This window comes from Meleagris gallopavo, chromosome 1 (assembly GCF_905368555.1).
Source record: "Meleagris gallopavo chromosome 1, MGAL_WU_HG_1.1, whole genome shotgun sequence".
Classification (NCBI taxonomy): Eukaryota; Metazoa; Chordata; class Aves; order Galliformes; family Phasianidae; genus Meleagris; species Meleagris gallopavo.
The window spans coordinates 107,829,736-107,953,842 of record NC_139404.1 but is presented as its reverse complement, the minus strand read 5'-3'; the positions used below and the strand labels follow the sequence as shown (position 1 = coordinate 107,953,842).

At 43.1% G+C, this 124,107-nt stretch overlaps 3 protein-coding genes across 7 annotated transcripts; 2 read left to right on the top strand and 1 right to left on the bottom strand.

Annotated features, from left to right (window-relative positions):
* Positions 1-5,048: 5,048 nt before the first annotated feature.
* On the top strand, positions 5,049-31,668 carry LOC100551038 (cystathionine beta-synthase-like protein). 2 transcript variants are annotated; one of them, XM_010724302.4, is made up of 18 exons: positions 5,049-5,172; positions 10,877-11,008; positions 11,618-11,802; positions 12,362-12,468; positions 13,056-13,190; positions 15,737-15,816; positions 16,956-17,090; positions 17,629-17,698; positions 19,293-19,384; positions 20,399-20,524; positions 21,128-21,212; positions 21,413-21,518; positions 22,372-22,446; positions 23,155-23,289; positions 24,172-24,280; positions 25,009-25,038; positions 27,177-27,261; positions 28,463-31,668. In XM_010724302.4, the coding sequence occupies exons 2-18, from the start codon at positions 10,967-10,969 to the stop codon at positions 28,570-28,572; spliced, it is 1,707 nt and encodes a 568-aa protein (XP_010722604.1). In that variant the 5' UTR covers positions 5,049-5,172; positions 10,877-10,966; the 3' UTR covers positions 28,573-31,668. The 2 variants fall into 2 exon arrangements, with proteins under 2 accessions (XP_010722604.1, XP_003203021.1); XM_003202973.5 differs by lacking the exon at positions 25,009-25,038.
* Positions 31,669-36,104: 4,436 nt separating this feature from the next.
* LOC100550886 (cystathionine beta-synthase-like) lies at positions 36,105-60,454 on the top strand. Its single transcript, XM_010724292.4, has 17 exons — positions 36,105-36,199; positions 39,668-39,825; positions 40,921-41,075; positions 44,728-44,834; positions 45,605-45,739; positions 46,659-46,738; positions 48,786-48,917; positions 49,881-49,950; positions 51,174-51,265; positions 52,350-52,475; positions 52,805-52,889; positions 54,328-54,433; positions 54,815-54,886; positions 55,334-55,468; positions 55,956-56,064; positions 56,703-56,787; positions 58,923-60,454. The coding sequence occupies exons 2-17, from the start codon at positions 39,814-39,816 to the stop codon at positions 59,018-59,020; spliced, it is 1,599 nt and encodes a 532-aa protein (XP_010722594.1). The 5' UTR covers positions 36,105-36,199; positions 39,668-39,813; the 3' UTR covers positions 59,021-60,454.
* A 10,034-nt stretch (positions 60,455-70,488) lies between these two features.
* PKNOX1 (PBX/knotted 1 homeobox 1) lies at positions 70,489-116,571 on the bottom strand. Of its 4 annotated transcripts, XM_085209142.1 has the most exons (13): positions 116,429-116,570; positions 106,644-106,727; positions 99,586-99,687; positions 98,418-98,530; positions 96,281-96,408; positions 94,897-95,068; positions 84,796-84,966; positions 83,923-84,022; positions 83,242-83,339; positions 81,439-81,567; positions 80,524-80,600; positions 78,997-79,169; positions 70,489-77,152 (listed from the first exon to the last, which is right to left on the bottom strand). In XM_085209142.1, the coding sequence occupies exons 5-13, from the start codon at positions 96,406-96,408 to the stop codon at positions 76,941-76,943; spliced, it is 1,260 nt and encodes a 419-aa protein (XP_085065268.1). In that variant the 5' UTR covers positions 98,418-98,530; positions 99,586-99,687; positions 106,644-106,727; positions 116,429-116,570; the 3' UTR covers positions 70,489-76,940. The 4 variants fall into 4 exon arrangements, with proteins under 4 accessions (XP_085065268.1, XP_085065254.1, XP_010722618.1 ...); XM_085209128.1 differs by lacking the exon at positions 98,418-98,530; XM_010724316.4 differs by lacking the exons at positions 98,418-98,530; positions 106,644-106,727 and having other exon boundaries at positions 116,429-116,571.
* Positions 116,572-124,107: the final 7,536 nt, after the last annotated feature.

The following is a 124,107-nucleotide window of genomic DNA, read 5'->3' as shown; positions in this document are numbered from 1 at the left end:
AGCCAGTCTCCCTGCCCCTCTGTTTTTCACGGAAAGCTCTATAGTCTGCCAGGTTTAGGCCTGCTGTGTTTTTGCTAGCAGCTGGCTCAATTTCAAGCATTGCCACCTATGCAACTGAATTTTGGCTGTATTTCCAGCTCATTTTCACTTGCTTCTTGGAGCTGCCTGGGATTCCAAATAGGAGAAAGGAAAGACAAAGCTGCTTCCATTGCAGCCAGGTGTAGCGGCATGCCTTCTGGGCCTGAGGAGCAACTCTGAGCCTGAAGAGCCAAAGGAGCACCTGCTCTCCTTTTCCTGCTATCTCATTTCCCCTTGAGAGCTAATATTTGTGTTTAAGAGAAAGTTGAGAAGGCTGCACAGTTCAGAACAGTCCTGTGTTTTTTATTACTGTCTCTTCCTTCTTCCTTTTTCGCAAGTGAATGTGTAAGTGGCTTCATCCCTTCTTCCTCCTGTGCTGATGGAGAAAAAAAATGTCCAACAGCTGCAAGAGGAAGGCTTGATAAAAGAACATCGAAACAGTATGTGAAAAAGTGATTTCTGGACAAAGTGTAAGAATAAAGTGAGTAGACTGCCCTACTGGCTTTAAAGTTGTTGTGTTGCTGGGCTAGGGATGGGCAAGGGAAATTGCAAAATCTAAGGCCGAAATCTGACCAGGAAATAGCGTCATTAAGGTCTGGACCAGTTTTTTCATTCTGGAGGGCTTTGACTCATGGTTTTTGACTTTTTCACATGACCGTGTTGACCACAACAGAGATGTTTAATTGCACTTCTTTGCTTAGCCTCCGAGGAAGGAAGCCTTTGGTCTTTAGCCAGCTATATGAGTCTCAAACACACACAGTAGCAACTTTAACACTGTTCAGAAAGACCATCTTCAGCAGAGGGAATAGATTTGTAGATGAAGGCAGACTAATGGTGTCCTTCCTGTGGAAGTGTAGATGACTTGAGCAAGGTTTCAGGCAGCCTCTCACTCCATCCAAACTGTGTTCTCACAGTTTGAATGGGCAACTCACCAAAGAGCTGGCTGGGTCATTGGGCTTAGAGAGCAGTTAATAGTGGTTTGTTCCCTACGTGGAGATTAATTACAAGTGTAGTACCACAGGGGTCTGTCAGTCCTAGTAACTGTCCTGTTGTACCAATTTGCTTATCAGTGACTTTAAGGAGAAAATGAGTATTATCCTCACCAGGCTTGTGAATGACACCAAACTGGGGCTGTACTCTTGACAAGTAGAGTGCAAAGCAGTCCTCTGTAAGCACCTGGATGGGCTGGAGGAACGGGCCAGCAGAAACCTCATGAAATTTGAACAAAGGCTTATGACAAGTCCTGCCTCTGGATGGAGCAAGCCCCTGTCAGGCTGGGGAGAACCTGGCTGGGGAGCAACCCTGTGGGAAAGGTCCTGGGGGTGCAGTGGGCAGCAAGCAGGGCAGGAGGCCACAGCATGTCCTGGCAGCAGTGAGGACCAAACTGCATCCTGAATAGTGCGGCTGAGACAGTCAGCTGCCTGAGAGAAGTGACTGTTCCCCTCTGCCTTGGTACTTGCTAGGCCGCATCTAGGTAGTGCTTACTGTTTTGGCTCCCAGTGTGGAAAAGTTATCAATAAATTGGAGTTGTTTGGGTTGGAGAAGGTCCAAGATAGCCAGGGGCTGGAGCAATGGCCGTGAGGAGAGGCTGGGGCCTGGCTCAGACAAGGGAAGGAGCAACTGTAAGGGAACCTAACAGCCATCCCCTATACCTGCAGGGAGGTCAGCAAGAAAAGAAGCCATGATCTTCACTGAGGTTGTCAAGTGAAAAAAGAAGTTCTAACTGAGTACAGAGAAAACATTTTCCCAGTGAGAACGGTTAGACACTGGACTGGCTGTATAGGCTGTGTCCTTGGAGGCTTTCAAGACACAGTAGTACATAGCTTGAGCAACTTAGTCTGATCTCTGGGCTGACACTGCTTTGAGTAGTAGGCTGGACTTCAGGCCCCTTCCAGCCAGAGCAATTCTGTGCTCCTCGTGTTAAACCTAAATCCTTATTGCTGCAATTTTGACCTACTCTACTTCCTCCTGAAGGAACTTGAAAAATTTTATATCCCCTTCCTTATTGCCCCTGTAGCTAATTTGAACCAGTTCTGCCCATCTTCTGTTTTCTGTTCTTTGGTGTTTCCTCTCAGGTCACATTTCTCTCTACACATTCTTGCTGCCTACCTAGTTTCTATGTTGGCCATACCTCTATTGGTTGTACCTCTTTTGAAATGCAGCTCACCAGATTGGATATGGTACCTCAACTAAGTGCACCAGTGCCAAGAGCCATGTCTCCTGCAGTCTATATTCCTATTTGCGTAACCCTGTATGATGTTTGTTTTTTTCACAACAGTGGGACATTGCTGACTTACAAGCTTGCGTGACACTATAATCATGCATTCCATTGTACAAAATTACTGTCCAGATAGTGGTTACACGAGCGTTACACGAGTGGTCACATTGCTCCTGCCTGGCCGTAAAATTTTGCATTTGTCCTTATTGGCCTTATCCTACTCTCATTTCTCCAGTCTGTTAAAGATCATTTCAAACTATGATTCTGTCCTCGAAATTGTTTGCAGCCTCTCCCACTTGGTTAAAATAAAATCTGGTGTGGCTCCTCTTGGGCTGTTTTTTCCTCCCTTTGTGTAAAAGCACATGAGCTCTCCCTTCCTAAACGGGCTCTGGGTACCACTGATGCACCATTAGTTCTATGGATGATTTCATTGGCTCTCACAAAAAAACTTCCTTTACCTGATGTTCTGAGTTCCTACTCACTCAATAGCGTTTGTCCTTTGGTCACTGACTGCAGATGTTCAAGGAGTCTCTCCTTTACCTTTCAGTCTTTAGTGAATCTGTTCAACTGTGACACAAGAAATGGCAATTTTTGCTTGCCATTCCTGAACAAGAAGTTTATTTCTATATTAATATAGAAATACTTGTTATGCAGACCAAGCAATAACTTTGGTTGTATACTAGCCCTTCCTGCAATTCCTCTTGTTCCTTAGGAGAAAAGTAATGCGAAGTAATGGCAGATGTTCCTCAATCTCAGGAAATGGTTTAAGTGCTCCATGGTACTGGCAGTGAATTGCTGATTTATAGAAGTTACTCACAAGGCTAGGTTAAGGATTAATCTAAGTGTCCCACTGATTGGGCTCAATTATGGTGGTCTAATTAGGGTGCAGTCACAAAAAGCTTTGTGTATTCATTTTCTGTCACCATGACTATTGCTACTAATGTCAATGGCAGAATGTGTCTGTGTCAATACAGATAAGTTAAAAGTCTTTTTTTTTAAAGACAAAACTCTCACTTCTTGTAAGTGCACATACAGTTTACCTGAGAGATGAAATGCTGAGCACAGAGCTGTGGTGCAATTACAAATACCTCTAATTAGCCTTGCACATTATGTTCAGGTAGTTTCCAGCATAACTAGTGCTGTCACTTGGTCTTACAAGTTGTTTTTGAGGTATCTGTTTCACAGTTTGAAAGATGTATCAAGTCCATCTGTGCTGCCAGCTTCATATCTCAGCATCCATCTGCCTGAGTTTGCAGTGGCTGCTGCAAGGCTGACGCTTCTGAAGCAGAACAGCCGACTCTGTGCCTCTTCCCTCAGTCTGTCTGAAAAGCATCAAAGATAAAAAGGTATGGCTTAACCACCCCCCTCCTTGGGCTCTGTAGATATACTGTCAGTTTTCAAACATTTAAACGAGTTTTTTTGAAGTTATGACAGTGTTCCAGGCACAAATATTCATGGATTCTTGTTTTGCTGTGTTTTGCTCAGCTGTGCCATTCTGTAATCCAACAGTATCAAAAGTAAGGCAGGGTCGTTTTCCAAAGCTCTTGCAATGGTGCTAATGGTTACTTGTGCAAACCAAACTGCACATGCATATTTCAGACATAACTAGTTAGGCAAGCTGTGATTTAAAATAAGTAACAGCTGTATTTTCTAGCAAGTTGTTTGTTAGGAAAATGAGAATAACAATGTAGAATTAAAAGTAGGTTTGCATCTATTTTGGTCCAGAAAGAGACAGGGAAAAAGAAATGTTTTTTTCTAAAGCATGGATTTTTCTTGCAACTCAAGTATGGATTTTTAGTGTATACGAGGGAACAGCTGCCTTAGTTTTGCTGTTTATTGAAGGCCGATATAAAATACCTGGCACTTCTCTTGTTTGTTCATTGGATCATGGAATGGCTTTGGTTGAAAGAGACCTTAAATATCATGTAGTTCCAACCCCTGCCATAGGCAGGGCTGCCCCCCACCCAGCTCAGGCTGCCCAGGGCCCCATCCAACCTGGTCTTGAGTGCCTCCAGGGATGGGGCACCACAGCTTCTCTGGGCAGCCGGTTCTTAGTTGTTCAGTGGTTTTCCAGCTTTGTTCTTGTTTATGTTTCATAGATCTCAGCCCACATTTTGTATTAATTTTCTTCCCCGAGAGCCCTCTCTGTGCCCCCAGGACCAGCCCTTCAGCCTCAGACTGGCCACATCCAGTCATCAACTCCCTTTTGCCACTTTTACCACCCTGCTCCTTACTCCTTATTTTTATACAGCGTGCAATTATGATGTCATATGGCTATCTGTGGAGTAGCTGTGTATACAGACTGCGGTGTAATGCTGTCCCCACTCCTTCCATTACCTAGAACATGTGAACACTGAAGGGTGAGCCACTTTCAAAAGTACCTCAATTTCCTTTCCAATGTGCATTTTCCATAGACGCAGCAGGCCCTACTGTTGGGCTCTCTGCAGCACTTTTGGTATCTCAAATGTTTGGTTCTGCATGAGCTGGGGCACCCCGTAGCAGACAAGCGTGACCCCATCGATTTACATCAAGCGCCCCCCAACCCCCGTGCCCCACCACAGCCTTCTCCCCTCCTCCCTCTATTCCCTCCCCCGCCATGGCGAGGAGCGGCACAGAGCCATCCATCCCCACACGCCGCAGGGGGCGGACATTTTCCTCCTCCGCTCCGCACTCCGCGCCATCTTACGATTGGTTGCCACCATCTCGCCGACGCCCCCGTGGCGACCAATCGCCGAGCGCCTCGCCGCCTCCTCCCCCATCGAGGGGGCGGTGCTAAGAGGAGGGGTGGAGCCGAAGAGCGCCGGGCTCTTCTTAATGCGGTGGACGGGGCTACGCTCCTCGCCTGCAGCGGCGTCCTCGGAACGCCCGCCCCGCCGGTGAGGTGGCGGCTCTCGGGGGGGAGGGGTCGGCGCCCGCCGTTGCATCAGCCCGAGAGGGCCCGCGTGGGTGGAGGGTGGCGGGGAGCGCGGAGCGCGGGTGGGCTTTTTGTTTGGTTATTAATCGGAATGGATGGGCAGTGGGGAGGTCGGGGGAGGCGGAGGACAGGAGATGCTCGGGGCGGGGAAGGAGGAAGGCTGTTCTCAGGATGGCTCCCAGTATGGCATGCTGCTCCTTGCTCTCGCACTAGGGCTTCTCCCTTCCACTGTCGGGATCTTCTACGGGTCGGTGGTATGTTGGGGCGAGCCATGCTGAAAAGCTCGTTTTGTTGCCTCTTATTTCGTGCGTTCTCACTCCCATGCTGGGCAAGATCTAATCCTCACAGCAACGTTAATTATACCAACGGTGGTATGGCTGAGCCAGCGCCACTTGGCAGGTGGGTGACCCTTGCCTGTCCTCGGGTGGCTGCTTTCTTGTTCACCTTCCTCACCCCAAAGCCTTTGACCATGGAAGTTTGGAAGCATGCTGGCCCTGTTCCGGCTGAGCAACTCAGCATGTACGTATTTACTTTTCAAACAAGGCTGTTTACTGAGTCCAGATACAAGCCTTGCCTTCCAACAAACTTCTCCTGATCACAGGAGGGAACACCTGGGCTGTGGAGATGGGCAGACCTGGGCCAGGGGAGGAAGGGCCTCCCGTGAGACCCCAGAGCGTGCTGTTTTGTGGCTGGGGTTCATCTGCAGCGAGATGGCTGCTAATAGAGAAAGGCAGAGATGCTAGCTGAGGCCTAGTATTTCGGCGTGCCCTCCTTTTTGGCAACTTCTTCCTACTCTATGGCATCCTCTGGGCTCAGTCAAACCTGCTTTCCATAAGCCAGAGCAGTCCTAAAAACCGTGGTGGTAGCAAGATCGCTGAGGCCCTGCTGCAGACCTGCCAACTCAGGTACATAATTAATCTGCTGGCAGCTGGCTGCAGGGAGGGCCTGGGCCAATCCTAGTTGTTGGCAGCTGCCTGCTGCCCACCTTGAGAGGTTGAGAATTCTCCTTTTCTGGAGATATTCAAAACCAACCTGGATGCTTTCCTGTGTAATCTACTGTAGAGAACCTGCTTTACTAGGGGTTTGGACTGGATAATCTCCAGAGGTCCCTTCCTTATGGTTCTGTGACTGAGGGAGCACCGTGCCTGCCAAAGCTCCTGTTGATGTACCGAGTGTGAGTGGCTTCTGGGCATTGCCACATGTGAGCCCCACAGGAACAAGCAGTGTCCCCTCAGGCTGGATGTGGGCTGTGTGTTCTGGGCTGAGGGAACAAGAGATGAGGAAGCAATACTAAAACTTGTGGCTGTAGCAGGTTAAAATTCAGATGAGACATTCTCCAGCCTTTTCTCTAGCGCTGTTTTGCTCCTCAGGTCTTTTAAATAAAGATTCACGTCTAACGATGTGAATCCAAGCAGGTTGGTTGAACTCAGGAAGTGGAGACACACCTCTTCAGGGCTGCTCACAGAGTTCCTCTGTGTGGAAAAGGAAGGCTAAACATTTCATGTTTTCACTAGCTGATCTTATGCACAACATTTGGCAGAGTGATGGGAGTTGCTTCGCTGTTGAAGTTGTGATATCCTGGAGAGGCAGGGGCATGGAAGGACCACAGCTTTCCTATCAGCAGGTTGCATATGCCAGTCTGACCATGAAAAGAAGAGTCCTCCCTGAGAGGATGCACAGAGATGAGGCTTTTGATTCTTGCAGCATCTCTTCCTCATGGTCGCGTTCATTCATATCCAGTTATTCCAAGTCCCTTGACACCTCCAGACACAGGGGAGATGGCTGTCTGCTACTGAACAAGAAGCAAAGCACCATAAGAAAAACTCAGCTGTCTAGTAGTCTCCTGAATCACAGAATTGTTAATGTTGGGAAGACCGCTAAGATCACCTAGTCCAACCACCAACTCATCCCCACCACATCCACTAACCATGTCCCTCAATGCCACATCCTTGAACACCTTCAGGGACGGTGACTCTACCACGTCCCTGGGCAGCCTGTGCCGCTGCCTTACCAAAGTATAGCTGTGGTGTTTCCAAACAGCTTTCAAAGGCTGTGTAGGTACTGCTACTTCTGGTAGCCTTTAGAGATCCTCCAGCAATCTAAGCCCCTGTGGTACCACAGAGCAAGCAGAACAACTGGTTTTAGGTGATTTACTCATTCACATACCTGCTTAGCATGAAAGTTTACCATTCTCAGGCTACAGCATGGTGGAATCCTGTATCTCATCTTTGGTTGAGCAGTCAGCCCTTAGGGCATCTCCCTCTGATCCATCTTGTACACCTGCCTTCAGACAGCTTAATTTTGGCTTCAGACACGACTGGAGTTAATTAGGTTCTCGCACATGTGATACTCTGTACATGTCTGTATTAGTGCTGACATGGTATACTGTAAACAGCCTTAGAAACTGTAGCTCCTAACATCTGTGGAGCGAGTTCAAACCAGGTTGTTCAGGGATTAATTTCGTCCACTGGCCTTCAGTGCTATTCCTTGTAATTTCCTCGTGTAGGAATTGAGGAGTACTTCAGATCTTGGGTTCCCTGTGAAGATTGATGCTGAGGTGTGGCCTTGTCCGTGAGGCTTTCTGGATCTATTACATCTGTCTGTGCCCCAGTCCACTCCATGCTTTAAGATTAAGTGACTGTTTGTAATTTGGCTTTCTAATTTTTCTGCCTTGCGTGCTCTGCAGATATAAGGGCAGAAGTTAGTCAGGCTTTTCTACCCAGGCTCTGCCCACACCCCCAGCTATTTCTGAGAGTGTTTACTTTTATGGCAAACCTCAGTTCAAGCTGGCAGAAGTTCCTTCCTGAAGATGGGCAGCCCTTTCTGCAGCTCACCAAGCAGTGTTCATTCACTGTTCTCCTCTCTCCCCTGTCTGTGTGTCCAGAAGACAGTCTGAGAAGGGGGTCAGGATAGTGAAGAAGTTGCTGACTTCTTTTATTTTGGTAATTCTTGCTCATCCCTTTTTTTTTGTCCCCCAAAGATGTCCCTACTAGGAAGGTTCATGAGCTTCCTATGTTCTGGTTTATGGGTCTTCGGGTGAATCTGGTTGTCCTATGTGAACATCTGCCCCGTATTTTGCTAGAGTTGCCTTAGATTGGGCTGGAAGTGCCAGAAGAATGTTTCGGGTGGTATCTAAGGAAACTCATTGGTAGGACTGCAGGAGCTTGGGGAGCTGAGGTCTTCCTGTTGGTTCAGAACAGAGCCAGCCACTGGACTCTTGTTTTGTTCTGTATGAAGAGCAAAAAGCCCTTGCTGCTGCTGCTCATAAGACTTCACTGAGCACTGTGGTAAAAATTCACTTTAGAATTCCTAAGTTTGTAATGGGATGTTGTCCTTCTTCAGCATCTATGACATTAGATTGACCGTAGCTGTGACTGATTCTCTACTACCATGATTAGAATTTGACTTTATAAATGTAAATGCACATACCTATAGACTTTGAATTGGATGAGTGTGAGGTTATTTAAAATCATGCCTAATAAAGCATTTTGAAAGGTATTGTTGAATAGGAGCCTGTGTTGATTCTGGTGGATGATATTGCTTAAGATTGGTATCTGCTGACAAGATTTTTGTTGGTTAGGTTTAAGGTTAGGTTTTTTTCCTCCTTGGACTCATTTTTGTTGAAAGTGCTAGCCCCATGACCAAGCTTTGAAGCATCAGAGTATTTCTCTTCCTCTAAACGCATGAGAGAATCTCACATCTTAGTTGAAGCCAGCAAATACAGCTTTTCCTCTATGCCTACTGTTTCTAGCAAAAGGTAATGGGTATTTCCAGCACTGGATTTTTTTTTTATGGACTTTTAATTTTTTTCCTCATAATAGAAGAAATACGATGTCCCCAGTTTAGAGGGACTCCTTCAAAAGGCAGCTTTTGAAGACAGCCATATTCACTTCTTTCCTGTAGGTAGTGCAAAGAACAAGTACTTACTTCTGTAGATCTTTGAAATTTGTACTGCCACAGATTTCTCTCCCTTTCTCCAAAATTTTTGGGCCACATTACAAGACACCAAGGTGTGGTGACTTAAAGTCTAATTTTTTCACCCCTCTATTTTATAAGAGCATAGAATTATAGAATTGTTTGAGTTGGAAGGGACCTTTACAGTTCATCTAATCCAACTCCCCTGCAGTGAACAGGGAAGAACAAAATCTGCTTCCTCTCTATAAGCTCTTGCTGCTACCTTCGTATGTGTTGAAGTGGTGTGATCCTTTCACAGCAAGGTATCTTTATCAGATTGGCTTTGTAACTATTGCCAGCATCTATGCCCACTATTGTATCCACTGTCTTGAGCTCCTACATGTGGCTTGGGGAGAGCTTGACACTTCTTCAGTACTTTTGCTTTACAAAAAAAAGTGCTGTTCTGAACTGTGAGCCAGGCATCTCCTAGAAAGAGAACTGAGACTTGCTGTGGAGCTAGAAATAAACACTTCTAGTAACAAAGACTGATAATGTTAAATTATGCATGTTTATGGTATATGAGCTCTCTTGGAATGGTGTCTCTCAATCTAGTCCTCATTTGTAGTCTAATGGAGACTGCAGCCTGTCTTGGAACTTGAGCATATATTAACCCAAATAAAGCAGAGTGGTATTATTTTGGTAGCATGGAAGTTCTTACCTTCAGATGTTGAATTATATCAAGCCTTTGTCTTGAAAGCTGGCACTTCCGGAGACTTCTTTCATAAAGGGAAGCAGTTTAAATGCCATGAGCATTTTTTTCAAACCAGCATGTGAGAAAGGAATAGGTATGTATAAAGCAGTAGTGGTTAGTGGTGCATGTTAACTTGCTGGATCAGATGCTAAAGTTCACTGATCCTGTGATTAGATGTTTTCCAGTCTGCCAGCAGACCATCAACACTGCCTGTCTAAGCTGTGTCTGTTTTGCAAGCATTTGGCAGAAGCGTGGGGATGAGAACCTTTCCAGGTCTGGCACAATTCAGTAACATAAAGAGCCATGAATCCTGCTGCAAAAAAGTGATGAGTAAAACCACATTTTGTAATACTTAAGCCACATTTTTACCTTCAGCGATAGTAAGCTGGCTAGGGTAGGAAAAATGAATTTTTTTGCTTTCCCTTGTTATTCACAAGTTTCTCAATCACCCAACAGCTTACTGAGCTGCTTCATGGTTGAAGTGTTTGTGTGCTACATCCCTGTATTTGCACGTTCAACATTAATTTAGTGTTAAGAGGAACTTATGAGTTTGGTTTCCTTCTTATGGGCGAAGAGGAATCTGCATATGTTCCTGTTTGAAGCCTTTTTCTAAATTGTATACAGGATCTTTTGGTGTTTGCCCTGTACAGCCCTTTCACCCCTGATATCCCTGCAAGAATATATCCTGTGGACTGAAGTATTTTCTATCACTCTTTCTGGCTGCCGAGCTTACAGAAGTGCAGGCAATCACTAAGAGCTATTTTCTGCTGCTTTCATGAAGATGGACTGTTAGGGCAGGGCAGAGGGTAGAATAGGCAATGCAGGAAGAACAGGGTCAGATGGCTCTCCATTGCTTTTGCTCAATACTTCTGCTGCATGGCTCTCTTTATCCTGTCTATACAACTCAGCTTCACTTTGTTTGGCAGCTTTCTTCTCCTACCACCATAAAAGTGGGATGAGTATTGTTTCCCTAAGAGACTGTTTCCTGATAGTGTTTTGGTTTTTTTTTTTTTGTTTGCAGGATCTGCAGCTTTGAAGAAGATTCCAGCGGTGACCCACTGTACTCTTTCTCCCAAAGAAAGTCCGGTCTACTGTGCCTTTGCTTAAGAAAATGGAGAAGCTGATATCAGAGACACCCGTTCCAGTATCTAAGGTACGCTTTGGTCTTTTTTGGGATGACTATTTGCCTATCTTTCTTACCAGAATTTAGGGAAGCTCTGTCTGCTTTCAGAGGGATTTGTAGTTTTGGGGGGTTTGGAATTCTTTTGAGGCAGATGCTATTGACAACTCTTGCACAAGGGCCACTGGTTTCAAGATCACAAGTAGCTGCAGAGTCTTTTGGTACCACTTTCCAATTAGCCATAGAGTAGTCTTCCTCTGTTTCTCTCTGGGGGCTAGTTTTTTGTATAGGAAATGTGTCTCCCACAAGATCACACTGCTCTTTTACCAGCACAATGGTAATTTCTGTTTGGGTAGGCTGCCTCAGAAAAACTGCATGCTGAAGCACTGGAGAAGAAAGATCAGTTGATAAAGAGACAGAACCAAGAATAAGGACTCCTTATGAATAACACAACTTTTAGCTATTGTTGGGGTAGGTGGTTGCAGGGCAATTACATAAATGAGGGGTTGCCTGTGCTGCAGAACTTGAGCAAGTTTGATAGTCTCAAGAGATACTCTAGCCTCATTACATCAGGACATATGAATCACAGCAGACTCTAATCTTTTTCTCTTGAAGAATGAAATGCATTCCCTTCCTTCCCAGGCCAAGCCAGATACAAACTCATGCCCTCATGCTGCTGGCAAATACTTCCTTCCTGGTGCGACAGACCATGAGGACTGTAAGACTAACGAGAAGGAAAGGAAGTGGATCCGTCCTGATACACCCAGCAAATGCACATGGAAGCTTGGGAAACCCATCTCTGCCTCCCCCCATCGTCATATGTCTCTGTAAGTATTACTTTTCTTTGCTTGCTGGTTTTCAACATAGGACTGGTCACCACAGCGCTATATGAATTTAACAAAAGGCGACTGGTTTAAACTGATGCTGCTTGCATGTAGATATTCTGGTGCTTCTTGAGTTCAATGCATAAACAAAACTAAGAATGCAGATTAAGCATGCAAGGGGCCTTGCACCAAAGAAGTTGTGTGATCTCAAACTGCATGCACTGGAACTAGATTACATGAAGTAACCTGGCAAGCAATTCTCTGACTAGATGTGCAATTGCACTGTAATTGCTTGTAAAACAGCTGACTGTGTGCAGTGCTGCACTACTTGTGCCAGGAAGAAGTTCTGATCACATAGTTCTTGCTTCAGTACTTGGCTTGATGTATGATTAATCCTGGAGTTCTGGATCAGGCACTTGTCTTACAAATTTGTATCTAACAGTTACTTTGGTTTAAGAGAATATTCGAGTCTGCTAGAAAAGGGAGGAAGCTGGGTGTAATAAAACATCAGAAACACTTTGTGTTGTGAGCTATTTTCTGACTTTGCTTGTCTGTGTGCCAGGCCAGAGCCTCCAAACATTCTGCCCAACATCTTGAATAAAGTTGGCAACACACCGTTGGTGCGGATCAACAAGATTGGGAAGCACTTTGGGCTGAAGTGTGAACTCTGTGAGTACTACTGCAGACAGGAGAAAGAAATGAGAAATGCTTTTATGGAAACGCAGGCAGTTCTGCTCTGCAGTGTTGTGGAACTCAGACGTAAGAGGAATGCAGAGACTCTTTAGAAAATGGAGTTAAAATTCCTTTAATTCAGCAGATTTTCAAGTTTTTAAGTTTTGATAATCTAAAATGCCTTCCAATTTACATTTTATTACAAGGATTCTCCCTGCAATTTTTCTGCTTTGGTTGAGAATGACTTATATGTATTGTATGAAGATTTTAACTGTTTCTAATACCCGTAGTTTTCACTAGTGCACAGAGTGCAGGATCTGCAAGTTGTCACTAAAGATCAAAGAAAATGATAAAAGGATTGAAAGTGCCTCATTGAAACCTTTATTTAAGCTGGAGATATCTTGAGCCAAAGCACACTGGTGATGTGAATAGAACTCTTTGTGTGAAGAGAATCCCTATCTCTACTTCTGTATATGGAGTGGTGAACTGTGCCAGATATGTTAACAGATGCTCTTGCAGATGTGTTAGGGTCATTCAGTAGCAAAGTGCTATATAAGAATACTGCTTGGTTTCTTTGCTTCCAGTGGCAAAATGCGAGTACTTCAATGCTGGGGGCAGTGTGAAAGACCGCATCAGCCTGAGGATGGTAGAGGATGCTGAGAGAGCTGGGATCTTGAAGCCTGGGGACACAATCATAGAGCCAACCTCTGGAAACACAGGTAGGGGATGTAGAGGTCCTAGCAAAGAGTGGGGAGGATGTTTTTGTGGCTTTCCTGGAGGAGGCAGACCTGAGACCAGAGATGGAGGCTGCCTGTGCAGAGGAGTTTTTATGTAAAACAAACAAAAAAAAATAAAAACCAGAAAAAAACCCCACAATTCTGCAGTGTGCTGTGCTGACCAGAACAGCAAGGAAGTAAGTCTACATTTGCAAGGGCTCTTAGCTTTATTTTATTTTTTATTTTTAAAGAAAAGCGTTAGGCCAGATTCACTAGGGTCTCTAAGTTCTATTCAGGAGTTCAACTGAAACTGTTGGAAATCAAGCCCCAAAAGAGTGGTGTAAGCCTGATCTTCTATTTGGAAAGTCACATAGTCCTTGGCCACGCAGCCTCTCATATGAGGTTGGCCTGGCCTGAGAATTGGCCTTTCCCTTAGTGGTGCAGTTGAGCTGGGAGACAAGCGGCATCCCTACTGCTCTGTTTGTTGACACAGCCCTTGCACTCCTAGGTCTTCAACAGATTTCCTTTGGACCAGTATCTCTTTGCAGGGCTGGTGGAAGGAGCAGTCCCACCAGTCAGGGGCTAGGGAAGAGCATCTGATGGCCTGAGCAGGCTGGAGTTGAGTGGGCTGCTGCATCAAAGCTTCTGTTCCTCTGTCAAGCTGTTCTACTAATGGAGAGTAAACATAGGAATGCTCTGCCCTGAGCTAGCTAAATATAAACGCAGTGTCCTCCAAGGGAGTCTGTGAGATGTGCTACAAACTATCTGATATGCTCTGGACAGGTGTCACTGGATGCCTTGGCCTGTTTTTAAGCTCTTTTCTGGGCTTTCACTACTTCTTGCTGATACACACAAGTTAGCTAGGTCAGACAAACTTTTCTTCTGTTATTTTCTTCCAGTCCTTGTTAATGGAGTCACTGAGATGACTGAGCTGGTGCACGAAAACATATTAATATATTCTACAGCAGAAAACTGGGAAGTCATATCTGTTGCCAGTTGCTCAGCAAGTGCTCTGTAGGGCTACAGTACAACTGAAGCCCTTAGGAATGAGTCTATACTTGCTGTCTGAGCAATGGCATGTAATGGACAATATCCATATGCTTTGTTCTACCAGTATCTAAGGTCATACTATGACATCTTACTTCAGTGTTGCACCTGATAAGTAGTCTCCTTTGTGTGGATCCTGAGAAGTAAAAAGAAAGTAGATGCAAGGGAGATACGAGGCAATTACTTCGAAAGCTGTCTCGATGCACTGAAAAGCAAAAGCCAGGGAGGAGAGTGAAGTGAGGAAATTACCCTGGCCTCAGGCCACTGCTCTGAGTGTCTAATGTGTCAGATTTCTTTCTTCACTGCATCTCGCTTTTCCCTCAGTAAGAATCTTATTTTGATGTTTGATGGACTTCCAGGTCAGTACCAGAAAGTGCGAAGTACTAGTTTAGGTCTTAGAATGTTTTCTTCATCATAGACTGTAGGGAAGGATGCTGCATGGTTTCTCTTCAAGCTTTGGCGCTATTAGGTTCAGTGCTGTCTTGCTTTGCTTAGTTCTACTACCTGTATTTATCTCTAATGCACTGGAAAAGGATTTGTTTCCACCTCCTTTTAAAAATTAAATAGAATGTAAAGGTATTTGAATTACCTGAGATTTTTTTTAATATGGATTTTTCACCCCTATGCAATCCTGAACCAAGCAGAAACAGGCAACTTTAGACAAGCAAGTTTCTCTGTAGAGTATGCCATGGGCATATGTTGATATTGTGCCTGGTACCCAAAACAGCAGGGGAGGTGCCGTGCAGCCCTACCTCAGATCGCTTATCGGCTGCCTTGGTCCATTTCTTCATTCTGCAGAGAAGCAATATGATAACAAGTGTAAGCATCTCAATGGAGAAGATATTTCCAAGCTTAACTGCTCAAGCAGGCAGAAATCAGATCTGATGAAAAGGCAGAGATCAGACTGGAAGTGCAGATTTTTAAACTAGAAATGAGGTGTCTCTAACAGTCTAGGTGTTCCATTGTTGTAACAAGTTGATGTAATACATTACAGCCACTATCACACAAACAATCTAAATGTTCTTGTTTTAGAAAGGAGTTAGTTTAGGAACATTGCGAACTGGGGATTTAATGCTGAGTGAGTAATGCAGAATAATAGGGGATTTAATATTCTTAACATCAAAAAGATTGCTCCAGGTCCTCTTTAGCTTAAAATTCATTCTTTTCATGAGATTCTTCTGGAAAAACGTCGAGATGGCAAGCAGGCAAGAGGAAGGTGAAATGCAGACCACTGGCTTTCCAATGTTGATAAATACATACATTAAAAATATACATTTCCCCCACCCTCAGCTGAACTTTCTTTGGGCTGTGGTCTTCAAAGAAACTGTCTGTAACTCTTTCTCTTTTCAGAAGCCAGAAACTTTGTTACTCCCCTCTAAAGACCTTATACTCAAGTCTCTTTGAGAATCTGATTAAAGCAAAGGCAAGCCAAAGCTGGCATTGTGGGTTTTGGTTTTTGTTTCTTCTCACTTAATGCTTTTCATGTCTCTGCTTGCTTCCAGGAATTGGGCTGGCCTTGGCTGCAGCAGTGAAGGGTTACCGCTGTATCATTGTGATGCCAGAGAAAATGAGTATGGAGAAGGTCAGATGTGCTTTTATTTTTGAGCGTTTAAAAAGTAAGTTTGCTTGTACTCGTGGAGTTCTTCATGCAAATAAGTGCTGTAGCTTTAGCAGTGATGTAGGCTCTTGGGCTCTAAATTGCTGACCAGACAGACTTCTGCTGAAGGTGTCTTGCTAGTGCCAAGAGAGATCCTGGTTGGACAGCCACGGACAGAATTGTGCTTAGAATGCTCAGAACCTGTCCCTGCAGCATTGGAGAACTGTCATCACAGGTATCAAGGGAACTTGAGATCTACACTGCAGATTAAAGTGACTACCTGTCCCTGGGTTAGCTGTCCCCAGGGAGCAAAGGAGGACAAGGGAAGGCAATGGCTGAAGCTTCAAATGTTCTTTGGTTCTGCACTAGGCTGAGCCTTGGGTGAGTCTGCTTGGCTTTTTGAGTTAACGCACTGAGAGATGCTGGCAAGGATCTGAATTGTTTCACCACAACTCAGGAAGGAGAATGCCCACTTACGTTGGGAGTGAAAAAGCAGGAAACATCTAGCTCTAGAGCAAGCCTTTTTCAGGCTTCCACCTAGGGTGATACTGTACCTGAAGACAAGAGAGTGGAGAAGAGATCTGGTGCCTCACAATTGAAGAAGCAAATCAGTGTCAGGAAAACCACTTATCTCAATGACACAAATGAGAGCAGCCATGAACAACATCCCCTGAAGGGATGCCCATTGCTAGCCCTGGAAGGAAAGGTAATGCGTGGCCATTGCCATGGTCCACAGAGCACCAAATGCTTCCCTTCTGAAGACAGTCCTTGCTCTGGGTGACTGTCTTGCCCTCATAGTACTTATAGTACACAGGGCCATGGAGGATCTCCTTTGCTGTCTGTGTCTGAAGAAGGAGGTAAATATACATTGTTTGCATTTAGATTAAAAAAAAAAAAACAACAAACAAACGTAAACAAAAACAAAACAAAAAGAGGGCTATAGCTCTGTTAGAGACCAGAACGTGTGTGACTAGCACAAGATGAGACAGAGTTTTGCCTAAATGAAGTTCCTCAGTATGGAATAATAGTACCTACAGACTCAAACACCCAGAATGGCAGCAGGAATTTGGCACTGAGCTCTCAGTAAAGCTTCTGGTTTTTCTGACAGTCTTTGTTTGCTACAGGTGGATGTCCTGAGAGCTCTGGGTGCTGAGATTGTGAGGACCCCAACTACTGCCAGGTTTGATTCTCCTGAATCTCACGTGGGTGTAGCATGGAGACTGAAAAATGAAATCCCCAATGCACATATCTTAGACCAGGTAAGAACAAAGTGTCAGAGAGGTAGATGTATCCCAGCAAGAGGTATTGCTGTGTTGGTCCTTATGTCCGTGGCTGGAAGTTCCTACAGTGTAGGGGTGTCTGTGAGGGAAAAATGACCCACTGAGTGGTCACTGTGCTGTAGGGTAGTGAGCTTTTATATTCACTAGAGGGCAGCAGTAAGCCTATGTTTGGAGAAGCTAGAAAAGAAAAATGTGGTTTTCTCTACTGAATTAATAGTATCTGTGGAAGAATTGGTAGAAAGGTCAGCTTTTTAAAAGAAACTGTCCCACAGCCAAGTCTGATTTTGGTGTTAGAGATTTGCTGGTAACTGGGAAATACCCTTCTGGCAGATCATTTAGGGAGGATGTACTTCTCTGTAGGCATTCTGTCTAGGTCCAGATAATAGATAAAGAAACAGCCTGGAAAGTGTGTGTAGCAGTTGTGGGGCTTGAAGAATATTTGTCACATTCTTGAAATGTCTAATGGTGTAAGTGTTTTTTCTGGTCTACTTAATGGCCGTTTTGTCTATCAATGCAGTACCGTAATGCCAGCAATCCCCTGACACACTATGATACTACAGCTGAAGAGATCCTGCAACAGTGTGAAGGTAAGACTGCTCCGCTGCTGGCCTCTTCTTTAATGAGTCTTTCATATTCTTTGTTGTTATGTTCTTGGAGAATGGGACCTGAGATGGTTAATTCGGTACATATGCTGTGTGGCATTAGAGAACTGCTTTACTCCATTTCTCTTAATAATAAACTGTTTTCCATTAAAGATGGGTGCTCTGTTTTTAAGGTTCTCCAGGTGGAGAAAATAGTGATACTTAAATCATGTATGAGGGAAAAAAAAAAACACCAAAAACCTATAGAGTAGCAAGAAAGGAATATTTCTTTTCACCTCACAACACAGAATTAGGTATTTTTACATTCTCAAACTAAATGCTCCATTGCACTGAAAGCTCCTTAAAACAGAAGACCCTGGAAGGACAAATTGTTCTATGTTGCAGCTGTCACCTGTAAGACCAATTTTCTCTTTTGGAGTAATTTCCATTTAGCTCTAGGCAGCCTAGCTGGAGTACCAGAAATGACTGAGGTGTGGCAGCAGAGAGCTTCAGCTGGACTAATACCCTGGTGAGGAACACGAGAGCTATTGGAGGCATTCAGTGTGATTCTGCAAGAAAAGACCATATAGGAGGCTACTGACCTGCCCTGTAAAACTGTACAGCTAAGCTTCTTTGATGGGACCCTGACCACTGGAATAAGAAATTCAGTTATTATGTTTCTTCTGATGAAAGAGAAGACTGTGTGAAGAGTTCTTTTCCATTCCTCCCAAAAAACCCATCATTCTAATTGTTCAGAGGACATAATTTGTCTTTCTGTGACAAATGTTAAGAAATTTCAAAGTGAGTGTATTTTAACAAACTGCTATTCCACAAACCTGGAGTCTGGATGACTTCTACCTGTCAGCTTCATTACTCTCCTGTTTCTACTTGTATTTCCTTATAGATCAAGAGCGGTTCAGTTGTTATTACTGAGCTTAAACCAGTCTTGTTCTGAACTGAACCTGTTTAGTGCAGTGTTGTTCTGTTGACCAGAAGGCATTTGGCTTTGTATACAAACTGACTTTTTAAAATATGCTTTCCTCACAAAATTGTCAAGTGTGTGCACCAAGAAAACTGTGATGACTGACAGAAGAATGAACTGTCATACCTATGATAGCTCTGCTGGGCACTCGTGACCAAAGCAATATATGAAATAAGAGAGTAGTAGTGTCAAGCTCTCTCAGTGAACATCTGTCCTTTGCTCTTGCCACTCATTCAGTAAATTAGCTTACAAAATGTGCTACTCATTCTAAGTTCAGTAATGAATTATTCTTTATCAACAAATACAGCAACAGGAAAAGTATAGGTATCATCAACTCAGTGGACCACCTCTTAGCTCTGCCTGAAGCCTGACAAATTGTTGCCTTGCTGGGCCACTGAAGGGCATTTCAAAACCATTTTTTAAGTAAATGGGGATGAAGCAAGATGATCTCATGATAGATCTCATAATACAGTTCTTAGGAAGCAAAAAGCCTTATCTTGCCCCTTTTCTGCTGCTTTCTGTGGTTTTGTTATATCGAGTCCACACTTAACGGTAAGTTTTTAATCCATCGTCCTCGGGAAATGTCACAACTGCCTTTTCTTTCTCACCTTCAATCAGGAAAAATAGACATGCTGGTGGCTACAGCTGGTACAGGAGGTACCATCACTGGCATCTCCAGAAAGCTGAAGGAGAAGTGTCCAGGTTGCAAAGTAAGTGGCAAGACTAAAGTATGTCTATAGCTTCAACTTGCTCTGCTTTTTGGTGTATCCCATTCCTTGTAAGCCTGTCCTGGGTCTCTGAGAGAAGCTCTTGGAATTCTTCAGTTGAAAGCACTTCTGAGCAGTGAAGAAATGTTCATTGCTATTGACTGGAGTTCAGGTTTGGCTCAGCAGGTGAAAACTGGCTCTCAGGTTCTTTCATGGGATGTTTGACAAATGTCCTTCGCTGGTGTTCACAGCAGCCTTGTGCTTTCTTCCTGACCATGGCTTCTGACACTTTCTGGAGTGCCTGAGTTTTTTCCCAAGTGAGTCTTTCTCTGCACAGACCAATGTGTGTACGTGTACTAGTGTGCAGTTTTGGATTTCCTCCCAGAAGCTGGCATCCAGTTTCAGTCAGAGGGAGAATAAAAAAAATAAAGCTTGTATTTCATGCTAAACATAGGCACATATTGACTGCAATGATGCCTGGCATGTGAATGAAGATAGTTTTGTCTCTGAAACCCTTTCCTATGGTTAAACAAAGCAAAATCCTTGTAGAACAAGTAGTGCCTCTCACTTAATGTCCATGGCCTAAGGAGACAAGATGGGTTGCCCAGTGGTAAGAATCACAGAATCATTAAGGTCTGTAAGATCACTTATTCCAACCAATGACCCATCTCCACCATGCCCACTGCCCATGTCCCTCAGTGCCATGTCTCCACATTTCTTGAACACCTCCAGGGATGGTGACTCCACCACCTTCCTGGGCAGCCTGTGCCAGTGCCACGACATTATTCCTGAGAATAATTTTTTCCTAATATCCAACCTAAAGCAGTAAAGCATTCTGCTTGGAGGGGAGGTGGGGATTGCCAGGCAGAGATGAGCAGCAGACTAGTCTGCAGTTAGCTGGCTGCATGTGGAGCCGGTGACAGCAACAGCTGTAATAAAGCTAAGTGCTTGCTTGTAGGTAGCTGTGTTCTTGAACACAGTGTGTCATGGTAGCCAAAGTGAAAACTGCTTCTCCAGATCATAGGTGTTGATCCTGAAGGCTCCATCCTTGCTCAACCGGATGAACTGAACAAGACCGACAAGACAATGTATGAAGTGGAAGGAATTGGATACGATTTTGTTCCCACAGTGTTGGATAGATCTGTAAGTCATTCTTCTTGGTTTCCTGACCTTTGCCATCTGGTGGTTGTGAGAGAAGAAGAAAGTTGGGAAAGCATTTCTTTGAGCTGAAAGGGGAGAGCTGGCAGGCAGAATGATTCCTATTCTTTGTCATCAGGAAAAGCTGTTCTCAGATGGCTTTTGTACTGTGCGCATTTGTCTTGAAATGCTAGGAGAAATGCTGTGAAACAGATAACAATTTTGTACAACACAGTAATTCCTTTTAAAAAAAAATATGATAAAATCCAACACTCTCCCTCAAAAGCGGTATGACTATGTTCAGTCCCGAGCAGAAGCTGTGTCCCTGGGAAGCCCTCCAAGGGGGAGGAAACAAGTTGATACTCTCTGACTGTCTTATAACAGATTTCAATAAGGAGATTGCAGTGCTAATGTGGTCATCTTCCCTTGGCAAAAAAAAAATTTCTACTTAGCATTTGTGGGATGGAATCCTAAGCATGTGGCGCTCAGTATGACAGCTTTTGGCTCAAGGAGCATGGGGTTGAATTTATAGTGTTGTTCTGTAGCCTCCCATCCATATCCCTCCTCGTTTAAAGAGACCCTTGTCTCTGTCTTCCTGCCCCCTTCCAGCTGGTGGACCAGTGGTACAAGAGCAATGATGAAGAGTCATTTGCTTTAGCACGCATGCTGATCCGAGAGGAAGGACTGCTGTGTGGTAAGAGCAGACATGAATCCTTTGGGTTTCTCTGAGTAATACGTGGGAGGCTAAAGCCTTGTGTGGTTCACAGAGACCTCCTAATGCTTCAGAAGCTGTCTTCCTCACCTTGGGCTCCTCTGCTGACTCTCCTCCTCTCTTTCGTTCTTCTTATTGCACGTATATTCTGACAGTTTTGCCTCTGATATGCATTTTGCCAGGTGGCAGCTCAGGCAGCGCAATGTCTGTAGCTGTGAAGGCAGCCAAAGAGCTGAAGGAGGGTCAGCGCTGTGTTGTTATCTTCCCTGACTCTATCAGGAACTACATGTAAGAACCTGCTTGTTGTCTCTGTGGGAAAAGGATGAGGCAGTCCCTCAGACCTTCTTACAGCAGGGGCAAATTGAACGCGTATCTCTTGTAGAACCAAGTTGCTGAAGCAAGGAGTGTGCTTGGAGCACAACTTCTGTGGTATCCAGAAAGGATCTGACATGGAGCCCTATGAAAGCAGAGCTCCTCCTGGTGTCTCATTTGAGTATATAGCCATATCTGGGTAGTCAAGGTCTTCATGGTAAAGATTTGCTCTCAGTCAAATTTATTTGAGGCCATTGGTGTTATTCCGTTCCCAGAAGGATCTTAAAAGCTGTTGACCACTCTTTCTGCCTGTGTCCATAGCAATACACAGCACTACGGTGGCAGTAGCCAGTGCTGGGGAGAGTTGACAGGTGGCAATGTGAGGGCTTTGAGAAGAAATTTCATACCCACTACCACTACACTGAAATGTATTCCAAAGTGTGCTCTCCTTATTTCTGTTACATAACTGCTATTGCATCCAACACAATATCGCTGTATTGTGCAGTCATCTACTGTGCCAGCCAGACTACAGGCTACAGAAAGACCTGGACTGAGTACATGTTGACATTCTTCTGCCCCAGGCTGTCTCTTTATCATATTGCATGAGACTAATGTAGTTGAAGCTTCGTTTCCAATGGGATTCATTTTTCTTTGTATGAATATTTCATCAGTATGTGCCTGGCTGGTAAGCTTGGATGGCAAACATAGTCTATTTTCAATTATGATTTAATTGTTAGTGATAGTGAGCTGTAAATAGTCACTGTGTTATTAGTATTGGTGTTAGATATTCAGCCTGCTAATGAGCTTTTTATTACCTGATAATTTCCAGGTCCAAGTTCTTGAGTGATAAATGGATGATTCAGAAAGGGTTCATGACAGAAGAAGACCTTGTCAAAAAACCTTGGTAAGAATGTCGGATCCCTGTGGATTCTTATGAAACTCTTTAGCAACCCTCTTTATGGCAGTTGATAATTTAAAGCTCACTGCAGTTTGTACTACTTCCTTTGTGTTTTAGTTAATCTTTTGTGCTGTGGTGTTGGTGCATAACTCTGGCTATTGCATACTGTGACTATTTATTAAGTCTGCCTGAATTATTTAATGTCTCTCTTGCAACAGAAGAGAATTTGATATTTAATAACTTTTGAATGAAAGGGGTTATGTCTGAAGTGAATGAGTAGTATCCAGAGAACCCTACCAACAGCAGAGTTCTTGATGGCAAAGCATTAAAATTCTGCATAACCGAGGGAGGATCTTCTATAATTTGCTACCTGTAGTACCTGTAAATGTAACCCTTTGAGCAGGAGCCTGGAATTTTCTTTGTGAGGTATAAATACTAGGTTCCCACATTTGTTATTTTTCACTAATCATATGTAATCCAGAGAATTAGATAAAACAGAAGTGTTTCAGTCTTAAAAGCTTTCTCACACCTGAATGAATTTCTGATACTGATGAGAAAACTGTAAAGCCTTGAAGCCTTTACTGGCTCTGGCACAGTCTAGACTCTTCTTTGCAAGTTTTTATTCCTTCCTGTAGTGGCAAATGCCACGGTAGATGAGCAACTGGTTTTCTTCTCATCCTAAGGCTTGAATTGGTTTTGTTTTAATTTTGTCAGGTGGTGGAATGTCAGTGTTCAGGAGTTAAGCCTCTCAGCTCCCCTGACAGTGCTTCCAACTGTTACCTGTGCGAAGACTGTTGAAATACTTCGGGAGAAGGGGTTCGACCAGGTACCAGTTGTTGATGAATCTGGGTATGTCCATATATATCACTATTCATCCAGACATTATCACTTCTCTCAACAGGTCCCAAGGCTTGTCTTTAGGTGTTGAATAGAAGTACAATATGTTCTTCCATGATAGTAATGTTGTTCTTATAAGTTGCCTTAAGTGTTGCCACACCAGTGGTGGTGTGTTGTCATGCTGGGACTGTCCTGCCTTTCATGTTTTAAGTTTCTAATGGTTGTTATGGTATGAGACTCTGTGCATCTCTCCAGATTGGCTTCCTTGTTTTTATGACAGCTGTGAGCTTACCAAAACCAAATTTCGTGTTTAAAACAAACAATGCCCAACTTACCTGTCTTCCCCACAACTTCCACCAATTTCTACACAGCATTGTATTACAATGTAATGAGGAGCCGATTCCCTATAAGCCAGAGTGTCCCAAGCAAATTGGTATGCTGTAGGTACCCTGTGCAACTGCTGTAAGGCAGGCTGAATAATGAACAGAGCTGCCCAGTTACATTCCAGTCACAGTGCTAACACAAGGGATTCCTTTTTACATTCCTTGTAGTATGCTTGTAGGGTGAAGAAGAGTGAGCAAAATTGAGGAGTGCATGACCTTGGCCTTGTCATACCTTTCAAAAGGAGAAATGAGGACATAAAACAGTCATGTCTGCTTTTCAAAAGCTCTCCAACTGCAAAAGCTGGAGTCCTCTTCTGAGCTAGATTCTCAGAAGGGCCAGCCACTGACTGGCTTCTGTATGTTTCCAGCACTTCTGAGAACTGGACTTCAGGTATCGCCTGCAGAAACACAGAATTGCTTCTGCAGGCTGACTGAGAGTGGATGTTTTTATCTCTAGGAACACTAAAGGCACTTGTACTCTTAGCTTTATCTTCTTTCTCTCATTTTCCAGGGTGATTTTGGGCATGGTTACTCTAGGTAACATGCTTTCTTCACTGCTTGCTGGAAAAGTTCAGCCTTCAGATGAAGTCAGCAAAGTAATCTACAAGCAGTTCAAGCAGGTAAGCAACAATTCCTCATTCTCTCACATAAAGCACAACTGTAGGTGTCTTAACACTACAGTGGCGCCAGATTGGGTAAGGTTTACCCAGAACCGTACAGAACAGCTGGTTTTGAGTGCAGACATGGACCCATGTTAAATTCTGTCCTAGTTCACTTAGTAGCTCCTAGATTTGTGTTGTGGCCCTATATTGGGCTTTTCTATTAATTCAGTAGGCTTTCTTCTCCCATGCTTGTCTTTTATTCCCTCCCCAAAACCCAGCACTTGTCTGCGCAATTGATTCTCCAGCAGAAAAGACAGCAAGATATTGAAACAGCTCTTATTAATTTCTGTATCAGCTGAAAAGGGAACTTTCTGCCTTCTTTATCAGATGTCTTCCTAGAACAGAAATGGATGGCTGGATAGTGAAGTTGTTCTTGTCAAAATATATGAATTTCACTGGTTTCACTTGCCCATGCAATACAGTGTGGCAAGAGATCACAACTTCCCAGATTTGATTGCTCTTCTAGAATGTATGAGTATTGTTCTGTTGCTCTGCTTACAAGAGAAATATTTTCCTAACATAGAATGCTTAACTTAGCTTTCACCAGGTTTTCAGTTTCAGCAGTCTCGCAGAATTCAGGAAGCATGTGTAATGCTGCCGTTAAGTCTACAAACTACAGAATCCATGAAGTTGAGAGGAAATGCTAGCTTTATAGACCAAATGTAAATGTATTTTTTCCTTCCTAGGCAGATAATCAAGGATCAGGTGGAAATGTGGTGCGTAACAAAACTATTTGGTCAATGTTCTCCCTCACTTGGACACCTTAAGAGTTTCTCGGGCTGCTGTTGTGCACTCGCTTGTGTACCTACAGTGGTGTTAGCTGTAGTGGCCAATTCTCTGCACTTCTGAGGTTGTGGCTTTTTTCCATGGACAGCTTGAACTCTCTCATGCTTCTTCAGTATAGAACAACTTAACCTTTTCTTTTCAGCTTTGATGTTTCTTGGTGGAGGATGGAAGGGGAGCAACATTAGAGCAGTGGTATTGCTAACATACTAACTAAAGGCACCATTCTTCGTTTATTTTCCATTTGAATTGATGGTTTGATGGAGAAACGTGGTTAAATGCACATAACCTCAGAAGTATTGTGAATTTTGCTTTCCTTACTGCTCTGATCAAGCTTATTTGGCTTGTTCACTGGTGAAACTGGGAGAACAGATCATCTATGTCACTGAAATGATATACTGCAGCCAGGATCTGTACCACAGCATGCATCATTAAGAGGTCCCCTTAGCCTGTGAATGCCAAGGCAAAATTGTCTTTTAGCAGCGTGGGAAACTGACACTTTCCTTTTACTATACCTAGTAGTTGCTAGCTTGTTTCTTGGTGTGACTTTGGTCAATGTCCTAAACCGTTTAATCATTAGCATCCTAAGTGGATGAGAGCCTCCTTTTAATTTATCTGTAGGGTCATGAATAATGCCATGTTACTTGCTCAGACAAGCAGTCCTAGTCATGTGTAGTTTGGTAGCATGTATATAGGCTAATGCTGTAAGGACTTAAAAGATTTAAAAATAAAAACTAAAATGTTGGAAAACTCATGGGCAAAATATATTTAGGGGACTGAATGAGTAGCAGTGAGATAGGTGAAAAAAGCATTGGAGTTCTGTCAGATTTCCATTAAAACTTCAAAACATGCTAAGGTCTTCATAGCTGTCCTTGTACTGCCTATGGGTCCTTTAGCTTACCTGGTCTCTCAAAACATGTTTACTGATAGCACACGATGAGATGGCAAGAGGTTCTACTCTTTAGTGAGCTTTGAACCTAAATTCTAAAGCTAGGCTTTGAACCCAAATTTGCACAGAACTGCTTGTCAGTGATGGTGACTGATAGCTGACTTGACTTGGTAGTAAATCCAGGTTTCCCACCATCCCTTGCCTTACACATAAGCTTGAGGATTGGTGCTTTTGTATGCACTATTGCCTGCTGGTCCATTAAAGACAGGCAGCAGGGAACCTCTCTCGGTATGGAAACTAGAGTTCTGTGCTCCAGTTGAGCCCAGCTGTTCATGCTGGTGATGTGTATTCTCCAATCACAAGCAGAGCTCACTGCAGAATAAAAGCTTTTTTAGTCTGTGGTACAAGACTTACTTTACTACAAATTGATTTAATCCCTGAAATATGTCAGATAGTGGTTGTTGCTGGTAGTTGTGGGGTCACCTGGGTGATAGACTTGTTACTGCTGCTAAGTACTTTAAAGCATTAAGGAAGAATAGTTTGTGCATTCTTTCAAAAGTTTCCAGCTGAGTGCTTCAGAAGGAGTCTTTTTTTTCTGCAGAGCCAATGTGGAGTGCTTTCTTGTTTTGTCTTCTCTTCTCAAAGTTGAACTGCTGCAAATGAATTCTCAATTCTCAGTTTCTTGATTTGCACCTGGGCACAGTGCACCTGAGCAATGTTCACCCTTGGTTTTGGATTGTTTGGGCTCTTCCCTGATCCTGTTCTCAGATTGTATTCACTTCCACAATGATTATAATCTGATTCATTTGCTCATTCCCAGTTTTGCTAGAGTAAAATCACCAAGTATAATCTTGAGTTTTATGGAACACCTCTCATTACACATGGAACACTTCTTTATCCTCTCCCTTTTCAGCTGTTCAGTATATTCATTATGTTCTCAAAATCAGAACGAAAATTTCACATACGGGTTTGTTGTTTGTTTCATTTTCTTGGAAATTAGAGGTTAAAAAAAAAAAAGGAAACTTTCTGATCTTTTAACTCAGCCTTGATTTGTCTGTTTTATATTACTTTAGATGTGAGCACTGATGTACTGTTTTTAACAGTAGATGGAGTATATGGTGATTATACGCTACTGAAAATATAAGGGGCTGTTTTATTTAAATTCTTTAACTCTCTCTTCAGATTAACCTGAAAGACAACTTGGGGAGACTCTCTCATATCCTGGAAACAGACCACTTTGCTCTAGTGGTTCACGAACAAATTCAGTGTGAGTATGATATACTGCACCTAGAAAGATGCCATCTTTATAGGAGTGGTAACAAGAAGCAAATACAAGCAGTTCTATCACAGTGAATGTCACAGGTTGACTACAATTTTTTTTTTCCCTTCTAAAGCAAAATCTTAAATTTAATGAAGCATAGTAAGAGCTTGATGTCAATGTGACACCACTTCCTTAAGCCAACATAATATGTGTAACTTATTCCTCTTCACCAGACACTTCTTTAGTCCAAACTGCACTCTTTTCTGTCCTTCTCAAAACTCTTTATGCTGCTTTCTTTATGAACTGGAAATGACTGAAAAATCACTGAAGGTAGGTTATAGCACTATTATACATAAATGAGAAACTAGACTGAAAACAATAACACAACTCACTAGATCTGTTTGGCTGACAGCTATGTCAGTTGTTAGTGTAAATGAAGAACAGTCAATACCTTTGGGCTTATTCCTATTGATCTCCCTGAAGTTGTGCTCTCAACTCCGTGCTGACTAACGTAACCTTGAATCTCACTGGAAGCTTGCAGTGAAACAAAGACTGAATAAATGACAACTCCGAGACAATCCAGCTATCTTAACAAACAGTATAAGTATGCCAAGCAACTCAGCACAGCCAAAGAAACAAGGAACTCTAGACCACAGATAAAGGGATAGAGGATGTTTCAGATCATTTGGTTCCCAGGTCAAAGGTTTATGGTCACAATGAAATACCTCCTGAACCTGTGCTCTCAGTGAAGCACTGCTCAGAGTGTTAATAAGATTTTAAGTGTAAATGCAAGGGTACTGTACTGTAATTTTCTGCTAACCCTGTATTTGATGGGGGCATTTGAGGCAGGTGTTGCACATCCTACTCTAGTGACCCTTAGGTCAAACAGGATGTTATCAATTTGTAACCTGTTCAAGCAGAGTGGCAGAAACAAATGTATAAAGAAAGTGAGGCTCTATAACAAAGGATTTTCACGCTGAAATGAAGTATGATGAACCCCTATCCTTCTTTCCATACTGCTTCAGTTTCTGTAAGCCCTGTGTTAAGGAGCCTTTCTGATATACAAGGAGACATCAGCAATGCCCTGGCTAGGATTGCGTGGGCTTTACGAATGGTGCCATTAAAGCCTGGGACTTTAACGGCACTACTGGGACAGTGTGTCTTTGTGCCTCCTAATGGCTGAAATCCCCTTTTTGTTTCTGTGTAGATCACACTGATGGTTCCTCCAGTAAGCGACAAATGGTGTTTGGCATTGTTACGGCCATTGACCTGCTCAACTTTGTGACTGCGCGAGAACGGGAAAGAAAGATCAACTAAAGTCAAGGAGCAGTCGGGACCTCTTCAGTAATATTTTGCAATCTCCAACAAAGAATCAGGTTTATTTCTTAGGTCGAATGGTCTGTTCTTAAGGTGTTTGTTTTGAAATTCTGAAAATAAGCAGTTAGTGATCCTGGTGTCAGCTATACAGCTAGTTCTTTCACAGTGCATTGCACAGTTTCTGGGAGTTCGTTTCTTAATCAAGTTACATATTTCTTAAGACAATTTATTTTTTTACCTATATATATGTGTGTAAAAATACTGCCTAAGTTAACTGGTGTGTTCCTTACCTGTTGCGTCCAAAGCCTGGCTTTTCAAAAATATTGTCAGATGAATTAAATATGTTGAAAAGAGTTATTAAGCACAAGTCTAAGAGCTCTGGAAGGCATTTATTTTAATGTGCAGGGTTGTTAAGTTAGACAATATAGAGTAGAAACGAAAACATGGAATTGGGCTGTGAAGAAAGGAGGAGGTGTTTCCCTTTTGGTGACATCAGTGTAAAATGGGAGCAAAGCTCAAGGGTTGAAGTTAAGGTTTGGCTCAACCAGCTCCTCTGAGACAGAGCTGACTTGGCTGACAAACAAAAAATAGTGATTTGTTCTACACGGTGCACTAGCTTTCACTGCAAAGATAGACCTTTCTCTTTTTTCCAACTATACCTCAGTAAATAAGCATGGATGGAAAGGAAGAAAGCCTGTGCTTTTTGCCCGAAGGTTGTTTAAAATGATGCTGCACCTTCCCCTCACTTCCCAGCCTCCTTTTTATCTATGTTTATGCCTGTTTTAAAAAGCCAGAGGTAATTCAACAAGAGCTGTAAACTGTTTTTCAAGTCCTGTCCAAGTGCTCCCAGACTGCAGCTCCTTATGGAATGTGCAGTAGATGGGTGCATCAACTACTTCTATAATTTTCTGGGTTTTTTGATTGTATTTGACTTAGGTAGCTGCAGGAGTTTGTTGGAGTAGCGGCTCATCCTCACACTGGTAATGATGGATGGAATGACTCTATGGTTAAAGTGGCCATTCTTCATCTTAATTAAGACTCGCTGTATTCTGACTGACCCTTTGCCAAGAATGAAAGTTATGATCAGCAAGAGTGACATTTCTTAGCTTATCTCTTCCTTCTGCCTTGCTGGCCTCCCTGTGACAGTGGAATTTAACTGTGTGCCACGAGGAGAGGTGTTCTCTGTTCTCCATCAGAAAGCTATGTCCCACATCAGTGCTGAGCAAAACCATAGAGCAGAATCTTTGCACTTGCCTATTGGCTGATGGTGACTTGAAAGAGGCAGGAAACACAAAGGTAGGCAAGAGCTCAAAGCCGAAGTGACACCAGAGATGCCGTCAACCCATCAGCAGTGTGACAAGTTTGGCTGGCTGCTTCTTTTTCTGTGGCTAATAAGAACTTTGTTGTAATAAAGCCTCAGCTTGATATGTTAGTTCTTTAATGATGTACCAATGGCAGTTAGGTTAATTCCACACTTATTCCTTGGATTTTGTGAAAGAGCCTGTGTACTTCACTGGGTACTGCTGACTGGAATATCTGCTACAACCGTAGCTGTTACTGCTGCTAAATTTTGGCATTACTGTTGCTCTTAAAAATTTACTTCACTAATTTACTTTACTAATCTGATTCTTCTCCCTGGTTTTCCATCCGATCCTGTCTATGGGGAATAGGGCACTTCAGTTTCTTTCTCCTTTTCCTTTTGTCCCTGTAAAACTCCACATCCCAGCCTAACAGAATTTGGCAAGACCTCTGAGGATGGCAGGCAAAAGGCAGTTGCCACACTTCTCAGAAGAGCAGTACAAAAGAGACGTAGGATTGCTATGTTCAGGTTGAAGAAACAGAAGATTAATGGGCAGCTTTACCTTTGACACAGTGGGAAGTATGAAGATTTTAGCTTTTTATTTTAGTTTACTGTTCATAAATTAATCTCTGCCATGTCCTGAAAACCAGGTAGTGCTTGTGCAACAACAGAAGGGTTGACCAGAGCTGGCAAGGAAGAAGGGCTGTGAGTTGAAAGTAATCCAAACAAGTAACCCAAATTAATCTAACTACACTGCTCTGCACATGCAGTTTGTTAGGAACTCTTTCCTGCTCTGAACTGGCTCAAGGAGATGCTCACTGACTGCTCTTATTCAGAGTAGCAACCCTGTCTGGTCAGTGAAACTGGGGAAATAACTGGAGTTTCTGAATGACTGAAAAAGTTTCCAGAGCTCTCTCCTGTGCTAGGGATGAAGACAGCAAGGGGATGGAGAGTCCTGCAGAATGAAAGTTCCTGTGATGCAAAATTTCATCAGTGTGATGCTTTTCTGCATACCTGAAAGTGCTCTTACTACCTTGATCCTAGTGAGAAGCTGTAGGGCTATATTACTGCTTTATTCATCTATCTTTGTTTCAAATATTGTGAGGACCAGGAAAGACATCGCTGTTTGTTTGGTCTTTAATCCAGAGTTTGAGTCTAAAGCTTGAACCAAACTGTCTTTTTTTATTTTTTTTTCTGAAGTGGGTGCCTGTATCTTCTGTTTACTTGTGCTGGTTAAACACATGCTGACCGTCAGCCTGGAAACTATTTTGCACATGGTTATTTATATAAACAATTTATGCTGTTTTTCTTTGTCACTGTAAGAGAATATCGGTCCTTTCCCTTTTCTCTACTCTGCAAGAATGCTTTTATTTTCTCACATGGAGACTTTTAAACAACAGAAGCTGTACATTTTGCAAGGAGTTATCAAGCAAGAATGTAAGGATCATTTTGAAGTTGTAACGACCAATATTACTTCCCACTTTTTTCACAAGCTATGGCTGACTCCAGAATTCTTTGTAGCCCAGTTTCTTTTAAGTGCCCAGACCGGTCCCCTGCTCACCAAGTTGCTAAATGGTTTCTGGAAACTTCTGTTCTGAGTTTTGCATATCGTGCTCACTGTTAGCAGTTGCCTGGTACTGCCACTGTTGTCCAACAGCCTTTCTAACTGTGTAGCATCAGCACACTACAATGACAAAGGGAAGACTTTTTATGTTTTAAGGAGTTGGGAAAAATTTGTTGCACAAACATTTGCAATATAATGTAAAGAATTCAATAAAAACTATTTGATTGCAGAATGGCTCTGTCTGGTTTGTTTATCAGTGGCAGTTCAAGCTGAAAGTATGTTAGACTGTAGGCTGTAAGAAATTTCTCAGGGCTTACCCCATTACAGAATAGGGAAGGAAATAGGCAGAGCTAGGGCCGAAATGTGACTGAAGTTCCTACCGCAAAATTTGCCAGTGTGGTCACTTGGATAGATGTTTGTGAATGAATACAAAGGGTAGGGCCAGCCTGCCACGCTGTGAAGAGGTAAGGAGAAGAAGATTAAGGCTAATTTCCCAAGGTAAGAGATTTATAGATGTAAGTGCCAAGCAGGAGAACTGTACTGTGGATAAGGAGCTGTTGGCAGGAACCAGTGGGACTGCCTGTGTTTCAGAGCAGTGTGTACATGCTGCTGCTCAGCTCTGTCCCCTTTGGCCAGTTGCTCAAGGTAAGTGAGAGTAAAGGCATTTTGTATCTGTCAGGCAAGGATGTAAACCTTTCATCCCTTGGTTTGCAGTCCCCATTGCTTTGTGGGGTCAGCCGTTGCTCAAATGTGTCTCCAAAACACATTTGGACCATGCCAGCCTATCTGACTGGCACCTTTTTCCACCACCTGCAGGACGGAGGTGCAGGGTGGGCTGCCTCAGCATGTCTCAGGTGCCGGGGCCATGCAGCATGAAGTTGCAGCTACTTCATGAGTTTTTTCAGTAGGAACACCATCAGTCTGCCTTCTCTGGTGCAGAACGTGCTTTATCTCCAGCTTACTATCTATCTGTGGAGGGAGCAACCCAGCAGGTGAATGGTGCATGAAATATTCCACACACATCCCTTTCATATTGATTAGTCAAAATGCTGTCCTTGTCCACAGCAATTGTGGTTCACTGCCTAACCTTCAACTTTTTGTAGCCTACTGAGTTTGTGCCTTACCTTCACCTTTTGGCAGTCTACTGAGAAGCAAAAGTGGTTGTGATAGGCAAGAGGCCAGCATTGTTCTCAGACTCACCCTTGCAAAGCATGGCGCATGGTTCCAGCAGAAAGGCCAAAGGCTAACAGGACACGGAGAGCAGCTGGCAGCTTGTGGGATCAAGTTCCACTTTGGGAGTAGGCGAAAGGCGTTCTTGCCACGCTGCTGCTCTGGCTGCTGTCCCAAGTGAGGAGCTGAGCTCTAACAAATGTGAGGTGTTCAGATATTTTAGCAAGTGCAACTATGCAACTGCCAGAACTGCAGAGTGATGCTTCCCACGTTCGTGGTGTGCCCAGAGGTTGCCCTGTTGGTAGCAGCCCCTAGGTTTGGTTGTTGCAGGCAGTGACTGCATGCACCCCAGGTCTGAACTTTTCTTGATGGCTGAGGCCTTGCCAGGCCTGCGCTATCCCTAGCCTTGGGGCAGCCCCTCCTCATGGATCACAGACACAGGGAAAATTACTGGGTACAATTTTCTGTTCGGGCTCTGGAGATAACCAGAGGACTTCAGTCCGGAAAGCTGCCTTATGAAAGCAATAAATTCCCTTTGGGAAAGAAAAAAAAAAAAAAAAAAGAAAGAAAACACACGTGATGCTAATGGAGGTGCCACTACCTTTTGCCAGTGCAAAGTAAAACCAAATCCATCTGAGCTTTGCTCATGGAATATTCCTTGAGGACGCCGTGTTTACCAGAAGTGTGCTGTTGGAGGGGGAGGTGGCTGTAAAAAGGCCTTGGGAGGATTTCCAGCCTTTAGCCTTCCCCAGAGAAACAAAGTGATAACGAACACAGCCAGGCTGCCTACCTCTGGGGCAGCATTTCTGTGGGAGTGGCAAGTGGGCTTCCCTTCAGCTGAACAGGAGCTGCCCTGGCCCTCTGGGGTCAGTTAGGGGCTGAAGCCACAGGCAAAAGAGAAGGCTTTGGGCTCTGGTCCTGTCTCCTGCCACTGCCATCCCCATCTGCCTGCTCCAGGTCATGCCCTCAGAGTCTGGGGAGGGAGTATGAGGGATGAGGAGAGGTGACATGGAAGGGAAGATGGTGAGTACGGTTATGTGGCTCCAGGCTGGCCAAGAGGAAGGAGAGGGATGGGGTCAGGTTAAGAGTGAAGGCGAACTGAGGATGCAGGTGGCTGAATCCCACTTTGGGAGCAACCAGAATTCTTAGAGCTGGAAGGGACCCTTAAAGGCCATTTAGTCCAGGTCCCTGCAATGAATAGGGACATCCACAGCTAAATCAGATTGCCCCAAGCCTGAACCTGGGATTCAGCCATCTTTGTGCCAGGCCTGAATACCTGCCCAGAGGCTGAGAGTTGGCTACTGAGACCGAGGCCAGCTCAAACAGGCTCACGCCCTAAGGACTGGCCTGAGCTTCCCTCAGAGCCGGCAGTGAAAGTGGGAGAACACATGGCTAAGCCCAGCTGCTGCTTTACTCCATGCTGAGCAGGATGGGTTGCTCAGTGCTGTTGCAGAGGACAGCGAGGGACCTGAGCAGCGACGTGGCCATGAGAAGAGCCTGTTCTTCCCTCTGTGGGGGAAATTCACTTGTGGCCTATGCACTCCTGTGTTATTCTAATGAAAATAGTATGCAGAAAACTACGCACAAGCACTGCATACGCTGCAGGATGCACTGTTCTTTCAGTAGCTAACAATACATCACAGCTTCTTCTAACAGATGAATGTTCTTTCACACACAGGCTCACTCTCAGGCTTTGGAAAGCAGCTTCCTCTGTTAGTGGCAACCAGTTGCATCTGTATAACCAATTGGCCTGTGTGCCTGCCTGTGCAGACCACCTCAGGAGTCCATGCATGGTATAACATGTGACAGATAGTTCAGGTTCTATGATTCTATATTAGTTCTATGATAAGCATGGCCAGCAGGGTGAGGGAGGTGATGCTGCCCCTCTGCTCTGCACTAGTGAGACCTCAGCTGGAGTACTGCGTCCAGATGGGGAGTCCTCAGTACAGGAGAGACATGGAGCTGTTGGAGCGTGTCCAGAGGAGGGCAACAGAAATGATCCAAGAGATGGAACCTCTCCTATGAGGACAGGCTGAGAGAACAGGCTGTTCAGCCTGGAGCAGAGAATGCTCCGGTGAGACCTGAGAGTACCTTGCTCCCTTTGCCTTGCTCCCTTTTTATGGCTGGCTGGTTCTCACCAGTCACTGTTTCCAGGCCTGGAGACAACACAGTTCATCAGCAAGATGAACTCACAGGATCCTGTGAGGCCAAAGCTGCAATGTAACCATTCTGACAGAATACAGGTTGGTGTGAGTCTGTTGTGGCAGTTTTGTATATTTCACCCTTGTGGGTTTTTTTAGCTCAATATATTTTTATTGTGTTTATACTCTGTCGAGTTCTCAGCAGTAATTTGACAGGGATAGCAGTGCAGACCCCAGCCAGTTTCCCATGAGCAACTTCTTCCTCTGTTCTCAGCTCAGGCACAGACAAAGCACAAAACCCAAGTCAAAGAGCCTGTTGTGCTCAAGGTGGGTGACTTTTAAAAATCAGACTTGATCCAAAAAAACACTTATGCAAATATCTGCTTTGTTTTAGGCTGAAAAGATCTCCATTTCTTTCAGTTTGTTCACTGACAAACCTTGTTTTTTAACGTGGCTTCAAGCACAAGCTGCTTCAGAGGGCGGCCAGGGAGAGGTGCCTGGGTTATTCTGTAACTGCGGTGCCCAGCAAACATGTCCCTCACCGGGGTTAGAGCTATTTGCAGCTTCTCTATGAGAGATCTACACGATCTACGTCACATCAGATAGCCCACAAGATCCTTCGACAATGGATTACCTCTGGCAATGTTTTCCAGAGATTTCATTTATTGCAAAAAGACCAAAGGTAATGCCATTCCTGTGCTAATAACTAAAATAGTCTGGGTCTTGGAAAAGTTTCCAGGATAAGCATTCCTATAGGCATTATTCTGGCTTGACTATAGCAGTGTAGCTTCCTCCACCACTGTGTTGTGGGCAGCAGGGCACAGTGGTGAGAAGCAGATGGGAAAGGGGGGACCTAACCTCCCTAAGGGAGGAATTCTCACTCTTCTAGGAGATTTGCACCTAGATGATCTCTCACGATGGCACCAACCAGCATTTGGGAATCACTGTAGAGCAGAAGACGTTTACTGCTCTCAGGCAACTTGCTGGTAAAGCCATTGATCAGGAACTAAGAGGTGCAGGGCTGGAGGCTGCATGAAGACTAACCCGGGTTCCTGGGTTAGTGGCATGTCTTTTCTGTCATTGCTAATGCCTGATTCAGCAATGTACATGCTGACGTAGACTAGATCTGAATTGAAGCAGCAGTCTAAGGCACAAAAAGAGATCAGAAACCATATTCTGAACTGACCACAGCATTGCTGGGGATTGAGCTGCAATAGCTTCTGAAGATAAGTATGAATTAAAATACATTAAATCGTTTATCTTTTTTATGTCCCAATCATTTATGATCAGAGAGTAATCAGATTCTGGGCATAATTAGGCATGGGGTGGGACCCAATCAGCATCATCTCTGCAGAGTGCTCTGCTGTCGCTCATTGGTGTTCACTATCAGAGGGCACATATAAGCTCAGAGCTGGAGCACAGTGAGAGCGCTCAGACAGTACACTGCAGGTGGTGAGTATGGTTTATCTCTTTCTGAGCATGTTCTTTTATAATGGTGAAGTGTGTGGGAGCCATGCGTAGTAGCCAGGTAGCTGTTAGCATGAAAAGGCTTGAAAGGAGGATTCTGGTGGCCTCTGCTTCTGAGCCTGATCAAAGTTTAACTCTGACCCAGGGAGTGTCTGTGCTTTCAGCAAGCTCTGAGTAAGTCTGCAAAGCAGGGAGGCTCTGTCTTTATGCCACATGGCCAGCTCAGCTGGGTGATGGAGCAGGCTGTCTGCAGAGCCTGTGCAGTCTCTATCCTTGGAGGTCTACAAGACCCAAGAGGACCCAGCGCTGAACCTGTCTGAGCAGGAGACTGAGCTGGGGACCTCCCGAGGTCCCTTTCAACCTAAGTCCCTCTGCGATTCTTTTGAACTGATGCTGCATTTATCTTGCTCAGTGAGAGCAGTAGCATTTCTAAAAAATAAAGCAAGAAATTAGCAGGTTCCTTTGAGCAGAGAAAGTTCACATAGATTCTCTCTGTGCTGCCAAGTTCCCATTCTCCCTCAAACCGCTTTGAAGTATCTCAGCCTTCTTCTTGTTGAAGTTATCAGCGCAGTCTGATAACTTAATAAACACAATCTTTTATCTGCAAAGTACTCTATAAATATTAGCCTATGATCTTTGTCATATTGTTTCAGTAAGTGGCAGCAGCTGAATGTTACCATGCCCCGCCTCTTGGATTATTTCCAACTCCAGTGGATATTTCCATTATCTCTTGCACATTCTGTCCAGGCTTTTCTAATTGGATGTATTGCATTCTGAAGAGACCTGGGGGCTAACATGAGACACCTACAACAGGACACATTGGATAGCTGGTCAAATAATAGCTGAGGCTTCAGATAAGAGGGATATAGGTAAGATTTCTGGTCAGCAAGAGAAGACACTGCTCTGCTTTGTGATGGAAGGTGACTTGAAAACACTTTGGAAGCGGTGTGGGGAGATGTTTGCATTGGACATTGCTCTCTTCAGCACTGCTCAGCTGCAGACCTTCCACAGAGATCCCAACCCCCTCCCTGTCCATACTTCTCAACCAAGCAAGCACGTTAGCAGGATGAAACTGCTGAACTTATCAGCAGGAGAGTGGCTCCTTGATGTTGTGTCAGGCTTTAGAGAGATAGAGGGAAGGTCAAGCTTCAGGTTGTCTGCAATCTTGCATTGACTGAGGTTCCTATGCTTCAGGCTTCAATTTCAGTTTCAGAACTACAGTAGTTTTGGATGCATCTTAACTTCAGTATACTAATCTAGACTCTGAGAACAGCTGGGCAGAGATTTTGGAATGATTCCAGGTTGGCAGGATATCTGTTCTACAGCACTGCACAAGGAATTAACCAGCTTTTGAGAAGATAAGTGACGAATTCTCCATCAGTAAAGAATGTAGATGTTGATATAGTCAAGGGGCAGGTTTTGGTACTTTGTTCTCTGGTCATCTAGAAAATACCTGCGACTCTACTTTGGGTGACTGAATAAATGGAAATCCCATTCCTTGTGTTTTCTTTTGGGATGTTAAGGGAGCTGAACATAACGAGCCAAATGTGACCTCAGTTTAAAAAGTGTAATGCTTTTCCCTCCATGTGGTTCTGTACTTGGCATCTCAGCACAACATTTAGTCTCTGAGGCTCAGTTTTAGAGCAGGCCTAGCTGCTCTTAGGAGTGACCCTGGGGCTTGTGGCACTTCTTGTGGTAAGAAGCTCAGAGGCTACAGGTCCCAGGTTGCTGTCCAGGGGGGTAGAAGGGCAGCTGAGGAGGTCACCTGCCTTGGCCTAGGGCACCTACATCCAGATCGGTGATATTATGGGTGATATTGGCTCCTCACATGGTCAGGTGAAACATAAAGTCTCTGGGACCAACCACTTATACTGGATGTGCAAACCTGGATTGTATGCCTGCATGGAGGGAGGCAGTGGCAGCAGGTCCTCTCTGGTGATCCCTACAGCTCAGTGTCAGCCCATGGCTGTGCTCAGCTGCCTCAAGGGCAAGGAGACACAAGTTGAAGCCAGGTCAGACTGGCAGGTGGCCAAAGAATTGCACTGGAGCTTGGTCAAGGAGACCCCTGCTCCAGGAAAGGTCTGCATCGGGATGCTTAGGCGTGCATGAAGCCTGTGTGGACCAGCCTCTGCATAGGTCAGGTCCAGGCTGGAGCTGGAACTTGGCTTTCTATGGTGTAAGGTTCGTCATTGTAAGCACCCCTATGTAACAGAACTCAGTGGCCTGAGGGAGGATTGGCTGGAGTGCCTCTAGAGAAGGATTTAAGGGTGACCTAGAGACAGTGCCTGAAGATGGCCATGAGTTCATCTTATGAACACATCACTCAGGGCCAGAAGGCAGCATTTCTCTTCCAAGCGATCCCTCAAATCTCCTGTCCTTGACCCTCTGAGAGGAGGGCCCAGCACACGGGCCTGCTCGAATGGAGATGGGCCTACACTATATCCGATTAGCCACTGCCCAGCCTCCCATGGGCCAGCACCCACCAAGAGGAAAAGGACCCACAGAAGAAACCCTCACACTGTTTTGTAGCAGCTAAAAGTTTCAGCCTCTCTCTGCCCCACCATAAAATGGTGAAGATGGGCATAAAAGAAAAAAATGCTAGTAAAATCTTACTTCCAATGTTTTAGTTGGTAAACAGTGATAAGCAGTTTATCTGTGCTTTACCCACAAATGACTTTTGCTCCTTCTCAGTTAATGCATTAGGTAAATAAGGATTTGCTTGGGGAGACATTCTCAAGGCTGACACAAATCCTAGCTTGCAAGAAAATGTATTTTTTTCCCTTTAATCTCTCCCAAGAAGCAAAAGGTTTGGTGGTAGTTGGGTATAGCACAGAGAAGCAAAGTTTGCAAGGAGAGTTTTTATCAGATCATCTGCATGGTCCAGGTCATTTTGGTCTGATTGCCCCGCACACTCATGGTCTCTTGCTGTCTTTTGGGCCGCAGTGGGTGCCACCAGGCTGCCTTAGGAAGAGGAGTGGCTGCTCAGTGACTGGCTGCAGGGTTCTAGGTTCTTCCAGAGGCCTTCTTCTGAGGAAAAAAAAGGTCAAACATGCTCAGGGGGAGCTCTGTGTAGCCAAGTTTTCTTCATGTGTCTACTTCCAGTGCATTGCAGCTAGCTGATTACTTGGCACATAGTGGTACTGTGTTTTCTGCCTGAACCACTAGGAAGTGACAGAGCTGCCTGGGGTCCTGGCTCACATTTGACCATCCCATGCAGACTCTCAGATATCCCAAAGAGCTGATTTTTGGAGGCACAGGAGCACAACTCGGTTACAGAGTTGGGCCCTTGTTGCTGCCAGGCTCCACAGTTCATTTTTATCATCAAAGTCACCATGCCTGGTGCTCTTCTTGAAGCTGGGGTGGCAGGGCCAGGCAGCAATATGCATTTATTAACCTTCACCTTTAGAGAAGTTCTAGCCTCTGGCTGAAATCTGTTATATTTCTGTGTTTCAGGGACGCCCACAGAGAGTGAACCCCAGCCCCATACACCTGGCTGGTGGAGAAGCCACTGGAAAAGCACAGCATTGAATTCAAACAGTCCCACTGGACTGCTTCAAAGAAGTGACTGCAAGTGGGTGAAACCAGTGAGCAGAAGGAGGATGGCAGAAATGGTAATTAAGGCTGCCCTTGGGCTCATGTGTTGGGCCACAAGTTATTTAGATAATCATGACTCATCCAAAATAGTATTCTGGCTGCTTGCTTGACTGTTGTGAGTCAGCAGGGCTTTGTAGGCACTACAAAGCCTGGATGCAAATCTCCAAACGCGACCCTACTGAGCTTCAAAGTCCCTTTATTCAGCAAGGGCTGAATCAGGACCAATTCATTCTGCATAAGCCAGAAAAGAAATTTCCAATTACTAAAACATTTATTTTCTCAGTATGGATGTTTTTCTTAGTCCCCCCAAAATGGCTGATGATTTGCATAGATGATCACTCCATGGATGGTCACACCATAAAGAGTCACATGAAAACTCCATGTAACTGTTTATCCTGTTTCTAATACTGGTCAGAATACCAGAAATTATAGCAGACACTGAGAATAAAACCAAACTTGTCCTTTTCTCTGTGTTTAGAATATTCCTAGAGTACCATTAAGAACATTGTATTTAAAAACCACTAATGAATTTTATCTCTGGGAACTTATCTAACCCTTTTTTGGTTCTACGTTAACATGTTTGCTCCTATAACTGTTTGTGATGATTTCATTTGCCTTGCTGTTCAATGCTGTGTAGAACTGTGGAGTCATATAATTATTAAGGTTGGAAAAGATCACAAAGACCATACAGTCCAACCACCAGCCCAATCCCACCATGCCCACTGCCCATGTCTCTCAGTGCCACATCCACACAGTTCTTGAACACCTCCAGGGATGGTAACTCTACCACCTCCCTGGGCAGCCTGTGACATTGCCTTACCACTCTTTCTGAGAATAGCTTTTTTCTTAATATCCAACCCAAAAATTGTTTCTCAGACTCCTTCTCCAGATCCACCAGAATATGTACATGTGACAAAAGAGCAATTTCCACAGTTTAACTCATCTGCAGAATTAGGTTTTTGGAAAGCCAGAAGGGATGCCCCAAGTGGGCTCTTGTCCTGCTTTCATACCCAAATGTGAAAGTAATTTCTCGCCTTTGGCAATTATTACACGGGTGCCTGCCTGCCATGCTTTTCATCCCAGGTGACTGTGTACTCTATTCCATTATACAGGAGGCAACCAAGGGATGCCTGCTCATGAATGGCAGCTGCATGGGAAGTCAGGAAAGCAAAGCCGACAGCACGTGGATTCTTCCCAACTTGCCCAGTAAGTGCACGTGGACAGCTGCAACGCCTGCCAACAAGTCTCCACACTCCTGTATACCCTTGTAAGTAATTCTTTCACACTTGTTATTTCAGAGTACAGGAAGGTCAATGTCTTCTGAAGAGGAAACCCTGTTGTTACACCAGAACGGTAGTGACCAGAAGTCTGTAGCTGGACAGTATTTTACCCTGATTATGTGTTTTTTTTTTCCCCTGAAGGCAAAACCCACCGAGTACAAAATCATAGAATCATTAAGGTAGGAAAAGACCACTAAGACCACCCCAGCTCATCCCCACCATGCCCACTGATCACGTCCCTCAGTGCCACATCTAGAATTTCTCAGTCCATTTAGTCTTGCAGAAAGATCTGGTGGCTCAAAGTTCATCTCGGTGTTTTTCAACACACATTTGGAAGAATGTGCTAGTTTGAGGCATCACTTTAGAAGAATTAGGGTGAACATATTCCAGAGGTAGATTTCAATCAGGGATTAGCGCGCTTCTGCAAAATGGACTGTGTGAGGTCTGGTGTTGCGCAGCAGAAATGAAGGCACTCCCAACTGCTAAGCATGTGTAGATGGTGCTCCCAGTTGTAATATACTGCTGTCACACTCATCCCTTTTTACACCAGTCATGACTGCCATGCATTCATCAGTTGAGGGATACCATTCAGCTACCCTTGTTCATTCAGACAGTCTGAAGCAGTGTGTAAGACTGTCTGAATATTAGCAAAGTCTCTACCAATGACTAGAATCCTTCATAAAAATTGATTACTATGACTTGGGCTTTTAAATAAGAAGGAAATGACACATACAGAGGTTGCCTACTCTTTGTAAGTGACCAAAGAGCTCAGTGCAAGGTGAGGTGACCACTCTGAGCCTGTTCTGACCTCTGAGCAGCAGATTTCCTCCCAGGGTGAAGTAAGCCTGCCAAAGTGATTAGACGAGAAGTGCTTTAATGGCCCTGAAAACTAAACGCAGACAGGCTATTAAAGATAAGGCTGTCCTATAAATGTCAGGGAAACTGAAGACACATCTCTGCAGTGCCAGAGTGCTAATTCAAATCCAGCATGTGAGGAACCAGAGCCTGTGAGAGGTGCAGCACTGCCAGCCTGGAGCCCACCTGGGGCCCACATGGTATCACTGATTCAGGGACTGAAACACAGCCCCTGCGTAGCACTGATGAAAATGCACACAAATCACAAAGCACTGGGACATATCACAACATTTTACTTTGCAGAAGCATGTGGAATGAGCTGGTTGTTTTCCCTGCTCTGCGTGAACTATAGATGGTAGCGAATAGGGGAAATTCACTGAACCTTCTGAGATGAAACCTAGCTGAGTTTTGGGGCAGAAAGGGATAGTATCAGGGAAAGAAGGTAAAATGTTATTTTAGTTAAAGATGTTAATTACATTTTCCCTGAAATACAGAGATAGACTAGTTCTGATAGTCTTTAATCCAGTTCTGATCTGCTATAACCTGGACTGCTTTTCCTCTGGACCTCTTATTAAATAACATGTCACGAGTAAAAGTAGAAATCCTGGAGAAAAAAAACATCCTTGTTCACTGCTATCTTGAGCCTATAACAACTGCTACAAGACAAGAATATCCCCATGCCTATAACAACTGCTACAGGACAAGAACATCCCCACCACATCTTTTAGGAGCACCAACGACATTTCTACAGATCTTGATATCCACAGACCTGCTTCCTTTGGGCACGTGCACAGGGCTCATATAGCTGACAAAGGATGCTGACTGTGCTAGCATTATTTTTGTAGTAAAATATGGAAGTTATTAGAAAAGTAATTTGATAAGAACTGCTGAAAATTTGGTGCCTTGCTCCACAGTGAGAAAGAAGATATTCTTTTGGGGGAGTGCTCACTGTGGTTGCCTTGCTGGAGTTCATGTAGCTTGGAAACATCTCATTTACCACAATCACCGGGCATGGTAGATAAATAGCCTTGCTTTCTACTCTCAGACTGACTTCCTACAGTCTAGATGTGTAGTGTAGCTCTCAGGTCACTCTCATGGAAGGCTAAAGGCCACCTGAGGGAGCTGGAGTCTCCTCACACTGTGTCTCAGCTTTGCTGAAAGAGGCAAGCACTTCAGAGGCTTTATGGCAGATGGAAAATGGCTCAGCTGTGGGGAAAACTCATTTGTTGAGTTATTGCCTTGCGTTTAACAGCACACAGTAGATGTTGTGATGTGCACAGTAGCACTTTCCATGGAGTGAGAGTTAACAACACGTGTGTAATACACCACAATTCCTGAACTTGACATGTAAGAAGTGGGGCTGCTTTTGGCAGTAAATGCCTCCAATAAAACATTACCCTGTACTCTTCCAAGAAGTGTATTTATCATGTTTGCAAAACTTGTAGGGAGGTGTGTGACTTTAAGTAAACCAGTGTGTCATCCTTGTACCATATGGACTTTCTGTCAGCAGACAGCCATCCTGCCTGCATGGCTGCAATAACACACAAGGATAACTTGGGTTCAAGGTTCAAAGGATGATAGGCGAGAACTGTGCTGAATGGTGAGGGGGTAGGGGTTTGTCACCCCATTTAGAAAGACATGTTGACTATCAACCAGGGGCAATATATTTGTGGCCCCAATAAACACAGCCCTCATCAATCTTTTCCTTCCTTTTAAAAAGTTCAAGGACAGCATTTCCCTGTTTGCGTGGCAAGATGCATTCAGCTATGTGTTGGACAAACAACTCTTCTTCATCTTAGTTGCTATTACTGTGACGTGTTTCTTGGCTTCTGCTAAGAGGCTGACAGAGCCTAGCAAAGCCACAAGGCTGAATTGCCCTGACCCAAGAGCTCAGTTTAATTATTTGCCAAAAAACTCCAGATAATAAGGCTGCTCTGAAAAAAAAGGTGCACTGCTAACTCGTCACAGGTGGGATGTATCAATTTCGTTGTAATTTCTACAAGAGCACAGCTGTGTGAGAGCCCACTGATGTAGGTTCTGTAGATCTGAGAAGGAAAAGCATCCTGACTGATACTACATTTCTTTACTCTGGGCACATGCTGGCAAACAAAGATGGTAACTCTAGCCCTTAGCTGAAAATGTTGCCGGGTTCATGCATAAAATTCAGACAGAATTCATCACGAGTATCACTTCAAGGGCACAAAACTCCAAAGCTGGTGGTGGTCATTCATACCCTGAAATCTGGCAATCAATTGACACTGCTGAGTGAGCCCTCTCTTGTCAGTCCAAGACTGAGGTGCCTTGGAGCACCTGGACCTTTCTGATGGCTTGGAGCTATCCTTGCAAGTACAGGAGCAAGGCTAGAAAAAGGTTACTTGGGGATGGCTGAAAATGTAAAAAGAAGAGGTTGAATTGGATAGGATGGAGGAAAGAGGAAGAAATCTGGATTGTGCATGGCTTCCTGTGGACTCTGTATAATCTTGAGGCTTGTTTGCTCTCCTAACTTCACATAGTTATAGATTTCTTCTTATAGAACAAGTAATTTCAGAAAATAAACTACATTATTTTTTGTGTAAAGAAATAATTAACTCAAGGTAAGAGTGGTGAAAGACCACAATTAACTCTTCTTGCCATTAATTGATGATAGATTCATCTTCTCTTGGTGCTGGGTTATCTCTTATTGGTCTTGCTGGAACCTTATTCAGGTTTTATCTTGCTTGGTTCATATTGTGTAATGGTCGCTCTGATTCGACTTTTCTTTTTTTTCCCCCTCCATTAATACAGATCAGAAGAAACAAAGATTTTACCCAACATCTTGAAGAAAATTGGCAGCACTCCCATGGTCCGAGTCAACAAGATTGGGAAGTCCTATGGGCTCAAGTGTGAGCTCTGTGAGTTTCCCCTTTCCACCAGGTTTTTCCAGGCCATGAGGTGAGGTTGAGGGGCAGTGGCAGAGGGGGCTTCAGAAGAGACTGTATGGAGAGCAAGAAGAGATGGAAGGGCCGCATGTGGCACTTGTTGGGTACTCCTGGTTATTAGTTTATGGGGCAGTCATCGTCCTGCTGCACCACCCCTGCAGGCTGAGCTGGAGCTGCACAGTGCCGGGTCTCTGCCTCTGGGAATTTCACTTTCTGTTTCCCATTGGGGACCTTCTCAAAGTGCAGCTGGAAGCAGAACAGTGGGGCCTTCCTCCTTTTGGTAAGGATTTGGTGCAGACAGCACCAGGCAAGCTGCAGAGCGAGGCAGAATCCTGTTTTCTGGGATGCTGTCTCCCTCCCATGGTACAGCAAGGGAATCATAGAATCATTAAGGTTGGAAAAGATTACTAAGGTCATCTAGTCCAGCTGTCAGCCCATCATCACCATGCCCACTGACCAAGTCCTGTATGGTAAGGTTTCTTGGATACAAGAAGGGGAACAAGACAGCCAGCAGCTGTATGTTCCTGAGCTGTGGGTCGACACAAGGCCTCTTACCCAGCAAATAAACAAAGGTTTGCAGCCTGCAGCATTAAGGAAGCAGTTAAGGTCGGATGCAATTATCTTGTAATCTCTATGTTATTGAGGATATCTGTGATAGCGGCAAGGGCTTTGGGAGCTGGGGGCTATGGTGCAGTGTGATGAGCCCACCCTGTCCCTGAGGGAGCTTCACCTTTGATTTCCAGTGGCAAAATGCGAGTACTTCAACGCAGGAGGCAGTGTGAAGGACCGCATCAGTCTGAGGATGGTGGAAGATGCAGAGAGAGCGGGGATTATAAAACCGGGAGACACGCTGATTGAGCCCACTTCAGGGAATACAGGTAGCATGGTTAGCTTGTGGCACCCACTCTGTCCTCACCTCAGTTCCCCTCCCTCCCCCTCTCCTGGCAGACTCACTGCTGAAATTCCTGAGTGCCTCTGGATCTCTGTGCAGGCATGGAGGTGATGCAGATAGCCTGAGGAGCTGGAGAACCTGGGGCTTGAATATTCAGAGATTCCCAAAGAAGGTTTCCTCGGTGGGCTGGAAGACAATTTTTTTTTTTCCCCTCCTTGTCACCATCATGCCACTCAGGCACTAGATTATGGTGGGAGACAGCAGAGGAGTCTCCCCGCACTGTCCATCCTGCACAGAACCTTCTGTGAATGTTTCCACATCCATGTGCAGCTCCCACTGCTGCTTGTGGGGCAGCAATATGTCCCTGCAGCTGCTGTCGTGCCCTCCCATTGGGGACACACTGCTTCTGCTGCCCCATCTGGCTGGGGAGCAGCTGGCTCCATCCATCACAACAGTGACACTGGCATGCAGATCCCCTTGGCCTGCTGGCCATAGGGTGAGATATGCAGCTTCGCACCCCTCCCCCCCCCTTTCCCAAAACATGACTGAGAGCATTTGACAGTGAGGTATTCCTGAAAAAAATCACCCCTCTCCTGTGCTTTGGAAGGAGAAAGGAGACTAGGCTTTGTAACAGGAGGAAAGTATTTTCCAGCCTTACCAAGCACTTTGTGCCACACCAGTGTTATCACAGATCATCTCCCATGTTACAACATCTTCATGGTGCTCCGAGTGCATCCTAGATGGCTCACAGAAGATGCATGCTCTCACATGCAGCTTTGCTGTGAAAATGTCTGGGCTGTGTTCACCAGTGGGAGAAAGGCATGTTGGAAGGAGAAGAGAATGTGTGCTGGTTGGCTTTGCCAAATGCTGTTGTTGAATGATCTGCTTTCCTCCCCACCACCTAGGAATTGGGCTGGCTCTGGTAGCTGCAGTGAAAGGCTACCGCTGCATCACTGTCTTGCCGGAGAAAATGAGCATGGAGAAGGTCAGAGCTCTGTACGGTATTACCCACAGCCTGGGAACGTCTCTCTCTCTGTCTCTATCTGCCTCTTCCTGTCAAAAGACAGACTGTCCTCTCCTTTAAAGGGCAATGAGCTTCAATGGAGATATGTGCCATATCTATAGCTGTTCAGAAGATTTCCTCTTGACAAAAAAAGCGTGTTGCAATGATCTAACTATGTAGCATCAGTGATGTAGCTTGTATCATGTGTTAGCTGAACATGGTGTTTGTCTGTAGAGATGTGGAGCAATCCACACTCTATGAGGGTGAGGGCTAGAGGGAGCAGGGGAGAGGCATGTTGGGTACCGGGGCTGCTGACCCTGCTGTATTTCTCTCCAGTGTCTGTCCAGTCACTTTATCTCTCCATCTTGGTATGATTTCCTTTAACCTGGAGACACTGAATGTTCTTTGAACCAAGTTACTTACACAAGCGATGATGGCCTGGGGATGGTGGAAATCTTCACCTTGGGCCCAAGAACAGTTCAGCTGAGTCACAGAATGACAGAATGGCCAGGGTTGGAAGGGACCTCAGGGATCATGAAGCTCCAACTCCCCTGCCACATGCAGGGCCACCAACCTCCCCATTTAATACTAGACCAGGCTGCCCAGGGCCCCATCCAACCTGGCCCTGAACACCTCCAGGGATGGGGCATTCACAACCTTTCTGGGCAGCCTGTTCCAGCACCTCACCACTCTCTGAGTAAAGAACTTCCCCCTGACATCCAACCTAAATCTTCCCTCTTTCAACTTAAAACCATTTCCCCTTGTCCTGCTGTTACCTACCCTTTCAAAGAGTTGACTCCCCTCCTCTTTATAGGCTCCCTTTAGGTAGTGAAAGACTGCAATGAGGTGACCTCACAGCCTTCTTTTCTCCAGGCTGAACAAGCCCAGCTCCCTCAGCCTTTCTTCTTAGGGGAGGTGCTCCAGTCCCCTGATCGTCTTTGTGGCTCTCCTCTGGATCCCCTTAAACAGCTCTCTGTCTTTCTTGTATTGGGGTCTCCAGACCTGGGCACAGTATTCCAGATGGGGCCTCACAAGAGCATAATAGAGAGGGACAATCACCTCCCTGTCCCTGCTGGCCACCCTTCTTCTGATGGAGCCCAAGATACCATTTGCTTTCTGAGCTGCAACAGCACCCTGCTGGCTCATGTTCAGTTTTTCATCCATCAGGTCCCCCAGGTCCTTCTCTGCAGGACTCCTCTCAAGGACTGCTTCTTCCAGTCTGTATGTATGCCTGGGATTCCTCTGGCCCAAGTGCAAAACCTTGCACTTTGCTGTGTTGAACCTCATTAGGTTCACCTGGGCCCACCTATCAAGTCTGTTGAGGTCCCTCTGAATGGCATCCCTTCCTTCCACTGTGAATTCATGCTAATGAATCCTGATCTGGACCCTAACTTGGCTCTAAACTCAGCTCTCTACTTCTCCAAAGTACCACCCTCATTTTAACATAAATCTCACTTAAGCTTAGTCTGGATCAGATGCCACATCCAGCTGCCATTGAGCTTCACATCCAGGAGCAGTGGCATGCGCCCACCCTTCTCCTTTGACCCCCTCTTCCTCTGACAGCTGCACCTCCCAATGGATTAATATCCCAGAATTGATGGTAGTTGCTCTTTCCCACAAGGGAACTTGGGGCAAAGACAGCTTTGAGCTCCTCTCTGCATGCAGGGTCTCAGCCCACACCACATACAAAAGCTGCTTCCCAGGCACTATTCCCTGTCCTGGTTCCCCTTCTCATGTGCCACAGAGTGGCACAGTGTTATCTACCTCCTCTGTGTCCCCAGACTGTCCAAGTAGGACAAGGCACAAAGCCAAACTCGAACCCATGTGTCAGCTGCAGGCAGGAGGCTCTTGGTGCCAGAAGGATGTCACAGATAGCATAACCAAGAACTGGACATTGTATCTCCAAATGTTAAATGTCTCCTGCATGCAAAGCTTCTCTGATATCTGACTCTGCCATGAATGCATGGGCTCAGATTACCAGCACTGCATGGGACTGGTTGCCTTACATCTCCTTTCTTCCCTCCAAAAGGTTGATATTTTGAAGGCACTGGGTGTTGAAATTGTGAGGACCCCATGCACCCGTTTTGATGCTCCGGAGTCTAACATTCGTGTCGCCTGGAAGCTGAAAAATGAAATCCCAAACTCTCACATTCTGGACCAGGTAAACACAGCTCTTTCATGGACTTGCTTCCCAAACACAGCTCATAGAGCATGCTCCAAGTCGGCCTGCATCTGGGGCCTTTGGTCAAACTGGCAAGGGAGGCAGATTTCATCACTGTGGAATTACCATTTTATGGCGCATGAAACATAATCACTGTTCTGTAAAGCAGAACGGTGGCAGAAACAAAATCAGGGGCACCTCCAAACCTGTAACGCTTCTGCCAGCACTGGGAGGTGGGGGAGTTTTCTTGCCCACTTGAAAGGCTTCTCATGTTGCTTCAGGTTTACCTTTGACCTGAAAATCACTTTTTACACCAACCTAGCAGCCTCATTCCTGACTCAGAAATAAGCACCATGCTGCAAAGGGCAAAGCTTGATGATTCACAGCAGAAGTTCCTACAGCACTGAGTCTTGTACAGGGGGGTACTTCTCTTTCTGGTTAGACCCCACTGCAGGAAAGAATCTTGAAGAAAAAATTGAATAGGATATTTGAGAGGGAAGGGGTTTTTTTTTAATTATTTTCTGATCACTTCAGCAGTATTGTAGGGCTGTGTTTTCAGCTTTTTCTAGGCAACAGGAAAGGTTAATAACAGCCATCTGCAATGCTGAGGAACTGCTGCCTCCATCAGCAAAGACATCAACAAAACCACAAAACCTGGCAGTGCAGAGTAGGGGATAGTCATGCTGTCCTCACACCAGAGGCATCGAATACCAGAGAGTGAGTGTTCACAGGCTGCCAGTATTCAGGCTTCCAGTGTGGATAAGTTTCAAGTGTTCTTAGAAACCTGTCCCAAGGTGACAAACAGGAGGAACACCTGTGACCTAGCAGCCGTTGAGAGGCTGCCAGAGTGAGGAGAGGGGCAGCTGGATGTTTTGAGCAAGGCTCATCAGGAGTTATTGCTAGTTCGGTATTTGACTTATGCTTTACCCCATAATTCATGTTGTTCTCTGTTGAAATAAACAGTACCGAAATCCAAGCAACCCTCTGGCTCATTACGACACCACCGCTGAGGAGATCCTGGAGCAGTGTGAAGGTACCATTTGTACCATTATTTCTACATGCTAAAGACGTGTGGAGGGCTACAGCCCTCTGGGAGAGGCCTATTTTACGTAGTTTATTGAGTGAAAGGTATAGAAGTGGCCAAGAGGGCCCTTGTAAGGGAAGATATCCTTGATAACACTGACACGTAGAGTGTAGCAACTTCACATGACCCACTCCAGATCCACCTAAGCCTGCACGTCTTCCCTGTTATGGCCTCTGATTTCAAAAGCCTGAGGGAAAAGACATAACAGTGAACAAAACCTGGCTCTCCTGAAGCAGGAAGAGCCATCTCTTGGCTGATACAACACCTACGTGACCTGAGAGCACAGGATGGCTCAGGAGGCCTCACTGGGGGGGACACATCCACCAGGGCATGGAGGGTTGCATCAGATCCTGAAATCTCATTTGCAAATCAAATCAGACTGCAACTTAACAAACTAATGATGTTTGATGTGACAGCCAGGGGAGGATGAAGGAGTATCTCAGCCTGTGTCTGTACAGATAGAAGTGAAATTTATTGCCGGTACTGGGAGCAGTGCAAAAGGTGAACAAGATTCAGGGGTTTTATCTGGAGAGCAGATATCATAATAGCACAGTAGTCGGGTAGCAACAGAAACAAGAATCTCGGCCTTCCTTCCACTACATTTACATTTGCTCCTGCTGGCAGCCAGTAGTGAACTGCAAGTACTTTTGCCGCAGTGTATTTGCATCACAGGGCTCTGAAGGCCTGGCACAGATTCTGCTCCTACAAGTCCTAAACCACTATAATTTCTCCAATATCAGTGACAGTACATCTGACTGACACTGTACCACCAACCTCCAAGGGTACTAACACTATCTAACAAGCTGTCCCTCCTACTGATGTGTACCATTATTCATACACACGCTTTGGTCCAATGTGATGCAGTCTGAGAGGGCTGGAGGTGCTGAGATCTTCTCTCCCCGTTAAACCAGTAGATGCCAACTGTGAAGAAACCATGACAATCAGTGGGAAATCTGGAGGTCATCCTCATCCTCCTGTGCTGAGGAAGGACCAGTTGTGGTCAAATCCAGCTAGTTCCTCCAAGCTCCTCACCATGCCTGTTAGCGTGAGCCCTGCCTATGCTTACCACATACAGGGTTGTAGCAGCTCATGGACGTGGGACTTGGACAAAAGAAGGACAGTGCTGTGGCCAGGCTCAGTCCCTGTGAGCCTCTCTCTTCTCTGACTTGCAGGCAAGGTCCACATGGTGGTGATTGGGTCTGGCACAGGGGGCACCGTCACTGGCGTTGCGAGGAAGTTGAAGGAGAAGTGCCCAGAGTGCAAAGTAAGCTGGGAGACAGGGCTCCCATTGGCTCCCCTGGGTTTTCTTGCCTACGTTTTTGATCAAAACTAATGCTATGGTTCATATGTGGCAGGCTGAGCTAGCAACTGTTGTCTCTTCCTATTCATTTTTTCATGCTGAGCTTGGCTTTTGTTGGAAACAATTTGGTGTTACACTCAGCTTCAGTAGATTGATTCAAATGCCTTGGAAGTCAAAGGGTCCACAGACTCATTACTAATCCTGCCCTGCCCTTTGTAGGACATGGTCAGGTGTCTTCTGAAGAAGCTTCTGGCCCAGCTAGCAGCATTACTGCTGCTGCTCCTGGGTAACTGGCTGCTGGAAGGTACCACCCTGGCTGTGCCTGTGCTTCTCACCTGCTTTTGCTGAAGCCTCCACACCAAATTGCTGACACCATTCATAGATGTTCATTCTGTGGAGCTTTGAGGCAAACTGGAGACTTGGCAACTACTTCTCCCCAAGTGTAGAGAGCATGAACTCTGATGGTGGTACAGGCTGAGCCACTGGTGGACCTGGGCATGAGATAAGCTCTTTGGCTGCCTGGACCTGCATGTGGAGCAGTGCTGTGATTCCTTCTGAAGCTGAGTACTGAGGGAAGTAGCCTCAGCTCAGATGAAAGGCTATAAGCAATTAGAAAGGTGCCACTGTCAGCCAGCAGAACTGGATCCAGATAGGATGTCTGTCTGTAGCCACAGGCTTCTACCAGTGTGAGCTAATGGCAGGCTCTGCAGTGGAGCAGATGAAGGAGTTCTCACTTTCTCTCCTAAGAGCTGAACATTGGAAGTATCAGCCTCTGCCAAAAGGGTGATGACAAACACCTGGAGAGTGATAACATTTTAAGCCATTGTTGTCATTTCTGTAGCAGCTGAGCCCTCTCTATTAAAAGAAAAAATTAAAAAAAATAGGAAACTACTTTTTATCCTGGAAGACTTCCACACTGCCAGTGGATAGTAATATTAATAAACATACTGGGAAGAAAAATGTCACTGGTACAGGTGTGGGTATTTTTTTCTTCGAGATGATATTTTTGAACTCCTTTTATGGTTAAAAATATTTCCTTCCCTTGCAGATAATTGGCGTAGACCCCGAGGGCTCCATTGTCGCTCTGCCCAGTGAGTTGAACAGGACGAACAACACAACCGTAGAGGTGGAGGGCATTGGGCATGACTTTATCCCCACTGTCCTGGACAGATCAGTAAGTGACTGTGTGATGAGAGGAGAGGCCTCTGCCTGATCTTTGTCTTTGCATCCAACCTACTTCCACCATTTTCTGTCCATCATCCTGACTCTGGACCTGTCAGACAGTCTTCCATTCTCCAAGAAAAGGGTTCTGGCTGGAAAGGCTAGAGGGATGCTCACAAACAAGGACTCAGGGTGCTCTATAAATGCATTTGTTTTCATCAAGTGTGGAAAGCAGCTCAAAGCTACCAGGTGCTGTAGGCATCGGCACCATGGCAGACGTCAGACAGCTGGGGCAGCCTGAAGAATCTCCTCCAGGAACTGACCATCTTGCTTTCTCTTCAGGTGGTTGATCAGTGGTATAAATGCAATGACAGAGATTCGTTCCTCATGTCTCGCAGGCTGATTAGAGAGGAAGGATTGTTGTGTGGTAAGCATCGATGACAGCAGCTGCTTCTCTTAACAAACTTTTCCAATCTCATCTTTTAATTGCTTTGGGATCAAAGCAATTCCAAGGGTAGGTGCTCTCTTTGTTTTGTGTCTGCTAGGTTAATGAGGTTGAATGGCTATTATGTAGATCTCTATAGATGTCAGAGGTATTGCAGAGAGTCAGTGGTCTGGGATCTGGCTCATCGTCAACAGTAATTATAGAAGCAGTAACTCTCCACTTGCTGTAACGCTTTTGCACATGGATCTTCTGGCTTAATTTTGCCTGGTGTAGTGTTACATGGACTGAAGAGAAGGATTACTGGGATTCAGGATAGGACAGGTGGACTAAAACTCTCCCTCTGCTAGCAACTGTGTGAGGTTATAATCTTTGTCTTTGAACTACTGCCATACTAGAGGTGCCAGGTTTGGACCAGGAAAGTTTGAAAGTAAAGTAAGTGTAAGATGTTCTTACTCAGTATTTCTCCTCATGCCAACAAACTGGAAGTGATCCTTAGGGCTTCCCAAAGTGAATAGACGTCCTCAGGCAAACTCTGCCTGTACACTATGGGCCTTTACATAGCATCAGCATTTTTCAGCCTTGCCTGTCCCTATGTATGTACATAGCCATAGCTTTGTGCCCGGGACCAGACGATAGTAGTTACAGCTGGTAAAAGTCCTGAGCACTTACATCCCAGGAGCTTTGAGAGAGATCAGACTATTTGTTACGTTGATTTAACTTAGCAGACACAAAGTCACTATGTTTCGATGGAAACCACTTGCTGAACTCATCTATAAATTCTGAATAGCTTCATGTTCCCAGAATTGCATTATTTCAGAGACTTTCACCATTAGTTTGAAAAATGAGATCCAGTGCTAATTAACCTGCAGTGAACTACGTGCTGCCTTGAGCGTGGTGTGTAATGGGCACACAGATAGTGGAATGACTTCCAGTACTCAAACTACCTCTGTAAAGCAGTGACCTCCTTCCCCTACGTGCAGCAAACCACATGCACACATACACACATACACTGTTCAGGTCTTTCCATCATGTCGACCTGGTATTCCAAGCATGAGTGTAATGTTTATGTTTTTTTTTTCTTCTTCTCAATCTTTACCATGCATTTAAAGCAAATCTTTGATTGACAAATGCTTTCACCAGAAGGTCTTGATTTGGAATAGTGTCTCCTCACCCAAAGAAAGGGTGCAATATGGGCAGCAGTGATATGAATGTCCCCGTATTGAACCTTTCAGCCCTTGGCCAGAAGGAATCACAGGAGATGATTCATAAGGTTCACAGGGGAACTCTTCTTGCTGCCTCATAAGCCTGTTGCCACGAAGCATCCTATGAACGTGTCCTATCAGTCCCTGCTCGGTTTCTTCCTACCCTATGAGGCTATTTCCCTCCCAGTGCTTGTCTCTCTCTTCTTGGTACCCATCAGGTGGCAGCTCAGGCAGTGCCATGTCTGTCGCCGTGCAGGCTGCCAAGGACCTGAAGGATGGTCAGCGCTGCGTCGTCATCCTGCCCGACTCTGTCAGGAATTACATGTGAGTTTCCCACTTCCCCTCAAACAACTCACAGGAAATAAAATGACATGAAGAAACAACACATTACAGCTATAAACAGCACGGGCTGGCTGTTGGGCCACTTGGGTTTTATTTCCTCTGCTTGTTGCCTTACTGCACGGAGCAGGAATCAGTAGAGCTAAAGTTCTTGAACTTGCATGCCTCGAGTTAGGAACGCAAATAGCTGGCATGCTTTGAGGAGTCACTGAGCACCTGCAGCTCCCAGTGACCTTAAAAGGGGCTAAAAGCAGCCAGCTGCAAAAATCATGGGAACCCTGAGGCAGTGCTGTGGTCTAATGCATGGAGCAAAGCACGACTGCTTGTGGAAGGCTCACAGACCTGTTCTTTGTTGGTGATTTCTAGGTCCAAGTTCTTGAATGATAAATGGATGATAAAAAACGGATTCCTAAATGATGTCCAGGAGCGCAAACCTTGGTAAGACAACTTCCACCAGTATGAACTGTGCTAAGAGTATCAGCCTTCTGAGTCTGGGAATTATTATCTTCAAAGGAAAGCTTTATCATCTAGTATTTTAAAAAAATGCAATTAACTCCAGATCCCTCTCAGAAGGCTGTAAAGTCAGCTCGTCTATTCTCAGAGATGAGATATCCCTTTCCTTCAATTAGTCTATTAAGGAGCCATTTCTGTTCTGAAGATGCTGTTCTATTCCTATGACAGTCGTTGTCCAGTACACTGAGGAGAGTGATGGAGAGGAACCTGGTCAGCCTCTGCTCACAGGCTTAAAGCATGAGCTTTGCAGGCAGGCAGACAGAATATCTCTGCACAGTTAGCCTTATCTCTATTGGCCTTACCTCCCTGAGCAAGTCCCACAGCCGTGCAGCATTGAGTAACATCTTGGTGCTGCCATTTGTCTTTCAACAGGTGGTGGAACATCAAGGTGCAGAAACTGAATCTCTCAGCCCCTCTCATTCTTCTCCCAGAAGTCAGCTGTCAAAAGGCAATTGAAATCCTTCGGGAGAAGGGATACGACCAGGCTCCCGTTGTTGCTGAATCAGGGTAACTATTTTTACTTGGTACAGAGATGGCCATTCCAACAGGAAAAACAGCCACCGTGAAGCTAAAAAGAAAGTCCTATCTACTTATCCAATGATAGAGCACTTGTGTTGAATTCTGAGATGCACATTTTTAAAATGCCATCCGCCTCCTTGTGAAGAATAAGCATATGGGTCAAAATCTGGAGACACTCTATCCCATAAATTCTACAGGCATTTCATGAGCTCAGTGTTTCCTAGAACAGAATAACTGGAAAGTTTAGAGCCTTTATTTTTGCTAACAATAACAGCAGACACAATTCATCAAGGGAACTCTCTGCGATAGGTCATTCTAAGGGGTTGTCACCATAGGACCCCTGCCCACTAAAGATCCAACTCAAGTGAGAAGGCTGGTGCCTCTCGCTCATAGCAGCAGGAAGTTAGACACTGACTTCATAAGATGTGTGCTTGACCTCAGGCCTGGCTTTCTGGAAAGCTCTGTTTCTTTGCAGACTTATTCTGGGGATGGTGACCCTCAGCAACACCCTGACCTCAGTGCTAGCTGGAAGCGCACAGTTCTCAGACCCTGTTACAAAAGTAATCTACGATCAGTTCTCTAAGGTACTGCTAAGGTTGTGGCTGCTGTCTTTTACTGTCTTGGGATGGGGAGGAGACGCTTCACCACTCTGAAGTGTGAGAGCAGCTGGGAGAGGAGGGCAGAGAGGGGAAGGTGGAGAGAAATGGGGAGGGTGACCATCATGGAGATGAGAACAGGGAAGGCGCCTGCAAAAACATTGCCAGCCCTGTGGAGTTCAGATGCAGGAGCTTCTTCATCAGGAGCAAAGCACTTGAATGTCCTCACCCATTCCTACATTTATCAGTGGGCCAGCGCCCACTGAGAGCAAAGCCCAGACATTCACAGGTCTGGGCAGTGGGCATGGGCTCTGAAGGGACACTGGGCAAGTGTGCGACCTGGAAGGATGCCTGGGTGGGGTGACCATCAGCAGTCCAGAGATAGAGTGAGGTATATGGTTGGTGCTGGAGTTAGCTCATACTGGCTCACAGAAGCTTTCAGGGAGGGAGACAGCACTGTATTTTAGCTGTACCAAAGCCAACAGACACTCCCAAAAAACGGTACTGGTGAGTAAGGAAGGTCCACTCTGCTTACTCGTCTACAATCGCAGGTGGGAGGCAGGCTCCTCACCTTTGTTCTGTAAATGTGAAGTGAATTGTAAAATGTCTCTTTCTGTCCTGTTTAGATCAGCCTGGAGGACAGCCTTGGGAAGCTTTCCTGCATCCTAGAGAACGACCACTTTGCTATTGTTGTGCACGAGCAAATGCAGTGTAGGTATCTGTAAAAAGAGGAAGCACTGTCCAGGCTTTGCACAAATGTCTGAGAGGGGAGAGGGAAATCCCCAAACCAAACTTGAGAGGGATCAATGCTACTGCTCCACATGTGCAGCATCTGCAGCTTTGCAGGAAGGAGTTGCACCTCACTCTGCAAAGTGCTGAAATAGCCCAATCATTCACCCATTTCCTTTCTTCATGCTGCCGGGATGAGGGGAACAACAGGAAACCTTAGCCAGTGGAGCCTGGAACCAGGATGTGACTGTTTGTGTCCTGCAGGAGCATATCACAGATCCTGTCCTTTGGATCTGTGTTATTTCCACAGTGAAAAAATGACACTGAAGAACACAGCTCCACATCTCGTAGTTTCCCATGGAAACTCAACTTTGGGAGCGGGAGCATGTTCGCTTGGTCTCCTCCCATGACAAGCAAGGCAGACTGTAGGTAGCATCTGGGGTGTGGTGCTTTTGCTGTGCAGCTGTAGAATCAAGCTTTTAGTACCCATTTAGTCTCTTGGCCTTGAATTCAAAGCACCGCTTTGCTGGTTGTGGGCAACAGAGGAAAGAAGGGAACTGAGGGATAGCTGCAGAATTAGTAGCCTGAGGATAGGGGCAAAGGAGAGTTTGGATAGGTTAGAAAAGTCTTAGATGGAATTCAGGCATGTAAGTGTAAGGGGAAAAAATAGGCAGTCTGCATCCCACTGCTTAAAGACCTTCTCAGTATGCACGGAGACTGTGACATCTTCTCTGAACACCTCTGTTCCTACTTCCAGCCCAAGCAATGCAGCCAAGGGATGTTCTCCTGCCAATGTGCCCTGAGTGACCTGAGCCAAAAAATCACTTTCCGGGGCCCTCATGGTTGTGTGCTATCAGACACCTTTCCTGGAGGGCCAGAGAAAGTTAAGAAAGCTAAAAAGAGGTATGTTGTGCTGTGTGCACCATACCTTCAGGCACCCTGTTATAAGCCCTTCCTGGACTAAGGATGGGTATAAGGATGCTCTGCCAGTGAAGAAAAACCATTTGATGAGTCCAATAAAGTATCCATAGCAGCAGCTATTCCCCTGACAGAAACAGGTATGGTGGCAGGTGCAGTTCTGCAAATCTGGCCTAACACATCTTTCTGGTACTGCAAAACTTGCAGAGGTACGAATTTGTCCTTCTCTTGAGGAGGTTTTTTTGTTTAAAATTTAGCAACAACAACAACAACAACAAAAAAAACAGAAGAACCATGTTTAGCGTGACGCTAGAGCTGAAGGCTGCAATTAAACTGACTTTAGGGGATTACACACTCCTAGGGTGAGCAGCGTGCATTATTTGTGCTGTACTGACTGCCAGCAGCAGGCTGCTGTTGAAATGGGAGCCCCAAACCTGCTGTGTGCCAGCTGCCCAACCCATTTGCTTGCATCCCTGTGGCCTGCTGCAGATCCCCCTGCAGCTCCAAAGCCACCTGCAAGCCCAGCCGAGCAAAAGCCTCTTTTTCAAATCTGCCTTTGGTGCACAGTTTCAATTCTTTCACCAAAAAACACATTTAGGCTGACTTTCCTTTCTCAGCAGTGTTGCTGCTTTAAAGCCCTCACAGTTAGCCCCTTTTATCTCACTGCCGCATGTTCACAGTTTGTTCTTCTTCCTCATGTTTGGAACTAGCTGGCGGCTAGTTTTATTTTCCTTTAGGAAAACATCAGATAGGTGAAGTAATTGCTGCGATGTTGTTTTATTAATGGTAGTGTAGGACATTATTAGAGCAGAATAGGAAGCGTCTCTAAAGAATCTCATTGCTGCTCTAAAGAGTCTCATTAGTTCGGCCTGAAAAGTTTTGCAGTGATAGAAGCAGAACCAGAATGGAGGCTGGCTACAAACAATGTGGAAGTCAGGGGTCCTGCTCTGATAAGGAGTGCACTATTTGCAGTTAAACCTCCCTGATGTGACTCAGTAACCTGACTTGAGGCTGCCCTGGTCATTTCAGTTGAGGTATGGCAGAGACAGCTGCTGTCCCAGTTATTGTTTTCTCTTAGAAAATGAACAGCAGCTTCAATCTGCACAGCTGTGGCTTTTAAAATTCTTCTTTTTCTTCTTCTTTTCTTCCTTTTTTCCTTAAATTCTCCTCCATTAACATGGTGGGTTTTGTGCTTCCAGTCAGTGGAAATGGCAGTTCCTTCATGAAACAGATGGTGTTTGGCGTGGTCACCGCGATGGACCTCCTCACCTTTGTCAGCAGAAATGACAAGAAGTAAGGAAGGAGCCCGGCTGTGCTGAGCCCCGTGCCCTCCAGCAGGGTCAGCTGCTCCTCCTGAGCATGAAACACGTGGCTGAGGATATTTTGTGGTCTAATCCACCTGATGGTTTCTCAAAATGACTATGTGAAAATTGTAATGTAATAACTGTGTGTCTGTTAGATGCCAGCCGGAGCATCACTAAAAAGAAGTGAAACAAAGAAATTACATTTGATGGCCATATGTGGTTACATGGAGCTACCGAGGGCTGGACAGGTAACAAGGCGTTAGGTTGGGATGAGGATTGCTGTTGTTCTTGCCCAGATGTTTCCCAATGCAGGTTTTAGTGCCTTTGGGAGTAGGAGGAGGTCTCACTGAGATTGGAGCCCATCTCCAACAAGAGCAGCTCAACTTGTCTTGGCTCCTCTTGAAGGCTGGGGACAAGCCATGTCACACTGAATCCTCCTGGCTCTCATCACCTCTCGCAGAGGCTGCAGCTCCCTGGGGACCCTGCTCCTCACCCCTGGCTCCTTTTGAGATCCAGAGAGGGAGAATCTGACTCCCTCACTGGGGCAAACAGGAGGGACAGAGCCAGGAGGAGCAGGGTGTGGGTGGGATACGGACCCCCTGCTAAACACAAAGAGGGGAGCTGGGCAGGCACAAGCAGGGTGGGCACAAGCAGGGTGGGTACAAGCAGGGTGGGTAAGAAGTGACATCCAAGGGCTGCGATGGGCAGCGGGGTGGGAAGTGAGGGACAAGGTGCTGGGCAAATGGGGAACGCGAGTTCCTGTGGGGCTGCAAGCCTGGGAGGGCTGGTGGCAGCAGTGCCAGCCGCACGTCCCCTGGGCTGGGACAGCCAGCCGCACCCACTTGAGGAGTGGAGACTCATTCTCACAACATGATAACAGGGCCATGAGATGGGGCTATGTCCCAATTTCCTGTATTATTCAGCTCATGAATATTCAGTATGAGAGCTCATTTTCAAAGGAGCAAAGGGGAAAGGGGTCCTATTGCTGTCATAATATTGAGTTCCAGGAACTGATAACGAAGGTCAAAAGAGGCATTTGTTATGGCTCTGAAAATGTAAATGAAATCAAATGTGAAACCAGTGCTGTGGGAACGAGCTGAGTTGCTGCTGCTGAAACCTGCTTTGGGAGAGCTGCTCTCAAAACAAGCAGAGAGCTTTGCAGTTTTTCCCTGCATCTCGGGAACTCCTCTGAGGAGACAACAACTAATTTTGGCTTGCTGCTAAGTGGCTAGTCCATATTTTCAATTTAATCTAGTTTGTATGAGATTTTTATTAAATTAAGGAATGCTGAAGTATTTATATTTAGGAATAGTGTCTGTCACCTTTTGCTCCCTTCAGTTACACAAACATTATCACATCTCCTGCAAGTTTTTGCCTGAGTAATGACCATATTTGTCCAGAAAAAAAGTAAAAACTAATCAGATCGACCTTATTGTACTGTATTTACTTTAGCAGCTCTGTTGCAAACTGAAAGACGTTTGGTGAAACGTGCCACAATCAGTGGCAAAGGGAGACACGCAGGAGCCCATCACAAAGCATTGCTGTGTTGTGTGGGTAATGGAGCCCTGGCACAGGCTGCCCGGAGCCTGTGTGCTCTCCTCTTTGGAGACCTTCAAGCCCCAACAAGATGTGGGGCTGGGCACCCTGCTCTGTGTGTCCCTGCTGGAGCTGGGGTTGGACGAGGTGACCTCCAGAGGCCCCTTCCCACCTCAACTGGTTCATGCATGTATTCTGTACTCACATAATTAAGTCTTTAAATGCTACATAACTCCACAAAGTGAGAACTGAAGATGATTCTTGATTCCTTTGAAGCCCAGGAGGCACTAAGACCTTCCTGATAACTGTAATATTTCTTCCAGTGCAGCAGGAGTGAAGATCTGCCTCCACTCAACAGCCATAGGCATTTGTCTCTCTTTGAGGAATTCTCCTTGTTGGGAGAACTCCAGATTCCCCACTTCTTAAGCAAGGACCTTATGGGGATAGCTCACGTCCCAAAGACAGCTCATGAGGCTTAAGGTCAGTGTAAGACAATTCCCACGGCACCTTTGAGGGGTGATCTGACCTGCCTGTAGCTGGAGACCACTGCCCCAGCCCCAGAATGCAACCCACATGGAAACAGTCTCCAGTTTGCTGGGCAGCTCAGATGCCTTTGCTGGTGGCTAGGGAGGCTTTAAGGTGCCTGCAGAGCTTTGTGTCAGAAATGAGAGCTCCAGACTGTTACTGCTCTCTGTGTGTACACAGTGATAGCCCAGATTTCTGCCACCCTGAAACTTCTTGCAATACACACAGTACCTGCAGCTAAGCCCAAACAACAGCAGTGCCAATAGCAGCTGTGCCAGTGTGTGCGGGCTGACAGCTGAGCAGGCACAAGAGGCAGCTGCAATACAGCACAGGGTGATGCAAAGCTGAATGCTAACTTTGCTTTTACAATGGCTCCTGTATGCTGCCAGAACCAGTAAAGGCTAGCGCAAGCTCCGATTGCTTTGGGATTGCTCCACCTGGGCTGAAGCCAAAGCCACTGAGCTCCCCTTTCCACTTTGCAGAAATGAAATGAATGTGCTAAGGGAGAGGGCAAGCTGGATAGAGGGAACAGAGCCAGAGCACCAGCATTTCACCCACTGCCTGCAGTCCATCTCCCTACAGTCCATCTCCCTGCTTCCATAGGGCTGTCCCGCAGTGGTCAGGGAGGAAGATAACAGCCCCTGCAGCTAACTGCTCTTTCGAGTTCACTTCCCTTCCCCTGCCACAGTATTTTATGTATCCTGCCTAACGCCTTCACCAGACATTGTATAGCTGCTTGCGACAGCAGCCTCATCAGTGACCTGATTGTTCGCCCACTGTCCTGGGCTGCCAGCCGATGTGAGCTCCTGCAGCTTGCTCTGGGATAAAGAGGACCATGCTCCACATCACCAGTTTTAGCAGAGCACGAGCCACTGCACACAGCAAGCAGGGAATGGGGATTGTCATGATTAAGGAGTCCAATCTGCTGTAAAACAAAGAATCACTGAGTACTCTGAGCTGGAAAGGATCCACAAGGATCACAAAGTCCAGCTCCAGGCTCCATGCAGCACCACCCAAAATTCAAATTCTACATCTGAGAGCACTGTCCAGATGATCCTTGAACTCCAGCACTGGAGGCCGTGCCCACAGCCCTGGGCAGCCCATTCCATGCCCACTGCCCTGTGGTACAGACCCTTTCCCTGACCCCCAGCTGCCCCTCCCCTGACACAGCTCCATGCCGTTCCCTCGGGCCCTGTGGCTGTTACAGAGAGCAAAGCAGTGCTGGGCATGGTGCCCTCTGGGGTACCGTTGGCCCTTTTGGCTCCAGCGCACACTGCTGGCTCAGGTAGAGCTTGCTATCAAACAGAATGCCCAGATCCCCTTATGCAGGGCTATCTATCTCTGCCCCCCAGTCTGTACACAGATCTGGGGTTGCCCCAAATGCAGAATACTGCACTTGTTGCAGTTAAATTCCATGCAGTAAACTTCATACAATCCTGCTCTTCACCCTATTACTCTGCAAGGTGGGAGCACCTCTCCAACAAGCTCATTCGCTCATCCTACTAAGAAGTCAGCAAGATAAACATCTCCCCAGCCCTGCCCAGCACCTTTTGTTCCGTAGAGGCTTCCCCGCCTCCCTCATCGCGTCTCACACCACAGACACATAAATAGAGGGCCAGTGTGCTGCTGGCCACCAGGGCACTTCTTGGGATCCCACAGCACCTCACACTCCAGCAGCCATCTCATCCGGCCATACTGCAGGTACCAGGGGACTGGGCAGGGGCAGGGGGTCTTACCTTCCAGATCTGCAAGGGTCTGGGGAGAGTTGGCACTGGGGTGAGGGGAGGCTGTTATCCATGCAGCTGGGAAATGGGAAACATGGTGTTTGGGGTTGGCTGGTGTGGGTTCTGTTGAGCAAATTGAGTCTAGTAGAATCAAAAGTCATAGAATCAGAATATCTCGAGTTGGAAGGGGCCCACAAGGATCACTGAGTCCAACTCCTGGCTCCACACATGGCCACTGAAAAAGGACAAGTAGATGCATATTTGCAGGGGAAAGCTGTGTAAAACAGAGCACGGGGGCAAGGATGTAACTGCAGTCAGAGGAGGCAGTTGGGGCAACCAGAGTCATAGGATGAGAATCACTGGGGGCTTGATGTGCCCATTTCCACACCAATCCCCCTTTTCTCCCCAGGGCATGGATTCCACCAGCACACTCCACCTGTGGCTGTTCTGCCTGCTGCTTAATGCTGCAGTCTCAAAACCCACCTGTGACCCCAGTGCCTGCCCAGCCTGCCCCGAGCCAGGACCTGAGGATTGCTGCCCACCATGCATGCCAGCCTGTGCCTGCCCACCCTACCTGCAAGATGACTGCGAGATGCAAGGCTTCAGTGATAGGCATGTCCCCACCGGCAGGTCCTTCTATATCGACTTCGCCCGCAAGCTGTGCACTTGCCAGCCCAGTGGGGACATCACCTGCAGCTCGCGCTGTGACCCTGTGCCTGCTTCCTGCCAGGCTGTGGGCAGCCCAGTGGCCGATGGCTGTCCCCGCTGTGTCTGCTATGATGAGGAGGAGGTGGCGGTGCTCGCTGGCTCCGTGGTGCCCCGAGGTAGCCAGCTCTGCACCTGCCCTCCCCAGGGTGGCCAACTGCAGTGCAGTGATGGGGGTGAGGCATGAGCTGCTCCAAGGGCAGTGGGACTGGAGGCTTGCAGGGAGTGGGAGGGCTTCTGCTCCTTCAGGCCTCTTCACTGGAATGCATTCGAGGCCTCAAACTGTCACATCATGTGGGGAGATGCTGTGCTGTTGCATCAAAGCATCTTCTTGGTGGTGGGCAGAGAGGTTGGGTTGATTGCCAATGGCACTGCAGTGAACCAAGCTGCAGTTATTTATTTATTTGTGAGATGATTGTGCTTTTGTGAGTGTCTATGTTTATATAGTTGTGGATAAGTGTGTCTTAAGTAAGTCAACAGATTAGAGACAAGCTCGCCCCTTCCTGCTGCTGGAGACAGTAGAATGCGCGCTCTGAATGCTCTGAAGTGTGCGTTGTATATATTTATATCCTCATATATGTATGCAGGGAGACTGTAATCAAGCACAGCTCCATCAGGCTGATGTGTTAACAAATGTCAGCTATGTTCATGGAGTTGAATAAAATCAGTGTTACCAATGAACGTGTGAAAGCTTTACTGGTAAACATACATTAGTCACTTGTGCCCCAGGTTGGCCTGAAGCACACAGTGCTTCTTGTCATCCTCTCTACAGCTGGGCACCCACTGATGCTGCTTGACTGCAAATGGCAATCAGAGGGGGAGACTCAAGCAAAGGGTTGGTGAAAAGTTCATTGAGTTATAGAACCATAGAATCATTAGGTTGGAAAAGACCCCTAAGATCACCTAGTCCAACCACCAGCCCACCCCCACCGTGCCCACTGCCCATGGCCTGCAGTGCCACATCCACATGGCTCTTGAACTCTTCTAGGAATGGTGACTCCACCACCTCCCTGGGCAGCTTGTTCAGTGCCTCACCACTCTGTCTGAGAAGAAATTTTTCCTAATATCCAACTTGAATGTTGGAGGAGGAAGCAACCACATTTACTTTTAAGATTAACTATTTTCCCTGCTGTTTGGCTGTGGAGATGGGGGAAGAAGGGAGCAGAGAGGGAGGGGATGCCTTTATCCCCAGCTCTCTCTGGGTGCCATTCTGGGTGGCGGTTGGCAGCTGCAGCAGCAGACAGAGATTGCAAGGTTCCCACTGCTCATTTTGCTCGAGAACACAGCAAAGCCAAGGGCTGAGTGAGATGAGAAGATGAGATGGCTGTCAGCAATTTTTGAGCTGCTTGCTTTGCTGCTCAAAGTTGGGAAATGTGTCACAACAATGAACAAAGTTAGAAAATAACGGCTCTTGCTTTCCAGTGGTTTTCTGAGGTAGGTGTTATGAGAGAAGGTAGAAGGTAAGGCTCAGAAGTGCTGAAACTCACACTTAGCATGAATCATGCAGTGATCTACACATGCCTCCTCCCCTACTGATTATACTGCAACTAGGCCATGGGAAGGGTAACAGAAATGATTCTGTTCAAGGCATAAGAGCAGACCCTGCCAGCAACTAACACTGAAGGGTAAAATCAGAAAGCCAAGGCATGTGGGCTTCTACAAAGAGGTGGGAAGAGCTCTCTGGGTCCATCTGGCCCAACCCCAGCTCCAGCAGGGACACTCAGAGCAGGGTGCCCAGGTTCACGTCCTACTGGGTTTTGAAGGTCTCCGAGGAGGAGATCCTACAGCTTCTGGGCAGCCTGTGCCAGGGCTCTGTCATCTGCACAGCACAGCAGAGCTGCCTGGTGCTTAGAGAAGACCCCTGTGCTCCAGCTTGTGTCCGTGGCCTCCTGTTGCGGCTGTGGGCATTCCTGAAAGAAGCCTGGCTCTGTTCTCTTTGCACCCTCTCTTCAAGTATTTATAGGCACTGATGAGATCCCCTGACTAAGATTTGTCATCCCCAGGCAGAGCAGCCCGAGCTCTCTCAGCGTCTCTTCACAGAAGGGGTGTTCCAGTCCCTCCATCACTTTGGTGGCCTTTGCTGGACTCTCTCTGGTATATCCATCTCTCTCCTGTGTCAGGCATCCTGCAACAAGAGAGACATGGGCACAGTAAAGAGAGTCCCCTTGCTTCAAGCCCTCCTCCAGAGCAGTGTAGAGCAAATTGTTTAGAGTCAATAGCACTCTGCACTCTCTGGAGAGGGTGCTGGCCTGCTGAGCTTTGCTTATCCTTCTCCTGGCACCTTATCTGCCCCTTCTGTGTGACTGATAACCTTTCCAAAGGAGAGGCCAATGACAGGCTGAATAATTCTGTTTATTTGTGAATGCTCCCTGTGCAAACACCGGGGTCAACAGGGGAACAAAGAGCCACCATCTTCAGACAGCTGTGGCAAAATGAGTCTTGAAGATTGCAGCCCTTGAAAAGAATTGATTTTACATATAATGAAATCAAGTCTGTGGGGTTTGTTTCTGTTATCAGCGTCCTGTGACTTTGTATAAGCTCATTACTCCCACTATTTGTGGAACCACTGGGGCTTTCCTTCTCCACATGACAGTGATTCACACAGCAATGCTTTTTGGGCCTACGTCTTTTAAGCATGCCTGCACGGTGCCTGCCTCATGAAGCTGTAAAACACCAGGGAAATATTCATGCCTGAAAGCCCATGAGGAGATATTCCCAGAGCCCTCTCTTTTCCAGGCTAAACAAGCCCTGCTCCCTCAGCCTGTCTTTGTAGGAGAGGAGCTCCATCCCTTCGAGCATCTTCGTGGCACAGTTTGGTGCCAAGAAGCTGAAGCACGCACTTAGGTCCTTCCTCCACCCTGGCCTGCATCAACAGAGGGACAGCCAGCAGGGAGAAGGAGGGGATTGCCTCCCTCTGCTCTGCCCTTGTGAGGCCCCACCTGTGGAGTGGAGTACTGTGTCCAGGCTTGGGGTCCCCAGCACAGGAGGGATGTAAAGCTCTTGGAGTGGGTCCAGAGGAGGGCACAAAGATGCTCAGAGGGCTGGTGCACCTCTCCTGTGGAAACGGGCTGAGGGAGCTGGGCTTGTGCAGCCTGGAGAAGAGAAGGCTGCTGGAAGACCTCACCAGTGGCCTTCCAGTACTTGCATAAAGTACAGTACATGCATAAAAAACTGCATATATATGATCAAAATTACATTCATTTGGAAAACAATGTTCAGATTATTTAAGTGCTAAAGTTTATTTTTAATACTCAAAGATTTAGCTTTAACATTGTGCATCTAAGCTAGCAACTGCCTATTTTTATTTATTGGCTCACTACTGCATTCATAATAATATCCACAACTAATTTCTGTGAAGTTCTTGGGCATTTTCCAGCAGTTCTCGTTTTGTATCCCATAGGGATGTGGCGTGTTGATTCAACACCATCTACAGCTGTAAAGCCCAGGAAAAGTCAGAGATGAGTAAACTAGGATTAATTGGCACATACTTTCAAATAAAGCACCAGAGGAAGAACAGGAATACAGAAATCATTGTTCGAGAGCAGAATGAAGGATTTTAAAGTAAAATTACTATATCAGTTGCTGCATGTAAAAATGAGTCAGGAGCAATGTTTCCCCCAGCACCTGAAAATACCTGCAATGCCTTTTCAGCATTTATTAGCTAGCAAATGTTAATCCAGTTCCTTAAAATCTCTGGAGTTTTGCAATTTGGAGTTTACTTGGTGACAGTGCTTAACATCTTCCATCTTTTCATGATCTACACATATACATATACACACAAAGGCAGCCCCAAGAGTAATGCCTCCTCTTTAATCACATTGGCCCACAGTGTCAGATACTGGTGGTATGGCAGTAGAATTGAACATTCCCGCCAATATGCCATTACGTGTTGTTGCTGTGTGACAGAGGGCAGCAGAGGGGCACTCTGACACAGTGGCATCTGACATGGAAGTGCATATGAAGCAAAGGTGTGTCACTGAATTCCTCCATGTGAAAAAAAAATGGCACCCCCTGACATTCATCAACTCTTGCTGAACACTGATGGATATCAAACAGTGGATGTGAGTGCAGTGAGGGGTGGGTGGTGCGTTTCAGCAGTGGTGACAGAAATGTGAAAGACGAACCACATTTTGGATGGCCATGCAAAACTATCACAACATGAAATGAAGAGCATCTCGGCCAGCTCCTCTATTTGAATTGGTGGATTACAACCAGGGAAGTGCATACAGAGGTGAGTATCAGCTTCAGTGCATTAGAAATGGTGGCAAGGTTGGAATATCACAAAGTGTGCATGAAGTGCGTACCACAAATGGTCATATAGGAGTGGACAGAACACATATGTAAGTTTGTTAGGTCTTACTGGACCAGTACAAAGCTGAATGTGACAGTTTTCTGGATCACATCATTACCAGTGATGAGATGTGGTGTTACCACTATGAGCTAGAGTCAAAATGGCAGTCCCTTGGGTGGTGACATGTGAACACCCCATTGAAGAAGAAGTAATGTGCACTTGCACTGTCTTTTGGGATCGGAAAGGAGTGATCCTTCTGGATTTTCTGGAACCCAGACAGACAAACCATCAGCTATGACTGCTACATAGTGACGCTGACTGAAGACTTGAACTTCCAGAATAAGGCCAGAGATGAAGACAAGCTTTCTCTTGCAACACAATAACGCCAAGCCCCACACTAGTTTGAAGACTGTGGAGCGCATTGCCAGTCTCATCTGGACTGTCCTGACACACTCAACATGTAGTCTGGATCTGGCACCTTCTGACTTCCATCTATTTGGACCAATGAATGTTGAATAGTGCGGACATTTTCCTAGCAACAACACCATCATAGCATCTGTGAAATGGTGGGTCATCTTTGCTGGTGCAGATTTTTATGAGTGCAGCACACGGGCCCTTGGTCATTGCTGGTAAAAATGCTTAGCTAATGGTGGTGGCTATGTTGAAAAATAGCGTTGTGTAGCTGAGAATTTGCTCTATCAGTGTTACTGCACTCTTTGCATCTGTTGTAGTTTCCATGGAAATAAATAGGGGGCATTGCTTTCAGAATGACCTACATGCGTGTATACACATACAGATTTATATTTATATTATATATATGTATAAAATCACAGACAAAAAATACACTGAGACACTAATAACGGAAATACTCACTTGTTTTTCTCTCTGGCATTAATTTTAATCTTACCCATGGGAACACATGTACTCCTCTGTGCCTTTGAAAAATCAGCACCTGCACAGTACGAAAGGATGCTGCTTGTTGAATCACACCTATAATTAGGTCCCCACTGAAAGAGCAATCCAAATCTTAATGATGAAACAAGCTTATAAAGTCAGAATTGTATTAACAAAGGTAACTTAATGGACATTAAAACATTGCAGAGTCTCTGCATGTGGTAGCTCTCAGTGGAACTCAAAGGGGAGTGGGAGGCACAGGAGAATTAGCAAGAAAGCGAATCACTGATTTCTTCAATGTGATCCATATAATTTTCACTACTACTGAAAATCCAATCCTAAAAAAATGTTGGATCTTAATGAAAATTGTCTCTGAATTAAATTTTATTACGACATTTACATTGATTGTAGGCACTGGGTTTCATGATAAATTAGCAAAAAACATGCTGGGAATGCTGGGCAGGAGTAGGGCTATGGGCCAAATCTTCTGCCCTGTAGTGCTGCTGCTAATGTAAGAGTTGAGAGACCAGCAGAGAAGATAAATATCCTGTCGAGTTTTTCCCCAGTTACTTCCATAAGCTTCAGATCACATCTTCGTTGCATTGGAAAGACAAATCAAGCCTGATGTATGAAGATCACACTGACACTGTAGTAGGGCATGGGAACGGTGGTTTGTCAGTCCACCCTGGTTTTAAAATGTATGTGTATATATGTGTTTAAATACTCTACAGGTTTGATGCTGTGCATCTTGCGCTCTCCGAAGTTGCATGAATTTAAATATGGACTTGGAATAAATAAGGCATGGTGTCCCAGCCTTGTCTGGTACTTTTTGCAGAGCCCTCACTTTACAGTGGGTACATGGAGCATTGAAAATACTGCTGTTTTTCTGCAGAAGGGTATTTAGAAACTATAGCTTCTAATCCCTGCAACACCTTCTTTAAAAAGTGGATTCATCTTCCAGGAGATTTTGAGACTAACGGAGTAGGAACATGCTATTTGGGCCATAATTTAGGTGAAAGAATCTGCTTTGGAGTTTGTATGGTTTTGTTTTGGTCTCTATAGGAAAAAATTGGTCCCAGGAGGAACTGAGTTAAACTCTTTCCAACTCTGACACCACTGCATGCAGGCATCCTTTTAATACCAGAGAATTGACTTGATGATCTGTAAGGTCTTTTCCAACCTGAGCAGTTCTATGATTCTACGATAATACATCTGTGTCTAGAACATGTACTGTTCAGTTAAGCATACATTAACGTTTTAGGAACAAAATATGGTCCAAAAATTTTGGTTTTGTTTGAAAATAAAATATGGACTTTGAGAACATGTTCTGGAGTGAGTAGATAGCTGTAAAAAGATCACTTACTTTGAAAACAGTCAATTATTAAGCGCATGTTCTTTTGAGTAGGAGGACATCTATTACAGAGGTGACCAGAAGGCTGATGGTCACCTGAGCCATTTCAACACGGCCTGTGAGATGCCCAGGAACCTCTGAAGGTGCCCACATCCTGCAGTGACCTCCATCCAGCTGCCACATGAGAGGATATGTCAGCCAGCAGGGCACAGTTGCTGACGAACTGGACTCAGATACGGAATGAGTCTGAGTTCCATGCTAAAGAGGAGCTGCTATATCATCATATGTAGGCTGTTCACTTCCTGATTCCTGACCTAGCGGAACATCATAATTCCAGAAGAGCACTATGGTTTACTCTGCTACACAAGTCAGCACATGGGTCTTGCGCCAATGAGTTCTCTTCAAATAAATCATTACCATATATGCTTGGAACCATTATTGAAAGTTTGATGTCCATGCCATTTTTAATTAACAATTTTGAAACAACAACAAAAATAAACCCCAAAGTCACACACGTTATGGACTATTTATCTGCTATTTCTTTCTTTCATCAAAGCTGCTCCTGCATTACAAAAGCATAATAAAAATCCCCATACTGTTGAGGACTAGTAGACATTTTTTCTTCATTTGCATAAACAAGAAAACCCAAACAAACAGAAGCCCAAGACCATCCAACCCTGCCCCAAAAATGGTTAAAAAGTTTGAAACTTAGCTCAAGATTTCTCTTAAAAAAACCCAAACCAACATGTCTTTCAGCCAAACAATACTGCTAAAGTAATGTGAGCACTTTGCTTTAAAAATGTGCTTTTTGAGTTCACAGAGAGCAGCAGACAAAAAGTAAGTCAGCCATGAAGCACGTTCTGATTTTTAACTATCCTTTGATGGATGGGTTGCTTCAAAAATTGCTTAACAAAGAAGGGGAGAAAAAAAGTTACAGGCCCACATTTTAAAGACTGTCAGCTGTATAGACCAAATGTTGCTAACTCACTGGCAGCTTTACAGGCCGCTTCTGTCATGATCTGAAACACATGATTCAATTAACACAAGGTACATATCTTTGTAGTTGACAAGGTTGATAACAAGGTTAACAAGCATTTCGCCATTTTCTTGCATGTTCCTTTTCTCTGGCAAAAACAGCCGTGATCACTCAGCAGGTCCTAAATTACCAAGTCACAGAAAACAAACAAAGAAACCATTTTATATTTCCATGTGACAAGAATGAACAAATAACACATTTTGGGCAATCTCTTAAGAGCGCGTTAGTGCCAAATTCACTATGCATTACACTGGATGATCGAGTTACTTTTGGACTTAAACAACCCAGAACCTATTTGAAAGAGCTCAGCAATGGAAGAAAGGCATGTGTGGAATCCAGACTGGGGGTGAGTCTGGCAAAGCCAACTGCTCTCCTCTAGCTGTGCCAAGCAAAGAGCTGAGGGTACTCAACACAAGGTCGATTATTTCATTATTTGTATACTACAGTTCAACTTGCATTGTCATGGATATGCTCTGTCCTTAGGAGGCAGTAACAGTTTGAATTTATTTTTAGGAAACCAAAACATTTCACTTAACTGTTCAACATGCGAGATTTTCATGAGAATTAAATTTAGTTACATTTCCAACAGGATTCCAGAGCTTTTTTTTTTTTTTTTTTTTGTGTGTGTGTGTGTATATTCAATCATCAGAACCAAACTGAATATAAGGCTGAAAGGTTTAAAAGATAAAACAAAGTTAACAGAAGCCAGAAGACAACAATATAGCACCTGAAAATGGAAGAGTCACACAATATGTTTTTGACATTCATGTCTTGCATAGACAAATGCTTATTCATTTTTTTCCCCCAGACAACTCTGCTTCAGAAAATAAATCTTAAATCAACTTTAATTACAGTTAAATGCATGTGTTTCCATTTTTCAAAATACATTATTTTATTCCCTTGTTAACTGCTACAAGTCTAATAGTTTTAAGAAACTATCATCCCTTGGAAAGACTATTGCACCCTTTTGGGCTGTCAAGTTCATAAAGTCAAGAAGCTGAACTGCCTTCTAATTCTTTCTCCACATGATTAGAGAAACAAATCGATTCATGATTCACACATTAGATCTCTACACCAGAAGAAGGTCCATAAACCTGAAACTACTCTTACAACATAGGAAACGGGACCTCTAGCCCTTCACAGCAGGTCTGTCTTCTGGCCATATTCTGACATGAAACAACATGTGGCACACACCAGGTCCACATGAAGTTCTTCCCTTCCAACCCCTTCACCCATGCACTCGTTTCCATTGGGAGAAAACTTCATCATATAGAAAGTTGGAAGGTTCTCCAAGAGGTTCTTAATCATGATCAGGGATTGTAAGAGGGAAGCAAATCTTACATAGGCAAATGCAGCCCTTATGGAGTTTCCCTGAGGTCAGCAGGACTCCAATATGACCCAATACCCAGATCTAGGAAAGTCCCTGCAGAGCCAGAGCCATGCCTATTGATTCTGAACGTTTTCCAGTATGATGATTATTTTTGTTATATTTTTGGAACAGTCATTTAAAATATATATACTGACTAATTTGAATTCGCTTATCAAATGCAGTGCTTCTAAAGTTGAAGAATAATGAGAAATCCAGAGGGATCTAGTCAGGCTGGAGAAGTGGGACCATGTGAATCTAATGAGGTTCTAATGAGGTTCAACAAGGCCAAGTGCAAAGTGTTGAACTTGATCTGGGGCAATCCTAGGTGTTTTATACAGACTGGGCGAAGAACCCCTTGAGAGCAGCCGCATGGAGAAGGACTTAGGGGTCCTGGTGGACGAGAAGCTGGACGTGAGCCAGCAGTGTGTGCTTATAGCCTGGAAGTCAACTGGGTTCTGGGCTGCATTAAAAAAAGAGGTGGCCAGCAGGGAGAAGGAGATGATCGTCCCTCTCTACTCAGCTCTTGTGAGGCCCTGTCTGGAGTGCTGCATCCAGGTCTGGGGCCCCCAGTACAGGAAGGACATGGAGTTCTTGGACCAGATCCCGAGGAGGGCCATTAAGATTATTAGAGGGCTGGAGCACCTTTCATGTGGAGACAGGCTGAGGGAACTGGGCTTGTTTTGCTTGGAGAAGAGAAAGCTCTGGGAAGACCTCGTTGTGGCCTTCCAGTATTTGAACGGAGTGTATAAACAGGAGAGGGCACGACTGTTTACGTAAGTGGATAGCGATAGGACAAGGGAGAATGGTTTTAAACTGAGACAGGGGAGGTTTAGGTTAGAAATTAGGATGAAGTTTTTCCACACAGAGGGTGATGACGCACTGGAACAGGTTGCCCAAGGAGGCTTTCAAGGCCAGGCTGGATGTGGCTCTGGGCAGCCTGGTCTGGTGGTTGGTGACCCTGCACATAGCAGGGGGGGTTGAAACTAGATGATCCTTGTGGTCCTTTTCAACCCAGGCCATTCTACGATTATGAAATCTGTTTGCTTATCACAAAAATCTTGGGACAAGTGGTCTAAAACCTCTTGTTTTGTATTAATGATCTGAATTACATTGGAAAAGATTTAAATTTCAATAGTCACGACTGCAGAAGAACAGCAGTGATTTAAAAAACAAAACACAAAAAACAAAACAAGTGAGCATGAGCTTTTCTGTTGCCTACAAACTGGGGACAGGGGATAATTATACATGAGTTTAATGTCAGGTTCCCTATAAAGACTTTGTAAATAACTGTCTAATGTAAACATACACTTCTCCTGAATAGCGGTGCTTTGTTTAAACCAGCAATCTTACACATCAAAAAAGGAAGAACACAACTTCTTTCCCCCTCCCAAATTGTGGGGGGGAAAACAAACAAACAAAAAAAAAAACCCCAAACCAAAAACAATAACAAAACCACACACTTCTATGCAGCTCGTACCTACTACAGAATTCTCACCAAATTAAAATACAGAGTTCCAGTTCCATATGTTCAGTAATACCTTTGATTATATCGGTAAACCTTACTTGTTCTAATAATTAACTGTTTCTAGTTTGACAACAGAACTATTTTATGTTCTCCCTTTCATAGGGGCTTCTGTCAGTTTCACTTTCCGGGTATTTATATAAAGAGAAGGTCACAGTACTCTCAGGAGAAAAACTGCAAGGAGTGAGGTGTGTGGGAGGAGGAAGGAATGGAGAAGCCAAGCTGGTAACATTTTCTTTCTGAAAAAATAAGCTTTCATAAGTTTGCAAGCCCTGATGCCTATTTTCAACTGGGTTCAAAATGGCAGATAAACTGTATGTATTCCAGCCAGCTGTACAGATACCAAATCATTAAAAAATTAAAAAGAAGAAGAAGCTGAGTTCTGCTTTAGTTCACCCTTCTCCTTTCACTGCTGGCTAATCACTGCCCTCCCAGGTCCATTGCTGTACTGTTTCCTTGCCTGCCTTGAAGCTGGTGGGGAAAGCTCTGCTGGTAGACCTGGAGGAGCAACAACTTGTCATGGAGGAGAAGGAGACAAGGAGAAATGGTTTGTTCTTGTAGCACAGATTTCCTTCTAGGCCAATCTGGAAGAACAGATTTTACCACGGCCCTGTACGCACTGAAAGGTTTTTATTCATCTGCCTACGTGCTACAAGTACAAAGATTAGAGCCATTACTAAATATGAACAAGGGCAGCTGAATAATCCCCTCACAGAAACCAAAAGCATAGCCTGTTACATAAAGGGAAGTGCTTCTGGAGTTAAAACAGAGCAACCAAGAACAGCAGAATGTGTCTTTCAGTTCTAGTTATCTCTGGCATCCTTTAGAGGAGCAGTAGGTTGAACGTTTCCAGAGGGGCGTGATTTGTACACGATAGCAGTCTTGTAAAACATTTTGGGGTTCAAACGGATTTGGCAATAGCTTTTGGGATAGTCATGCTATCTTTCGTCAGCCATTTGCTATGCTCTTTAACAAATGTGGTGCACAAGCAGCAGAGCAGAGAACTTAAGAAAACCAAAATTGTTTAGAAGATACTACTCCAGCTGCAGCAGATCATTACAGGATTTGAACTCTGAAGCAAAATCCTCAGCCAGGAATAAATGAAAGCTATTGCAGAAACATCACTAGTATTGATTAAGTCCCAACATCACTTTTTCAAAATAGCTACTGATCACTTAAAACTAGTATTATTGTACATGTATGTGTACCAGTGATTCTGGCATTTCTTTCTGAGTTTTTTTCTTTCCATACCAATTTAAACTAGCCTTGTAATGCAGTTTTTAAAGACCTACATCCAAGCATTTAAGCATATAAAAAAAGTACATGCTTTAATCCCACAGAAATCAATGGGACCTAAAGCACATGCCTGAGTATTTTGGAAAGCAGAAATAAAGTTCTCAATTAAATATTTGCAGAGAGTTCTGCTCAAACATGATGCTTGAAGATTCTGCAAGCTAACATCCTTTTCCCTGTCACATTAGAAATGCAACTAGATTTGGTTTTAGTGAGAAGAGATTTCTGGCTTTGATCCAACCCAACATCGGGACAAAGGGACAGGGTTAAAATGAGAACATAGAGCATACCGTGACACTTGCAGTCTGTTATTCGAAATACAAAGTTCCAAAAGTAAGTGTCCATGGATAAATAGAGACTCCAAACTTTGGAGGGGGGAAAGAGGGACGGGGTGAAATTAATTGTTACCACAAAACATATTTTCATCGCTAGTTCTTCATTTTTAAATGAGATACAAGCATCTTCTACTCTAATAAAGCCTGCTGTGTACTCTGGTGGTGACCTTCAGATTTGAGGAAGTTTTATATAAACCCATGAATTATTTCTTTTTGAAGTGGGGGAAAATATTTTCAATGCAATGGAGTGATAGCAAAATTCATAATGATACAGTACACAACTTTTAACTTTTCAGAATCGGGTCTACAAACTATAAACTTTTAAATTTCTCCAATAACTGGAAATGCTGTGGGTATTTGAATTTACTTACCTGAATAGTCATTTAGCAAACATCTTCAGATACAAGTCTAGATGCAGAGTTAATGCAATTTGAATATTACACATAATATAAATCAACGTTTGACAATATCAAAACCCCATCAAACATTGGGCCCTTCTTATGCTATTATCAAATATATGTTTACTCTATCACTGTAGGATAGCTGAGAATCATAGAGTGCTAGTGTAGGCTTGTTTATTAAATTTGGTCAGTTTTCAGACCTTCCAAATAGGAATACTAAACATTTATTTTTCCCCTCTGGAAATTTTTTTTTTTTTTTTAAACTCCTGCATAATACAGTTGTCATCCCAATTCCTCATGAATTTATAAAAATATTTTTTTATCCAATAATCCCAGTAAGGTAAAAATAGGAGTTTTTATAGCAAATGATAAACAGGCTCATGGACTATGAGAGAAACTAAACTTATTTAAGTTGCCATACATTCGCTACTGAATCACACATCACCTTTTTCTTTTTGTGTGTGTTGCTGTCCACCTCAGACTAGCAGTTTTTAAGGTGCAGAAGCATCTTTCAAATATACGCATCAAACTTAACGATCAAGTTCCTCACATGCTTTAAATTTACATCACCTGCCCATCAAGAGCTGTGTTAAATAACAGCACTAATCGAAACTGCATAATTCTTTAGAAATGGCAGCACTTCCAATTCAGAGAATAAAGGGGTGCTTACGTGGTTCTTTATATTACTAGATAAAATTTTCTGAAATAAGAAAATGAAATGAAAAAAAAAAAAACACATTTGAAAGAAGTTGCTGCACCTGCAAAAACACTCTTTAAGCTTACTATGAAATACAAAAAAGTGCACCCTTCTATATCTACATATAAAACATATTAGAAATAAAACTTGTGTAAAATGTTTGCTGTGCAAACTATAAAAACAGTCAGTCAGTCCATTCTTTTTTCTAAATGTTGTGTCACACTCTCATGCTTCCTACTGCAGAGAATCGCTGTTATCCAAAACCAGCCCACTGATATTTGTCGTTGAGAGATCTCCTCCATCGTCTTCACCGCTGTCTACAGACTCATCCTCACTTTGCCCCGCCATCATAACTTGCTGAACAGCCAGTGTAGCACCATCGGATGACAAGGACTGGAGACTGTCTACATTCATGTTTACCGGAGCTGTAATTGTTACAACAGCACCTGGAGAAGCACAATCAAAGAATTTTAGCTTCTTTCTTGGTTTCTCGGGTTAAGCAAGACATGTTTATATAAAGTAGAGTTTGTGATCAACAGGAAGGAAATCTAAGGAACTAAATTAAAATAAAAGCTAAATAACTTGTCAGACACTTAAGTGTTAGGAAATGCTGGAATAACGTTGGTCCAGAATTTTAAACTCATCTGTGTTCTGGATACTCATTAAAAAAGTCTCCAATCAGGTCATCACAAGATCATTTCTGCAAAGTACTCCAGCTTAATCCATTGCAGAAAAGTTGGAGTGTTCATAGAGAAAATGAGACTTAAATTGATAAAGTTGTCAAACCCAGCAGAAGCTGAGGAAAAAAAGTTGCTAAAACATTGCAATGAATAAGCAGCAGGCTGCAGGAATGCAAGGATTGTCCTGACATTAAAACAGATTCAATTTAAGAAAGTGAATTATTATTGGATCTGATGCTACGGAAGTTACTGCAATCAAATTTTTGGAAATTAGTCTATTTCTCTTTTTCACAATTTGAAACATCTGAAGCATATATAAAAGTGCAGATGCTTAACCTCTACAGCGACGGTGAAAGGAATGTGAACAGGATGGGGAGTTGTGAAGCTGAACGGAAGTTCAGTACTTCTAATCAAACAGAACGCAGCTGGTGTGTATACACATACTGAGAGAACTTATTTGCACATCTAACCTTCCTCCTACTGTTTCTGAAATAAAAGCAACAGTCTCACTGCATCTATCTATTTGCAGATGACACCAAGTTGGGAGGTGGTGTGGATCTGCCTGAGAGTAGGGAGGCCCTACAGAGGGATACAGATAAGCTGGATTGCTGGGCTGAGGTGATGGGATGAGGTCCAACAAGGCCAAGTGTCGGGTCCTGCACTTTGGCCACAACAACCCCATGCAGCACTATAGGCTTGGGGACGAGTGGCTGGATGATTGTGAAGAGGAAAGGGACCTGAGGGTGTTGGTTGATGCTCGGCTGAACATGAGCCAACAGTGTGCCCAGGTGGCCAAGAGGGCCAATGGCATCCTGGTCTGCATTAGAAATAGCGTGGCCAGCAGGAGCAGGGAGGTGATCATCCCCTTGTACTCAGCACTGGTGAGACCACACCTCAAGTATTGTGCTCAGTTTTGGGCCCCGCATTACAAGAAAGACATTGAGGCCCTGGAGCGTGTCCAGAGAAGGGCAACGAAACTGGTGAGGGGTCTGGAGACAAGGCTTATGAGAAGCAGCTGAGGGAGTTGGGATTTTTAGTCCAGAGAAGAGAAGGCTCAGGGAGACCTCATTGCACTCTACAACTTCCTGAAGGGAGACTGAGGTGAAGAAGGGTTTGGCCTCTTCTCCCAGGCAATGGACAGGACCCAGGGAAATGGCCCCAAATTGCATCAGAAGAGGTTTAGGTTAGACACGAGGAAAAACTTTTTCTCTCAGAGAGTGGTCAGGCACTGGAATGGCTGCCCAGGGAGGTCGTGGAGTCACCGTCCCTGGAAGCGTTCAAGAGGCGTCTGGACGAGGAGCTGCGAGATATGGTTTAGTAGCTTGTGGTAGCAGTGGTAATGAGAAGACTGTTGGATTAGATGATCTTATAGGTCTTTTCCAACCTTGTGAGTCTATGATTCTATGATTCCAATAAAATATTCCTCCCAAAAAATAAACTGAAGATGAAAAAAAATGACATTTTTGTTACATTTTTCCAAATTAAAAAGAAATATCTGAAGAAGAAATGCTGAAATATCAAGGAGTTTCTTCCAGGAGATGTATCAAACTCTCCATTTCTGTTATAGAGGAATCAACTTTGCTTTCTGTGTTCTAACCAGTTCTCCTTACCATCTGACATTGCGAGCTCATTAGATTGCTGCTGAGCAACTCCTGATGCAATGGAGTCAGGCCAGAACCTCTGAACCGGTCTGTTCTGAGCTGTTTTCTTCTTCGTTTTTGGAGTTTCAGAACAACTAGAATCCAGCATTGGCTGAAGAATTCGTCTTCTAGCATTGATAAACCTAAACACAATCAATATGTTATGAGCTGAATGTGGTTAATATTCTAGCTCTTGGATTCACAAAGTACATAGTAGGGGAAAAAAAAACAGAAGTATAAAAGCTGCAAAGCATCACTTCTCCCTTCCAGCTCAGTCTGACATTCTTTTTAGCATGTAAAACTAGAACTCCTAGAATACTGACATCTTCAATATTAGCAAACTAGCTAAGCAAGTACTGCTCTCATTTTGCTGCTAACAGTATTCCCCCCCTAAAAACCTTACTGACAAAAATTCTCCAGACAGCATGATAAATGTACATTTCAAGATCTTATTATAAGCTAAGCACCAGAAAAGTTGTTGCAGTACCATTCAGAAAGCTGACACTCCTCTTATTAGGGCTCACCTAAATTTTATCCCTGTCTAACCTAGTTTGTTCGGTCTGGTTTCATTTACTCCATGAAGCTCCTGTCTGTTTTAATTATTTGAAAGGCTCACAGGTTTTTCCAGGTCTGGTTCCTGATCCAGGAGACAATGCTAAACACATATTTTAGGAGGAAGTAGAGTGAAGCTGTTGGATTCACACAGCATAATGCAATGCCTTGTAGAAACATCAGCCAAATCTCAGTACCATAGAGCTCTGTTACTGCCACACCGTGAGAACACTTATACTGATGCACTTATGGAGCCATTGCACTGCCACTATCTTGTGTATTTTCCCACTGAATCCTTGTGCAGTCATGCAGCCAGCACCATTTTGAAATCTGAGGAAGATCACTATAGTGATTTTAAGAACACAATACCATGAGGAGAATGCGATGCATGCTGGCACCCTTATTCCTCTTCTGCAAGACCAGGCTTCTCACCTTAAACCTGTAGCACACTTAAGACATACTACATACTGAGCTGTGAACTGCAGTGACTGAGATACTGACACCTTCCATTTGGACACCATTGTTTAGTGACTGTGTCATTTAGTAGAAGAGCAGAATGAAAATCTACAGTAACAAACTGTAAAATATGCAGCCATAATCACACCAGAGCCTCTGGCCACTAAATCCCTTGAACCTTGATTTATATATATATTTTTTTAAATATAATCATCTTGCAGAAGAGATGCAAGTACTTCCATCTCTTCCAGCAATAGAAGAGAGTTTAATTCTTATGGCTGCAAAGTTTTTTCTGAAGTCTTTATATAATTGAAGTGGCAGAAGGATATAAATAATATACTTGTGTATCAGCACATAATTCTAGTCCTTAAACATGTAGCATACACCAGTAAGCTCAACTCCACATATCCAAGCCATACTCTTAATTACTTCTCAGTCTTGCAAGCACGCAGAGACAAAAACAGATTATGGAAGAGTTTTCAGTCTTACCAATTGTTAACCTGGAGTAGTGTAAGATTTGTTTGTGCTGCAATCTGTTTCTTCTCATCCTCTGTTGGATATGGATGCTAAACAAGAGAAAAAAAACAAATAAGAAAGACATAAGCTTCTGTTTCATCTCCTCATCAAAAATAAGGACTCCTTTATTACAAGTGATTAAAGATGCTAGACTAAGGTCATCTAACTGGTAATGAGCAACATTAAGAACCCTCACAAACTTTTATAGATAAAAATCATTTAGTAAGATGTGTGTTACTATGCAAAACTGGTCTTATCCTTGAAAATATGCATTGTATCATTGAACTGTTGATGTTTAATTCAGCAAAAGAGATTCTCATGGCTGACGATCTTTATTAAACAGCGTGATCTCTGGGCAACAAGCATGTGATAAGATCTGATTAGTTATGCTTTCTAAAGGCACTGTCATATGAGAGTACTGACAAGCCTTTTCTAGTTAAAATAAGCTACTCTAAACTAAATGGACGAAAAGAGAAAAAAGTGCTGAAGAAGCACACATGCTTTCCCAGCATCATTTGTCTGTTTCGAAATAGCTGCTAGATGACTGAAAATACCAATATATTAAACACTACAATATTCTTCAAGTATAAATATTTATGTAAAGGCAGGACTTGTACTGTAGGCAAGAGTAGGTAGCAACAAACTCAGTATGCATTGGAAGTGCTGAAAAGGGGAAAAGACAGCTTGAAATTCCTCTGAAACAGAAACAAACAAAAACCCCCTCAAAAAAAATTCACAGCCACAAGTAGAACTACTACTTTGTGTGCCATAGAGCAAGGTCGAGAAAGCACTACATTCTCAACACAGTGAAATGAGGAAGGATCCCTTTTAACAATGTTAATTGAGCTCGTGGGGTACAAATTTAACATGATTATGTTCAGTCCTTACCCCTATGTGCTGAAATAGCCAAGATCTCATCACATTTGTAGCGTGCTTGGGAAGAACTCCTCTTTTATTTTTTGATGAGCCATCATCTTGATGCAAGATGCCTAGATCTTGGTTTAATTGCAACTGAAGCTGCGTGTACAATTTTAAAATAAGAAAGTTAGCATAGTAATAGCAATATTTTGCATTAATATAAGTTATTTGGAGAAGGAATGAAAAGAGATTAGGAACTCTGACTCTAAAAAGCTACTTTATTTGCAAGGGAAGACTTACAATAGCAGCTCACCTACAATAGCATTCCAAAACATCTTTACTCAGGGAAAATGAGGTATCAGATTTCCAGATAATGCAAAAATCATAGAACATTTCTGTTTTAAGAATTACAATTGTTTTCAGGGTGTACATGCGATCTTGTCACAAGGGCCAAATGATGATTTGCTGTAATTTAGAATAAAATCCCTCCATGTACTAAATGACAGGTTAATGATCCTCTGTACTGATCCATGCAACGTTAGGGTTTTGACTGACTTTTCACCCTATCAACTCACTTGCACAAGTGAAGAGCAACTGAAAAATGCCATCCTGAATAAATTCACTATGTGCAAGCACAAGCAACTATGGAAGCTGTAATATAGTAAAGATTAAGGTTTTAAGCAAAGAACTTAAAATTATAAACGTTAGAGTTGCAAACCATGGTATTTAAGGTCCTGCTAAATAAATTCATCTAAATTTTCAAGAAGTAGGAAGATATATGCAAAAGACTAGTAAGGGGAAAAGGTTCTGGCTACTGTCAAATTCTGAATTCACTTTACAACACTGTTTTCCTAAAATTTCAAATTTTTTTCACAGCTTTGCTTTCTTTTTCACTTCTAGAGCTACATCAAGTTGTTTGCACATTGGTTATCTGAACATCAGGGGATACATTCTTAAGTGCTTAGACAGAAATAATAAGAAACAGAATATAAATTGCATATGAGATTGCATTTCAGACAATTATAACTTATTCCAAATCAGGTTTTTCAAACAATAGGGAGCAGTTTCTTCAGGCCAGTCATTATGTCTACGTCTGGTATGAAGCAAGATTTAAATATCATTTCTGAACTAGGTTCAAGTCATCAAATTACAACAAACACATATTTCTAGCATTCTTTTATTTGCAAAACAACGCTTCACTTTCTAAGTGATCTGTCTGCATATGGAGGCTTCGTAACGAAATTTCAATAGTTATTCACCAGTTTTTCTTTTCTACATACACAGCACTGTGAAACGCTGAGCATTTCAAGTGGTATTTCCTATAGTTGAGATACAGGCCCAAACCTATCCATTTTGCAAGTTTTATGGCAAAATGCTCCTCAACATACATAAATTCTGGAACGCATACAATTTCACAGTGTTGGTGGTTGCCATCTTAAGAGGACAAATTTCTGACAACAGCACAGCATTATACAGCAACATTCAAATCTATCCTGCCATAAACCCAGGAACAACAATTAGGAAAGCTATAATCCTTGTAAAATCACCTGGTATTTAATTTAGAAGGCTTTTTGTTTGGTTGGTTCTGTTTAATCCACATACAAATACTTTTTTTCTTTCTTTAATGATGACAAAAAAGGGGAAAAATACATATAATGTTTAACAAGTACGAAGTATGACGTCCGAAGTGGCAAGGCAGATCTGCTCGGGATATCATGCCCTGTTATAAAATTTGTAAATCCTATGATGTATCACATTCAAACCCAAACTGTTGAAAACAAAAAGATTCATTTGAACCCAAGAAAACTATTTTGTGAAGCCCATGAAACACACCTGAGAATTCTGGATTCGAATAGTCCCAGGTGACAATGCTTGCGTCACCACTTGGCCTTGTGGAGTCACCACAGTGACAGGCTGATACACTGTCCCTCCTTAAAAAACACAACATTTTGGTAAGTAAAAGCCCCTAAATATTCTTTTTAAACATAGAAATCATCACTGTAGACAACAACACACTTCTGATGACATATCAACTATTTTAACATATCACACTCTATTCTAGCTGTCATAAGATGCATGATGCAAAAGCCATCAGTTGATGGCACCTAGATATATGGGTCAACTAAGCGTTCAGACACTACCTCCATACAAAATTAATACAACTACTTGGACCTGAAGGATTTCACAGACTCCTAGGGATAGTTCTAGACAGTGCAGAGCACGAGATGGTTACTAAATACAAAAACATTCCAATCTCTTAAGACTTAGCTAGTGTTGCACAGAAATATCTGTTAATATTGTACTTAAACTGTAACCTCCACTCGCATACACATACCTGCTATACACAGAAAACAAATTGATATTCAGAAACCATAAGGGCACTTGTATTAAACCAATAGCTTTTCAGGTCTTAAAATATAAACACATGAAGAAATACTTGTGTATTTTTTTGTAACAACTATAAAAGGACCCATAATGAATAGCAAGGTGCCAGTTTTTCTTTAGTTGTCATACCTGCTACTGTTGCCATAGTTACGTTTCCCTGCTGCAATGCTGATGCAGGCACCATAATCCCTTGGGGACTGAGCGTGCCTGCAATGGCACTTGGCATTTGCTAGAAAAATAAAACAATTAGTTGGTTGAACTTTATTTTTCCCCAAGGAGATAAAGCAGCTTGTGTCATTTTGGCTCTAAAAATACATTTGGAGCTTAAACACAGGATTAGCTTCAAAGGGAGAGACTTCATTAGAAGTTCATCATTTACCTACATTAACTTTCTCATTATCACCCATCATTATCTTTGAAAACCTTCATGAATGCAACTGTTAGAAAAGACATAAAACTATCTGCAGTAATTATAGGAGAGAAATGATTCTAGGTATATAAATACTAAGAAAAAAAGTTTCCAAAGGCACAAGAGATAAAGGACATATGAAATAGATCCTTGATGCTCTTATTACAAGCATCACAGCTTCAGAACTTTAGTTATTATCTTAATTCCTTCCCATTTCAAGATAATGTATTATGCACCCAAGATATCTAATATATTTTGTCCTGCTTAGGATAATTCTTATTCGGTCCTGACCTTGCAAACCCTTATTCATATATCTTCAGGAATTTATAATTTCTGTTGTTACCAAACGTAAAATTCAGTCCCTCCTGTGTCAATAGAAGTAAGGCTCTAAGAGCCATACAAAAATATCCTTAGTTTTTTTTTTTCCCTATTTGACTTCAGACTCTCCTTTCCACACTTCCACATAAAGCCTAAGCAAGACAGTGAACTTTAAGAATCACTGGGGCTTTTTAAAAACAGATAGCATCAGACACATTCATAAATCTGAGAAGGACCATCCCTACGACACAGATTTAATTGTATTTGAAACATACCTGAGATTGCACGGGTGAATAAGGACTTCCAGGTTCTCCACTTAATAGAGTTTCACTGTTCATTTTTGTCTTCAGGCAGGCAATGTAGCGACTACAGAAGTCTTTGCAAAGCTCATTAACCTTTTCTAGCTCAAGCAGATGAATACGAAGAACTTGGATTGCTTTTACCATCTAAGGAGTGATGGGGGAAGGAAAAACATTTTTAAATTAACACTGTTAATTAAAAAAAAAATATTTCACTGTGAAATTTAAACAAACACCACTTTCCAGGAAGAAAGACCATCCAATTAATGGTCAGCTACTAACTGCTGAATGCTGAACTAGGCTTGTCAAACTCTGATCATTATGCTCCTGAAATGGCAAAGGAATGTGTTTACATACAAATCTGTATCATCACACTGCTTAAGTAAACTGTGATGTAGAGGAGAAAGGAAACACGACTACAATATAATCTTTGCCTCTGTCACATGTCAGATTAGACCTCCTAACCAGACTCTGCCTTCCTAAAAGTCTGTCAAAAGCTTGAAGTAGCAAAACAGTTTTACTGTCCTACAGAAATGCACAGGTACTTCAAAGCTATGTCAAATACAAACAACTCTGGGGTAGAATCTCCTGAGTGAACAGACTGTTTCTGAAATAGAATGAGAGAGCACTGAAACCAACTGACAAATCCATACTTACACAAAAACTAAAGAAGTACAGTAGAAATGTATGCTGCGAGAATACTTATGCTTACTGCAAGAAAAAGATTCCTAAGTTTGGGTAGCTAGTGGTATTTCATACAGGATAAAAATAGCATAGGTGATTGCAAGGGTCATGGCAGGAGATCAAAAGCTAAAATCAAATCCAGATGGTCTAAATTTTGATGATGCAGTAGGAAATCCGGGACATTAATTACGCACAAAACTTATTGGCAAAAAAACCTTTTTTTAATATAGTGTGCCACCCCCAACATTTACTTGCTGTGCTAGCGCTCAAAGAAAAATATCCATCCATTTCATGAATTTAAATAGATTGCAGCTTTCAAATGTAATGCAAAGCTTAACATTATTTGGAAAAACATGTCATACATAAATGGTCATGTACCCAGCTACGGCATTGAAGGCAATAACCAGAAACAACAGCCCAGCAAGTTGTCTCCTTACTTCTAAGTAAAGTAGCCTTTACTCACAGCAACTGAAGGAGATCAAGGCAGGCACTTTTGGGTATACTTCCCTCTCCCTCACGATGACTTCAGCTTTCATTATGACAGACATTTTTCCTGGTTTTTTTTTTTTTTTTTTTTTTTTGTAGAAAATATTCCTGTTGTTTGACATTCACCCAACTGAGAAAATGGTATGTTAAAATAAACATGGGAACATTGAAACGATAACAAAGAAGGAAATCTTATCCCTACTAAGGGCTATAAATAATAATAATAATAAAAAAAAGAAACTGAACTTTAAAGCACAGCTGCAGAAAAAAAAAATCTGAGCTGTAGCCTTGAAGCAATTAATTCAAATTAAAATCTGGTAACTCTGACGACCTTTGACACCAAAACCCTTTGAAATCCAAAATGCAGTGGCCCAGCACTGAGGTATACAAAACAGCATCTTCTAGAGCAGCCCTCAATGGTGGTGGCCTTTGAAACTGCATTTAAGTACCTTTAAACACAGTCAGGTTGAACGATACAAATTTAACTAGATTTTAACACAAAACAGAGGTCATCTTTGCTTAAATATAGTCTTCTCCCTTTAGAATTGCTAATGATTGCCCTGTAGCGCTTCAATAACCAAATAGTTTCAGAGACCAAAAACCTGAATTATAAAATGGCTTACACATTGTGGAACAACACAGATCACATATATCAGCCATACACAGATTTTGTTTTTAACCTCTCCCATCCTCCTATTGCTAGGCTGAAATCAAAGTAACAAAAATGACTTTGGGGCCATAATACTTGAGCGTATTCATGATGAATTACTTTTGCTTTGTAAGAAGCTTTTGTAGTTTGTTTTTTCTTAAACCATCACCCAAATTTATATTATTTATGTATCAGCTTTTGCTTGCAGGAAAACAAACCAAAACAGCATCAACGAAAATTAGAGTTGAAATTCAAGCTAATGGTTGGTATCTAACGTGAAAATTATACTAATATCAAAACTAAGCATGAACCAAGGATTAAGTAACAACAGCCAGGTTTCTATAGATCCTCCCACGGTCAATGCTACTTTTACAGGAAGGTGTGCTACTGTAGTTAGAAAGGCAAATAAAATTTGTAAATATACCATGTGTGCGTCACAGCAACTATGGCCATATGGCTCACTGTGGCCCATGGCATGGGTGGACCAAGTGAAATTTGCTGACTGAAGCTCATATGATCCTTGAAACTAAAACAAAAATTGCAGTAGCAATATCTTATTCAACTCTCACCTTTTTTTCTATTTTATTTTTTAGAATCATAGCTTAAAAGTCTACAAAAAACATTTTTGCTATTTAGTCCTACTGAACAAAATTCTGCCATACAACTACACAATTTTATAAACCACAGCCTTTTCAGCTCTAAGAAATAAACCTGGCGCATCATTTCAGAGACATGTAGAAAGATGTAAGGAACCATTAGACATATGGATATTGTTGATATTATTGTACATAAATAAAAGTAAACTATGTTCACATATAAATGTACTCCATCTGGAGATGTCTTTAGCCCTAAAACGCTTTGAATCATGCCTTTGTCCTATCTTTTCAGTGCCTCGAGCATAGGGCACAAAGGAGAACAGAATACACTATGCAGCATGCTAGCCACAATCCCCAGCTCACCTCTGTTCAGTTAAAATGCACACCCATGACATTTTATGGACTTCAAGGGACATAGCACAGGCAAGTAGAAAAAAATGTAAGCGGACAACACATCTTAAAAATTCTGGTATAATAAGTAATCTTCTCATTTCAAAAGCAACTTAAATACATCCATTCACTGTTCATCTACCTCCCCGAGCAAATTCCCACATGGGGCCTTAGGTCTTCAGGGGAGGAACACAAAATCTGACAGAGGGACATTCAGTCTTCACTTCTTTTATTTTGATAACCTCTCTTGCCTACTGAATCCACAGCTGTGAGATCAGAGGTCTGAGAAAAGTTGCAGATGTAGGAACACTTTTTAGAAATTCAAAAATGTGGTTTGAGCACACACAGAAAATATAGAGAATATCAAAATGACATTCCCTGGCTTCATCATCACTACAGGTTTTCCTGACAGAACTAAGAATTCAACAGGATAGTCTTTCAGAAGAGGCTACTGAACCAAAAATCCTTACCCCAAATGAAACAAAAATTCAAGGGTCTTCAAAAAAGGCAGTGTCCTGTTCAAATACAAAAGTGAGAGCATATTTAAGACACTGTATTTCATATTGTTTCTAGGCTTGATATAACTCTATTTAACCTGCTCTGACCTCACAGCTGTACCTACTTTGTGCAGGAAGTTGCACTACTGACTTCCCGAGTTCTTGAGACCATAATCAAATATGAATCATCCTATGGCCCTATGAATGTGGGGAAATTAAAAGAAAAAGAAACACCAACAAAACGAACAAAATACTCATACATGGCAAGAGTTAACTCCTAACAGAAGCTATACAAGAGATAGGAACCCTCCAGAAGCAAACTGATGTTTCTGTCATGGCTGGATTAACAGTAAGCAACAAAAAAAAGCATTAAATTCTAAACATCTTAATGCATAATTCAGAAAACTCTAGAAATGATTTGTAAATATTCTTGCTGAACAACCTACTCATGTAAGTTACAAGAACAAAAGAAGGCTAAAGGAAAACAAAGGGAAGATGGCTCATTGTTCTGTTAGCAAATCCAAGTTTTGTTTCAGCTGTGAAAGTTAGATGGAGATATTAAAGTGTAAGGAGTTTCAAAGATGAAATTCAACGTTAAGAGCAGTGTTGAGCACACTTCTGGAAAGGAGAAGGTACATTCAGGAACACCTGGCTAGTAATACAGACCAACAAAATCTGTGGTTCTTAAGAGTAAGTATCTCTTCAGGTGCTAAGTCTGACTAAGGTGTACATAAAATAATGATCCAAAAATGAGGAGGGAGTCAAAACTCTCAGAAAGAAAGCAGGCTTCAGACTAGCAAGTTAAACGTAAGAACTATCTTCTACTTCCTTCCCACCATGAATAGTATGGGAAAAGAGGAGGTCTGCTACACTTCTTGCAGCTAATTGGCACTTAAGTTCAGAAAAGACTGCTAAAGAAACAGACAGAATGAATGACCAAGAATCAGAAAGAAGAACAAAACTATTGAAAACCTGAAGATTGCTGTAGAACATATTTCAAGACTGAGCACAATTCTGGCTTCAACAACATGCTGCATCACACATATATAGATATCTACTGCACAAAATCATAACCTCTTACTTCTCTCTTCTACCTCCATAAATAGTCTAACCTGTGTAGAGCTAATAAAAACTAAACCCTTCCAACTTCAAGTTCTACTTGAGGACAGTAGTTCTAAGAGAGCAATTGCACAAATGACCAAAGAGCCACTTCCCTTATGTTTTCAATAGAGATAGGAAACTCTTCTGGGAGAGTTTCAGTCCAAAGACAACTACCTCTTCTGACTGGAAGATGAAGCCACGTTAAGAGTAAAGACATAATGTCAAGACATCCTACATCTGAGGACAAGCTGAAAAAACCTGTCCAGAAGCTGACACTAAAGCTTAGAGTTTCTTTCAACGGATCTTAGTACTAAACTTTGCATTCTCCTGTTATACACTCTTCCTTGGAATAAAGAAAGGCATCTCATACACCTCTCAGACAAAGGAATAGACACCTGACATTTCACAATTCAGGGAAGACATAGTACAGCTTGAGGGTTTATTTTTTAGTGATGTGGCTTTTGAACACACACTGTTGCTGACTTTGTTACATGATGCACATACAGAAAAAGATCAGGAACATTGCAATAGCTATACAAACTCAAACTCAAGTGTGCTTAATCCAGGTCATTTCACAAAGTACCTCAAAAATTCTTTTACTGAAAAAACATTACATGAGAAAGTGCCATTCCCTCACTCTTTCCAAATTCTTCTCCAGGAAATTACTGTACTTCTAAATATGCTCAAGCCAAATGTCAAAATTTGACCTAATCCAGAAGCCATCAATATTAATGGAAATGCTCCCATTCATTTCAGTGCCAGAGCTCCTTTCTGACAACACATCTGACAAAGTCTTTATTGGGCAAGACACTACAAAAATAAAAGGCCTAGTGTTTCTAGATCTTTTACTTTTTTTTTGTTGTTGATCATAACCCTTGCCATGATGTTTTAAGATCACCAACTGAAGCTGTTTGTGTGGTTAATCAGAATGAATAGAATAGTTCAACCAGACCTTCAAAGATAATCTAGTCCAATTGCCTGACCTCTTCAGGACTAATCAAAAGTTAGAGCTCATTAATGAAGATCAAAGAACGGAATCTCTCCCCTTAAATAATCAAAAAGGGTAGAAACTTGGTTGAGAAGCCAGACTTAGCAATATACTGGCCAGGAACATCCTTAAAATGAAAAATGTGTTAAGACTGGCAGAAACACTGAAATTAGTTTCTGCCACTTTGGAACCGTAGGCTTAAAGCTCTGTCACAAAGCCTACATGGAGCAGTTGAGTTGGAGGAAAAAAAAAAAAAAAAAAAAAAAAGGAGGAAAATAAATGAATCAGCTCAATAAGTGACTCATTTCCTTACCTGAGGCAGCCCTGCAACTCTTGTTCTGATAAGACTTCAGTGAGTCTTTATAGCACTGTAATGCTCAGTTCATCTCAGTTTAGTTCTGGCTCCAAGCTGAATGATTGGTACTAAGCAAACATATACATCTTACTTATTTGACTCTGCTGCAGTGAGATAAAAACACAATTGGACAACCAGTAATTACTTGGTCTACCTGCTTCACCCTTCAGTCTGCTAGATTGTCCTCTCAAGTGAATGGCTTATTTATCACTGGAGTTAAGAAGGGAAATACAGTAAAAAGGTATCACAAAGATGCCCCATATTAGAGCCCCTCTCTACTACAATGTAATTTTTAATCTATAAAAAATAACTTTTAATCTATGTAAAAACATATATATATTTATGTGACACAATAGAGAAAAATCTGCCATTAAACCCGGCTACAGTCTTCTCTGTCCAACCATCAGTATTTCAAGCAGAAGAAGAGTTTGAAGAACACTTCAAATAACTATTTGAAAACTTGACAGAAACTCTTCTGTTCCTCTTCTCACTGTCCTTGAACTGTCTGTCAGAACACCAGCTACGCAGAGACCCTGGCCCTCTGCAGAGGAAAAGCCACACTCAGTTTACATTTGGGATCTAATAACAGAAAGTCATCACTAACAATGTGACTATACATCAGGAATTCAATGTCAAAGATAAGCTGATTTTGCAACGTGGTTCCAGTTTCAGACAGCACTGATCTCAGTGGCCATGGGACACGAGACATAAACAGATACTTCCTCACCCATTTCAAGGAAAGTCAACCAGATTTGCAAAGCCCATCAATAATAATAAATACCACATAAACCAAGAGACTTTGTCACCACTGAAGTCACAAATGGGTCATCAGTCAGGAGGCAGGACTATTTGAACAGAGCAGACCATCTATACCAGTGTCAGCAAGATCTGAGATGACACTTATCTACGACAAAGCATACGAAGCAGGCTAAGACATGCAGGATATTTGAAAAATGATCTATGAAGGCTCACAGAATCACAAAGTAGTTGAGGTTGGAAGAGATCTCTGGCATTGTTTCATCCAGCTCCCCTGTGAAGTACGGCAGGTTGCCCAGGGCCCTACATAGTTAGGTCTTGGCTGTCTCCAAGGGTGGATATTCTACATCCTCTCCGGGCAACTCCAATATTCAGCCTCCCTTATAGTAAAAGTGCTTTTGTTCTTCCCTCAGGCTTTAACGTAATCTACTGTAGTTTGATTCATGTTCATTTCCTCTTGCTCTTTCATTGGGCACAACTAAAAAAAGATGCAAGACTTTTTTTTTTTTTTTTTTTTCCATCTCCTACAACTCTTTTCAAGTCTTCTCTCTTCCACACTAGCCAGTCTCAGCTTTCAGCATCTCTCTGAGATGCATTTGAGTCCATTAGTTATCTTCATGGTCTCTTGCTAGATTCACTCCATTATCCCTGCGTCTAATAGTGAGAAGCCCAGAACTGTACCCAGCGCTCTAGATGCACTTCACCAAAGATCACAGAGGGAAAGAATCACCTCCCTCAACTTGCTGGTAACATTTTTCACAATACAGCCCAGGTACATTGAAATTTTTGCTGCAATGATGCATTGCTAGCTCATATTCAATCTGGTCATCAGGGCACTCTGGTCCTTTTTCTGCAAAGCTTTCCAACTGGTCAACCTGTAGCATGAACGTGTACATGGAATTACTTCTCCCCAGACTTGGCATTTCCTTTTGCAGACTATTTGCTGCCCTATTTTTTTCAAACTATCAAAGTCTCTGTGAAAGGTGGCACAGCTCCCTTTCACCAGCCACTTCTAGTTTTGTACAACCTGCCAGCTTGCTGAGGGTACACTCTATGCCACCATCCAAGTGATGAACAAAGATGTTAAATGATGTTGGTCGTGGTATCAGTCCCTGGAGTACACCACTCATGACTGGCCTTCAACTGGATTTCATGTTTCTGTTGCAATTCTTTGAATCTAGCAGTTCAGTAAGTTTTCAGTTCATCTCACTGTCCATTTATTTAGTCCTTATTTAATCATTTTGTCATTTTCAGCTTGCATTTAGTCCTCTCCAGAAAGCAATGGTGCATTTGAAGCAATTCATTATTTTTCTTTTAATTTGCATGAATGCTTTCCTGTTGAAGAATGATCTGAAAAGTAGTAGCAATGCCTGCCCATAGCTGCCTGCCAAAGCTTTCTGCACCCTAATGGAAGAGTGATACTCTTCAGATAGGCAGTGTCATTATAATAATTCTGAAGCATTTATATTCTATTTACATTTATAATGTAATTATCATTGTTCTACAAGTATTTCATAAATATAATGTTACACCATTGACATTTCAAGTTAAAAACAAACAACAATAAAAAGCTATACCACTGTTTCTTACACTAGGAAAGTAACTAAAGAAAAGAATTATCATTTATTTCCTTTTGCTGTAATGTTACTTCTTTTTTTATTCTATTTTTAATTCCTGCAGTGGCAACAATCATTTTGCAATAGGGTTTAATCCATGGAACTGTGTTACTATGTATATTGTTAATACTTGTCTCTTCGTAGACTACTAAATCACTGTCTCTATCGGTAAATATTTCTCAAGTGAGCTGCATCAAAATTTGCCCACAAAGATCTAATCATTAACATACGAAACTGAAATGTTGGGGGCTTTCAATTCTGTCATAGCTATAAACTTTGGTTACAGTGGCCAGTGCCTAGTCTTTTATTTATGAACTGAAAACCTTTATACTAATACTGAGAGTATTGTTTTGTATCATATTATGCATTCTTCTTCAGCTACTTTCCCATCCAAAGGGCATATTTGAGCCTCAGAGTGTTTCCAAACTGAAAACAAAAGCCTCTGTAAAATCAACAGTTCCAGAACACAAGTGGTAAGAGAGCCTTGTAGAAGCATGCTTGAAGATGGACTAGTGTAGTGTGAGTTGTGTTAGCTTTCTCCATTCTGGAAGATGATTTAAACTAAGAAACTTTAAATTTACAGATCGAGATCATTAACATGATACGTTAGTTATCTACATCCCAGCATTGTAACTTACAGTGAAAAGTATGTAACAAATAGCTGAAAAGATAACTTTCTATGCCTCTTTATCTGTAAAAACTTGCCTCACTGTACAATATACTATTTTCTGCTTGCTTTCCTTTCACATTGTTCAAATTATACATAGAGACTCTTGCAATTTCACCTTCCATGATGGTATTTAAACATTATCTTCCCAGAACTTCAGTACAATGATAACCAAGTTATGAAAAGTGACTGTAAAAGCAGCCAAAATAACCACCTCCCCACCCTCCCGTGCTCCTTCTAACATGCTGTTTACTGTAGCCCTTCTGACAATTCTAAACAGCATCTCAGATTTATTCTCATCTAAGTAATGGTTTTGATTCTAAGATTTCTCCAGGTATGTTGTGTCTTAGTCTCCCACATGCAATATTAAAGGCAGACACAAATCTTTCTATATAACAGCTTTAAAACACATACCTTTTCTGAATGTTGTTTACAACCACTGTCAGTTTAGCTTTGTGAAATTTAATTGTTTATGTAGCTTTTTCACCTACAAGGTAGACTCAAAAAGACTTGTTTTACAGTCTCCTTAAAGGAACTAGTCTTGCAAAACTAAAAGTCCAGCAGATTAACACGTGACCCCTATAAATTCAGCGCTCTCAAACATGATAACATTGAGTTGTGAATTGACTCCAAAGACAGGAAGGTTGATAGTTTAGGTACAAGCATAGGAAGAGAACTTTTTGCTAGGGAATGTGATTCAAAAAAGACAAAGAGAGCACAGAAATCACAACTTCATCACTTCCTGAAAATCTTCAGAATTGAAGATTTACATTCTGATGGACTTTCAGAAAACATAAAGACAACATCAGCATGTAAGAAAAAAGTCAATATGTTACATTTTCTAAGCTCATTTTATAACATCTCTTCCATTAACTACATGAATCCTGATTAAAAAAAAAAAAAAAAGGTTGGAAAAAAAACAACTTACACTGATGACTTTTTCTCATAAACATGGGTTACATGCTTGACACCTTAACATTAATTTGCAGAGTGAGCCAGCTACGGCAAGCTCATGTTTCTGGTCATCCCCAATATACGGATCTCAGACAGTCTAGAAACCCATATGGGAAGCAACTATGAAGGAACTGATAAAAGTTTACAGATAAGGAGGAAAAAAAAGAGGAGATTGCAAAAAAATAACTTCAGAAGCTATTTCTCAGGATGAACATAAAAAGGAATCCCTTGTAGGAAAAACATCTGAGGAGAAACTATAAGCACCAGTTGAGATATGAAACAATAACGAGGCAAATATGATGTTTGTTTCAGACATGAAAGAAACAGGTTATACTTACCAGATTATCAGTTTCTGGATCTTCACAGAAAAAGGGTTTTCCTTCTTTTTCCTGCTTCCTTACAAAATTTTCAATATCTACATCAAAACTTGCAGAAGTCGTGCCTTCCGATCCTTGTGTAGATTGTTCACATTTTTCAAATAACAGTGCTAACAAGGGAAATAGTGGGTGCCTAGAATAGAAGTTAAAATAAGTATTGTCACTTCTAGTTACAATACTGAAAAGTCAGGTATCTAGCTCACAGCGGGTAACAATCAGTCCTAAGAAACAGAAGGACAAGTCTTAAATGAGACTGCACATAGCACCACTGGCTGTAGCAGAACATGATTAAAATTTGTTTTTCCTTTTTCCATTACCGCACAACCTCTGGGCAAGTAAAGCAATAAAATAAATATATCTAAATAAACAGAACAATCACAAAACAAAGAGCTAGGAAATACTATATAATTTACTGTAAATAAGTGACAACAGATACGTTAAATACAGCATGTTAGAAATAGTGATTTAGACTTATAAATAGGATGAATGCATACTTAAATGTTTGGTTTTTTTTTTAAGTATAAAATCCTTTATTTTAGATAAAAGTCATTTATTCCTCAACGTGGGCTTTGCTTATTCATCACAAATAACTTTACAGAACTGGTGAGAGTACGCAGAATGTACTTGAAGGCCTCCAAAAAAAGTGGTTAGGATGGCTCAGAGCAGAAGCAGCTTTTGTCAGCACAAGTCTAAAAATGAATGGATATGTCTATTTTTTTTTTTAATTAACTGCAAACTGGCAATAATTACATATTTATAAAGCACTTAAAATGGAAGAAAAATGAAAGAACACTTAACCTCATAAAAAGAAAACAATACTACTCAGTGCAGCACTTAACACTGGGAAAAAATCTCAAATTACTGTGTTTATACATCAACATTCAATCCAGTTTGAGCCAATCACTAGGCAGTAGATTGCTATCCCTAAAGAGAAGTAAGTAAAAACTAACCTAATTACAATTTTAAAAAATACCCCACATTGAAGATAAAAATTACTGTATAATCTACAGTGAGCACAGCTCAATCGCCTGAACAGTATGCTAAATTGCTCTTTAAAAGCAACCGAGTTTAGAACTTCATTTAAACTATGCTGGATTAGAATGAATCTCATAATAAAAGGAAGGTTGCTGGTTTTCTTGCTTTTTTTTTTTTTTTTTTTTTAATATATTTTGGCTAAAAATCGACAGTGAATTTAAATTGATCTCCTCCTTTCCCTGCATGCTACTAAGACATATAGCCAAGAAACAATCTGTTTCTAAGCTACCTTCTACTAGTATATATTAAAAAAATAAAAATAGTTCCTGTTCTTTACCCTTGAAAAGACAGAGCACAAGTCCATTACTACCTGTAAATGGCCTGCTTGTCTGCATCCATTGGAGTTTGAGATTCTACAGGGGCAGGACTCACCCCTTCTGCATCAGTTTCAGAGCAGTTTGGATCTTGTTCAGTTTTTAACTCTGTTACTACTTGCATCTGTAGAAAAAGGATAAGTTATTATTAAATCTGCATGCTTGACGTAAAATAAGCATACCGTTTTCTAAGGAAACACCAGAGTAAAGGGCTACTAAATTGCCAGAAGGTTGGCATGACTTGGCAATTGCACAAGTAGCCATGGTGGGAACAAAAAACCTCTTTTATTCCTTGAGACTTTCTGATGAATAGTGTAAAGGTCACTTTAAGTTTCAGCTCTCAGCTTTAAAAATGGGAATGACAGAATATTAGTAAATAGTTAAAGCATTTCATCTCTGAAGTGACTGTTTTTTGAGTAGGCTAGAATACATTGCTCCAAAAATTTTATGAGTCTGCATAAAAAGCATTTAGATGAAGACAACAGAAAGGAAAAGCTTCTATTCAGCGTTTCTTCTTATTCTTTACTGTACGTTATAACAAGATACTGCAGAAAAGAGATCCTGAAGTTTCTCTTGCTCATTAAAATGCACATCTGCTTAAACAGAACTAAAATATTCTGTGTCCTACCAATGTCTCAGTTATCAGGAGCATAAATTCCCCTGACCTCTACCACTCAAACTTACATACCAATTATTTTAAGGATATCAAGCTCCTGGAGAAAACAGCTGTAAGCGCTTCTAGGTATCTATTTAACAAAAATATGTAAGCAAATGTTGAAGGAAGAGAAAAAGAAAAATAAGTAAAAACTACTTTTGAATAGCAGTTAAGTCACATCTGTCAGCTTATCTAAATGCAACTCACCTGTTAATACAAAATAAACATAGACACTTCATATAGAAGTTATCAGTCTGAAGTGATAGATCAGCATGAGAGTTTAAAAGAGCCAATCTAAATTGGTGGCCTGCAAGTAAATAGAGCAAGGAGGAACTGCAATAGTAAAGCAGAAAAAAAACAATAAAAAATAGCTGTGATTCCCCCAAAAAGGAGCTTGAAAAAATATTTCAGGTGTTACTGAAAAAGAACACCAAGACCTACAAATCTACCTAAATGACTAAACAACTCCACAGCCGCCCTAGCAGTGTGAAATACCTCCTCACATTACCACAATTGATCCCACCTGGGGTCAACAACTGCTACCTCCCACACTGCTGTTCCATTAGCTGCAGCTGAACACTTGTCTTCCTAAGGACAGCTTTTCTGCTTCCCTATTGCTTTTTCCTGCCCACTGCCCCCACCTTAGTATCCACACATTCAACTGTTTGCTTATACTGCATGGATTGCTTCACCAGCTCTATTTCAGAGCACAGTAACACAATCTGCCACCAGTGAAAAAACAACATACAGCCATAGCTTCTACCCAGGCCTGCATTGTGCTGGCTGGCTTGCAGTGCCTTGGAGCCTTGCCTACGTGATCACGGTGTTCCTGGTGCTGGAAATGGTCTTCCCCAACACCCCCTGTTAATCATCTTTCAGGCTAAATCAGGTGTCTTAAAGGGAGTCATAGTCAGCCCTCCACCACATTCCAAACCCCAGCTCTCTCCTCTTCCTGCACTGGCAACTTCCATAAAAGACAAGGAGTCACTGCAGCCTTTTCTGCTTTAACCCTAAGAAGTTTTGTCTGGAATAGAAGACAGGTGCTACTCTGGGTGTCCCCCCATATTCCAAACTGATATCTTCAGGTACAAACAGTGCAATCCTCTTCCCTCTTTTCCCCTTTTTACATACAGTACACCCCTGAGAGGGTTCCAGTGAAACATTATCTGCACGTGACAGAAGCAAAAGACATTTACACTACCTCCAGCAAGTGTCTCAGAGAACAGAAGGATTTATGCTTTATTACCTGTCAGGGTCACCCACCTTCAAGAAAAATAAGAAACTGAGAAAGAAACAGAGTATCCAGCCCAAGACAGCATCCTGCCTTGTAAAAAACTTCCTCAGCAAGCATAGGTGATCTTAGAGTCAGAATGCTTGCAAAAAATGATGCAACTAATGAACTCATTTCTTGGCTAATGACAAGGAGGAGGAGCAAAACATAAGGGGGTGACTCATATAAGTGATTATAAGTGTTGAACCTTATCTGCAGGGTTTGAAGGTGGAGATTATGCTCAGTGAGGGCTCTGTCTTGCTAGGAGGAGGAAATAGTTCACTTCAAGCTGAGAGCTATTTTCTGTGGGTCATTTCAATGCTACAAAAGAAGTAGGCATCAAAATTACCTGCTTATATGGACACTGAGAGCTTAAATCATGAAACAAATCAAAAGAAAACAACCATTCTTTACAAAAACACGTATTACTTTCACTGAAGTGTCACAGGGTGACATGTATTTGCTGAGGGAATAAAGTGAAAGGGGTAAGACAGGCAAGAGGAAAGAGAAATCAGAACTGCAATAAAAGCAGCAGATAACAACAACAAAAACAATAACACGACTGCATTCAGATAAACGTTTTTTTCTTTTATAAAATGGAGAAAGTTGCCATTTTTTTTCTTCTGTTCATCACTGTTGCCATCTGCTGACAGAAGTACTTGTATTTACTGCTTAGGGCTGACACACAGTAATATAAAGATGGGTCTTCAGGTTACAGGCCAATGGCATGACTTGTTCCCAGCTAACAGTATTTTAGTTTAGAAATTCAAATTGTTGCAACACACTGCCTGCTGTACAAAAAGAAACAACATGACCAAACATAACCCACCATGCTTCATTTACTTCACATGCCTCTTTACAGAAATAAAAAACTGGAGTATCATTGATCAGCTTTCAAACCATCCATTGTTATCAATAACCTCCTTACCAGTCTCCAGCATAATTGCTTCAAATCAAACTAGCATATAATTCTAGATACCAAATTTAGTTCCTTGAAACCAAGTTGCCTATAACTGCCCGAATGTCAACGGCTACTGTAATTGCAGACATGAAAGAACACCGAAGAATAATGAACACAAAATATTAAGGATACTCAATTTGCCTTTCCTAAAAGCAAGAACATGAAGCACACAAATCACTTAAAGCAGAATTGGAATAAAATCTCTTATCTAACCATTCTGCCAGAAATTAAGCAAAGTCATATAAAGATTAACTAAGTCTTTATCAAACGTTTAAAAGTATTACAGAATATTAGCTCCTCACTTCAAATATTTTGTTTTACAAACAAAAATAGTAATGCCAACACAGGCACTAAAATCACACCTTCTTTCTCCTGCCAACTGTGTCAGTTTATAGAGAAAGAAAAACAATCTTACCGGTTGTCCATCTTGATAGTTGTCTATACTTAATGTCTGTGTTGCCATCATGGTTAAGAAAATGTTAATTGCATCAAATCATCATCAGGACGAACAAATACTCTAAAAAAGAAGAAAAAAACAGTGTTACAGAAGTGACCGTTTAGAACTCAATTGCAAATGGATGAAAATGGATTGAGCTGTAACACTGAAACAATCAGCAAGTTTATTGACAATAAAAGCTACGTGCATTTTCTCAACAAAATTCCATGTGGAAAGCCACAAGCTTCAGCATGAAACATGGAAACATTTCGTATTTTAACATCATATTGTCAATAAGATGGATGTAACAGGATGAAGTCCTGTTACATTCATAAACTTCAGATAAAAACTAGCATTTATTTCTGCAGTACTTAACTAATTCTAAGGTTATGCATAAAATGTGGAAAAGAACTAAGATTTGCTTCTTTGTTCTCAAAAGACTAACGACACACTGAACATTCCTGTAACCAAAAACACAAAGAGACTACAACTGATGGATCAAATGTAGGAAGTGTTAAGCAAAACCAATTTACGTATGAGCATGAATCTTATATTTTAAAATTAGAGCCTGAAATTCCTTTTAGAAACCTATATCTGAAAGCACTTCTGAAGTAAGGAATCTCCTACTAAAGTTAAGCAAGGCTCAGCAAAGACTAGAGCAAATTCTAACTATTTTTAAACAATTGGACCTATGAAATTACATATTTTCAAAAGGGACTTCAGAATTCAGAAGTATCATTTTCTCTGTCATTTAATACTTTGGGAAATATTCATTTCCGTGTGATTTATGACACAAATCAATTCATGTCCGGCATTCTCTTCAAGCATTAGTTGGAGTCTGCTACCCAGAGGAGTTCAAAAATTAAAAAAAGACAATATTTAGAATATCATCAACACCAGATAGGGTGTTGACACCACTGTAACCAGTGGTGTCCCCCAGGGGTCTGTGCTGGGTCCGGTCTTGTTCAACATCTTCATCAATGACCTTGATGAGGGGATAGTGGCCACCCTCAGCAAGTTTGCTGATGATACGAAGTTGGGAGGATTGGCTGACACGCCTGAAGGCTGTGCTGCCATTCAGCGAGACCTGGACAGGCTGGAGAGCTGGGCAGTAAGAAACCGGATGAGGTTCAACAAAAGCAAGTGTAGGGTCTTACACCTAGGGAGGAATAATTGCATGCACCAATACAGGCTGGGGGATGAGCTGCTGGAGAGGAGCTCTGCAGAGAGGGACCTGGGCGTCCTGGTGGACGACAGGTTGGCCATGAGCCAGCAGTGTGCCCTCGTGGCCAAAAAGGCCAATGGCATTCTGGGGTGCATTAAGAAGAGCGTGTCCAGCAGGTCGAGGGAGGTGATCCTCCCCCTCTACTCTGCCCTGGTAAGGCCTCATCTGGAGTACTGTGTCCAGTTCTGGGCTCCCCAGTTCAAAAAAGACAGGGATCTCTTGGAAAGAGTCCAGCAGAGGGCCACAAAGATGGTGAAGGGCCTGGAGCATCTCCCCTATGAAGAAAGGTTGAGTGAACTGGGTCTGTTTAGCCTTGAGAAAAGACGACTGAGAAGGGACCTGACCCAGGTTTATAAATATCTGAGGTGTGGTGGCCATAGCGGTGAGGCCAGTCTCTTTTCAGTGATATGTGGAGACAGGACGACGGGAAACGGACATAAGCTGCAGCATAGGAAGTTTCGCACAAATGTGCGTAAGAACTTCTTTGTGGTGAGGGTGACGGAGCACTGGAACAGGCTGCCCATGGAGGTTGTGGAGTCTCCTTCTCTGGAGATATTCAAGTCTCGCCTGGACGCCTACCTGTGCGACCTGGGGTAGGGAACCTGCTTTGGCAGGGGGGTTGGTCTCGATGATCTCTAGAGGTCCCTTCCAACCCCTACAATTCTGTGATTCTGTTATCCATCAAACTGTTAGTTTTACTTTTCACTTCCTTGTCAGATTAGCAGGCACTATAATAAAAATTACAAAATCCAAGAAGGCATTAACATTAAATACCACCATGGAACTCAATTTTCCTTGACCTGTAGGAGTCCTAATGGTTAGCCAGTATAAAAATATTGATATTAGAGAGGAAAAAACAAAAACAGAGCTCATGTCTTGAAGAAGATTACATACAGGTACTCCTTCCAGTTTTTGTGCTCTCTTCTACTAATCTCAGTATTGAAGAATGAGATATAAGAATTTTCACCATTTTAAGATCTGAAAACTATTTTCTTTGTAATGGGTCCAATGACCACAAATTTTTCAACTGTTTTCAAATCTTTCCTTCACCTTGGCACAGTACTAACATATACAACCATTTTGAAGAGTAGTTTCTACATTTTCAGATATTTTTCCCTGTAGATCACAACAGTCACAAGTACAGGTTTAATTTAGAAACACAAGGCAAGTTTCAGAATTTTGTTCCTCATTTACTTCACAGTATCAGGCACAGAGATGGATCATAACTCCTCCAGACAAACCTCCATCCTTACTTTGCACCAAGTTCTACTCATAGTGGAATTTATTTGATTATTTATTTATTAAAAACCAGCTCTGAAGACCAGAGGACCTTATCACGATCCAGTAGGCACGACTCTCTATCCAAACTCAGATATAAATTCCCTCACTACGGTTCAAGTCCCTCATTTGCCCTGTGGCAGCCCGTGCCACCTGAGGCACTCCTGGCTCTGGCTCATGGTGTAGCTGCACACGTTTCCTTCTGCAGACAGCATGTGCACACCATCTTCAGCAGCTTGTGGAATGGGAAGAGACACGCTACAACTGTGTTATTCTTAAGAATTAAAGATGACAGAAAAAGAGTAAAGACTGATTTTATTTTTCTGGTAGCTGTAATGCAAGTGTTTGCTGGTTTGGTGGCAGCAAGCATCTGGTAGGAGAGGGATTCTCTGAAGAGTTTTGGTTCACACAGCAAAGTTGTACAACTACAAGCCAGAAACTTCACATGGCAACATCCTAACATGCTGATGTTTGAGTGTATTTTTAGCATACACCAAAAATATGAGTTTAACATATGAAGTAAAGCACCTCTAGCCAAAACATTAATACTCTACCTCTTTTACTTTTTGTTTACACAAATAGTGCTGGAGAACTAACTTTCTCTTGTACAGCTTTATTGTGTTTCCTTATGACAAATACTTAGCTGCATCACTAATAAAGAATGAAAGACCATCAACAGAACAAAATCTCCAATCCCTGTAACCCCTAACTTCACTTTGATACTAACATGAAGAGTACTTTTTTGGATTTTAATAAAAGTATTATGAAAACAAACTTTCTTTTTAGACTAATACAACAGCCTACCAGTATCATCCCCCCATTTGCTTTTGGGAGGCAGAGGGTTCAACACACATCACATCAAGGAAGAGACATCATAATCTTACATTTTTGAGTTACAAAGCTCCTTTTAACTCACCCAAACAACTGGGTGATCTTTCTTGCATTTTCTAATAACAGTTGCTCTTCTATCTTTAATACACAATGCTCTTTTCCAACTATTTGACTTACAGCTTCCTCTCTTCTGTATTTGCTTTCTAAAACATGAAACATTATACAAGGAATAACTTAAGAAAAACTTCAATTCTACTTTTTATTAGCTAAACCCACATTACAAAATATCTTACTGTTTTAATAATGCACTGAATCTACTTTCTCAAATACTACTCTATGCTTTAGCTTAGCAATACAACACATTGTACAATTATTTACATCACATGAATTCTTATTAATAGTATTTCGTATTCATAAATAATTCTTTATGTGCAGTGCTAAAATTTGAACTTCTGCTATTGCATATTCGGGTGATAATTATTCATATACAACTACACAAGCTGTACTCTACTTCCAGCTTTCACATAGCTGGCATTAATACTAACAATTAAACAATGAGAAGGCCAATCACAAAGAAGACTCCAGACAAAAAAGGAAAAGTAAATCAACATTTCCTCCTTGTATACTATTCCTTTTCAAAGTAGAAGGCAGAAAAAAATGTTTGTACTTTATGTAAATACTGCACTGAAAAAAAAATCCAATAAAAGAGGAAATAAAGAAGGATTGCAAAGAACAGAGACCTTCTTAAATGAGCCATCACTTATTATTTTGAGAATTAGATTAAAAAACCCAAAAGCACAACAAATTACCACCACAAAAAAAAACAAATCAACCAAACAATAAAACCCCAACCAACCAAAGAAACAAACAAAAACCCCCGAGTTCTTTTCATATTTCTAACCCAAACATCAAATTACACGAATGTTATTTAGCCCTTTACTATTACCCTGTAGAACCAAAGAGAACAAGAAACACTTCAAATTTCATGCTACATTTACTTAGTTTTATAACTTAAATCTCACCTGAGCTTTCAGTCTTCATAGGACAACAATATCTATTACTTTGAAACTCTGAAAACAATACTAATTTCTCATCAAAAGAAAAAAAAAATGGGAAAGGAAAGACGTGAACACACTCACTGATAGAAATACTTTGGAATTGCTTTTTTATAGCTATGAATCATTCAACATTGAAGTTGAATCAGATACCTAAACGTTGATGCCTTTTCAAAAGAACTTTAAGGGAACATATTCTAAAATATAAGTGCTGTGAGCATTTACCTTGTGTCTAAACATTTAGTTTTTCAGAATAGCTTACGGCCACAATACTGATGACTGACTGTATTGACAGAGTCAAAAGGCACCAAGTCCTACTTTTCTTTCCCTAAAGGCGCACATTTCATTACTGACTGTGATACCAGAAGCAGAAACGAGGCTCAACACCAAAACATTCAAACAGATCACACTCATCAATCTACAAATAGTAACCGCTATTCCAAGATTATTTTACAAGTTGAAGAATTCCTTGCAAAATGTCACCAAATAGATTGTTTGGCTATGGGAGACAGATAAGCTCTTAGAAATGATGAAATAAGGTAAAACAGTTTAAGAAAAGTACCTTTGAAATGTGCTAGAGTTAGCGAAGATGTGAGATAATATCAGCGACGCAAATAACAACATGAAAACGGAAGTAACCGAGATAACACATTCAAACTGGTGAAGACAATAGGGTACGATAAGAATTTCTAGACTGACTCTTTCTTCCACATTTCCATAAGGAAAAGATATTCCACACTAAGAAATCCCCTAGGCTAAATGAAGGGAAAAAAAGGGGCGCGCAGCTTTGAGCTAGATCCATAGATAATCTCACCAAAAAGGGCTTTAGCCTCATTCTCTCCCCATGGAATAGCTGGAAAGAATTCTACGTGGGTAGATTTGTTATTTCCCATAAGAGCTTCCCCTCTGACTTATAATTACAGTAGTGGAAGATTAAGCTATTAGGCAAGATAGCAACTGATGAGATTTAGTGAAGAAAACTACTGCAAATCAAGAAGAACAAATTGAGCTAATGACACACTTAAATTGAGGCAATTAACTGAGGAATTACTTGAGTTCACTAAAGAGAAACATCTCATTATCCAGTAGTGGTTAGGAACAAACTACATTAGACTTCAAGAAAAATAACTTTAAAGGTATTTACACATTTGGCTTTTATAAGCTAATTTAGGATACAGCATCCAGTCCCAGTTAGCAGATACACAGCCTAAGCAGATGTTCATTCTGCAAACAGTGATGTTAGATGAAGCTGGTATCACTCCCAGATGTTTATCACTGCCACCCTGCCAGAGCTAATTATTTCCACAGCCCTACCCTGAGCTCACCAACATGTGAATGACTTCTGATCCTTCTACATAAAGTCAGCCAGGCTAATTCAACTCTCTTTTAAAGGTGGCTATGATGCAAACCAGCCGATTTTGTCTGAGGCACATTACTGTGCACTCACACAACCCCTGCTCTCGGCTGACCTATTAGTGTGGTAATTTCTGGCTCACGTGTGGTAATTTCTGGTTCAAGTGTGGTGATTATCAACTCACAGCAGGACCATCTTTAACCAGCACAGCTATACCTAATGCTATATAGCCTAAGGTATCTGAATTGGGCCTAAGCATACGTGACTTCTGGACAAATTAGCTTTAAAAATTCCAGTTATTCTTTGTTAAAGAAATTGAGAATAGAAGGAAAACAGTGCAGTTGTGTTATATTCAAAGAGTTACAAATAACAAAAATAACTGGTGGCTGAGAGGGGTGTGCCAGACTGCTTCATGCAGAACAGTATTAACTCTTGTTTTATTTATTTTGAGAACAAAGTGTGAGGAAAACCCAAGGAAACTCTTAAGGTCATGTAAACTGGAGACTGACACATGAACTGCAATCAGAAATGCCACTGACATCTGTGGTGAAAGGGAATTTGCAAAACAACTGTGTTCTACAAAAGTGAAAAAAAATTCAAGCCTTTAACAAAAATGAGTATGGAGGTAAAACATAAGCTAGAAAGGAAGCTAAATTAAGAGGGGTGATAATAATTAGAAGCGTGCAGACCTTGTGCAAATTAGGGAGTATATCTAAGAAAAAAAGCTCAAAGGTGAGCTGAAACACTTCAGACAATGTGATCATCTCTCCTCACTTGCTCTACTTATTCCTTCATAATTAAGAGCACAGGGACCACCCAGTAATGTTAACATAAAGTGCAAGTAAGCTGTTGGAGCTCAGTAATATCATTTTTAACATATACAAGCTACAACAGATGTTTGTAAGAGATATAAATAGTTATGCTTCAGGGTATAATCCCAACCACTAACTGTCTTATGGTTGTGAAGAAACTACCCAACCAACCTGTTAACACGTAGTTGTTCCTTTTAATTTTCCACTACATACGTTCTTTTGAAGTACTTCAGAGAGAAATGGGGGACTGGCTGATTCTGTATGGCTATTTGTTGGTTTATTCTTAACTTCAGTCAGCATGCAGAATACAACAGACATTCTTACAGCTAACATTCAACAAAGTTCAACAGAAACAAAAGATGAAGCTTGCTTGACATGTGAAAAGCATCTAGAACCTGCTTCACTTGTCATCAAAATATGTAATGATATAGCTTCCACGATGCATGGCTAAGTCAAATATAAGCCGGGAGAAAGCTGCTCACCCTTCTCCTTCAGTGGGTTGAGGACACCATTATCTCATTCCAGCAGAGTGAGTCCCACTGATATACCAGGTGCAGGACAGAAACCTGGGAACCAACAGAAAAAGGTTCAGAGGAGACAACAGCATACAACAGACTTTCTGAGATTGAAGATGATTAAAGAAAATACAGAAGGCTACACTCAGACAGTTGACTTGCTTGCTGTCGAGCCTTTATACTTTACTCTCTGTCTGCTTAGATGAGACAAGACACATCCCCAAATAAAATTGATAGGAACAACTCAGCTCGGAGTTTTAAAGGAAGTCCTTCTGCATCAAAATTCAGCATGAAGCCAAGAAAGGGCAAAGACTTTTCATTTTCCAATTTAAATCTCTTTCATAATCACACTTTGATTTGATTGTGGAATGTATTCCAGCGATGGCTATAATCAAGTAATCTTCTACATGATAAACACTAGCAGCATACGAAGGAGTGTGTGCCATCATCGGTATTGAATGTTTAGAGAAGGCGGGTTCTGCTACAGATTTATTCAGCAATTTTTAAAAAGCTTCACAAAAATTACCATTTACAGTTAATTTTATTTAATTTCACAGCTCTTGTTTGATGCATTAAAGCTACTTTAGAAGACTTTTAATGACCGTGAAAGCAAAGTAGCAAAGATTATAAAAATATTTAACTGAAAAGTACTACAGGATGCCTACAAAACTCTCACCAGAGGTTACTGATGCTAACCTTGTGCACAGGCCATCTGAAATGATGGCTGCAGCATAGTCTGGCTCTTATACCAGATTATCTTTGTTTCCCACACAGAAAAAAGTTCTCGCGTTCCCAGATCTGCTGAGTGCGTAAGAGCTGAAACGAAAGTAACTCCAACATTTCTGAAAGTGAGATGAAGTTGGTATCTACATTTCTGAACCAACATTTATCTGTGTAGAGTGTATATGTACTGTTTTCCAGGTCATTTCAAAGACACACAGAATGCTAAGGGCCAGTCCATACAGACACCATCCACAGTTCATGAAAACTAGCTCTGAAAGAGCTGAGAAGACACTCTAGGAAGCAGTGAGGCATTGTATGATTTAGTCACTGGTAAGAGATGAAATATTGAGCTAGGAGTCCCAGCCCACACTGACATGCCTGTTCATGAAGCCTTGAAGGGCTCTCTTTGTCTTCAGCTGTCCAAGACCTGTGCACCCCAAGAACTTTCTCTCATTTTTATCTTATTCCCCTTCTGTAATTTTGGTACTCCTTTTCACTTTTCTCAGCTACTTGCAGAAAGTCATTTCTCACTCTGCAGAATCTTCTGAACATAGGTCACTGCCAAATAAATGGGGATTATCCTTTTTTTTGTGTCTAGAATGTCTATTTTACCATCACAAATTTGAAGAGCCTGTTTCTTCCATCCAGAAACAGTTGCAGCAAAGAACCCATAGTATCATGGTTGACATATCTAATCACTCAAAAAATATGACGTAAAAAGAAGAAAGCAGTTCTTGCTTCCAAAGCCTTCCCCGAAACTCCAGAAACAGGCAAGCTGCAAGACCTCGTGTATGAGATATCAAGGGCAGAATGGAGGAAGTACTGAAGAAATGCAGCCCAAGTGAAAGATGCCAGGCAAAATTTGGGCAGAGGAGTGAGAGGCCATTGCAGTCATGTTGCTTTCTTCCAAAAGACAACTGAGAGCAATTACAACTACTCTAGCCTGCTCTAAAACATATGAGAGAAGAGAATGATAGAGATCTGAGCTTGTATGTTTTGTCCTCCCACATACCTCAGAGGAGGCAAGAACAGGGCACAGCTCACCTGTTAAAGGATGGAGACAACAACAAGGCACCGTGGAGCCTACACTTTAAATTACTGTTGTCCATTTGTTTTTTCCTTTTTATTCTTCTTGCAGACAAGCTTTAAAATCATGTTATCAATATAAAGAAGACAGTTAACTATGAAACCAGAACAAATGGCCACTTGTTTTGTCACTTAAAGGCTTAGGTTTTTATTATGAAGTAAAATACAACCTTGTTCATTCAAGCATAAATGAGCCCTGCGTTCAGCAACTCTCACTTTGCATGCCTGCCAGTAAGAAACAAAGACCTGTGCATACATTCAGATCTACAAACATTAGCATACATAAAGGGCAAGATACATTTACATGATTACAGATTCAAATAAAAATAACAAAGTAAAACATAGAGTACATATGACAACTTGCCAGCAGGGCTTCATTCTACCTTTGCTGCAGTGGTTATTTATCTCCATCAACCTGCCTACAAAGAGACGTTAAGTAAAATTAAGACAAACAAATCAATGTGAAGTTTATGAAGATGCACACAAGTTTATTAAAAATGCACTCCATGAGAATGCAGTCCTTACTCAACAACGAGGTGACTTTCATTTCCTCTATCTTCTGTACTTACAAAGTACAGACATTATTTAGAAATATTATACTTTTAGAAAGATTATGTTCCTGTTCAGGAGTATAATACCTGCCTCGGGGAGTTACACTACACAAATACAGCTCAACGATTATTACACAACAGCTATGCTGTCAATTTCTTTGGGAGAAGAGCCCTAAAAAAAGCCACAAAACCAATTTTCTGCTGCAGTAAAATGAGATTTACTTAGAGTCGCTTTTTTCCCTTTATTGTTTGGTGATGCAATGAAGTTATTTATATATTAATCTGGATGAAGATGAGATGAAATTTAAAGAAGAGTGCACCGTACACTTTAAGAAACTGAAAATTAAAATTCAATCAAAATCCACTGCTAAGGGTGATTTTTTTTCAGAAATTGAAGCTTCAATCTACCATTAACCCTTCTTTGCATGTTGAATCTTGGATGTATATACTGGTGGTGATGGGTCGACATTTGGACTAGATGATCTCAGTGGTCTTCTCCAACCTTAATGATTCTACAGTTCTTTAAGATATGGGCGAGACATCTTCAGTTCTATCTGTACTGCTTTGTTGTTCCATTACTTCTCCACAGCATCCTGTTTTCATATCATTCCATTTGATAAGAAGCCATACAATATATTTGTATCACAGGTTTTATCTTCCAAGCATGGCCACGGTGTCACACTGTATCGTGAACAACAGATCACCTCATGAAAAGATGTGTGCCCCTTTAGCAGTTCACACTCACTGAGCACACTGCTTTCTGTGTTTTAAAGGGATTCTGGAAATTCTCCTATTTGCTAGTATTAAATATGAAAAAGCATTACATATATAAAAAAAATGGTGCCACTTTACACGCTGCGATTGCATACGCAATAACTTACAAAATAGATACTAAGGATGCATAAGGCAATATACATTTCTTAAGGCACAACAATGAAAGCAGATGGGTCTTGTGAAGAACTCCAGCTCCTTAATTCTGCCTACAGCCTTTGGGTTTGCACCAGCACATTTCTGGGGATGCACGCATCATCATGGCTCATGTTCATGGTTTGTGTAACTGCCTATTTACCATCGTGCTTCTTAACAACAAGAAAGAATTCTATTCCAATTTAGTCATAAAATGATGTCACCTCAGCATGCTAAATATCCTGGCTACAGGTAGCTCTTGGCATTGCAGAAGGTAATCCTCACAGGCATGAAAACCTCATTCTTCCAACTGTTAAAAGGTTCTCCAAATCAAGAAACTTCTGCAGCATCTCAGTTTCTCCTACCCATTTCACACTGCAGTTTGATGCTGCTTTATTAGCTCCATACAGTAGTAGAAAAGAATTATGGGGACTAAAAGAAATTCTGATAAAAGGAAAACAAAATGCGAGGGAAAGGAAAGCTTCCTTCCCTAATTGCTCCGAGACTCCTGAGGGATTAGAGCATAAGGAAGCAAAAATACTCCCCAGCACTCTCATTCATTCCCAATTGTCCACACAGTAAAGGATGACTCTCTTGCTATTTTTTCTTCTTAACACTGCAAACTGAAGGACTTCCATGGTCTTTGCTTGTGCATCCTAGCATGTGAATTCCTCACACGTGTCTATTTATCACAGGATGGAGAAGAATTATTTTTCCCTTCAAGATTTACTCAATAACCTGTCATCATAACATTTAAGACTCCTGCTATCAAAATGATAGCGTGGTATCTGACTTGCTGCTGTAGTGCCAAGAGGACCACATTAGAAAGACTACCGAAGAACCCTTGAAGACCAGAGGGTGTGTATCAGCAGTTACACAGCTGGAAGTCATTCTGATACAACTTTCCTACCTAATAATACTTAATTACTTCTTCAAACACAATTTTATTGATAAAGCAGAAGCCCACCCTCCCCACTTCCCCAGCACTCCCTGGATGGACAAACACCATTTCTGCTCATGTGCTACACCCAGCTCTGTGTCCACCACTGCAGCCTCTGGAATATCCCCACAAGCTTGTCGTGGCTCTCTGACTTCTGGAGAAGCTCACTGCAACATCTCCTTTAAATTAAACCAAAGCATTGGCAAGCTCTATTTTAATCATGATTTCTACCAGCACCCAGTGACTGAAATTAATCATGTTTTGTGTTTGTACTTATTTTCATAAAGAAGACACAAATTAAGCACCAATCTTACTACGCCTTTATTTCTATTAAATATTCTTTACAATGTTAGCAAGACATTTATGTAGGATGTCATTTCATAGGCATGGAAGTTTTCTAACATTCTTATCACAAAACTGTTAAAAGTTTCTAATGATTCCATGACAGGCAAACCTTAACGATACTGACATACAATTGAAGGAAGATGAAGAATTTTATTAAACTAATAACTGCCATTAAAACAGACTTAAGATGTTGAATATGTAAGCAAAAACCCATTTCTGAACATTTCTGAACATTTAAATGCTTAAAATGTTCCAGTATCAATGGTTTTGTTTTTATATCCTCCATGATTTCAGAAATCATAGAATGCCTTAGGGTGGAAGGGACCTCAAGGATCATCAACTTCCAACCCCCTGCCACAGGCAGAGTTGCCAACTGCTAGATCAAGTACTAGGTCAGATTGCCCAGCGCCCCCTGCAAACTGGCCTTAAACACTTCCAGTGATGGGGCACCCACAGCCTCTCTGGGCAGCCTGTGCCAACACCTCACCACTCTCTCAGTAAATAATGGTTTTCAATAGATTTCGGAGCCCTTCAATGAAACACTGACTTGGGCCAGTTGAATAAACTAAAGCCCAGTCCTCTAACTGCCAAACCCAGCTGCAACTGACCAGCAAGTTTTCCACCACCTTTTCTTTTTTTAACACCAACATCTAGCAGCCTGGCTCTCCCATCCACATCCTTGGGCTCCCCAGCCACCTACCACCCTTCTTCCTTGTTCACTTTTCTTCCTCACCAGCTGACTTCTCATCCCCTCCAGTTATGACTACCTGTAATTTCTTCAGGCTCCTGGGCTTACTGCATTCCTTCCAGGCTTCAGCCTCTGCTCCCCACCCTCCCCAAAGACCAGTCTTCACCTCTCCATCAGTTCCACTGCATCTACGTGCCTTGGGGCTGGGGAAGAAGCACAAACGAAAAAGGCTACACAGGATTAAACTTACCCACTGCCTAATGCTGCAGGAGTCATCATGCTTAACTGCTTGGTCCAGATGATGATTGCACGGTCAGGTGACAAGGAGCCACCAACAGACAGGGCGATACTCAACATATATGGAATATTAAAGCAATTTAATAACATTTGCCAAGTTATACACTTGATCCAGTTTTTCAAGAGCTTGTAATCTGATGAAAGTTTCTCTAGGTGCAGCCATATGTGCTATGTCAATGTGTATGCTCCCTTTCCCCCTCCTCTGCTACTCTAAGTTCTAGAACCCAAGTGCTGAGTTGCTCTTAAATAAGCCAAAAAAGCACTTATCCTCCTGTTTTCATTAACACATTTACTTTCTCCCAATGTCTTTTTCAAAATGCCAATTCATTTTAGCCTAAACTTTCCGGAATAACTCAAACATACTCATAATGGCAAATTTCAGTATGACTAAGAAGTAAGCTGTTGAAAACAACAACTTAAAAGAAAATTAAAAACAAAACAAAAAAAAAAAAAAAAAAAAACCAACACAGGATAGATCTACTGCTGACATCGCTGCTGTCATGACCCACAGACACCCAAGTGGGCCAGAACACATGAACTAGGTGATCATAGACAGATTGGGTGGTTCTTTAGTTATAAAGTTCTTCAGTCCGGAGAGCAAGAGGCTCAGAAGAGATCTTATTGCTCTCTATGACCTCCCAAAAGTAGGCTGTAGCAAGGTGGGGGTCAGCTTTTTCTCCCGGGTAACAATAATAGGATGAGAGGGAATGGCCTCAAGTTGCACAGGAGAGGTTGGATATTTGGAAAAAATTCTTCTCAGAGCAGTAAGGCAGTGGCACAGGTTGCCCAGGAGGTGGTAAAGTCACTGTCCCAGGAGGTGTCCAAGAGCCACATGGATGTGGCGCTGAGGGACATGGTTGGTGGGCGTGGTGGGGGTGGGCTGATGGTTGGATTGGGTGATCTTAGAGGTCTTTTCCTACCTTAGCGATTCTATGAAACCATAGAACACAGCACATACATTTTTCCTTTCTCTAGGCATGTTAAATATGTATGAAGCTCCAATTTATGTCTTATAAACCCGCTTCTTTTGAATATAAAAGACTTGGAATTTACTTTTTTCAGTGCTAAGTATTGTAATACCCTTTTTCGTTGTTCTGTTTGCTATGCTGCTTTAAAAAAACTAAGCAGGATATGAAGTATAGCCAGATTTCCGTATTCCCTCCGTACCCAAAATAAAATGCATGGAATTCAAAGGGCTCCCAAGTACAATATAAATTAAAGTTGAGTGGTACAGAAAAAATGTATTCGTCTTTCAGTACATCAGCAGAAAGTCATCATATTCCCAGTGAATCACAGAGACTCTTTTTGTCTCAGAACCCAGCTAAGGGTATGATTATCTTGGTTATTTGCCTCTCATTTTCAAAATATCTCCTTTTAGTGTGTAAGCATTGAAATGGCCTCCCTCTTTAATACTAAATAGTCTTTTTTACACACACACACACACACACACACACACACACACATATATATAGGGAGAAAAAGGAGATTATAGCCTGGAGTAGTTCATGCATTAAGAACAACCAAGCACGTTCACATCAAGATGATAAGAAATTAGGTGAAGACAAGGAAGGAAACCAAGTTATCCCCCTTTATTATCTTTATAAACAAACAGTAATGCTCCAGTACGAAAAAGATTGATATTTCCAGACTCCTGCTGTCTCTGTCTTCTACACTATTTCCAGCTCTATTTGTGACTGCGGTGTTACAAAGCTATGATACAAAACAGCCTTAGTGAAGAATCAGGCAACAAATACGCATCCTTTAGCATTTGATTATCTGATGGAGAGCTGTAATGGGCAGGATAAAATACTTGGGTAACATCTGGCAGCAAGCAAGCCAAGGAAGGCACTCCATTCGCAGCTTTCTTCTTGCTCCTGGACTCCCCTGCTTAGAAGAGCAATACCTTGTTTTACATTTTGTACAGCGCTGAGCTGTGGTAAAACAACCTCCCGTGAGACTTCGCATTTGTTAGCCTACAGCCTTGTAACAAGCACGGCTGAAGCAACCAGCTGCTGCGAGAGAGAGAAATCACATCCATGGAATTTTAAATTTCACACACCAAAAATGACCCAGTCTTACATCAAAATATTCATCTGCTTTATTGCAAACTTCCACGTGTGCTGCTATTGCAGAGGTGGCATTCGGCTCTCACAGCATTACACAACATTCTGAAATACAGCTTGGGCCGCACCTCTCTCTGTTTGGGACATCTCACTACCACAGGCTCTGTGGATCGTTCACTCCTGGCTCTCAGAGTGTGTCTCAATAACAGCAAGAGAGCCACGCTCCTCCAGGAACTGAGCTGTGTCTCAAACACTACCACATTTGCTGCAGCAGCAGCTGTAGTTAGTAATGACAAAGTGAAGTTTGTATATATGTATGTGTATACAAACACACACATATGCACATAAATAAAGCAGCTGTAACAGTTATACAAAATGTAAGGAGTTCTGTTTTGCCCTTAGCACAAAAGAAACAGTAACAAGGCAAGTGACTGTCCAGCACAGCACTCTATGAGACCCACCCTGAATGAGGAACATTTATGAAAACGTATGCAGACAAGGGTAAGCTACCACTGACCGAAAACAAATGTCCCAAAATCACTTCAGTGAAAATGAAGAGAAAGAGACTTCCAAGCCTCAGTGCAGTGCACCATCCCCTACTATACCCAACAAAGAACATCACAGAATATCTCAAGCTGGAAGGGACCCTCAAGGATCACAGAGTCCAACTTCTGGTTCCACACAACACCAACAAAAATCAGACTAGGAATGAGAGTGTGTATGCCATGTGGACTCCAGCACTGGGGGCCATGCCCACCGCCCTGTGATGCAGCCCCTTTCCCTGACCCCCAGCTGCCCCTCCCCTGACACAGCTCCATGCCGTTCCCTCGGGCCCTGTCGCTGTCACACAGAGCAGAGCTCAGCGCTGCCCTCCGCTCCCTGTGAGGAGCTATGACAGAGCCATTCCATCCACCATTTACTGAACTGAAGCTTATGTGAGGAAAGCAGTGTGAAAGCTACACTGAAGCTTTCATGGGGTTATTTTCATCATAAAATACCACAGAAAGATGCAGAGCTGTAAGCAGTCTGCTGAGAAAACACAACACACGCTTTATAGAACAAACCAATAGGGCACATTTGAAGAAATCCAGAATAAGTCCCAGAATAAAAACAATGACATACCAAGAAGAGTGAAAACTGAGTCTTCAGACGGAATAAACTTAATGACTATATATGGTTACACACAGACCCAGAAAAGGATAATTGTACCATTTGGTTTTACAGTCATTTAGAAAACAGCACTCGCTGCATTTCTCACTGCTTGATACTCCAGCACTGGCAAGACCTGGCCATACCGTTACTGACACAGCCTTCATCGGTTTCCTGGGCCGTATACCCACAGAACACGTGCGCAGCACCCGGCTGCAGGAGCCGCATTACTGTAAGGGCGCGCACTGCATCTGCATGGAAGCACAAAGCCCGGCTCACCGGGGCAGGCCCGGCACCTGACTGCCATCCCGCACCCCTGATGCACACGTCAGACACCGCAGAAATACAAGAGAAGGCAAGGAGCTCCACACGGACACCACGGAGACCCCGTAGGGCCCGGCTGTCAAAGGCCCGACGGACGGACGCCACGAGAGCTTCGCACCGCTCCCGCCATCGCTCACAGAGGGCGGAGGGCGCCCCGCGGCCGGTGCTGCGCGCTGCAGCTTCTGCCACTGCCGCCTCTCCCTACGCGCCCGCGCGGCGCTGCCCCTTTAAGGACCCTGCCGCCGCCGCCTCCCCCTTCCCTCCTCCCCCTCCTCCTCCGCCCCCCGCCGCGCGCCCCCCCCGCCCGCCCCCGCCTCTCCCCTCCCTGCGCGCGCCCGGCCCTTGCGCGCCCCCGTCGGCGCGCGCCCGCCGCAGCCACACAACGGCCGTAGCGGCAGCGGCGGCGTTTCCAGAAACTTCCTCGCTCCCCCCTCCCTCCCTCCTTCCCTCCCGCCCGCGCCTGCCCGCCGCCGCCGCCCCTGACCACCCTCGGGGCGAGCGGCGATGCGGGCGCCCCCTCCCCGCCGTGCCGTCTGCCGGGCCCGCTGTCCCCCCAATCCCCCCCGCCCCGCGGCGCGGCGGCGGAGTGGCTGGGCCCGGCGGGCGGCGGCGGCGGGTGCGCCGTGATGGATGGCTGGCGGGCTGGCTGGCTGGGAGCGGGTTTGAGTGACAGCGCTTACCTGGGTGCCAATCTTCGTCACACTGACAAGCGGCTGCAGCAATCGGGACCCGCACCGCCGCGACGCGCGTCACCGCGCACACCCACGCTCGGCCAATCGGCGCCCGCGCCGCCCGACACGACAGCACGCCGCGCATCACGCCTCATCAATATGCACCAAAGGGGGCGGGGCCTGGGGCGGGGCGGAGCACGCCCACCGCGGCGGACGACGGGGAGGGGGGCGGGGCGGCCGCGTGCCACCGCCCTACGCCGGCGCGCCCTGGGCTTTGCTCATGAATATGCAATGTGAAGGCGGGGAAAAGGCGAGGCCAACCGCGAGGGAGATACCAAACGGCGGGGATGGGGCTGCGCACCCTTCTCTGCTGGAGCCAGGTGTGCGCCGTTCCCCTGAAGTGGTATAAGGACGGGAGAGGCGGAGAAAAGGGGTGTCTCTTGAAGCTGTACTTCATGTCATAGTTGCTTTGCCTTAGGAATGTTTAAGGAGTTTGTCTCACTGCTACAGCAGAGGGATTGAGCTCACACCCTTTGGCATTCACACACACCGATTGGACTTGATAATCCTTGTGGGTCTGTTCCAACTTGGGATAGTCTATGATTCTGTGACTCTTCAGTGGGTTCATCCCTCTCTCCAGACCCTTGCGACACCACAGAAAGCCTCTCAGCAGCCTTACTCTGAGGATGCACGTTACCAAGGGTCTCCCCTTGATTCTGAGATGTAGGCAGCGAGCCTCCTTCAGAGTGTTCAGCCCAGAACAGGCCCAGCCTATGCTACTACTCTTCACCAAAGAAGAGCATCTGGAAATGCTCCCATATTTACAGTATTCCGTTCCCTTACATTTGCAGTGCCTACGGCCTTCAGGCCCATTGGTCTATCTTGCACTATGTAACGCCTTCCTGTGCCAGGCCACTGAAGGAAGACTGCTAATAGGCTGGCAATAGGAACGGCTGCTGAAATATCCCTGTGAGCCCGGCCTGCCTTCAGTCCACCACAACTGTTGTGCCCAAACCCTGCCCTGCTGACAGTCACTGCGGACCCCTCAGCATTCTCCCCACTGCACACACTACTGCTGTTTGTCTGCCAGCAAAGCGGCCGCCTTGCCTTCTGTTAGGCTGCCCACAGCCCTGCAGCCATGTCTTTTCCAGCTGCTTCTCCCAGCATGGCCTGATCCACACAACTGTCAGGCTAGAGAGCACAGAGGGAATTTGTGCATACAGCGGGGAGAGTGGGAAGGGAAATGAGCTGTGCTCATCCAGAGTGCTCACATGTGTGAATTGGGTCTCAGCGTTCATGGGAATTACTGAAATAAAAAAAAAAAAAATTAAAAAAAAATAAAAAATCCAACTCTCTGTTTCTCTTACAAGAGACTCATTCTCCATTTCTGCCCTTGTGCCATGCCATGTCTCTAATAGAACTCCTGTGGCCTAGCTGACTTTTTCTACTACAACTTTCTTCTCTCATCATCCCTGACACATTCATTGGTGACACATTCACCGCACGGTGCTTCAAATTAACTGATGCCCATGTCCAGACCTGCCTTTTCCTCACAATTGATTCACCCCGCAAACCCTTTGTTCTCCATCCACATTGCCTGCGCTTCTGTGGACAGGAGTTCACCGACTTCTGCTGAGAAAGAACAGATTCAATTTAAAATAATTTACTTTCTAATTCCTTCTCCCAGCTGTCTTCAAAGCCTTGTTGGGTGCCTTTCACAACTTGAATTTCCCTTCCTCCTTCTTCCCTTCTATTTTTGTTTGCCCTTCTATTTCTGCTGCTGCTTTCTCTTCCCCAGCTCTCACCCCACAGGTGTAGGAATTCCTCATCTGCCATCTCCCCCTCTCTCCAGCAATCACAGAATCATAGAACGGAAGGGACTATAAAGACTATCCAATTCCAACTGCCTGCAGTGGGCAGGGTTACCAGCCACTAGATCAATTGCTCAGGGCCTCAGCAATCCCACCTCATGGTCTCCTTTGTGATTGAATTTATTCTGTGTTGTATTCCCCTCAGTCGCTAATGTTTTCTGCAGTACAAATATACATCTAACTCCTTCAATCCCAAAGTCATGGCATTTCTCAAGCACCAGCCTCATTGCCTACACGTGTGTGCCTTATGGTCAGCTAGCTTTATCACAGAATCATAGAATGTCCTGGGTTGAAAAGGACTAAGTGATCATCTAGTTTCAACCCCCTGCTATGTGCATGGTCACCAACCACTAGGTCAGGCTGCCCAGAGCCACATCCAGCCTGGCCTGGAATGCCTCCAGGGATGGGGCATGACATGCCATATGAGCTGCATTAACCTAAAAGTAACTCTTGATCTAACTCATGCTTCCCCATTGACCATCTATAAGTTCCCTGTTCACAGCTGCTGTGAAGAGGTCCCTGTTTTCCTTTTTGCTTTCAGATCTCTGTGGTACAGCCTTTGAAGGCTCAGAAGCTAAGCTTGTTTTTAAAAAACATGTCAGCTGAAATGGTTCCTGAAGGTGAAGATTTAAGAAAGGCACTATGAATGACAAGGCAACATTTGGAAAACAAGAGGAACTGGGAGGACAGGAGCAAGGGAAAGGAATGAAGAAGTAACTGGGAAGAGTAATTCAAAGGTGAACAAAAAAAACAAAGAGAAAATGAATCAGAGGAAAGGATAGATAGACTTTTCTTTCTTTATTTCTAGTCATCCAAACATACTGTCTTGTGTCTCCTCAGTTTTCCAAAGATCCAATACACAAGACTGAAGCCAGCTGTTAGGATGAAATTCTCCATACTATGCATTTAGCACAACTGATGCTGTGAAATTCCACTGGTACAGGTGTACTCAAATAAGTGCAATGTTGACACTACTACCTTTTTTTAATCTAAAAATGCGAAATCTATGTGTAAGGTTGAATAAAATGTCATTTAAATCCTTTGTAATTACAAATTACGGGTACATAAAAATTAGGTCCAGTATTATTCAGGGTGGAAAGCGCAAGTAACAGAACACTCAGCTTCTCAAACTGCTGCTCCTTTCTTCTTATTGGACATATTAAATACACTCCCTAAGTACAGCTCATTACTTAAAGCAAGTACGGATATGTTTGTATGGTTGTAGCCTTACTTGGTTATTGAGAACAGTACCAGATCCCCACTCTCAGACCAAATATTTGCAGACACTAAGCTGTTAACATCCTGTCTCACTGAATGAGAAAAGCACTCTCCAAATCTCTTCTCTCAAATATCCTTTCAGTTGCAATTTACTGATAGTGGGAATGCATAAATGTATCATAGGGCAAAACTGGCTCCCACATACAGCTGCGTGGCAGGTTAAGATCACTGTGGCATCCTTTACTCATTTCCAAGTCCTAATTATTACAGCTGTGTGCACAAAACAATATTTATATGCATTAACTTTCTTCAGAAAAAGGAGGTTTCTTTTTTTAGATACATAGCATTGCTCCTGATTGTGTCCTTCTCAACTCTTTCATAATTAAGCTTTCAAGAGAAACATTCACATAGAGGTGAAGAGATGGGTTCCCGTGTAGGTAACAGCAATTTGCACTCATAACTTACTGAATAAAGACCACAGTTGCAGCAATAAAGTTGGAATAATCTAAGCAGAGCAGGGTTTTGGCCAGATTTCCATAAAAGTCAGGTGAGTTTTTAGGTGATAATCTCTTAACAATAGGAGGTCTTTACAGCAAACCAGTTTCTTCTTTCAACACCCTTAGGGAGAAAGTATGTAATAAGACATGTCAGCTACTTAGATGTCCTCTGGCTGTTTGGAGAGCATTCCAAAAAGCAAACTTTGTGTGCCCTGTTTGCATGCACAGCACATTCCCATCTGCAGCCACAACTTTACGTGGCATAGGAGGAGCCTGGGAAAAATGTGCAACTTATTTTATGGTGGATATGGTTTTTAAGATTTCAAAGCTGAAATTAATGAGTTAACTCAGTCTAAATAAATGTCAAGCTTTGCTTGAACTAGATCATGGAGATCTGTGTAACTCAGCTGGGAACACTCCCTCTGGAGAAATTAAGAGCTCACGTTCCACAGCAGGGTTTGGGCTCAGACCAAGAGCTGGCACTGCAGTGCAGCACTACTCCAAGGAGTTTCTGTGTCAGGATCGTGATGCCATCCTTTTAGGAATTATTGTGCGATGTTTCCCTCCTGCTTCCTTTAAAAAGGGATAAGTGATAAATCCTGCATCTTATTTATATCTTATTCAACATTTTTCCTCTTCTTAAATCTAATCTGAATTTCCAGATCTGTACATTAACTGAATCACTGGCTGCATACTACTCACTCCATCTGTTTATATGATTGAGTCACTGCATTACCAATATCTAACACGTTGCTTGGAAAGAATTTTAGGCGAGCTGGAGGATAAAACCCCAAAGCTCTCTAAGATAATGCTCCCTTCTGTACATTCTGTAGTGCCATGCTCTACTCCGCTTACTTTCCGCTATCAGGGATGTTAATTTGAACAAAATGCTATTTTAAGAAAAAGAGCTTATCGCTGAAGTACAGCGTATGCTTAAAAGCTGAAGAATGAACCATGATGTAGAAAAGCACTATTGCCACCCCTCAAGCAATGCTTTGCCCTGGGAATTGCACCAGGGGTTCCATGGTGATGGAACAAACATCTTTCACAATGCAGCATATCTTTTTTCCACTTGAGATGCTATGAACAGATTACCTTCTGAGGGCAAAGTGACTGCTTTTAACGGTGCCAAATGTTGACAGCATCTCATTGCTGGACTGCAAAGTTTCTTCCAAAATGAGTTACACTTAAAAAGACCTTCTTTCATTTATGTCACTGTGGAAGGGTTCAGGGGATAGGGGGACAAAAAAAAAAAAAAAAAAAAAAAAAAGAAGAAGAAGAGCAGAAAAGCAAAATTCAAGTACTGAGGTGGAACTGATGATACTCATCTTTAAGAAAAATGTGAGAAGAGAACATTTGGTATGAATCCCACCATGGAGGGCAGTGAATTGATTCACATTACTCTGGGAGTTGAGAAGCAGAGTGAAAATCAATTGAAATAAAAGAAAACCAGTGAGACTAGTTTTACCTTCCAGACCAGGGGCTAGATCCAACTCTGACAGAAGTCAGTGGAACAATTCCCACTGGCTTGAGCAGGATTTGGATTCAGCAAAGTGAGATGCAGAAAAAATAACCAGGAAGCATTAATGAGAGGTTTTCAAACAGTGGTCTACAGACCACTTTCTTCAGTCCATAGAGACCTGTCTTTCCTCTCCATTACTCATTTACTTCCAGCTGTTTTTACAGGTTTCTGTATTCTGGAGCCTAGGAGAACCAAAAGGTGTTAGCAGTGGGGAATGGGAATGGCCAGCCAGCCAGCCTGCTCCTGACAGTTTTGCAAGAGGAAAGAAATCAATTGCTTAGCAAATAAAAGAGAAAAAAATAAAGACAAAATATCTGAAGAAGCAGAAAGCCATTCAGTTGAGAGGATTAGTTGGCCTTTGGCAAGAATTATGTGTCTTTCTGCTAATGCCACTGTCTAGCCAGATACCTGAGCTCCTAGCACAAAGCAGAAGAAAAGCTGAGCTTCACACAAATGTCTGCACTGACTGAAAAGCAAACAGGAAACGCCAAGGACAGAAGTGTTCCACAAACATTCCCCTTCCCTGCTCTGCCACAGCTGGATTTTTGGAAGCTACTGCACACACCTGCCCTTTGGATGAAAGCAGGCAGGCCTGCCTCTGCTAGTCCACACCATAGTACTTACAGTAGGCTTCAGAGCTGCGCCAGGTGGGACACATGCTCCTACCACCACTTGGAACCTCTTTGGAACAGTCCTATATCTGGTCCATATGGACGCTTGGGTCAGCAAGCACTTGCACTAATGTTGTCTGGCTTTTCCTCTGCACTGAGTCCAGCTGTGGTCAACTGTCAATGCTTGGTGAGAGACAATTGGCTCACCTTCTCTTGTATCTCTTAGTTGTTCCTGGGGATCAGCTTAGCACCTTTCTGGAACACAAATTGCAATCAGACTGTCATATTTAATGCACACAGACAGACTTTTCTACCACTAATGACTTAGTTCCCTTTTTTGAACCCACAAGAAGGCCTATGCCATCCTGGCTTGTATCAGAAATAGTGCTGCGAGCAGGACTATAGAGGTGATCATCCCTCTGTATTTGGCACTGGTGAGGCTGCACCTCGAGTGCTGTGTTCAGTTTTGGGCCCCTCACTACGAGAAAGACATCGAGGCCCTGGAGTGTATCCAGAGAAGGACATTGAAATTGTGATGGGTCTGGAGCACAAGTCTGATGAGGAGCGGCTGAGAGAACTGGGGTTGTTCAGTCTAGAGAGAGGAGGCTCAGGGGAACCCTCATTGCTTTCTACGGCCACCTGAAAGGAGGTTGCAGCAAGGTGGGGGTTGGCCTCTTCTCCCAGGTAACAGTGATAGGAAGAGAGATAATGGACTTACGTTGTGCCAGGACAGGTTCAGGTTGGATGTTAGGAAACGTTTCTTCTCAGAAAGAGCAGTGAGGCAGTGGCACAGGCTGCCCAGGGAGGTGGTGGAGTCACCATCCCCAAAGATGTTCAAGAGCCGTGTGGATGTGGCACTGTGGACCATGGGCAGTGGGCACGGTGGGGGTGAGCTGATGGTTGGACTAGGGGATCTTAGTGGTCTTTTCCAACCTTAATGATTCTATGATTCTATGACTGCAGTTCCTTTTGCCAGCCAGGAGTTAGACTCGTAAGCCTGCCGTTCTTCACAAGGAAGAGGAGATACGGGAAACTTTGGACATTTTTTCCAAGATTTCTTAGTGAGAAGACATTCCAGGAAACAAAGGATGTATCAACAGCTTGTGGAGCAGTAAGCCTCAGAGATCCCTACACCAGCTCTGCATGAAATAACTGTGGCTCTGGAAGCAGGAGAAGTTATACCAGCCCCATGCTGTACCCAGGCCAGCTGGTGGGCTGAGTGGTGAGGCAAGTCAGCTGGAGACCGAGCACTGTGCACACCAGGCAGTACCGCTTCTGGGATCTGTGCCTATATCCCTGCCAAGGTCTGTTCTCTGAGAAGTACTGACCCATTCAGATCTGAGCTGGATGCTTGCAGTACAGGGCTGCCTTCTGCTATAGGGGCACATCCTGAGAGGCTTGCTGCCACAGCTCTGCAGTGCCTGAGGACACTGACCCACCTCTGGGATCTACAGAGGAGTGAATAGAGGCTGCAGAGTAGTGACTTTTCAGCTTATTCCCCAGAATAGGTACAGATCCACAGCAAGAGTCCTCCAAACTGTAGCCCACAGAAGGGGGGCATGAAATACCACAGATATGCAGACTTTATGCTCCATAACATGGCTATAGGACCAGGAGCTCCACTCATCTGTTACTGAAATTCTTCCTCATTGCACACAGTATTTACTGACCAGTGCAGATGATTATGGAGCAATGCTCTGTAGGATTATTTAAGCAGATCTGATCTGGCACTGGACCAGAAATAAAATTTGCCCTGACTGTTCTCCCATCCCATGCCTATGCTAAATCCCACCCTGCATACACTGGAAAGTTTTGCAACCTACTGTAGGAAACCTGCTTTAGCAGGAGGTTGGGATAGATGATCTTCTGACATCCCTTCCAATGCCTATGATTCTGTGATTCACATCATTCGCTTAGGAAGGATCTGAGGTTCATTGTAACAGACTCCTAAGGCAGCGTGAAGTTTTTG

What these genes read in the sequence shown, in the direction of transcription:
- LOC100551038 (XM_010724302.4), top strand. Translation starts at nt 10,967, where the DNA reads ATGGAGAAGCTGATATCAGAGACACCCGTTCCAGTATCTAAG. An exon ending in CCACAGTGTTGGATAGATCT is followed by an intron (nt 20,525 to 21,127) that starts GTAAGTCATTCT and finishes GCCCCCTTCCAG; the next exon opens with CTGGTGGACCAGTGGTACAA. An exon ending in CCAGTTGTTGATGAATCTGG is followed by an intron (nt 23,290 to 24,171) that starts GTATGTCCATAT and finishes CTCATTTTCCAG; the next exon opens with GGTGATTTTGGGCATGGTTA.
- LOC100550886 (XM_010724292.4), top strand. An exon ending in GCCCACTTCAGGGAATACAG is followed by an intron (nt 45,740 to 46,658) that starts GTAGCATGGTTA and finishes CCCACCACCTAG; the next exon opens with GAATTGGGCTGGCTCTGGTA. An exon ending in ACTCTCACATTCTGGACCAG is followed by an intron (nt 48,918 to 49,880) that starts GTAAACACAGCT and finishes TGAAATAAACAG; the next exon opens with TACCGAAATCCAAGCAACCC.
- PKNOX1 (XM_010724316.4), bottom strand. Translation starts at nt 99,636, where the DNA reads ATGATGGCAACACAGACATTAAGTATAGACAACTATCAAGATGGACAA. An exon ending in ACTATCAAGATGGACAACCG is followed by an intron (nt 96,409 to 99,585) that starts GTAAGATTGTTT and finishes CTTTTTCTACAG; the next exon opens with ATGCAAGTAGTAACAGAGTT. An exon ending in TGAGCTCGCAATGTCAGATG is followed by an intron (nt 77,153 to 78,996) that starts GTAAGGAGAACT and finishes GTGCTTCTCCAG; the next exon opens with GTGCTGTTGTAACAATTACA.